At 37.6% G+C, this 144,179-nt stretch overlaps 2 protein-coding genes across 8 annotated transcripts; one reads left to right on the top strand and one right to left on the bottom strand.

The window, feature by feature from the left end:
• Positions 1-25,449: 25,449 nt before the first annotated feature.
• Positions 25,450-29,118, bottom strand: SIX6 (SIX homeobox 6). The gene is made up of 2 exons (XM_004055258.5): positions 28,294-29,118; positions 25,450-27,191 (listed from the first exon to the last, which is right to left on the bottom strand). Exons 1-2 carry the CDS (start codon positions 28,863-28,865, stop codon positions 27,023-27,025), a joined length of 741 nt encoding a protein of 246 aa, XP_004055306.1. The 5' UTR covers positions 28,866-29,118; the 3' UTR covers positions 25,450-27,022.
• Positions 29,119-52,176: 23,058 nt separating this feature from the next.
• C15H14orf39 (chromosome 15 C14orf39 homolog) lies at positions 52,177-127,977 on the top strand. 7 transcript variants are annotated; one of them, XM_019009346.4, is made up of 18 exons: positions 52,177-52,348; positions 53,217-53,273; positions 53,366-53,422; positions 54,485-54,611; positions 59,909-59,998; positions 66,553-66,740; positions 66,833-66,875; positions 68,844-68,964; positions 69,958-70,049; positions 71,449-71,576; positions 72,436-72,512; positions 82,922-83,007; positions 83,103-83,161; positions 85,779-85,840; positions 87,423-87,601; positions 89,355-89,499; positions 102,403-102,460; positions 107,480-108,568. In XM_019009346.4, exons 2-18 carry the CDS (start codon positions 53,225-53,227, stop codon positions 107,680-107,682), a joined length of 1,764 nt encoding a protein of 587 aa, XP_018864891.4. In that variant the 5' UTR covers positions 52,177-52,348; positions 53,217-53,224; the 3' UTR covers positions 107,683-108,568. The 7 variants fall into 7 exon arrangements, with proteins under 7 accessions (XP_018864891.4, XP_055217920.2, XP_055217918.2 ...); XM_055361945.2 differs by having other exon boundaries at positions 52,220-52,348; positions 69,961-70,049; XM_055361943.2 differs by having other exon boundaries at positions 52,244-52,348; positions 53,096-53,273.
• Positions 127,978-144,179: the final 16,202 nt, after the last annotated feature.

Raw genomic sequence — 144,179 nt, 5'->3', positions numbered from 1 at the left:
GACCTCAGGTGATCCACCCACCTCAGCCTCCCAAAGTGCTGGGATTACAGGCATGAGCCGCCATGCCCAGCTTAATTCTTTCTTTAATACTAAGTCTACAAAAGCTAGTGTGCACTTTAAACTTACTGCACATCTCAAGCAAAATTTATATTACATTTCAAGTGCTCAATAGCCACATGTGGCTACTGGCTACTATACTGGACAGCACATATATATACGAGAATATAGCTTGCTAACAAGCCTGCACAAGATGCTACAAAGCTCTTGCGTTGCATATGTACATATAGTTGGAATTCCTCCCAATTTTTCAGTAGGATATTATATTATCATGGTATATCACTAGTGCTATCTTCAGTTGGCTGTGGTTTTAAATTGTTCCTACTGGTGTATTAATGAAAATACTAGAATTGCTGTTATTTTTCTTGTGATTTTATGTGTGGTTGCCATTTTATTATCAAGTTATTTTTTCCCCAGAAAGTGGGAACATGTAGGGGAGGAATATTGCCTGGCCTTTTCTCCAATTAAGTAAGTTATAGTTAGGGAAAAAAAAAAAAGAAAAAGAGCTGCTGAAGTAGATGGATCATTGGTCTGACCTACACTAGCATTGTTTGTTTGTTTTATAACAGTAAGACACAATCATGAAACATAAATAATGGAGTTTTACGACTGAAATACAGTGATGCTCACTGGTTTACATAAATCCATTATGTTGAACATAGTTGAATGGTCTGCCTTCTCCTGACCTTACTATACAGGTATGGTGTGGAAATGTTTCTGAAGGGGTTTTTCTCTAACATTAGTCTAACTCCAGTGTTATAGATAAGTGGTTATTTTTAAACAAAGTAAAAAAGAGCTTTGGCATGTTATAATGGCCATGTCCCTTCAAGATTAAAAAAATGATTTTAGGTTACTCCTGTCTGTATCACTATATGCACATTTGTTTTCTCTAGATTCCAAGGATAAGTGGATAAATGTGATGGTTTGCATTTGCCCCATAGTTAGTTAGAATTTGCTTTCTAAAGCAAATGTTTTTACTCCTTTGCTTTAGCTTTACCAAATAATCGGAACTGAAGCAATCTTTTAAAATGGCCACGATGCACTCAATGTTTTCAAAAGCAAAGCATTGTAACCACTTAGATCCTTCATCATTATTAGCGTACAGTGGCTCTCCTTGTAGGATTAATGCATGGAGCCTCCATTAAGTGTTCTCAGGATCCACTTATAAATAGGCCGATCTATTGTCCTCTCAACAGTGTGAGTGTTCATATATAAGACTTGAAAAATATTCAGAAACATCACCAATCAGGGAGGCAAAAAACCCCACATACATCAGCTTTGATAACAAAGACGCTCTGAACAGGATTCCTAGGAGCTTCGGTGGGGAGGGGGGTTCCAAGGGGTGGTGGAATAAATAGACTATTAGGAAAAACAGGTAGGGGTTTGGAGATTTCATAGTAGCACTCCATATCCCCCAAATGGTTGTCAGTTTAGAAAATCTATGGGAAAAGGGATTTTAAAAAATAAGCTGATTATTAAAAAAAAAAAAAACTGGAAGTATAGCCATGTTCAAATGTATGAACTGTGTATTAGTCAAGAAGCCTAGCTGCAAGGATAAAAAGCCAATTCAAACTAGCTGAAGTGAAAAAGAGAGACTTTTATTTGTTCACGTAACTGGCAAATCTGAGGAACTTATGGCCTTGGGCATGCCTGGATCCAGGGTCTCAAACAACGCTTTTTTTTTTTTTATTATTATACTTTAAGTTTTAGGGTACATGTGCACATTGTGCAGGTTAGTTACATACGTATACATGTGCCATGCTGGTGTGCTGCACCCACTAACTCGTCATCTAGCATTAGGTATATCTCCTAATGCTATCCCTTCCCCCTCCCCCCACCCCACAACAGTCCCCAGAGTGTGATGTTCCCCTTACTGTGTCCATGTGATCTCATTGTTCAATTCCCACCTATGAGTGAGAATATGCGGTGTTTGGTTTTTTGTTCTTGCGATAGTTTACTGAGAATGATGGTTTCCAGTTTCATCCATGTCCCTACAAAGGACATGAACACATCATTTTTTATGGCTGCATAGTATTAAACGTTAGACCTAAAACCATAAAAATCCTAGAAGAAAACCTAGGCAATACCATTCAGGACATAGGCATGGGCAAGGACTTCATGTCTAAAACACCAAAAGCAATGGCAACAAAAGCCAAAATTGACAAATGGGATCTAATTAAACTAAAGAGCTTCTGCACAGCAAAAGAAACTACCATCAGAGTGAACAGGCAACCTACAAAATGGGAGAAAATTTTCGCAAGCTACTCATCGGACAAAGGGCTAATATCCAGAATCTACAATGAACTCAAACAAATTTACAAGAAAAAAACAAACAACCCCATCAAAAAGTGGGTGAAGGACATGAACAGACACTTCTCAAAAGAAGACATTTATGCAGCCAAAAAACACACGAAAAAATGCTCACCATCACTGGCCATCAGAGAAATGCAAATCAAAACCACAATGAGATACCATCTCACACCAGTTAGAATGGCAATCATTAAAAAGTCAGGAAACAACAGGTGCTGGAGAGGATGTGGAGAAATAGGAACACTTTTACACTGTTGGTGGGACTGTAAACTAGTTCAACCATTGTGGAAGTCAGTGTGGCGATTCCTCAGGGATCTAGAACTAGAAATACCATTTGACCCAGCCATCCCATTACTGGGTATATACCCAAAGGACTATAAATCATGCTGCTATAAAGACACATGCACACGTATGTTTATTGCGACATTATTCACAATAGCAAAGACTTGGAACCAAGCCAAATGTCCAACAATGATAGACTGGATTAAGAAAATGTGGCATATATACACCATGGAATACTATGCAGTCAAACAACGCTTTTATGGTTCTCTTTCCTTATCTGGCTCTCATCTCTGCTCTTTTCGGCTTAGTTTCATTCGTTTGTATTGCATGAGGTGTTTCTTCCCATGGCAGAAATGTGGCCTCTGGTAACACAGGCATCATTAGCCTAAAACTTCAGCTCCAAAAGGAAAGAGAAAGCTATCTCTTAGCCTCCAATTTGGAAAATGTCATAAATTATTAATTGTTCTGGCTTGGATTATTTGCCATACTTGCTCCTCAAACCAGACACTGTTTACAGGGGGCTCTGTATTAGTCTGTTCTCATGCTGCTAATGAAGACATACCCAAGACTGAGTAATTTATAAAGGAAAGAGGTTTAATTGACTCACAGTTCAGCATGGCTGGAGAGGCCTCAGGAAACTTACAATCATGGCAGAAGGGGAAGCAAACACATCCTTCTTCACATGGCTGCAGCAAGGAGAAATACAGAGTGAAGTGGGAGAAAAGCTCCTTATAAAGCCATCAGATCTTGTAAGAACTCACTCACTATCACAAGAACAGCATGGAGGTGACCGCCCCATTATTCAATTAGCTTCTACCGGGTCCCTCCCGTGACACATAAGGATTGTGGGAACTGCAATTCAAGATGAAATTTGAGTGGAGACACAGCCAAACCATATCAGGCTGTCATCTTGTAATCAGCTCAGTGTAGCTCACAGGCTTATCCCTTCGTGGGAGTTGAGAGGAGAGAGAGGACACTCAGAAGCTCAATCAGATCCACATAGAATGGTAGAGAGGTGGCACCTCAAATAGAAATATTAATAGTATAAAGATGAAAAGAGTTACATGTTTTCCAAAGTTATTGGAGAAAACCTAAGTAGTTAAGAGTTCAAGGAGTTCTAGAAAAATGCTTTTCAAATTTGAAAATTTTGTTACAGTTTCCAATTCAGTAGGTCTGAAGTCAGGGCCTAAGAGTCTATACTCTTAGCAAGCTCCAGGCACCACTCTTGAGTAGCAATATTCTAGAAGACACTTGTAAATTTGGAATAATTTTATAGCATCTCACCAGCAGAAAACTGAAGACAGCTATCTATGTGAGGTTGAGTTTTGAAGGTTTTTAGATTCAATTATTTGAATTATTCTTCATCTGGGGCATTATTATACAAATTTTGATGTTCTTTTGGGCCATAATGTTTTGTGATCTGTTAAGTATTATTGACTAGAAAAATAGCAATGATTAGCCCACTTACTGTAACATAGTTTTGAGAAATACTAAAGTAAGGCATAACTGGAATATGTTATTCTCCTTAAGACGGAATATATTGTGAGAAAAGGAGGGCTAGAACTGGGACTCTGGTCTGTGATGGGTTGGAGAACCCACAGAACAGAGCTGAGGCTGAAGAGTACATCTTGCTGTGAGCAGTGGAAAGAAGTCCAGGTGGGCAGAGCACCAGAGAAAGTAGGTGGCTCTAGCTCCACAAGTGGGATTTTGTGTCAGTAATCAAATGATGTCAGTGGGAATGGAGAATGAGTGTGGAAACTGGCATGAGCAAGGTAAAGGTATGGAACCTGGGAGACTGAGCAGTTTATGAAGGTCAGTATTTAAGGTACATGCTAGAACTAGGCTACAAGGCAAGGGCTTAGGTTTAGAAGCGCAGTAGTCAAACTTTAGGTGCCCAAGATGGAGTAGGAGACAACAAACAGGCCTAATATTAAGGCTGGCTTGATGTCCATTCCCCTAGTGCTGAACTAGAGCTGTTCAGATCCATGATGGAGGGAGTATAAATCTCAGAGCTTGAGAGAGTGGAGGGAGTGAGGATGTGGGTCTGGATCAAGAGGCTCCAAGTATAAAGGAGGGATGTATGGATAGGAAATTAGGCAAGTTATCAACAGGTGGAGAAAGTTCCACGATTTTTTGGGGCAGGTTTTTACCGAGATTTTACAATTACTGAGTCGGTCACTGTTGATTAATTCACCAGTTGAGAAAGAAATGTGTTCTCTCTACCAGAGTGGTAGTAACAGTAGGTAAATAAACAGATTTGTAACCAAAGTTCATATAATTGCCCAAAGGTCCTGCTAGTTTTTACTTCTTTGAATATATCTCTTAAAAGAATAACATTTGGGTTCAAAAGAAAAAATCTGATTTCTTATTTACTCACAGTACAATGCACATAACCAGAAATGTAATAGATTTGTTATCAAAATTCAGACTTTTCTATACCAAAAATTTATAGAGCAAGGAAATTCTCTAACAACATATAGGAAAGCATGAGGACTTTAAACACCAGAGGGATATCTATCTCTTTAATTCCACCTTCAAAATATCTGCCATTGTTTTCACTCTGCACCTTATTCATGCCTTCTCTTCAGTCAGTACTGAGCGTAGAAGTAAGTTCCTTTTGGAAGACTTTTGAACTTGCTCTGAGATGGGGAGGATCCCTAGGGCCTCACTCAAATTCTGACTCTACAGAGCAAATGAAGAAAAAGAATCAGGAATAGTCTGAATTGCCATATTTTACTTGAGATATAAAATAGTCATGGGTCTTTGATTTCCTTGGGATAACTGCTAAATCCCTGTTGCAGAAGGAAGGGAGCCAAAGAATCTATGCAGAAGGCAATAGCGGTCATACAAGTTTGAGAAGTAATTCAGAGCCAACAACATGTTATATTTTGTAGCTGGGATTCAAGATTAAGTAACAGTACATTTAAAAGGATTCTAAAAAACATTGATCAAGAACGCCACATTAAGAAGTAGATACAAATTAAAAAACAATATGCCCAGTGATTCATGGTGACTCAGCTAAGGCGCCTAAGACAGCATGTTCTTTGTTGTCCTCCTCAGTCTTTTCTGAGGGAAGGGTGGAGGAGGGAGAGGGGAAATAAATTTAATGTTTTCCATTTAGGTGAATTAAAATTATGTAAAATTACCTTTCTTGGTTTTTGCAGTTTAACAAATGAATAAGCACATGTTTATTTGATGGAAGCTCTATCGCTCCCACCTGGAAGCACAAATATTATGGTGCCTTCCTGTCAAGAATGTGTTATTTGATTTCAGAATAGGTGATAATATTTTTTACTTTGTATTTTATCATAATTTAAATTTGTAAATTTGCAAAAGTCATACAAAGATACATATATACATGTTTTGCCCAGCTTCTCCTAATGTTAACTATACAACCATTGTACATTATGAAAACCAGGAAATTAATATTGGTACATTATTAGTATCTAAATTATAAACTTTACTGACATTTTACTAGTTTATTCCAATGTCTTTTTTTCTTTTTCAAGACCCCACATTGTATTTAGCTGTTGTGTTTCTTTAGTATCCTCCAAAGGTGTTTTTTGGTCTTTCCTTGTCTTTCATAACCTTGACATTTCTGAAGAATACTGATCAGTTTGCAGAATGTTCCTCAATTTGGGTTTGTCTAGCATTTCCTCATGATGGGTTATGCATTTTTGTCAAGAATACCGTGGAAGTCATCTCATCCTAAGAACATCATAAGAGAGATATATGATGTCAACATGTCTTATTACTTATGATGTTAACTTGATCACTTGGTTAAGTTGGTCATGCTGGGTTTCTACACTGTAAAGCTACTCTTTTCCCCTTTGTAACTGATAACTCTTTTGGGGTACTTGGAGAGTATGCTAATATCCTGGTTTTCCTCAGACTTTTGCCCATTATTTGTTGCATCCATAGGATCTTTTCTGCAACAATTACTATTGCAGTATTTGCCTAATGATGACTTTATTCTTATTTCCTCTGTATTCTCTTTACTTTTTTTAAATTATATTTTAAGTTTTAGGGTACATGTGCACAACGTGCAGGTTTGTTACATATGTATACACGTGCCATGTTGGTGTGCTGCACCCATTAACTCGTCATTTAACATTAGGTATCTCTTTACATTTTATATTATTAATTAGAATTTTTCTATAAGGAAACACTGCCCTTTCCTTACCATTTATTTATTCAATTATTTATTTATGTTAATATGGACTCATAGATATTTCTTTTACTTCATGAGTTACAATCCAATATTAGCATCATGTAATTTAGTTGCTAAATTGTCCCAATAAAGGAGCCATGTGGGACTCCTTTGGGTTGGCTCCTGTATCCTTTTGATTTGTCTCCATCCTTTTCTTGAGAATGTCCTTGTTTTCTGGTACCACAAGTTTATTCAGCTCATCTTGTCTCAGACTTGGCTTTGCCTTGAAGTCCTGCACTGAACTCTGCCTGGCGGGCAGCCTTTTCAGTGTGATGTCCTCCTATACTACTGTTTCTTTCTCTGACTTTGGCTTTGGAAGGTCAATCTCCACTCACTAACTTTCCTGAGCAATAGCTGATAATCCTCTACTTGTACCTTCATTGTGAAGTTCCCTTTGAACTATAGATTTTTCCCCTTTGTCTCTTGGTGTCTACTGGTGTCTTTTTGCTACTATCATATCTAGCCTGGGACACTTGGATTCCAATATTGGAGCCTACTCTTTTACTCTACTTACTGACCCTAAAAACTCCAAGCTCAGTCTCTGCCCAGCCCAGATCTTACTAGGTGGCATAATTGATTACTATGGAGGAATACTTTCTTGTTAACTTTAACAGTGCTGATTAGATCCAGATAGGGTGGGGTAAACTTGTTTCTCTCTCTGAGCCTTGGGGAGAATTTGGCTTGAACTCTTGTGGGTAGAGATGTCAGAGCATCTGACAGACCAGTGATTGATCCCAGGAGATAGATCCAGGCTAAGGATCCTCCAAAGCAAGGGTCTTGTTTGTGAACTCTGAAAATAGTCGCTTCTACTAGCAACTGTATTACTTGTTTTATACTTCTTGTCTGTTATCCTTTAACCTTGAGTAAAATTTTATTCATAAGTTTTGGCTTCACATTAGCTGTGCTTCAGGGGTTTTAGTGGAGGGTCTGTCTCACATGGATGGAAATGCAAAGGGAAGAGCAGTGTCTCCATTTTTGAGGCTAGAGAGGAGTTGCAGTGGGAGAATTATAAGTGGGGACAGCTGTACTTGGCAATGTAGCAGGCTCATGCCACAGTAGGAGTGTGGTATCATAACAAGGTTCTCATAGCAGAAAAACATAAGCATATCTGAAACACAATCTGGGGAAGGGAACTGTCAGGTAGTTTCCTTCGATCAATCTAACAAGATTCACTGTAATTTTCATAGGTAGGAGAAGTGTGACCTGTGACCTTATTTTGTAGTTACAGGTTGTTAAAGCCTGGAAATTTGCAATAGACTTATTAAAAATTATCTTGCTTGTTTTGGTCTAACATTCCAGTCTAGTAAGATCATGTTGAATTTTGTTCTGATCATCTATCATATTAATTTTTCTTTTCAGTTATAATTCAGTTCATTTAAAAACATGATTTTAAAAAACCTTTAATTAAGTCAAGAATAAAAATGTTAATTTAGGATGGTGACTCGTGGCACTGCACTGTCGTCTTCCCTGCAGTTAGAGAATTATGGCTAAATCTATGGTTTCTAAAATCTACTCTTTTTCTTCTTTTTGAGCGAAGGAGATCATTTTCCTATTCCAGAATTCTGGCACCCCTCCCATTGTCTATAAATTCTCTGACATTTCCGGTAGTGACTCAGAAACAATCTCGGAAAGTTCCTTCTGTGTCTCAGAATGTAATTCATCAGGGTTTGGATATCTGTACTTGTTTAACATGGCTAATTGTTCCTTTCTAATGTTTACCTGTTGCACACTCATTTACTGAAAAGTAAACTGTTAAAAGATTAAGACAGTTTTTAGTGTGGATAGAAAGCTGAAAACACCTTACACAAAATATGTGCCCAGTAGATAGTGAATGAATGGGTGGATGATTATAGGATAATTGAATGAGTCAATGAGTTTCTGACCAGTTTGAGTACCTGTCTAGTGTTGGTGATACAACTAGGGTATTGTTGGTGAAAGTATTTCTTTACTAGAGGAATGAGATTTCTGATTTAGGCAAGTTATTATAAGTTTACAACTTAAAATCATGCTTCCAAGATGGCCGAATAGGAACAGCTCTGGTCTACAGCTCCCAGCGAGATTGATGCAGAAGACAGGCGATTCCCGCATTTCCAACTGAGGTACCTGGTTCATCTCATTGGGACTGGTTGGACAGTGGATGCAGACCATGGAGGGCGAGCTGAAGCAGGGCGGGGCATCACCTTACTCGGGAAGTGCAAGGGGTCAGGGGATTTCCCTTTCCTAGCCAAGGGAAGCCATGACAGACAGTACCTGGAGAAATGGTACACTCCTGACCAAATACTGTGCTTTTCCCATGGTCTTAGCAACCAGCAGACCAGGAGATACTCCCCCGTGCCTGGCTCAGCAGATCCCATGCCCACGGAGCCATGCTCACTGCTAGCACAGCAGTCTGAGCTCAATCTGTGATGCTGCAGATTGGTGGGGGAGGGATGTCCACCATTGCTGAGGCTTGAGTAGCTCACAGCGTAAACACAGTCTGGGAAGCATGAACTTCGTGGAGCCCACCACAGCTCAGCAAGGCCTACTGCCTCTATAGATTCCACCTCTGGGGGCAGGGCATAGTAGAACAAAAGGCAGCAGACAGCTTCTGCGGACTGCACCAGACAGCTTCTGCAGACTTAAACATCCCTGTCTGACAGTGCTGAAGAGAGCAGTGGTTCTCTCAGCACGGCGTTCGAGCTCCAAGAACGGACACACTGCCTCCTTAAGCGGGTCCCTGACCCCCATGTAGCCTGACTGGGAAACACCTCTCAGTAGGGGCCGACAGACACCTCAAACAGGTGGGTGCCCCTCTGCGACAAAGCTTACAGAGGAAGGATCAGGCAGCAATATTTGTTGTTCTGCAGCCTCCGCTGGTGATACCCAGGCAAACAGGGTCTGGAGTGGACCTCCAGCAACCTCCAACGGACCTGCAGCTGAGGGGCCTGACTGTTAGAAGAAAAACGAACAAACAGAAAGGAATGGCATCAACATCAACAAAAAGGACATCCACACCAAAACCCCATCTGCAGTTCACCTACATCAATGACCAAAGGTAGATAACACCACAAAGATGAGGAGAAACCAGAGCAGAAAAGCTGAAAATTCCAAAAAACCGAGTGCCTCTTCTCCTCCAAAGGATTGCAGCTCCTCACCAGCAAGGAAACAAAACTGGACAGAGAATGAGTTTGACGAGTTGACAGAAGTAGGCTTCAGGAGGTTGCTAATAACAAACTTCTCTGAGCTAAAGGAGCATGTTCTAACCCAACACAAGGAAGCTAAAAACCTTGAAAAAAGGATAGATGAATGGCTAACTAGAATAAACAGTGTAGAGAAGATCTTAAATGACCTGATGGAGCTGAAAACCATGGCACAAGAACTTCGTGACGCATGCACAAGCTTCAATAGCCGATTCAATCAAGTGGAAGAAAGGATATCAGTGATCGAAGATCAAATTAATGAAATAAAGCAAGAAGACAAAGTTAGAGAAAAAAGAGTAAAAAGAAATGAATAAAGCGTCCAGGAAATATGGGACTATGTGAAAAGACCAAATCTACGTTTGATTGGTGTACCTGAAAGTGATGGGGAGAATGGAACCAAGTTGGAAAACACCCTTCAGGATATTATCCAGGAGAACTTCCCTAGCCTAGCAAGGCAGGCCAACATTCAAATTCAGGAAATACAGAGAACACCACAAAGATACTCCTCGAAAAGAGCAACCTCAAGGCACATAATTGTCAGATTCACCAAGGTTGAAATGAAGGAAAAAATATTACAGGCAGCCAGAGAGAAAGCTTGGGTTACCCACAAAGGGAAGCCCATCAGACTAACAGCAGATCTCTCGGCAGAAACCCTGCAAGCCATAAGAGAGTGGGGCCAATATTCAACATTCTTAAAGAAAAGAATTTTGAACCCAGAATCTCATATCCAGCCAAACTAAGCTTCATAAGTGAAGGAGAAATAAAATCCTTTGCAGACAAGCAAATGCTGAGAGATTTTGTCACCATCAGGCCTGTCTTACAAGAGCTCCTGAAGGAAGCACTAAACATGAAAAGGAACAACTGGTACCAGCCACCGCAAAAACATGCTGAATTGTAAAGACCATCAACGCTATGAAGAAACTGCATCAATTAACGGGCAAAATAACCAGCTAACATCATAATGACAGGATCAAATTCAAACATTATTAACCTTAAATACAAATGGGCTAAATGCCCCAATTAAAAGACACAGACTGGCAAACTGGATAAAGAATTAAGACCTATCGGTGTGTTGTATTCGGAGACCCATCTCATGTGCAAAGATGCACATAGGCTCAAAATAAAGGGATGGAGGAAGATCTACCAAGCAAATGGAAAGAAAAAAAAAAGCAAGGGTTGCAATCCTAGTCTCTGATAAAACAGACTTTAAACCAACAAAAATCAAAAGAGACAAAGAAGGCCATTACATAATGGTAAAGGCATCAATTCAACAAGAAGAGCTAACTATCTTAAATATATATGCACCCAATACAGGAGCACCCAGATTCATGAAGCACGTCCTTAGAGACTTACAAAGAGACTTAGACTCCCACACAATAATAATGGGAGACTTTAACACCCCACCATCATTATTAGACAGATAAACGAGACAGAAGGTTAACAAGGTTATCTAGGACTCAAACTCAGCTCTGGACCAAGCAGACCTAATATACATCTGCAGAAGTCTACACCCCAAATCAAGAGAATATACATTCTTCTCATCACCACATCGCACTTATTCTAAAATTGACCACACAATTGGTAGTAAAACACTCCTCAGCAAATGTAAAGGAACAGAAATCACAACAAACTGTCTCTCAGACCACAGTCCAATCAAATTAGAGCTCAGGATTAAGAAACTTACTCAAACCCCCACAACTACACGGAAACTGAATAACGTGCTCCTGAATGACTGCTGGGTACATAACAAAATGAAGGCAGAAATAAAGACGTTCTTTGAAACCAATGAGAACAAAGACAAAATGTACCAGAATCTCTGGGACACATTTAAAGCAGTGTGTAGAGGGAAATTTATAGCACTAAATGCCCAGAAGAGAAAGCAGGAAAGATCTAAAATCGACACCCTAACATCACAATTAAAAGAACTGGAGAAGCAAGAGCAAACAAACTTAAAAGCTAGCAGAAAGCAAGAAATAACTAAGATCAGAGCAGAACTGAAGAGCTAGAGACACAAAAAACCCTTCAACAAATCAATGAATCCAGGAGCTGGTTTTTTGAAAAGATCAACAAAATAGATAGACCCCTAGCAAGACTAATAAAGAAGAAAAGAGAGAAGAATCAAATAGACACAACAAAAAATGATAAAGAGGATATCACCACCAATCCCACAGAAATACAAACTACCATCAGAGAATACTATAAACACCTCTACGGAAATAAACTAGAAAATCTAGAAGAAATGGATAAATTCTTGGACATATACACCCTCCTAAGACTAAACCAAGAAGAAGTTGAATCTCTGAATAGACCAATAACAGGTTCTGAAATTGAGGCAATAATTAATGGCCTACCAACCAAAAAACATCCAGGACCAGACAGATTCACAGCCGAATTCTACCAGAGGTACAAAAAGGAGCTGATACCATTTCTTCTGAAACTATTTCAATCAAAAGAAAAGGAGGGAATCCTCCCTAACTCATTTTACGAGGCTAGCCTCATCCTGATACCAAAGCTTGGCAGAGACACAACAAAAAAAGAGAATTTTAGGCCAATATTCCTGATGAATATCAACGCGAAAATCTTCAATAAAATACTGGCAAACCAAATCCAGCAGCATATCAAAAAGCTTATCCACCACAATCAAGTCGGCTTCATCCCTGGGATGCAAGGTTGGTTCAACATACACAAATCAATAAATGTAATCCATCACATAAAGAGAACCAATGACAAAAACCACATGATTATCTCCATAGATGCAGAAAAAGCCTTTGACAAAATTCGACAGCCTTTCATACTAAAAACTCTCAATATACCAGGTATTGATGGAATGGATCTCAAAATAATAAGAGCTATTTTTGACAAAGCTACAGCCAGTATCATACTGAATGGGCAAAAACTGGAAGCATTCCCTTTGAAAACCAGCACAAGACAAGGATGCCCTCTCTCACAACTCCTATTCAACATAGTGTTGGAAGTTCTGCCTAGAGCAATCAGGCAAGAGAAAGAAATAAAGGGTATTCAATTAGGAAAACAGGAAGTCAAATTGTCTCTGTTTGCAGATGGCATGACTGTATATTTAGAAAACCCCATTGTCTCAGCCCAAAATCTCCTTAGGTTGATAAGTAACTTCAGCAAAGTCTCAGGATACAAAATCAATGGCAAAAATCACAAGCATCCTATACACCAATAATAGACAAACAGAGAGCCAAATCATGAGTGAACTCCCATTCACAATTACTACAGAGAAAATAAAACACCTAGGGATCCAACTTACAAAGGATGTGAAGGACCTCTTCAAGGAGAACTACAAACCACTGCTCAATGAAATAAAGGAGGACACAAACAAATGGAAGAACATTCCATGCTCATGGATAGGAAGAATCAATATCATGAAAATGGCCATACTGCCCAAGTAATTCACAGAGTCAATGCTATCCCCATCAAGCTACCAATGACTTTCTTCACAGGATTGGAAAAAACTACTTTAAAGTTCATATGGAACCAAAAAAGAGCCCACATTGCCAAGTCAATCCTAAGCCAAAAGAACAAAGCTGGAGGCATAACACTACCTGACTTCAAACTATACTACAAGTCTACAGTAACCAAAACAGCATGGTACTGGTACCAAAACAGAGATATAGACCAATGGAACAGAACAGAGGCCTCAGAAATAATGCCGCATATCTACAACCATCTGATCTTTGACAAACCTGACAAACACAAGCAATGGGGAAAGGATTCCCTATTTAATAAATGGTGCTGGGAAAACTGGCTAGCCATATATAGAAAGATGAACCTGGATCTCTTCTGTACACCTTATACAAATATTAACTCAAGATGGATTAAAGACTTAAATGTAAGACCTAACTCCATAAAAACCGTAGAAGAAAACCTAGGCAATACCATTTAGGACATAGGCATGGGCAAAGACTTCATGACTAAAACACCAAAAGCAATGGCAACAAAAGCCAAAATTGACAAATGGGATCTAATTAAACTAAAGGGCTTCTGCACAGCAAAAGAAATGATCATCAGAGTGAACAGGCAACCTACAGAATGGGAGAAAATCTTTGCAATCTACCCATCTGACAAAGGGCTAATATCCAGAATCTACAAAGAACTTAAACAAATTTACAAGAAAAAAACAACCCCATCAAAAAGTGGGCAAAGGTAATCAATAGACACTTCTCAAAAGAAGACATTTATGCAGCCAACAGATCGGTTAAAAAAATGCTCATCATCACTGGTCATCAGAGAAATGCAAATCAAATCCGTGATGAGATACCATCTCACACCAGTTAGAATAGTGATCATTAAAAAGTCAGGAAACAATAGATGCTAGAGAGGATGTGGAGAAGAAATAGGAATGCTTTTACACTGTTGGTGAGGGTGTAAATTAGTTCAAGCATTGTGGAAGACAGTGTGGCAATTCCTCAAGGATCTAGAACAAGAAATACCATTTGACCCACCGATCCCATTATTGGGTATATACCCAAAGGATTATAAATCATGCTACTATAAAGACACATGCACACATATGTTTATTGTGGCAGTATTCACAATAGCAAAGACTTGGGACCAACCCAAATGTCCATCAATGATAGACTGGATTAAGGAAATGTGGCACACATACACCATGGAATACTATGCAGCCATAAAAAGGATTAGTTAATGTCCTTTGCAGGGACCTGGATGAAGCTGGAAACCATCATTCTAAGCAAACTATCACAAGGACAGAAAACCAAACATCACATGTTCTCACTCATAGGTGGGAGTTGAACAATGAGAACACGTGGACACAGGGCAGGAACATCACACACCAGGGCCTACTGGGGGGTGTGGGACTCGGGGAGGGATAGCATTAGGAGAAATACCTAATGTAAATGACGAGTTGATGGGTGCAGCAAACCAACATGGCACATGTATACCTGTGTAACAAAACTGCACGTTGTGCACATGTACCTTAGAACTTGAAGTACAATAAAAAAGTTTACTACTTAAGATGTTATAAATCAAATACCAAGCTGCTTCCTTTAGCTAATAGGAATCCTATTTTAGCTAATTATAAATTAGAATCTAAGTAGATTATGTGAAAAGACCTGACTCTCAACTTTTAAACTAGCAAAATGAGGTTAAGATTTTCTTGTCTGTAAACCCACTTAATTTTATTGCTTATAGGTATTATTCATCACAGTGGTTTTTATTATTTCATTTAGGTGACAAGATATTTAAAGATATGTGGTCTATAATTGGAAACAAAATAAAAGGAATACTTGGATGAAAAGATTGGGGATGACTGGATAAAATATCTAAGGTCCTCTTCAATGTAATAGTTGACATGTTTTAAAAATCAGCTCTATTGTGGTATAATTTATATACAACAAAACTCACCCATCTGAAAGTGTATATTTCAAAAAGTTCTGACAAAAGGACATACCTTCCCCTCCACTGCAAAGAGAAACACTAGTTAATAGATGAAGACTATGAAAAATTTTGGATTCTTTATTATACTGTTTTTAATAGGAAGCAATTTTATTTGAACTCTTCATGTTTAGCTTCAATATTAGTGTCCTTATCGTCATGATTATCATCACTGTGCCCTTTGTTGAGACCTCTAACAGAATTTTTCAGGGCACATCATCTTTATCTCTAAGTTATTTGAGCCACAGCACTTTCAAAACCTGACCATGGTGCTATCACTGCCTGCATATTACATTAGGCATCTAGATTTTTCCTTTCATTTTGTAGGCAAATACTCTCTACCACCAAACCTGCTTTATTTATTATTTTATAATGCCTATTAGCTAAAATAGCATTCCCATTAGCTAAAGGAAGCAGCTCGGTATTTGACTTATAACATCTTAAGTAGTAAACTTAATATAGGCATCAATTCACATGATTTTAAAAATGTAAACTATACAAAGGTATACACTGAAAAGTCTCCCTGCCACCCCTATCTCCCATCTGCTCGGTTGGTGTCCCAAACTTGAAACCACTGTTTATAGCTTCATATGTGTCTTTCCAGAGTTTATTTATTCAGATATGAATAAATATAAATGTAAGATCTTAATTCCCCTCTTTAAAAAAAAACACTCTGGAATCCTTTTATACTCACTATCTTTGTCTAGCAATCAGTTGGCCATACCTTCTTTTTATTTTTCTTTGGAAAAGAAAATCCTTTTTTTTTTTTTTTGTAAATAACTTCAGCTCATTCAGACTAAACTTTCCTGAAATAAAACATAAGGATTCTGGCTATTCTTTAGTTATGTTCATTCATTCATTTAATTCAATTATTCAGCAAAGATCTACTGATTTTCTGTGGTGGCAAAAATACTGTACTCAGTTCTTGGAAGATTACAAAGATGACAGACCTTATCCTTGAAGAAAATATAGTATAGTGGAAGATAGAAAATATGAATCTAACTAATATGAGAGATGCATAAAATATCACAGCAGTTCAGAGAAGGGAGAGATTAGTTAAATGATATGGATCAAACATGGTTCTGGGATGAAAATGACCTTAGAGCTGAGCCCTGATAGTTGGGTTTATGTACCTGTGTAGATGGGATAAGGGAAAAGAAAGAACATTCTATTTTATAACTTAGCACTCTTGTTTGCAAGTAATAGAAACTCAAAGTAGTTTAAAAAAAATAGTGCAAAGGGAGGAGGACGTATGTTAGCTCCTGCATCCAAAACACAAGACAAAACTGAACCCAACTTCGGTATCAATAGCATACAAATATTTTACCAGTCTTAGGCTTTTGTGTCTCTCCTTCCTCTATTCTGTTTCTTTTTCCTTGAGCCTCCTTCCTGTAATAGGTGATATGGCTGTAACATATTCTTACTGCTCTCAATCCAAGAGTACAGAGAAAACTGCTCCTCTAATTCATAAATTTCTGGAAAGGACTGGCCCAACTTGGTGGTTATTCCTTGCTGTGGGTTGAGGGAGTGGGAGGTACTGTTTGGCAGCCTCAACCAAAACACACTGAGTTGGGAAAGAGCAGTTCTCCAAGTGTGCTGCTACAGACAAAGGCAGGAAGGGATGCATGCAGGCACCAAGTGTGGAGGTCGATTTACACCTGCATCATGAGGAAAGTCATGAAGGTAGCAAAATGCAACCCATGCTCTGAATATGGTAAGAAGTTCAGAAGAAGGCAGGGACAAGGGTGAGGCAAGCAAGCCATCTATGGTGCAAAATTTAAGGGGGTACTAATTCTTAGATGCCAACCCTGAACTTGCAGGACCTTGAGAGTGAGTGCCTCCTTAAATTTTGTACCTTAGTCACCTTGCTTGCCTCAATTTAATCCTGGCCCTGTTTAGAAGGACAGGTTGCTTCACAGAGTTGAAGATCAACAGGTTGAGTAGTTTGAGGACCAAGTAAAGTGACCTTTGAGGCAACTGTCTTAATGTAATGATGTAAGTAAAAGACAGGTTGCACAAGTTTAAGGAGTAAATACCTAGAGAAGAAACTGAGGCAAAGAATGTAGGCTACTCTCTCATGAAGTTGGGTGGTGAAGAGAAGGAATTGCTTCTTGAGGGGAAAGCTTGAGGGGCCTGAAAAGGTTTTTACTTTATTTTACTTTTAATATTGGTGATATCTGACTCCCGAAGCAGTCATCTACTTCAGTGGAATGATTTGAAGGGTACTTGGCTCTTTTCCAACCAAAAATAATTTTCTACTAGTCTGCTAGTGGTGTTTGAATTGCTACCATTAGTGATTTGAGGTTACTGAATTAAAGGATTATCTCCTAACAGATAGTAAGTACTCTCCCAGGCCCCCATCTGTAGGTAATTCATCAAGCTTTTAGCAGCTCTACTTCTATGTTGATGTGAATTGGTTTATCTGATTTTTGTGACAACCGAGAATAGATTTTGATAAATGGAGGGTGAAGAACATCGAAGGGCTTCTGACAGTTTGGGATGGGGCACCTGTAAGTAGGCAAGGTGAAGGACCTCCAAAAGGAAACGGAAAGGTAACCAGGTTCAAAGGGGTAAACTGCGTACCTCACAGTTCTACTCAGGGCCAGCTCTCCAGTTGCAATCTTAAACTCTCTCTCCCTCCGTCTATGAGTCATTTTTTTTTAAAACAGCGTTTCAGTAGAAACTTATCAAAACTTTCTGAGAAAATAAATTATGTCTCAGGTAATAGAAAAGTGTAATGGACTTGGAGTCAGAAAACCTGTTCTCATCAAACACTCACTGGGCCTGTGCACAGGCAGCATTACCTTGGAGCAAATGACACTTAGGCTTCAAGATTCCTCACTTGCACAGGTCTCTTCCAAGGTCCTGGAAGTGGTTCTAGCAATATGTTCACATAATCATTGCATTTTTTGAAAATTTATAAAATAAGGCAATTTAACAACAATAGATCATTGTTTCTTTCCATTCCTATTTTCCCTCTGTCCATTTCCCTTCATGCTGGGTTTCAATGGAGTAACCATAGTCATTTTTGGGATCTGGTAGTTAAAGGGAACTTGAGTTGGGTATACAGTTTATTTGAGTTTAGTGTTATATTTTTATGATTTGCTGTTACTTCTTTGTTAAGTGTAAGACCCTGATCACAAACTAGTTAATGAGTGTTGTCAATGTAAAGATTATTTAATGGGTTATTGCTCAAGGAAACTTGTAGTGTCCTGAAATTTAACTGCCTGTATATGGAAGAAATTTCACTGAGGCTTTCCCATAGTTGATGCCAATCCTAAAAATAATATATGGCATTACCAATAATGAGCTATGAAACTGCGAGAAACTTTTCTAAGTTATCAATAATAAAAATATTTAAACCAACCCATAGTAAAGACTGAATTATCTTTCTATTTGAGGTTGTATAATAAAATTATTGTCACACAAAGGAGCAATCAAAGAACATACAGAAAAACAGTACGGAAAAAACAATTCTAGAGGTATGTAAGACAGTTAATGAAATGATTTTATTACTTGCCTGGATTTTGTGGTTTGTTGTATTTGCCAGGTTAAAAAAATTGTAATTGATGTTATTTTTTGTACCCAATTTTGTACTCATAATTTTATATCTTTAATCTTAAAGAGTGCCCCACCCCTCCAAATAGTGTAAGCTTCAAACCCTACAAAATCTGGATTCTTTCCTGGTCCTGTGACTTTGAGCAAGTAGTGAGCCCCAGTTCCCTCATCCGGAAGATGGGAATCCCCCTATCTGCTGATTTACCTCACAGGGTTCTTGTGAGGAAGTGAAATAGTGCAAGTGAAATATTTTATTATTAGCTATAAAAAGAGCCATGCGAGTGTAATTGAAGTGAGATCACTAATTTCTCCTCAAAGAAATGAACCTTGCATTTTCCCCAAAAGGTTATGTTACATTTTCAGTGATCATACTTTATATTTGGGGTTATCCTGACTTGCATGATGGGCCAGGATCCCTTTGGAGAGCTTCACATAGTTGACAAGCAGCCTTAAGCAGAGTAAAGAAGCAAGGAAAGGATGATGGTATGTGAGCACAAGCTCCTCCATTGCCATTGCTGGAAAACCAACATATTGGGTCCTACCTACTGGGGGGTGGTGAGTGGAAGCTGCTTCTAGTACTAAGGAAAGCATTTAGCATTTAAATTCAATATTACAAATATGTACATTACATCTATTAAAAAAAACTTTTAAGCTTATTTCTTTGCCTTAGCATTTAACCAGGCAAAATGGGGAAAGGGAAGTTCCATTCACTGAACCCCTATTATATGTGAGGGTCTGTGCTAGGTGCTTTACATGCATTAACCAAATAACACTCACAATATTCCTGGATATTATCAACACATTTTGCAGAAGTAAAAACTAAGGCTCAGAGAGTTGAGTGACTTCTGAAATTCACAGCGATTAGGTATTTCAAGCCAGGTTTGTCTGATCCCACGTTCTCAGGTGCCAGCCCATTGTCCACAGACTGTTTCCAGTATAGTTTTCTTTTTCCCACTTGCTTTCTATTTTAAATGGACAAATCCAGTTCATACAGTTACAAGTATCTGCAAAAATAATTTCTTTAGATAAGATATACATGCGTAGGTCTTCAGTTCAAATACGTAATTTACCAGGAATTTATAGAAAGTCAGGAGTATACCCAATGCCATGGAAAATGCTTTAAGTGGTGATTAATTTAAATGGGCAAATCTTTTATAGGAATCTTAAATGTCTGAAAATGTTCGAAATGCATAATTTTTTGCCCACCAGACTCTTCGTGTGCCAAGTTAATGTGCCCTCTCAAGTGTTCGATTTCGTGCTAGAAAATTTAAGACTAATCTCTTCAGTGAGAAAAACAAACAGTAACTCACTATTCTCAGGTTGCAGATTGGCAGTGCCAGGCTAGAATGAATTTCCAAGAGGAAGCCTTATATGTATTTTATCAGAATTCGAAATTATACACAGTTCACTTGCTTCTGCCCATTAAATTTTAAAATAGAGATGAGTTTGCTATCCAGTATTTTCACACAGCCCTTGCGATTTAAGATTTTAATGGCCGGGTGCGGGTGGCTCACGCCTGTAATCCCAGCACTTTGGGAGGCCGATGCGGGCTGATCACGATGTCAGGAGATCCAGACTATCCTGGCTAACACGGTGAAACCCCGTCTCTACTAAAAATACACAAAATTAGCCAGGCGGGGTGGCGGACGCCTGTAGTCCCAGCTACTCGGGAGGCTGAGGCAGGAGAATGGCGTGAACCTGGGAGGCGGAGCTTGCAGTGAGTCCAGATCCCGCCACTGCACTCCAGCCTGGGCGACAGAGCGAGACTCCGTCTCACAAAAAAAAAAAAAAAAAAAATTAATGAAAACTGTTTATCCCCCCTAGGTGAGCCTAAGCATGGTGGTGGGATGCCAATCTATTATCTTAGAATTGGAGACCTTGTCTGGGTTTGTGATTTTTTTGTTTTTGTGGTTTACTTTATCACTTGTAGGTCAGGACTGGAGTGAGAAGGGGAAGCCAGAGGAGAGAAAAGGTGGGAGGGAGGAGAAAGGAAAGGGTTATTGTCTTAGTCCATTCCTGCTGCTATAAAGGAAATACTTTGGACTGAGTAATTTATACATTTCTCACAGTTCTGGAGGCTGGGAAGTGCAAGATCAAAGCCCGGTTAGGTTCTGTGTCTGGTAAAGGCTGGTTCTCTCCGCTTCTAAGATGGTGTCTTTTTCCTGCACCTTCACGTGGCAGAAGGACAGAAAGGCAAAAAGGGAATAATAGACTCCCTCAAGCCCTTTTATAAAAGCACTAATTCTATTCATGGGGCAGTGAATCGCCTCCTAAAGGTCCCACTTCTTAATACTACTGCATTGGGGATTAAGTTTCAACATGAATTTTGGAGGGATATGAACATTAAACCATAGCAGTTATCTCTGAAGCAGAATAGAAATTCTATGTTGTAGGGTTCAGAGAGTATAATACCTAGAATTTTCAAAATCCAAGAGGATTACTCTTACCTTTTTGGGAAAATGTGTTGTGTGAGAAGATAATTTTCATGGTATGAACCCAAAGTCACAGAATTCTAAAAAAACCGCATGCCTAGAGGGAGAGAGCACTCTATGGAATCATCCCAGAGAACCCAACAAGTAGGTAACAGCCAGTAACTTACTGAGCTGGGAGGATTACAGTGAACTTTGGGTCCAGCCAATATAAGTCATCTCTTCTCTTCAAATGATTCCCGAGCTAGCAGAGGTCCCCCACTAATGTAAGAGCAGACAGATTTCAAGGAAGATGCATGAATTCATTCAGCTTTAAAATATTTATTGAGCACCTACTACTTGGGCTAGGTGCTGGGAATACAAAGATGGGTAAGAGTTGGTCCTTGCCCTTAAATAAAGAGCTTACATTCTAGCAAGGGCTGAAGGGGGAAGTCAAACAGACAAATAAATGAGCAAAAGTGTTAGAGCGCTAAAACAGACGTTTAGATAACGTGCGGTGGGAGCATTAAAAAAGGTGGTGGCACATTATCTGTGTGGAGCTCACTGGCTCACGGAAAACTTAGTGGAGGTGGGGTAGGCTTTGTGGATTGACAGGTAGCAGTCGAGGTGGGGGCGGCGTTCCAGGCAGAGCAAACCGCAGGGCAAGCGGAAACAGCATGAGCGGGCAGGGAGGCGTGAAACTGCTTGTTCAGCTCTGCGATCGCCCTCACACCCCTTTGTCTCCCGACAAGGAGGTGAAAACGGGAAGAAAACCAGTTCGTTCCCTCGCGGTAGGGCACGTCTGAAGAAGTTTGGGAATATAAATCCTAGCAAAGAGAGCTGCAAGGAAGGATCTAGCCAGAGGAGATTTGTAAGAGCTTACAATGGTAAATAAAGTTTCCCATTGTAAACATTGCTTGGAAACCCCGAAAGGTTTCCGAAAGAAGGCGGCCCAGGTGGCCTGCCAGGGCTCAAATGTGCTATCGCGAACATGCGGTCCTCGAAGGCTAACCCCGGCGTACCTGTCGGGCGCGGAAAGCCCCCTTTAGGTCCCGCTCCCTGGTCTCGGACCTCTCCCCTCTTCCCGCCCCTCTCGGCGACTCGCACGGCGCGGCCTAGGACCGGTGGCGACAACTGCTGTTGCACCGGCAGGCCCAGGCCAGACACGCGTAGGCCCAGGCCCGACGCGGGCAGCAGCCTCTCGCGCAGGCCCAGACCGCGGCGCGCGCCGCATCCACGGGCTCGAGGCTCTGCAACCGCTGCGACTTCAGGCGCCCGAGGGCGGGCGGGCGCGCGCCTCCGCAGCTGCAGGGGCGCGCGCTTGTGGGCTCATTCTCCCACCTAGGTTTAAATTGAACCCGGTTCTCGGTCCCCCGGTTTTGAGAGGTTTCTCTCCTCGAGCCGCTGAGTCACGCAGCCCAACAGTAGGAGTGGCTCGAGGCCTACACGTCCGCGAGTTCGCGGGGCGCTGGATGGAAAAGGTGGGTGCGCGAAAAGGGGGCCTCTCCTTCCTCCGGGGCCCAGATCTGTGGTCTCCGTGGGGAGATCTGGGCCCCCGAGGAAGGACTCACCTTCCCGGGTACTGTGGGCCCAGTCTGGGCTTCTCTTTGGGGGCGGACCGTGGCTTGGGGCGCCTCCCCGAGGGGACCCACGCGCCCGCCGCTCCAGCCGCCATTTCCCAGCAGGCCTCCAGGGGGCCTCCCCGCCGCTGCCTTCCCGTCGGCGGCGCCGGGCACGGGGGTAGCCGCGCGGCGCAGGCAGGGACACGCCTCGGCGCCCGGGCCAGCGCGCGGACAATGACCCCTTCTCCCCTCGCCGCCGCCTCCTCCCCGACACCGCCCCCTCGCAGCTCACAGGCAAACCTATTAGCCATTCAGGCCGACAAAACCCCGCGGCCCCGCGCATTGTCCCGCCGAGCGCCCGGCCGCCGTCATTAGCCCTGATTACGCAGAGCCGCCTGACAGCCCCGCCGGCCGCTCCACAGACCCCCCATTCACGGCCGCCCCCGGGCTCCGCCTCACAAAAGGAGCGGAAATCGTCCGCGCTCTCGCGTCCCCGCTGAATAGAGCGAAAAGCTGCTGCTTCTCTCCTCCCGCCCCATTCACATTCTCTTTGGATACAATATTTTTTTCCTTTTTGTTAAAATTAGGGAGAGGGAACGAGGTCAAGGAAGACTTTGCTTGAGCTCTTTGCCTGTCATTTGTTTAATGTAAACAAAGAGCAAGCCCTCCCCACCCCCATCCTCTTCTCCCCTCCCTCCCAGATTTTTTATAAACAAACTGGCGAAGGGAAAGGAGGGAGTGACGGGTGGAAGTGGAGTGGGTCATTAAAGTGGAGGCGAGAGGAACTGCGGCATTTGGGGAGCAGGGGCCGTCGTTTTTTTTGGTGAAACTGGAGTGTGGTTGAAATGTTTATAAGCCGGAAAAGAGCCTGACCTGGGGCTTGGGGTAAAATCTTCACATTGGTCAGGTCCGTTGAAATATTTAATATAAAAATGCTCTTTCCACTCTGCTGGAGTAGCTGCTTTTTGGGAAATTGTGACAGAAGAATTGCAGGAAAAGAAAGGAAGGAAACCCATTATATAGAGATTTTTGCCAAATTCAGAAACCTTCAGCCTTGCCATTACCTGGATTTTTTTCCCCCCAAAACCCTGAAGACCAGAATGAAGCTGATATGGAAAAAGTCTTAAAAAGAAACCCTTTAAATGTCCTTGGGAAGATTGGAAAGATTAAAATAAAATAAATCTCTGTGAAGATCTGGACTAATTTCCAACATGTGGTCACCAAAGAATTGGTTATTCACAGAGGCAATTAGGTGCCATCACATTACAGATAAACATTTAAAAAAATCTTACAAGTAATGTGTCACCCCCTTAAGATTCTAAAGTGAAATTAAATAAATAAATCTCCAGATTGTTGAAACAGAATAGCTACTTTAAAATGTAGGCAGCTTGTTAATTTAAGTAAATGGTAGCTGTAGTTTAAAGGCTTTTGTCAAAGCAGGAATTAAAAATGCTCCGTCACTGTTTGGTCTTCTCTTTTTGTCCAAGCAATAAACTGTCAATTAAAAATTATTTTGTAAAGAGAAAGCTTAGTTTCTTAGTTACCCTATTTTCTTGACACTGCGGAATGGACATTTTCTTCGCTTTTAGGTATCATTTGAAGGGGTGGGTGGAGTGGGATTTTTAGAATCTCAAATTCTTTTACATTATTCCACTAATTAGTTATTTCCCATCCTTCTCGGACCTGGAAGCATAAACTTAAGAGAAAATTTGCCAACAAACTTCTCCAAACACTGGTTCTGGACAGCCCCATAGCTAGGGTGGGGTGGGGCTGGGGAACAAGAGTGGATATCCGTGGCTGCTACTTGTCAGATTAAGGACTAGGATGAGGCAAAGGAGGCACTTAGAGTGCAAAATTTAAGGAGGCACTCAAATCTCATGTGCCTTGCATTTGCTGCACTTGCATAACCTTGACAGTGAGTCCCCTCCTGGCCTCACTCTAGTCCTCGCCAGCCCCTTGTTGGCATTCTAGGAACTACCTGGGGCTCTAGGAAACAAAATTAAGTACTGAGGAAGCTCTACCATGGGAGCCTTTCAGGACCCACAGGAGGGCTTTTGCTTGCTTTTGGGAAGAACACCAGTTTTATCACAAAAACTTACCCATTCCTTCCATGTAAAGCTCTTGTGCAAGAGAGTTTTGATTTTCAAGAATTCTCTGGATAAGGGCCACCATACACAAGGACAACATTTATAAAGCCCAAATGAGCCAAATCTATTCAAGCGATTTAGAAACCAAAAATCAACCCTTACTCTGTCCTGGGCTTCCATTGTCTATCTTGCCGTTTGGCTGCTTTTTGTCTTCCATGACTTCACTTATTTTTGTTTGGTTTGCACTTTGGCACTTCTGCCTAAAGAAGTTAGCAGGCTTCTGATCCAAAGAACATCTTCTAAGGACAGAAAGGCAAATGGAAAAGGCTGTAATTGGGGGATGGGGACAGCAAAGAGGGAAGTCAGCTCAAGTGATTTAAAGATCAATGTCAAATTTTATAATATGCAATCTGTTTCACTAGGAACAAAATTAGAGACTCTGGCTAGGATTTATTTTCTTAGTGCAAAGATGGTAGATGTTTTTGCGTTGTATATGCATGCATTTGTTCATGTGTAGGTGCATACATGCATGTGCACGAGGAAAAATTAAATGCTAAAAATATTTTATGTTTTAATCGAGGCCATTACCAGGACAATGAGGCCCTTGATGACTTGTTCTATGCTTAATTCGGAGATTAGGTTTTTAAAATGCCAGTTATTTCTACAGCCTTGTTTTACCCTCAGTATGTGACATGATTACATCCTTTCCCCCATCTCAGTATCCCTCTTGTTAAAAACCATTCATTTGATTAAAACCGAATTCTGCAGCAAGAAGATGTTAGTCTAATTATTTACAACCTCTTCTATCATCTTTTGTCTTATTTTAATAATAGCTCAATCCTAAATGCTGCAGTATATGCTCACTCTAGCATGATCATGGGTGCCTGCTGATTTGTATTGGAGGGGGCCTCGAAGGAGACAGAAAGCCTTTCTTGCTGCAGAGCCTGAGTCAGGATAGTTTTGCATTTTTAGAAAATAGGACTCACTTGTTGAGTCCCAGAGTTTGGCTTCCTAAATTGCTCCTGAAAGCTGTTGACACTTCATGTAAACGAGTGTCAAGTGGACAAGCCATAATTACCTGTGCTGGGGATGCGGGGACTTGCCTTAGAGAGGACGCTCACATGTTGCCAATTTCTAGCCTTAAATATATCACGTGTATGCATACATACATATGTTTGTATAGGTACATACATATATGCACATACGTGTAATTTGACGTGGGAGGTGGTTATAGACCTACCATAGGTTGTTCAAAACATATACCAGGAAGCACCAAAGAAGGCAAAAGATATATAGATAAGACCTTCCGGAGACCATTTGCTCAAGGGTCCCTGCATGCCTGGTGAAGGGAATGATATTAATAATAAGAAAAGGAATCTGAGAGCAGTTCCCTTAATTAAGAAGGTTGCCCACTAGGTTGTTTTATTGTTTGTCTTCTCCACACAGAACCCGTCACCACCAGCCTGCATGTTTAGAAACAGCAAGTTCCCCAAGCTACAGAGAAACCTACCATGGCGGTCTCTTAAATAAGTAAATAAACAGCATATATATGTTTTGTTAAAAAAAAAACTTTAAAGCGAAAGTTATACATATGTAACAGCGTCCTTTCGACGTGAAATACCCATGGGAGAATGTGGGCAGGCGCTCAGCTTGCAGTTCGGGTTCCGAAGGTGACTTTACAGCAAAATCCTTAGGAAAAAGCAAAGCAAGAAGAACGCGGTGCTGGGTCAGGCCTCACCGCGGGTTCCCGTGGTCGCGGCCAAAGGGCGCCAGTGGAGCCAGGCCGGCCGCGGGGTGGGGCGGGAAACGGCAACCCGAGCCCGCGGGTCCCTGGTCACCTGGCTTCTCTGGCGCTGGATTTGCAGGTCTCTCATCTTCTTTCCCTCTTTCATTTTGTTTTTCTCGTTTTTACACTGGAATCTGCTTCTGAGCATCCTGGATGGGCAACTCAGATGTCGCACTCGCTGTCGCTGGACGTGATGGAGATGGCTGAAGTGGCCGCCTTGCTGGATAGACTGGCGGCCGGGCTGGTGGCGACGCCCAGCACCTCTGGCGTGCCGTCGCCCTCCGCCCGTAGTGCCCGCCCGGGACCCTGTGACAGGACCTGCTGCTGGAGTCTACGGGGAAGAAAGGGAACACGGGTCACAGCTCGTAACACAGCCGCCCGTCGCCCGCCCCCACCACCTCCTGCGTCCCTCCAGCCCGGCGGCTAGAGATTCTTCCGAAGACCCCAGCAGTTAAGGCGAGGATTACTCGGCAAGGCGACAGAGGTCGAGCAGGAGTCCGCGGCCGCCCCTCCGCGGGTCCCTACTGTTGTGCCCCACCATGATTCGCGCCGTTTCTCAGCGCCCCAGCTCCCAGGTCTTTTATATACTGGGCTTGCAGTTTGTTGTGCACTTTTGGGAGATTTACAGGACTGTCAGGAAATAAACGAAGAGTGGGTGACAAGGACAGATCGGTCCCAGGGACATGGGATACCATTTCTAACAGTGCGTCTGCTTGGGGCTTACGCCTGAGCAAGTGCTCCCGCGATCGCGTTGGATCGGGTCGGCCCGACCTAAAGGCAAAAAGGATTGTAAGGAGCATTTGGGCCTGGGGGATGAGGCCGGGCTCTTCCGCAAAATGTTTGGCTAATCGAGATCCACACTCCGGGAAACGAAAAGCCTCGGCCCACGGACTAGTTTGCTGTTTTGAGACAAGGGTGGCAGGCAGCGCATGGGAAGAGGAAAACTCGACTTCCCATTTCTCAAAAGTCCATTGAAAACTGTTTTCAAAGCATTAGGGAGGGATATACCTGGGCTTTGAAAATGGTAATTAACATGAAACCGACACATTGCTAATAAGCCAGGCTTCGATTAATAGTAGGAGCCTGTGCCCAGGCTGACAAGAATTAGCTTTGGGTCTTAGGGTCCCTAACTGTTTGTAGGATTTTAATTTTTTATTTCTCTTCCCCTCTCCGTCCCAGTGAAGCCTTGGTTTGGTGACCGGGACCAGCTGCTGCAGCTGCCCGCAGGCGTGGGGAACCAGCGGGTGTGGAAGCAGAGCCGGCAAGGGAACTCCCGGCCAGGAGCCCAGAACGCAGGGCTCTTAACCCGAGACAGACCGCGCTCCCAACTCCTGCTGAATTGGAGTCGCCAGGGACTGGGTAAGGGCGCCAGAGGTGCTTCCACCCGCCTCCTCCCCGGTGCGCTCAAAGCGCGGAGGCCTCTAGGTACCGACCTGTTCTTGGCTGCAGCCGCTCGGTCCCTTTGTCGGCGGTTTTTGAACCAGTTGCCCACCTGCGTAGGGGTCAGTCCGGTTGCCTGGGCGAGCTCACGCTTTTTGCTGGGGTTAGGGTATGGATCCTGCAGGTACCACTCGCGCAGCAGGTGCCGCGTGCGCTCCTTGAAGCAGTGTGTCTTCTGTTCGCCGTCCCAAATGGTGCGCGGCAGCGGGAACTTCTTCCTTACTCGGTACTTGTCCACAGGTCCCAGGGGCCTTCCACGCAGCTTCTCAGCCTCCTGGTAGTGTGCTTCAAGCCACAGCGCCTGCAGCTTGGCGTGCGACTCCTTGGTGAACTTGTGGTTTTCCAGGATATGATAGAGCTCGCGGTAGTTGCCACCGTGAAAGGCCACGATGGCTCGTGCGCGTAGCACCGACTCATTCTTGTTGAGGGCCTCGCAGGCCGCAGGGGCCACGGGCAGCGACCAGAGGAAGCGACCCAGGCGCTCCACATCGCCGCTCTCTTCCAGGGTCTCACAAACCCCGGCCACTTGCTGGGGGCTGAAATTCAAGATGGGCAGCTGGAACATCGAGGCAGTGCCGGCGGCGGCGAGGGCACTGAGCCCGGAGCGGGACACGCAGCAGATGCCCGCGGGCCTGGCTGAGTGTGCCAGGCGCTTGTTGATGAGGCGGATTGGGGCAGCGGGACACACTACCGGGTGGCGGCGGTGGCGCAACGGCCGGGAGAGGGCGACCCCGACTGGAGGAGGTGCTGGCTCCGCGGCTTGGGGTTCGGGCTCGGCTCGGCTCAGGCACGCAGGCAGGCGAGCTGGCTCCGCTATTGGGGTGGGCGGATTGGCGGCGCGGGCGCCATGGAGACCCCCTGTCAGTCACCGGCTGGCTCTGCCAATCAAAGCTTGGATCAGCACGCCAGGACTATTTCAGCACCTCCCCGTGCTCGACAGCGCCCGCCGTTAGCCCCTGGACTTTTCTTCAGTATTTTGCAGAACCTGGAGGTTGAAAAGACATGCGAGTGTCTGGGAGAAAAAGAGAGGCGAGTGCGGCAGCGTTCACTACTCCTCCCTCCCCCACCCCGCTCTACCCCTCCCTCCCTTTTTCCCACCAAAGAGGCAGTGATGCCACAGGAATTCAGGAATTCACTTTGGGGCGATGCGTTGTCTAGGTCGAGAGGTCTCCAGAGGACAAAGAGGACTGGGCCAAACTGAAATGCTCCGAGAATTCGCAAGTTTAGTTGTAACGAAACAGCAAACCTTGCGGTGGGAGCAGGAAGCCGGTGGGGGGAAGCGATCTTCTCATTTTTTCCCAAGTACCCGTCTCTGCATGCCTTCCTCTTCCCCTTTCCAGTTGCCAAAGCAGCTGAGTGGGAAGCAAATCTGGAGCAGCAGGAACAGGACCAGGGATCTGTAGAAGAGGTCAGTTTGAACTCTAGCCTTACTCCCTTCAAAGCCCACTAAAATAATTTTAAATGCCAACAAGGACATGTTGACGTCTGATAACGCAGATGCAGACCACGAAGTCAGACACTTTAAGAAAAGAAGTGTGGGCTGTAGGGACCTCCAAATAAAGGGGAAGAAATATACTTTCTCCCCCTCCCCCAGTTTAATGGACTTGAACAAAGTGCAGCATAGCCACATCTAGAGCCGAGAAGTCATTGGTAGGTCAGGATAGCAACTTAAAAGCTTATTTCCTAGATCTTTTTAAAAATATCGACTTAACTCCTTTCCTTGCAGGCTTATTTTGCCCCTACCTTCTGTTAGAACTTATACCTCTTGAGCTGGGGATAACAACTCTAACCTTGGCATTTTAGCTCAAAAACAATTCAGTAAAAATACAATACACAAGGGCATCCACGACAATGCGGGGGCCCAGAAAGCACTTCCTAAGCCGCTGATCATTGACCCCTCCTGTAGTGAGGAAGGAGTGGCTTGGTGGCTCTGACTTTGGGCTAGTAGAGTGAATTGGCAACTTTTATTGATTCCCAATTGGCAGTCCACATCATACCATTTTCTGAGGCCTGGGTCAAAGAAACCATGATCTCATCTGGGCCTGTGGTAGGGGTTTGTTTAGTTTGAAGAAAATAACTGGTAGGGGGCTGTATAACAAAAACGCCAGGAAAACCGTTTTGGGGAGGTCCATCCCTAGACTGAAATCAGGTGAGAACGTTCACAGCCGAACTGGACTGGACCCGACTGTCTTTTCTTTAGTATCAAGTACAATTTGTATGCGGCTTGTACAGATCTGGTAAATCAGAAGGCAGATAGATAGCACAGATGGTTGGAGGTGTCGGGTCAGATCACGCCACGCCTGAGTGCAGGGCAAAGCTCGTTCTGACGGAAAACCCTGATATTATTTTCACAGATCTTCACAGTTCACTCGAAAAAAATAGCAGAGGGGAAGAAAAAAGTCCTGAAACCATTTACATCATTTCTGTGAGATTGCCAACCGCCTCAACGGAGAGGCTTTCTTTTCTAAGAGTTCATTTTCTTGAAATACGACAAGGCAGGGGCAAAATAAAGAGGGCGATGAAGATAATGACAAAGCATAAACCTTCTTTCCCTTGGAGCGACTTCCGAATCAGCCGGAAGGACAACTTTTAGAAAGAAACATCGCATACAAGGGCCCCGAACACGCAGGCGGAGGAGAATCCGCGGTGCAGAAAAAGAGGGCTTCGGTGGCCGGGCAGGGATGAAGCCGGACCCGGGAGGGCTGCGATCCCGGAGCTTCTGGCCAGGGAAGGAAAGCACCCCCTTGCTCCAGTTTGCAGAGGTTTATTTTCCCTCTCGGGATGGTTACTCTGCCGGCTATTGCTCGCGAAATTGCTTGGCGCTCACCCTTAGCGCGCAGAAGAGGCGGTGGGGTCCGCGGAGACCTTACAGCCCGCGAGCCGAGCCGAGAGCCGACCCCGATCCCAGCGCCTAGCTGCTGAGGTGGGAGAGGTTGTCCATGCCCCCAGGAGACCACACGTCTCTCTCGCCCTTTTGCTGGACAGTTTGGAAGCGGCACATTCGGGGAGAGCTGGTTTCTTACCCTTAATCTTTGTGAGCAAGTGGACAGTCTAGGGGCCCCATCCAGGAAATGGGAATATTTATCCCATGACCCATTTCTTGGATAATAGTTCTGCAAATAATTAGATGAGGGCGCTTTAGCTTCTGCGTGTCTGAGGCTCGCGGGCAACTGGAACTGAGAGTCTGAGTTGGCCTCGCGGGAGCCGCCAGAAGGGTGCGGGCTGCGTGTGGCAGAGTAGGAGCACTGTCTGGTGGCTCGGCAGGAAGGGACTGAGAAGCGCCTGGAGGTCGGGGACTACTATCAGGAGATGATCCATCTTCGCCATCGCAAGGGACTTGATTTAATTTTATTAACCCAAAGGAAATAGACTGCGCCAGGGCACCTTGGAATCACTTATTTGTTCACCAGCTTCACAAGGGGAAGGGACGAACAGGAAGAAGTATGTGAGCCAAGCCCCCTGGGAAAGAGGGAAGCTCCACGGGATTCCTTAGGAATAACCCTCTTTTGGGGAAGGCGGTGACCCTCACCCCACCTTTAAGGTGTACTTCTCCCAAGTTGGCCAGACGAAAGCTGTGACTTCGGGCTGGCTTTTCTTAATTTTACAGAAGGGTATATATTTTTTTCTTTTACCAGTTTTGAGGTTTTGTGCCAACCCTCCCGGCAACCCCTCACTTCTTATCCCACATTTCATTTTTCTTTTGCATTTGACCGGGAAATCGAGAAAGTACAGTGACAGCCCTTGGCCTTGGGCCTGTCTGGGTAGTTTTGCAACTGGCTACTGGTGGTTTGCAGCTAGTAGATTGGGACATGAGGTCTTGGACAAAGGCTTGGGTCTTGCCGGGAATCCATAGACGTCTACTCAGCTTTCTCTAGAGTTGCATTTTGTGGGGCAAATATGGAGAAAAAAATCATGTAGAAGATGATGTCCAAGGGCAGGTTCTGTAGCTAACTGTTTCGTGCTGGATTTAGGCAAAGTGCCTCCAGGGAATTCTGAGGCTCATGCCGGAAATATCTGGAGTTCAGTGTGGGACTTCTGCACATATGGGGATCTCACTCCTCGCTCTGCCCCTACTGATTTTCCTCTCTAGAGTAGAGGACAGGTGGAATCCTGGTTACACCCTGCTCACACCCTGCTCACGTTTGCCAGAGGAGAGCAGTGCTTAGAAGTCAATACTTTCCTACCTCTGGGTTCCAATCTTATCTTTTCTTTGACTTTTCCTAAGTCAAATGTCTTTTTTAAAATGTTGTGTTTTTGTTTTTTTCTCACACAATTTCACATAATCAGCTATTTTAAGAATGCAGTAATTGAATCCATCTGAATTCCTTGATAAAGACATTTGTGCTGCATCTGAGAGTCACAGACTGGAAGACAATGAGGTCCCCAGTCTTTTGTGTGATTTGGACTTTGGAAGAGATCTTGGTTTCCCTTTCCTGTATCTCAAAGCCGAGTGTTGGTGGTGACAACTGGCTTTTAGTTTTATAACTCTACTTCTAAAAAAGTGTAAAATAATCTAGAAAGTTTTAAAAGGCACTTTTCCGAGTTTGAAATTACACTATTAAAAATTTACACTTTCAAACATTTATTTATTTGGCATTCTGATTTTCAGGTATATCATATGCATAAATATAGATGTGTGTTTGTTTATGTATTTGGTAGTACAGACCTTCAGATTTTGGAATGAATTCAATATCCTACTTTTAAAGTACTACTAACTATCCTAATAAACTGCCAAGGTAGATTGCTCTATTTCACGCATTCCTCCCCTGCCATTGTGCACCTTGTAACAAAGAACAGAGAAGGCTCTTTAATTGTATATTATATTGCTGAGAACAAACAGCATTTGGGCAATGTTTGTAGATTTCCTAGTGTTGCTAAATTAATTGGCAAAAAAGTATTACAATTAAAATATTGACCTAATTTTAAGAGATTAATATATTTTGTTATTATTCTTCATCAGCTATTTTTAAATGACATTTTAAAGTGATGCAGAATTGTTTATATTGTTAAGTGGAGGAAATTTGTATAAGTTTAAATTTGGGACAATGTGCTACTTCACAGTGATGATTAATTAGCATAATGTTTTCTTAAAAAATGTTAGGCTGCCTGTTCAACTGTGTTTTGACTTCTAGCTAGTGGTTGATCCTAGGCACTTGGATAAAAATTTGTATCTAAGCCAAAGAGTAGATGACAAATTATACACTTTGTAATATAAACTGTGGTCTTAAATTCATTTTTCTCTTGTCTACTTCTTTAGGACAAGCCTAAATGTTTACAGCACTAACCACACCACTGCATTACTTGCTTAGAGCTACATATCAGTGGGTTCTTGTCTGAAGGATTAATGCTAAAAAATGTAGCCAGCTTGTCACTTAAAAACACTTTTTATTATTAGTAATGAAACATTCATTGAATGACTGAATGATTAATTCATGGTTCTCTATTGGGACATACTTTTTTCCCAGCAGCAGGTTATTTTTGACAATTTTCAAATCTAAGATCGAAATATCCTTCTAAAATACACATAGAAACTTAAAATTCAATGATGTGAAAGAATGTAAGTTTGTTTAATGTCCTCTCGGATGCACCAAATATTATTCACATTAAACTGTATGTGTCATACATTGTATCAACTGTTTGTATTACATGTGTAGTAAATCATAATTTCCTTCTAAGTACTATAAAGTCAAATAGAGGCATCAGCCTTCAACAAATACCTTAAATTCTTTGAGTTGATCCAGCTAGTTAGCAAAAAGTGCTTATTAAATATTGCATTATAAAAAATACACTCACATGACATCTTACCCTTCAAAGCAGCAATTCTCAACTGAGGGAAATTTTGTTTCCCTCCCGCTGTTTCCCCACTTCCGGGGACATTTGTCAATATCTGGAGACAGTTTTGGTAGTCTCAGTTGGCATCTAGTGGGTGCGGGCCAGAGATGTTGCTAAACATCTTACGATGAACAGAACAGTGGCCCCCCAGACCCCACAATAACAAAGTCAATAACACTGCTGTTAAGAAACCTTGACCCAAAGGATCTTGCCCCAAATAATCAACAAGGCACAGACATACAAAACCTGCTAAAATTTGGTTTATTGTGGAGTTGAAGCATTTACAAAGGACTCAGAGCACTTTCAATTTCATCTTGGGTCTAGGCAATGTTAATAAAATCTGTTCCTAAGAGCTTACTGTAATTTTGTTTTTTCTTAAAATTTACTGTAAATCATACTTAGGATAACCAAATACTTATAAAGGTTGTAAATATCTGTGGGAACGGTGGGGTTGCTTCTATCTTGTTAGGATCTATGTTCTTTGAATAATTAGTGGGACAGAGAACAATGGTTGAAAGTTATTGTTCAGTGTCTCTCTATTTTATAAATGAATAAACTATGAGGACCACAGAGGTTAAATGATTACCCATATTGCACAGTTAGTTAATGGCAGAGATGGGTTTAAAACATAGACTCAAACTTGTATCCATTACATACCTTACTTTTTTTACTCAAGGAAAATAATTTAATTCCAATTGAGTTTGAGGGCAGTTCTGTATCACACACAAATAGTTGTTAATGCCTGCCGTGTGTAAGGTCCAGTACTATTTCATGCTGTTGTGACTTTCAGAGTTTGGTGCTCTCTAGTTCAAGGACCTCAGAGAGACTTAAACTTCTGGGTCTTGTCAGGTGGTATAACCCTTGCAAGCCCTAAAAACCCTTGAATCAAAAATGTGTCTCTGGGATTTTTGTTGTTTTTTGAGCGGGGGTGGAAACTGGTGGAGTCTGGTGTTACTGAAGACCCTTCCCTGAGTCAGCACACTGTGTATTGGCAGGAAAAATGGAACTGAATGCAGCCTCTAAGGAAAAGAGATTGGACTTGAGGTGTTGTAAAGCTTGGTTTAAGTAAAAAAAACACTGTGAACTCTTTTGTCAGGTCTTCCAAAAGAATAACAGTGATGCTCACAAGCATTTCTATAATTAACAAGCTGTCAACATTTCTATTACAACTACAGAAGTCTATTACAGACCACAGAATTGTCATAAATGTTTCTTTAGGTCTGAAATGTTAGCCTTCATCTTCTTTTCAGCCTAAGGGCAATTTTTGAAACCAATTTTGTTTCAATCATTTTGGATCAGTTGTGTGGTAATTTTGGAAGTGCAGATGCTCTAGGCCCACCTATTGAAATAAAGATTTTTAAATGGAAACACAGAGAGGAGGCTGCTTAAGCCCCAGTGGGGACCAGCTGCAAAGCTCTGGCAGGGAATTATACGGGCAGACAGTGGGAGTAGATTTAGAAAAAAATTAAAGGACAGAGAAATGAGTGCATATTTCATTTAACAGCAGATTTTTGTTCTCAGATCTTTCAAACTATGAAATTTTAATCTTTTTTTCTGTTTTAGTGTTTTATCTGTTATTACTTTCTCTGTTATGCCTTGGTTTTGGTGAAATTAATGTAAGATAATATGTCTTTACAGCTATTAAAATTGGGGGCTGAACTGATTTTTTTGAATTTTAGTATTTAGTTTTTATCTTTCATTTAGTTGTTTTCTTTCTATCCCTCTCATCTCCTTTCTGTTTCTTTACCTTTTTATCCTTTTTGTGGTCTCTGAAAGATTTCTTATTTCCCAATGATTGTATTTCTCTGTGTTGTAATAATTCATATTTATGTTCCCTTTTCTCTTTTGTGTTTCTTCTGACTCCATGACTCCTTCCTATTCCTTATTGCTGAGGACCTCCTCACTAGACTAAGCCTTGTTAAAACTGTGAGATAGATAAAGATACAATACTCAATTTCTTAAGGTAGATGGGAGGATGGGGAGTGGTTTTCATAGAAAAGGGAAATAGTGTCACTATAATGGTATTTTAGGGCAATGATGTTTCTCAAACTAAACTTTATAGAAGCAGATAAAGCAGTAGAGCAAAGACTTCCAATATTTTAGGTTTAAATCATTGCAATAACCACATGATTTTGGGCCCCCGTTTCCTTATCTGATAGCATAATTCTTATCCTATGGGATGGATGTAGGGATTAAATGAGATTATGAATGACTGCTCCTTGCACAGTGCCTGACACATAGTAAATTCTCAACAAGTGTTAGTTCCCCTCTTGTGGGCAACTATCCACTTAATATATCAATTAGGCCGTATTGTCTTAATGATGTCTCACTTTCCGTCTTGTCCTGGGTCTCATAATCTTTTGATGCCTGCCTTAGGTTTCTCGAAACTTTCCAAGCAATAGGTTATTTTGAAGTAGGCCTTCCTATTCTGTGGACCACTGTTGTTGCAATAAATTAGTCTAAAGAAGTCAATAGATAGCTTACATGAAATTCCCCAAATGCCCACTGTATTTGTTTCCTGTGGCTGCCATAAGAAATTGCCACAAACTGAGTGGCTTAAAACAACAGAAATTTATTCTCTCACAGTTCTGGAGGCAACAAGTTTGAATCGAGGTGTTGACAGGGCGATATCCTCTCCAGAGGCTCTAGAGGAGCCTCTTCATGCCCCTTCCAGCTTCTGGTGGCTGCTGGCATTTCTTGTTTTGTGGCTGCATCTCTCCAATCTCTGCCTCCTTCTTTGCATTACTTTCTCTCCTATGTGTGGAGGTGTGGATGTGAAAACTCTTTCTGCCTGTATTTTAGAAGGATGCATGTGATTGCTTTTTTTTTTTTTTTGGAGACAGGGTCTTGCTCTGTTGCCCAGGATGGAGTGCAGTGGCGCAATCATAGCTTACTGCAACCTCGAACTCCTGGCTCAAGCCATCCTCACACCTCAGCCTTCTTAGTATCTAGGACTACAGATACATGGCATCACATCTGGCTAATTAATAATTTTTTGTGTGTGTAGAGACAGGGTCTCTCTATATTGCCTAGGGTGGTCTCAGACTCCTGGCCTCAAGTGACCCTCCTTCACCTGGCCCTAGACAGTCTATTCTTATTACACACACTCACACTTACACACACATACACACGTACATACATGTACACACACATTCCTCTCCATTCTTCCCTCTGCTCTAGTTCATTTGTTGCTATTTGTGCTCTCTTCTCATGTATTGTCCTCATCTGGAGTGCTAGGTTTTTTTCCTACTGGAAATGTCTTTTTTTTTTTGTTCGTTTTCCTTCTTATAAAAGCAATACATGGTCATTGACATAAAAATCCAAGCACTATGGTTATATAGAGTCAAAAATGAGTTTCTCGTAGTACTATTATTAGAGATAACTACTATTAGTGCTAGGTGCATATCCTTATGGACGTTTTTCTCTATGCACAGAGACACACATTTTTTCCCCTTTGATGGAAGTATTTCATATTATCCATACTGTTTTATAGCCTTTTCCTGATAACATTTTGTGAACATTTTTCTTGACCATAAATATGTCATCATTTTGAAGGTTACATTGTGTTCTACAGCATAAATACCACAATTTATTTAACCAGTCCCTACTGATGTTTAAATTCCATTTTTTCACCATTATAACAATGAAGCAAGGAACATGTTTAGGTATTGTCCAGTTTTTTCCTTCAAATTATTGGATGTGAAATGGATGGGTCAAAAGGTATATACATTAAACAATTGATACATACTTCCAAATTTCCATCCAAAAAGACTTTTACCAATTTTTACTTCTACCCACTCTGTATAAGAGTGTCATTCCCAGCCAGGCGTGGTGGCTGACACCTGTAATCCCAGCACTTTGGGAGGCTGAGGTGGGTGGATCACCTGAGGTCGGGAGTTCGAGACCAGCCTGACCGACATGGTAAAACCCCATCTCTACTAAAAATACAAAATTATCCAGGTGTGGTGGTGCATGCCTGTAATCCCAGCTATCTGGGTGGCTGAGGCAGGAGAATCACTTGAACCCAGGAGGCAGAGGTTGTAGTGAGCCAAGATCGCGCCATTGCACTGCAGCCTGGGCAACAAGAGCGAAACTCAATCTCAAAAAAATAAAAAATAAAAAAGGAGTGCTATTCCCTACTCACACTCTGGTCATTAATCTTCTTATAAATATTTCCCAACTTGATAGATGAAAAATAGTTTCTCATTTTTTAAAATGGGCATTTCTTTGATTATTAATGAGGTTATGCATGTTAGTATATTTATGGGTCATTTATATTTATTCTTTGGAGAATTTTTCGTTGGGATGTTTGTTCTTTCAAAATCATATGTAAGGTCACTTCAAATATTAAGGATATATATTTTTTCTTGTCATGTATTGCAAATATTTCTTCACAGTTTTTCACTTGCCTTTTAACTTTATCAAGTTGATTGCCCTACAGGCAATCACCTATAGTTTTTACATAGTTGAATCTATCAAATCCAGTTCTGCCTTAGGGGCCATACTTAGTATTGCCAACCTTGCCAGTTATAAGAATAATCTGTATTTCCTTCTCCTACTATTCTTAGATTAAAAACATTTTAAAACTGCTTAATACTTCTGGATTTATTTTGTGGTCTCATGTAAATTTGAAATCTAACAGCGTTGTTTTCTTCTTCAAATCATTTTCTAATTCTACCACAATTATTTATTGATTGATCTATTCTTTTTCCACAGATTTGAAATGCCACCTGTATCACATACTAAATTTATATACATAGAAATTATTCTGGATCTTCTATTCTGTTTCATCGATATGTGTATTTATTCCTATTGTTTCACAACTGCAGTTGAAGTACATTTTAATATCTGGTAAGGCGAGTTATTCTTCAGTATTATTATTTTTTTTTTGAGAAGGAGTTTTGCTCTTGTCAGCCCGGCTGGAGTGGAATGGTGTGATCTCGGCTCTCTGCAACCTCCGCCTCTTGGGTTCAAGCGATTCTCCTGCCTCAGCCTCCTGAGTAGCTGGGATTACAGGCGCCCACCACCATGCCCAGCTATTTTTTGTATTTTTAGTAGAGATGGGGTTTTGCCATGTTGGCCAGGCTGGTGTTGAACTGATCTCAGGTGATCCGCCTACCTCGGCCTCCAGAAGTGCTAGGACTGCAGGTGTGAGCCACCGTGCCCGGCCCTTCAGTAATATTTTTAAGAAAATTCTTTGGCTGTTCTGTGGATATTTTCTTCCAGATGAACCTTAAGATCAGTTTGTCAATGTTTTTTCACTATCTCAGAGTCCAGTGGGGGTTTTCACAGAATTGTATTACATAAATAGACTAATTTGTGATAAATTACATCTTTGCAATGTTGAATGTTCCAGTTCAAATACATGAAATGACTGTCATTTATTCTAATGTTTTTTAAAATGTCCTTCAGTAAAAGTTTATAGTTTCCTCATGTAGGAAAAGCAGACATGAGATTTGAAAATGCACCAAGGATTGAGGTTATTATTGTAAAGGCCTTAAGTCCTATAGAAGTCCATAGATTACAAAGACATCATTGTATTACAGAGTAGTACAATAATTAACATTTAGTATTGTTTAAAATAAATGAAAAAGTTTTTCCACTGAATTCCCTGAGTTGTAGATATAGATAATTGGAGGGGAAGAGGAGCAGAAAATGAGGTTAGAGTTTGGAAAATTGTCTGGAGCAGGGCGGTGATAACTGGCCTTTCCTATATCTCCCTAATCCTATGAATGCACCCAGGCTGAAGCCTGAGAAACAGTCTTTAATGAAATTGAGTGATTAGCCTGGAAAGGTATAGACCTCTCAATGAGAAATGTCTGTGCTTAATTAGAGTTTGGAAATTATGTTAGCTCATTCAACATTAGTAAGGAGCCCAAGAGTTTTAATGATATAGTAAAGAATATGTGGATTATTTTGTGTATTGAAATATAGAAGTGCAATTAGAAACTCCAGGGAAAACAAAATCTGTATAAGAAATTATAAATGAAATATGAAAAATACTAAAACATGCTTCATTATAATAAATTCATGGAAACTAAACAAAGAAAATTTAATTGACTTTGATACTTAGAAATGTGGTGCAAGTAAGTTTTCAAGTGGCATATACAGTGACACAAAATTTCATTATCTCTACTTTTCTGTATTTACCAGGACACTGTAGCTGCGGGCGATAGAAACCCAACTTAGACTACCATAAGTACAAAGGGAATTTTTTTCTTTTTTCTTTCTTTCTTTCTCTTTTTTTCTTTTTTCTTTTTTTTGAGATGGAGTTTCACTTTTGTTGCCCAGGCTGGAGTGCAGTGGTGCGAACTTGCCTCACTGCATCCTCTGCCTCTTAGGTTCAATCGATTCTCCTGCCTCAGCCTCCCAAGTAGCTGGGATTACAGTCGCCCGCCACCATGCCCAGCTAATTTTTTAAAAAATATTTTTAGTAGAGATGGGGTTTCACCATGTTGGCTAGGCTAGTTTCGAACTCCTGACCTCCAGTGATTGGCCCACCTCGGCCTCCCAAAGTACTAGGATTACAGGTGTGAGCCACTGTGTCCCACTCAAAGATAATTTTTTGACTTGCAGAACTGAAAGTCTAGAGGTAGCAGATTCTTCCTCATCTGTGACTGTTTTCCTTATAAGGACACTTCTTAGACTTTATTCTGTCAGAAGTGCTTATGAATTGAATTGGGATTATAGTCATTATGACAAACTGTTGCTGTAGCCTATTTGTTTCGAATGCCAAGGAGTGTGTGTGTGTGTGCATATGGAGAATTGGGCCTGTACTCATGGAGACTACAGTATAGTGGATGAGATAGATATTTATACGATAATTACACAAATAATAGAGAATTAAAACTGTGTTAATTGCTATGAAGGATAAGTGCATGAACTATGAGAGTTTATAACAGACATTGCTGAGTCTGTGATACTTGAGTTTAAAGTTGAAGAATGAGAAGGAGGTTATTAAATAAAGAAGGATAGAGCATTCCAGGCAGAGGAGCCAGCAAGTACAATATCCCCCTGATGGAAAGAGCATGTTAAGAACTGAAAGAAGTTCATAAAGACGGATTGCAGAGGAAGGTAGAGTTAGTATAATATGAAGACGGAGAGATAGGTAGGGACAGGACCATAAAGGTCCCTGTAGGCCATGATAAGAATTTTGTCCTTGACTAGGACATGTGCTTTCCAGCAGAAGGAGGCTAACTTTCCCAGCTCCAGTAACTTGTGCTGGAGGCCAAATAACTGCAGCTCCCCCCAGCACCCAGTGCTTGCATCATGTTGTTGAACAAGCAGGTGAAACCACAGCACATCACCCTGGAGAAGGACCAGGGTGAGCAGTAGTTGCAGAGCTGACTCGGAGTTTGCAGATGCAACCTAGTGGCACCAGTGGCAGGGGAGCCAGGTGCTCCAATGACCCACCTAGGAAATGGTGATAAATTGAATGAGAATGAAGCAACGGTAAAGCAGCTTCACTGGGAAGAGGCTAACAACTGAGAGATGCTGTGCAAAGTTCTTTAGCCTCTCTCAGTTCTTGAAACATAAGAAAAATTGTACAAAAAATCCACCTATCTTCATCATGTATGACAGCAAGAGGCCAGTGCCTTGAGAAGACTTCTTTGGAGCTGTACTGAGCCACCAGCCACCCAGTCCAAGCAGTAAGAATGGTCACATGGAGAATGGTGGCAGCTAAGGGGACATAAAGGAGAAGCTGGATGCAGAGTCTGTCATGTACTTAGAGACAGACACTGCCCTGCCACCCACACCCCAGAACATAAGCTATTTACCCAGAGGGAAAGTGGCCAACACAAATGTGACTCTTCAGGCACTATGGGGCAACAAGGTATGATGAATCAGCTTCTGTGGCTGGCACCAACAGTATCCAGTGGGTCCTTGAGCAGATCCTGTTTCTGCAGCAGCTACAGCAGATCCAGCTCACCCAGCAGATCTGAATTCAGATGAACATGTGAATCTCCTGTACTCACATCGGGGGAGGAGTGTGATACTCTATAGAACTTGGACAGCCACATGTTCCAGCAGGTTTCTGCAGCTGTGGCTTTGCTCAGTCAGAACACTGGAAGCCAAGGTCTGTCTCTGGATGCCTTGAAACAAGCCAAGCTACCTCATGCCAAAATCCCTTTCACAACTAGCTCTTTGTCCCTGGGACTGATACCCTTCGTCCTAAAGTGGGACATATGTGCTCCCAAATGTCATGTCTTGCCCCCTGAGTACTTTGCTACCTCACACCCTGGACTCTGTGCTCTTCCAGAGTTCTTTCTATATTCTATACTGTAGTGCTAGACCTTTCCAAGAAAGGGAAAAGGAAGCCATGGAACACCTCAAGGTGGATGTCAAAGCCAAAGACAAAACCATCGTCTACAAGCACAAGTTTAAGTATCGTAGCAAGCTTTTGGGGACTGATAGCTCCTTGTAGATACAACTCCGCTCCCACTCTGGAGAGAAACCCTTCATGTTTTCTGTCTGTGGTCATGGCTTCACCACCAAGGGTAATCCAAGGTGTGCTTTCATAGATATTTTCAGGTAAAGGCAAACCTTCAGCTGTTTGCCAAGTTCCAGGACAAAATGGGAGCAGGCAATGGCATTCCCATGTACTCTCTGTACCTGTCCCCATAGATGAATTGAGTCTCTCTTTAGGCAGCCAACTTGTCTTTGTAACAGGGATGCTCTCCATAGGTGTACCTCAAAATCTCCCTTCGGGTACTGAGCTCAAGGACCTCATCAGTGACCTGTTGCTTGATGACCTGCCACTCAGATCTTCTTCAGAATGTAAGGGTAGACTCACACAACCTGGGGTGGGACCAAACTATAATTCCCCAAGGGTTGGTGGCCTCCAACGGAGTGGAGTCCATGAGCCAGGGTCAGAGACCCAGAAATTGCAGCAACTGGTGGAGAACATTGACAAGTCCACCACCAACCCCAATGAATGTCGCATTTGCCACTGAATCTTGAGCTGCTATAAATCCCTCAAAATGCATTACCATGCCCACACTCGGGAGAGACTGTTCCAATGTAAGATCTATGGCCAAGCTTTTTCTACCAAAGGCAACTTGAAGACACACCTTGGGGTTCACCAGTCCAACACATCAATAAAGTTGTGCCTCATCAGTCAAAAGAAATTTACCAGTGTGGCCATGTTGTACCAACATATTAACATGCTGAAGAATCTTGGTGATTTTACTGGTCTTGAGCCAATGATGGCCAGTGAGAATGGCAATGTAAGTGCCATCTGTCATGATGATGTTGTAAAAAGCACTGGTGTAGACAAAGTCAGCTGCCAAGATGCTCCCAGTAGCTCCTTGAAGGTCCTTGCACCTCCCCCTAGAATCCACTTGGCATGACTTACTCTAACTACATGATGGCTTCCCTAGATGTGGGTTCTGCCCATTTTAGCCTGCAGTGGTAGAGCAACTGAAAAAATGGTCCAGTGGAGAGCCAAAGTCCAGATGCCTTGGAAACCATGGCCTTCCAGGCACTCTACCCAGCCAATAACCAAGCAGAAGCTATCACATCAGAGTCTCCCGATGCTAGGGCAAAGCTGAGAGCTCTGACAATAGCTGCACCGAGATGGAAGGTCGGAGCAGTCTCCCGTTAATATTTATACAAGCACAGCCAACCTATGTCAGAGTTGAAGTTTCTAACATATTTATCAGACCCTTGGCCATGTTCTTGGGCTGACACCTTTTTAGCAGCCCAATCATGCAGACAGGCCAGGCAACACAGCTGCACATGATATGGGAAGAATTTCTTGTTTGCTAGTGCCTTCAGATTAATTAATGAGCTCACACTGGAGAGAAACCTTTTGTGTGCAACATATATGGGCAAGCTTTTGCCACCAAAGGCAACTTGAAGGTCCACTATATGATGCGCAAGGTAAACAATAACTAGACATGCCATGGAAAGAAGCTGGCTATCAAGAACACCATGGACGTTCTTGTTTTTGTTCACCATGGATGTTAGATATGAATGGAAAGAGTCTCAGAAATGTTTCCCAAGGAAATTCTGGCCCCTTTGATGAATGTGGACCCTGTCGTGTGGAACCAGTACATCAGCATGCTCAATGGTGGCCTTGCCGTGAAGAACAATGAAATCTCTGTGGTCTAGAGCGCCAGTGTTGACACCCTTCCAGTGTCCCTCTTTTCATTGTGAATGATGTACTGTCTCCAAGATGGATAGCTCCCAATCAGGTATCAGTGCTAATCTGGAAAAACCAGGAGCTACTAACAGTGTTCCTAAACACCAGTTTCCCTCACTTCTTGGAAGAAAACAAGACTGTGGTCAACTAAGCCAAATGGGAACCTGCGTAGAGGGACGAATGCAGCCAGTGAAATCTCTAGAATCTGTGCTTTCTTTCTTTTTTTTTTCATTTTCTTAAGAAACTCGTCTCCTTTTCCTGTTTTCCTTTTTCTTACTGATATGTAAATGATGTTTACAGTTGTGTCTGCAACCTCAGGCAGTCCTACAATCACGATTGTTGCTATGCTGCTTTGCAAAAAATAAAAACAAAACATGAAAAAAAATTTATACCAACACAAATACAGACTAGATTTTTTTTTTTTTAATTTTGGAAGAAGTGGGCCTTGAAAGTAGCTTTGCCCCTTGTGACAAAGTACACATAGAATCTTTGCACCCCTAGAGTGACTGTTTCCAAAGTCTGTCACCTATTTCAAGGTAGAACAGTTGGAGCTTACTGAACCAAGTGGAAAACATAACTGCTTAGCCTAACTGGGGGAAAGGGTACTGTATACTTAAAAGGTATATTTGGGTAAACAGACAAGATCTGTCATATATTTAGGGACCTGTTTTATATGCCAGCTAACCATGTACCTATCTTTCATTTTGTTTTGTTTTGAGTGTACCTTAAAAAAACTCCAAAATACTAAGGTTGTAGAATTACAAAGTTTCTTCAACCCTAGAAACTTAAGTAGGATACCCTCATATGGGCTTATTTAAGTCCTTAGGGGGTCAATGTGTGTGTTTCTGCTTATTTAAGTACAGTTCATTCGAAGCCCCAAGTATGCCAATGCCCTTCCCACACTTCCCAGTTGCCTTCATCTTCCTGAATGCTAGAAGAGGTGGGCACCTGAGTGGGGAATATTAGGTGACATAATTCAGTTTGCCAGTGCCTACTCTGTTGAAAATCTGAGTTTTTATTCTAGAGATAAAACTCATGGAAAGGCATGTTTTCTATCACAGGTTCATGTACTAATTTAAAAAAAATTTCGTTAGTGAGACTGATGCCATGTAATTATGAAGATTTTTTTCCTAAGTATTTCTTGGAGGCTGCAAAGTTAGAACAGGCAAGTCCTGGCTGTGAAAGCTTTAATTTATCTACTTCATTTATTTTTTATTTTTATTTTTGAGACAGGGTCTTGCTCTGTCACCCAGGCTGGAGTGCAGTGGCACAATCTTGGTTTACTGCAACTTCCGCCTCCCAGGTTCAAGCCATCCTCCTGCGTCAGCCTCTTGAGTATCTGGGACTACAGGCACATACCAGCACACACAGCTAATTTTTTATTTTATTATTATTTTTTTTTTGGTAGAGACAAGGTTTCACCATGTTGCCCAGGCTGGTCTCGAACTCAAGCAATCCACCTGTGTTGGCCTCCCAAAGTGTGGGGATTACAGGAATGAGCCATTGCGCCGGGCCCATACTTCATTTATTTTTTATTTTTGTAGCCATAGTCTCTATTTTCTTACTTTATAACTACTGAAGGATTCCCAGGCCCTGTCTTAAACTTAAGGATTGATATATTGGTGGGAACAGCTGGACATTAAAGATATTTTTATTTCTTTTTAAAAAATTCACTTTTGTACATGTGTTAATATTGAGCAAATGATGAAACAATGCTCTAATGGTTTAACAAGGAAGGAGAGAAAAAGACCATAACTTTAGGGTGGAGTAGTCTTTTATCTTCCTGTGGAAGGTCTTTACTGAAGGCCAGAATGTTACTCCAAGTTTTGTCTCTTAGTTATTGTGCCTGACTTTAGGATAAAAAAAATTTTTTTTAAAGTTTTGCCAAGTTGTGCCTTTCCTTCTGAAATTTTAAGAGAACACAGTAATAGTACCCGTTCACACTGTGAAGTGGGTATTGTTGCAGAAAACACCCAAGTGGCTTTCTCACTGTTGAGCTAGTAATGGCTTGTGAATACATGATCTATAGGGAAACACCTGTAGTTGTACCTGGTGATGCTGTCTGTTGAAAAATAAATTTTGAATTTTTTCCAATAAAATGTATTTTGTCCTTATTCTTAGAATGATAGGAAGTCATTAACATGCTTTAACATAGGGATGTGTGTGTGTGTGAGAGAGAGAGAGAGAGAAAAAGAGAGAGAGAATATTTACATTTAAGAATTGCTCTGTCACAGGATGGAGAGAGAATGGGCAAGAGGGCTAGAGTAGATATGTGGCAAAACCAGTTTGGAAGTTAGTACAATAATCCAGGTGAGAGAATGGATTTAGATGGCGGCAGCTGAAATAGAGAAAAATGGATGGAAGATATTTAAGAGGAAAAATTGGTAGGATTTATGATGGATTTGATGTGGGGGATGATAGGAGAGGAAGGTTGTCAAGGTCTAGGTTTCTGGTATGCACAAATAGATTCTGGTCTCATTAATGAAAAGGATGAAGGAGGTCAGCATTAGTGGGGGAAATACATGAGCTGTGTTTGAGCTTGTGCTGTGGTTTGAATGTTTGTGTCCCTCCACAATTCATGTTGAAACTTAATCCCTAATGTAATAGTATTAAGAGGCGTGATGAGGGCTTAGTATTAGTGCCTATAAAAGGGCTTGAGGGAAAGACTTTGTCCTCTTCACCATGTTGGGACATAGCATTTGTCCTCTCTGGAGGACAGCAACAAGACACCATTTTGGAAGCAAAGAGTGTGCCCTTACCAGACGCTGAATCTGCCAGTGCCTCAGTGTTGGACTTACTGACCTCAAAAACTCTGAGAAATAAATTTCTATTATTTATGAATTATCTAGGTAGTGGTGTTTTGTTATAGTGCAGGATGGACTAAGATAGCTTATCACGTCGGCAATTAGATACGTGGGTCTGGAACTCAGAGGATAGGTGTCATGAACAGTCGCTTTTCCTTTTGACTGCCCAGCATTTAAATCCAATTCTTAAGTTTGGAAAATATTTTACCCTAACAGTCTGGGAGGAAGAAGAGATTTATGTGTCATAGGCTTCTTTAATGAAATATATCTACCCAAGATTTTGAATTGGAATGAGTGACACCAGCAAGTGTGCCCTAGAAAGAATCCTATCTGTTAACAGGTGACAGTTAAAGTAAGAGTTTGTAGGGCAGTTGTGGTAGTGCTCATGATAGTGATGTGAGCTGCAGTCCTCAGTGCTTGGTTGTAGTGATGGTGTCTCGACTACCAAATCTGTGGTATGAGTTTGGTTATTGCTTCTTGCTGTATAGCACATGAGCCTGGTTCTCTAGCTATTCTGGGGAGTTTTGTGTTACACAGTATCATTTTTAAAATTTTTTACTTTATTATTATTTTTTAGAGGCAGGATCTTATTCTGTTGCCTAAGCTGGAGTGCAGTGGTGCGATCATAGCTCGCCACAGCCTTGAATTCCTGGGCTCAAGTGATCTTCCCGCCCCAGACTCCCAAGTAGCTAGGACTACAGGTGTGCACCAATTTATTTATTTATTTATTTATTTATTTATTTATTTATTTATTTATTTATAGAGATGGGGTTTCTCTGTGTTTCCCAGGCTGGTCTTGAACTCCTGGGCTCAAGCAATCCTTGTGCCATGACCTCCCAAAGTCCTGGGATTACAGGTGTGAGCCACCATGCCTGGTCCCAGTATTCTTCAAACAAATTTCACCTTTGCTTAAATCAGCCAGAATTAATTTCTGTTGTTTGCAATTACTGACTTGGATTGATACTAGAGGTCTAGGCTAGAGATACACATTGTGAGTCACCTGTATAGTGGTTGCATTAGAAACCATGCACATGGAGTACAGATGAAAAAAGGCCTAGGACTGAATCTGAGATTTACAACATTTAATGGCTGAGTAGAAGGAGAGGAGGCTGAAAGAGAAGATAGAGAAAATTATGAGAGATGGGAGAAAAATCATGCAGCTACTGTGGTGTTTTAAGAAGGAAAAGTGATAATGCAGAGGTCAGGTCAGGTAATGACTGAAACATGTTCATTGGATTCAGTGTCATGAGGTCATTGTCATCTTAGAACAAATTTTATGGCATAATGGCATTGGAAGGCAGATTGGAGTAAGAAAAGAGGAGGGAGACTGTGAGTTTAGACAACTGGTTAGAAATCAGGTTGGCTGTGAGAGAAATATGATGTTGACTCATAAAACCTTTAATGTCTAGGGAAGATTCTCTCTCTCTCTTTCATTTTCTGGTATAGACTTGACCATGTTTAAAGCTGATGAGAGGGATCCAATTAAATGGAAGAGATTGAGTACACATAAGAGAAAAGGCATATTTGATATTTTAACGCTTCTGAGGAGGTAAGAGGAGATGGTACTCAAATACAGGTGGAGGAATTGGCTTTAGGTAAGAGGAGAGAGAGCTCCACTATTGTAACAGAACAGAAGGAGGATAGATTAATGAAGATTTAAGTAGGATCATATGTTTGATAGCTGGAATTTGAAGAAGTTTCATTCCAATGTCTTCTATATTTTCTATATACTATGTGCTGGGCATTATATTAGGGGCTTTATAGAAATTATTTCATTTAATCTTCATAACTATTCCATGATGTTGGAGTTATTACAATTTCCACTTTATATGTGAGGAAACGAAAGCTTGGATTAGAAACTTGCCCAAAGTTTTGACTTAACAAATGACAGATCCAGAAGTTAAATCCATATCTGCCTGACTGCAAAGATTGTTTATAGAGTTGACTGGATGCATACAAAGAATATATCAAAGAAAAAATCAGCAAGACTTTGTGAATAATTATTTATGGGAGATGACTTTGGATTTAGATCAGGTTAAATCAAAATTGATGGAAAGCATATAAAGATAAATATTTGGATAACTCCCTGATAATAGGATAGGACTGGAAGTAAAGATTTGGGACTCATAAGCACAGGTGTGATAATTGAAGTTACTATGGATGCATGACCCCCAAAAAAGAAAAGGGTAGAGTTAAGGAAAAAAATCTTGGTTAGAGTCCATGGTGATGGTGAGGGGAAAGAAATAGAAGATGAAATCTGAGGGGCAGATAGGAGAGGTGGGAGAACTAGAAGAGAGTAGTGTCTTGGAAGTCAGGATTGCAGAGAGTTTAAATGGAACCAAATATGGAAGAGAGTTAGAAGAAAAGGAAGGGAGGAGGATAAGACTGAGAAAAGACCATAAGATTTGGAATTAAAATGTTGTCTTGATTACCTGAGAAAGTAGTTAAATGTGATGGAGATAGTAGTTAAATTGAAAAGGTCAATTAGGAAATGAGTGGAGAGGAATTGTAGGTAGGAAACACAAGCTTCCTATTAGATAAATTAAGCAATAAAAGGAAGAAAAGGAATACCATGCAATTAGAATGAGCAGCAGGTTTAAGTAATGGATTTCTTCAGATTCTTGATTATGGATCAAGAGGCAAAGGTGTCAATAATAGATAAGGAAAATTTTATCTTATGGGAGTGCTTTCCCAGAAAATGATTTGTTAAGATAAATGTTTATCTGAGTCAAAGTTCTATAATTTTTCAAATGGAGCACTGTAATTCACTGGAGTGAGAGGGAATAGGGAGAGAGGGAAATAAAATTTATTTAAAACTCTCCAGTAGATGGAGCATCTTCATTGCTTTTCCAGAAGAAAATTTTGGAATGGAATAAGATAGATGGTAGTGGTGTTGGTAGAACTTAGGTATATTTTTATGAGGGTAATTAGGATATATATAGATGTGAATTTAAATGCAAATAAATTGATTTTCAGATCTCAGTAAGGTGGTGTTTCTAGATTTCTACAAATTTTCATAAGAAAATCTAGTGTTAAATTGAAATAGACTAACTTTTTACCTACTAAATTTTCTTGACAGTCATAGCAATGTAGTGCCAGTAAGACAAAATAGATTTACACTTTATATTTGCTTTCTTATGTTTTCCTAAAAAGAAGTAGTTAATAAATATAAACAAATGTAGTAAGAGTAAATTTGGGTTAATATCTAAATAAGGAACTCAACTAAGCAAGAAAACAATCCGATTAAAAATGGGCAAAGGACCTGAATAGACATTGCTCAAAAGAAGATGTGCAAATCGCCAACAGATATATAAAGAAATGCTGAACGTCAATAATCATAGCGAAATGCAAATCAAAACCACAATAGGATACGTCACACCTGTTAGAATGACTACGATAAAAAAGGCAACAAGTGTTGACAAGGATATGGAAAAAAGGAAAAGTTGTACACTCTTGGCGGGAATGCAAATGGGTACCGCCCATTAGGGAAACAGTGAAGAGACTTCTCAAAATTTAAAAATAGAACTATCGTAAGACCCAGCAATCCCACTTTTGAATATATATCCACAGAATATAAAATCACTTTGTGGAACAGATGTCTGTGCTCTCATGTTCACTGCAACATTATTCACAATAGCCAAGATATATACTCAACTTATCCATTCGTCAATGAATGGATAAACACACACACACACACACACACACACACACACACGGACTTTTATTCAGCTTTAACAGAGAAGGAATCGTCATTTGTGACCACATGGATGATGGATGAACCTGTGGGACATTATGCTAATTGAAGTAAGTCAGGCACAGAAAGACAAATACTATATGACTTCACTTGTAGGTGGAATCTGAAAAAGCTGAGCCCATAGAAGCAGAGAGTAGAATGGTGGTTGCCAGTGGCTGGGGGAGGGAGGAGGTGGGAATGAGGAAATATGTTGGTCAAAGGGTACGAAGTTTCAGTTAGGCAGATTGAATAAGTTCTGGAGATCTAATGTACAGCATGGTGACTATAGTTAATAATACTGTATTGTGTCCTTGAAACTTGCTAAGAGAGTAGATCTTAAAGGTTCTCACCACACACACCCAAAAATGATTATATGAGGTGATGGATGTGTTATACAAATTAACTTGATCGTGGTGATCATTTCACAATGTATGTATACGTCCAAATATCATGTACGTGGTAAATACAATTTTTATTTGTCAATTATGCCTCAATAAAGCTGGAAAAACTAAGTAAAAGATTTTTCACACACACACACACAAAAGAATAAATCTGCTAAATTGTTACATTATCAAAACGTATGTTAGTTTTGTTGAATATTAATACCAACTAGTGAGCAATATGACAGCACACTATAATAAAATTGGTTATGCATATCTGATCTGAGGCACTTAAGGAAGAAAAACTTCTGAAACCTTCTTTTTCACTTAAATATTCCGTGAAACAGCTTAGGTTTTGGTGACTTGAGACAATTATTGTGATCATTTACGGTTAAAAACATTTCTACGAGAAATATACAAAGGATTGAGGCACTTTGGAGGACTGAACTGCTTAATGATTTTGTTTACACTCTTTATTTCACTTTGGATAGGCAGACAAAGCCTAAGAGCATAAATTACCTAAAGACAGCATTTTGGGCAGAAAATGTACTTTATTTGAAACTGAGCAAATGAGTCAGTCTCAAAATGTCCATTCAACTAATATGTATTTGAGTTGTGCTTGCTTTTTAAGATGTTTTGAAAAATGCTGAATTCAGAATTGAATTTTGATTATTGAATTGAGTATTTTTTACTCTTGTTTAAAGTTAATATCAATTTTATTGCTGTACTCCAAAATATTTTTAAAAACTTGTTACAAGAGGAATAAATAGGTTTTAAAAAACAACTTGTCTTCAAGAAAACAGGAGAGTCTCTGACAGGTCTCTACTTCTTTGAGGGTCCTCTAACTCCAGCACCCACTTCTGTGGTTTTACGGGGCTTGTTCCGCGCTTCCACCCGCGAAGAAGGAGCGGTTGTAGCCGCGCAGGTCTCGTCCAGAGCGCGATCTCGCTGCTCTTCAGCGCGATCTGCGGCTCCCGCGGCGTGCTCCGCGGGGTCTCTCAGGGCTGGCACCAGGGGCGTGGGGGCGGGGCTGAGCGAGTCCAGGCCAGGGTTCCGGTGACCGTTTGTAGTTAGGATCGGCTGTGGCGTCCTGAGTGGAGTTTGGGACCCCAGGGAGGGAGGGTGTGGGCGTTCGGGTCCAGAGGGGCTGTTTAGGTGCGTGTGGAAGGGAGCTGCATGTGGCGGTTTTTCTCTGGGCCGGCGGCTCTGAGGGGGAGCGTGTGCGTGGGTGGGAGGGGGCTGGCTGGCCCTGCCCCTCAGAACGACCGGAGTCGCCTTATCCCGCGGGTTGGTGCGGCCCGAGGCTGAGGGCGAGGCGGGGGATGGGGGGGATGCGGTGTTGCAGCCTCGGGCGAGGGGAAGCCAGGACAGGAGGCTGTGAGGGTGGGAGTCGGCGGGCGAACTCCCACTGCGGGAGGCGCACGGGCTGTGGTTCCTGGGCTCTGAGGGGCACGGTAGACACGAACCCCGCCTCAGGCGTATGCCGTAATGCGAATTGGCTGTTCTGTGAAAACCTCCATTTTTTTGATTCTCCGTGGTAAATTCGTAAATTCGAAATCGCACTGTTTCTCTAGGTTTACCCGGGTGGTGGGGAAGGGCTTTCGTTAGAATTTTGCTACACGTGGTTGTACACACGCCACCAAGGGACATATTCGGAGCGTTTACTTTAAAGGGCATATCCTGTGGAGAAATCTGGGTGTCCGTGAACCCTGGAAGATCCGGACGCTTGTTGCAATCCCACGCATAAGCGGTTATGCGGGTGCTTCCCACCCCATCCCCAAAACTTTAAGTCGTGCCCCGACTCAACAACGATTTCTGAGATTTCTGAAGCGCACGTTGAGCTTGGCCCGGGAAGGGGCTGGGAATGTCGCCATGGGCTCAAGGGGGCCTCTCTTCTTCCAGTTCTGGCTCTGCGCACATGTTCCTGTGAAGAATGCTATATTGAAAAGGTCGTTACCAAATATATCCTGTTTTGCATATGACTTCAGAAAATCTTATAATTTTTTTTTTTCATTTAACATAGTATCCAAGATGAATGACAGCCTGTTTGTCAGTTTGGACAGGCTTTTGCTAGAATTTGGTAGGTATAAAGTGAAAAAATAAGTAGCTTTTTGTATGATCATTTGATATTTTAACAATGAATTGAAGTCACAAGATAATTATTTATTTTAGTCTTCCAGTATCAGCAAGACATAAGTACTAAAGAAGAGATGATTCAAAGAATTAATAGTAAGTAGCTTTGCATGATCAAGATATTTTAGTCTTTTAATTCCTTATGGCATATAACATACAATTGCTCTGTTTAGGGCAACTTATTGTTGGCGTTATAACTTTTGTGCCAGTTCTCTCTAGCGACAAATAAACTATTTACCCTAGACAAAATAGATGTGACTTAACTATAGCTGTTTGATAATAAACTTCTATATTCAGCATTTAATTATTTTGTGAAGAATTTTGTCTTAAGTAGAAATGACCCCTTAGGTGCAGTGGAAAAGATGTTATTTTTCTCTAATAACAAGTTATTTCAAATAGTTGAGTGAAATTTTTTTATCCTTATAGAAACCACCAGAAATCAGGGATCAAAATCGATAGATGCCACATTTTCAGGAATAATAATTCTGAAAAATAATGTTATCAGAGAAATAGCAAGGCAAATCACACAAATACTGTATAGTATTTTAAGATCCAACAAAACAACTATAAAAAATAGAGTTCTAAATTTCTTCATCGTTCTGAAAAGGTAGAGTTTGGTTATATTTTCTGTAATCAAAAAAGAATACAGAATATTAAGAATTTATTTTAATCTTTTCAAGAAATTATGTCCATTTTATCTTGTATTTAATCACTAGTAACAGAAATAAGTGAGTTGAAAGTGCATTTAATAATTGACATAGAATTGATGAATAGAAATTTCACATTTGTCAAAAACAGAAGGCTTGTATTAGTGTCATTAACAAATAAATGTTTGCAAGAATTCATAGCATCTTAAGATACGATTGACCTTAGATATCACTGAATCTAGCCCTTTTATGTTAAAGATGAGGTACTAGGGACATTTATTTTTCATCATTCCCAAACTGAAATTCTTCTTAGCTTCTGGCTCTAGGATCAGGCCTGGCCCTGGTTCTCTGCATTTTAGTATATGGTCCCACCCATCTCAAGCCTCGTTTCCTCTCCATTCTCTGGCTCTCTTCCTTTTAGGTAAGCTGTCATACCCATTTTTTTTTCCCTATTTGTTTATTTTGAACTTATTATTTCTACATTAAGAAAATAAACATTTTCTCTTTGTAGAATGCTGTGAAGATATTAAGGAAAACAAAGTAACTATTTGTAGGATACATGAAACTATAAATGCAATAGATGAGGAAATTGATCATTACTGTAAACATAGTGAGGAGATTAAAGACAACTGTAGAAAGTGAGTATTTGAAAGAATCAGTTTTAATTGCATTCTTTTATTCAGGGTTTTTGAACTTACAGTTGAAGATACTTCCTTCAAAGTAGTATTCTGTATTAGCTAATGAATCAAGTCTTAATGTGCCTTGTTATGCCACTATGTAAAGGGATTATAGGAGGATCAGAAGAGAAATAGAACTAAACAGTTATAAGAGCTCACTAATTCAGATCCACTTAATCTAACTATAAACTTTTGAATAAGCTCAGTATGTAAAATTCCTATTAGATACATTTGAAACAATTTCCATTTTTGAATTTTCAAGATCTTATTTTTGTGTGAGGGAATACAACCTGAAGTTTTTCAAAATAAAAATATTTAATACGTGAAGAATTTTTTCAACATGGCTTCAGGTTCTGGATTCTACTAGTTAACTCTAGACAGTTTGAAACAAATACATAAAAACAACAAAGACTTATTACAAATATAAATTTTCTGTACTTAGTTTTATATGGACATTGTAGTAAGTACTGTACTTTAGGATCATATTTGTTTTGAAATATTTTGTTGTTCAAAATTTTAATAAGCCTTTTTTGTTTTTCCCCCATTAGTTTTTTCCCACTGGTTTTAAGAAATTATAAAAGTAACATATACCGAATACAAATGTTCAAGCAATATACACATATATGGTATAAATAGTTTTTCCCTGCTTGCAGTTCCCGTCCCCTACCCTGTCATCCTCTGCATAGGTAATCACTCACATCCTTTTAGATCTTGAAGAGTCAACATCATTATTACGCACACCACACAAGCACACACACACACACACACCTGTCTATATAGCTGTCTTTCCTTTTTACAAAAATGGAATCACTTCATTCTGCAACTTGCTTTTTAACATTTAACAATACGTAATGTAAATGGTACTATGCATGTAATTTTATATATATTTCATTCTTTTTAACAGCTCCGTGGTATTTCTGGTATTGATGTAGCCTGTTATTTAGCCATTCCCCTATTAATGGAAATTTAGGTTATTTCCAGTCATGTACAGATATACTTCCACATATAGAGATCTATTGCTATAGAATGGGCTCCTAGAAGTGAAATTGCTAAAGAGTATGCACATTTAAACATTGGGTCGATAATACCAAACTGCTCTCCAAAAAGTTTATACCAATTTGTGCTCCCACCAGCAATGTATGGGAACAAAATTTTATGCAGTGACACATTGATTGACTTATTATAAAGACTATTACTTTTATAAATAGAAAATGAATTATTAAAAAACAGTGTAGGAGAGTTCCTATTTCCTCATACTCTTGCCAACACTGGAATTGTCAGTGTTTAAATATTTTGGTAATCTGATCAGCCAGAACTTACATGTTGTTGACCATTTTCTTTTATTTTGATTTGGGTTTTATTGTAGTAGATTTTACCAGTGGTTTTCCTCAATTAGCTGCATTGGGTTGTGGAAAAGTACTAGTAGTTTCCCCGTAGAACCTACCGTGTCCTGGATACACTGTACTTTGTAAAAGCTTAATTTCTGCTGGGTCTGAGGAGAGTCAGTAGGATCTGTTGATTTTAATATGTCTAAATTCATGAATACCTCTAGTTTATGGTTTCAGCATACTGGTTACGAGATTTAAATGTGAAATAAGAATCTATGAAAGTACTAGAAAAATGTAAGTGCTATATAATCTTTGAGAGAGGAAGGTCTTTCTAAATATGTCGCCAAAATCAGAAACCACATAGGAAATGATGGATAAATATGACTGCACACAAATTAAAAAGAAAAATACCCTATAATGATGTAAAAGACAAAAGGATAAGCTAGGAAAAGTGTCAAATAAGGATTGTTTAAAAACATAAAGTACTTGTAGAAATTAATAAGAAAAAGCAAAAGTCCTATTAGAAAAATGAGCAAAGAAGATAAACGGGTAAATACCAAAATGAAAAAAATACACAAGTCTAATACATGTGCAGAAATGCTCAATCTTACTAATAGTCAGAAATATCTAAATTAAAGCAATAATTAAATGCTATTATTTTTGCCTCTGAGTTTTGCTGAGATTTAAAAAAATAACACCTAGCACTGGCAAGAAATAAGAATATCAACTCTCATACACTGTAGGAGTGTACAGTAGTATAAATCTTTTAGATGACATGCCAGTATATATTTTAAAAGCTTTAAAAATAAGCATGATTTTAAAAAAAAATAGAGATGGAGTCTCACTGTGTTGCTCAGGCTGGTCTCGAACTCCTGGATGCAAGTAATCCTCCCACTTCGGCCTCCCAAAGTGCTGGGATTATACATGTGAGCCACTGCGCCTGGCCCAAGCATAAATTTTGATTAAGTGATTCCATTTCTGAGAATTTTTCATAAGGAAATAGAGATCCTCTCAAAGATGTAATGTACAACCAAATGTTTATGTCAGTCTTTTTTTCATACACAGAACATTTTTACAATTTATTTTTAATTGAAAAATAATTATGTATGTTTAGATCAAAATGTGATATTTTGATCTATGTGCACATTGTTGAAAGAAGCTAATTAAGATTCATCACCTTACCAACTTATTTTTTTGTGATGAGAATATTAAAAAGCTCATTTTTCTAGCATTTTTGAAATATATATTATTTAACTGTAGTCACTATACGGTGCAGTAGATCACTAATTTTTTTTCCTCCACTCCAACTTAAACTTTCTGTTCTTTGATCAACATCTTCCCTTTCCCCATTTTTTCTTTACCTCAACCCCACCTCTGGTAACCACCTTTCTACTCTCTGTTTATATGAGATTGACTTTTTTAGATACTACATATAAGCGAGATCATACAGTATTTGCCATTACCTGCCTGGCTTATTTCACTTAGCATAACATGTTTTAGTTCCATTTATGTTGTCTTGAATGACAGAATTTCCTACTTTTTTCAGGCTGTATAGTATTTCATAGTGTATCTATGCCACACTTTCATTATCCATCATCTCTTGTGGAACACTTAGGTTGCTTCCATACCTTGATATTATGAATAATGCTAAAATGAACATGGGAGGGCAGATATCTCTTTGATGTACTGATTTCGTTTCCTTTGGACGAATACTCAAAAGTGGGATGGCTGGATCATATGGTAATTCTATTTTTAGTTTTTTGAGGACCTGCCATACTATTTTCTGAAGTAGTTGTACTAATTTACACTTCCACCAACAGTGTCCAAGAGTTTCCATTTCTCCACATCCTCCCCAAAAGTTGTTGTTATTCACCTTTTTTATTTTTTTGAGATGGAGTTTCACTCTTGTCACCCAGGCTGGAGTGCAATCGCACGATCTCGCTCACTGCGACCTCCACCCTCCGCCTCCCGGGTTCAAGTGATTCTCCTGTCTCAGCCTTCCGAGTAGCTGGGATTACAGGCATGCACCACCATGCCCAGCTAAGTTTTGTATTTTTAATAGAGACAGGGTTTCACCATGTTGGCCAGGCTGGTCTTGAACTCCTGACCTCAGGTGATATGCCTGCCTCACCCTTCCAGAGTAATGGGATTACAGGTGTGGGCCACCGCAGCCAGCCTTATTCATCTTTTTGATAACAGCCATTCTAACAGGAGTGAGGTAATATCTTATTTTGGTTTTAATTTGAATTACCCTGATGATTAGAGGCATTGAGCATTTTTTCATATATCTGTTGGCCATTTGTATCTCTTCTTTGAGAAATGTCTATTCAGATCCTTTGCCCATTGAAAATGTCAGGTTATTTATTTTTTCTATTAAGTTGAGTTCCATTTCAGCCTTTTTATAATGATAGGAAATATTGGGAGCAACTCTAATGTTCAGCATTAGGGAACTGGTTAAATGAGTTTTGGTATATCCATATGAATGAACATTAGGCAGCCAGTGAAATTGTGATATAGGTGTATATTTATTGACATGGGAAGATGTTAACGGTAAAGGAAGGTTTTTAAAAAGCAAGGTCTGCAACTTGCTTTTTAAAGTTACAAATTGGTCAAAGCAGATTAAAAAACAATATTCATAATATTAAGCTAATTTAGTAATTGTATATTTATATATAATTACAAAAAGTCTAGAAGGATGTACATCAAAAGGCTTATAGTGAATACCTTCTCAATGAACATGTATGTTTTATGGAATTTTAAAATAATTCCAATTTTTATTTTAGATTCAAGGGCACATGTGCAAGTTTATGAGATAGTTATATTGTGTAATGCAGAGGTTTGGGGTACGACTGATCCCATCACCCAGGTAGCGAGAGCATAGTACTCAATAGTTTTTCACCTCTTCCCCCTCTACTAGTTTCCAATGTCTACTGTTGCTATCTTTATGACCATGAGTATTTATGACATTTAAAAATATTGAGAATATATGTATGTATAATTTTTGATCTTCTAATTTCATTTTGGAGAATATTTTCTAAGGAAATGGTCAGAAATTCAGACATATTTAAGTACAAGTTCTGTTACTAAGTGATAAAGGAGGATAAGCTCTCGATGTTAAAATGTATAATTATAGTAACATCTGGAAACAATTTATTAAAACAATAATAGTAGTCATTATTCAATATTGAGAATATGACTAATAGTTATTTTCTTACATATACTTTTCTGTGCTTCCAAATTGGGCATGTATACTTTTTGAATCTGAAAAAAAATGTTAGAAAAAAGGGCAATATTTGAAAAATACTTACACTGGAAGCCGCCATGGTATATATTAATTTTATATTTTTTTGTATTGGTAATATTCTTTCAAGTTACGTAACAAAAATGTATAAGATGAATATTTGTTATATTCGTATTGTCTGATTTTGTAATTCATTTGCTCTGGTTTTTCTTTTTTTTTGTAATTCAGGATGATGTGACACCTGTTTTCTAAGTGTTAAAGGAGCAAAAAAACCTCTCTTTAGCCCTTATTCTAGTTCTTTGAATGCTTACTCCAAAAGAATTTTTTTGACCAAAATCTTAGAAATGTGATGAGAAAGAAAGGCTGATATTGGAGTGTTACAAAGTGTATAACAGAAATGCAATAGCAATACACAATCCAGCCATGTCACATTTGCTCCTTCCCTAGTAATGGTTCAAAAACAAGTTTAATATAAAAATTCATGAATATTGATATTCGAGCATAATAGTCCTTGAATGGAGGTAGTGGGAGTGATATGAGATGGAAATACTTTTCTTGACGTGAGCTTGTTTTCTCCAGGAAGAGAAAGATTCGTTTCTCTTTAAATGATTATGTTCATTTTTTTTATTATCTCTATCAATTTGTTTATCATTCTGAGTTGCTAATTACAAATATATTTTTTTCTATAGCTGGAAGCCAACATGTGATGTTTTTCGTAAACATGAAGATTATATGCAGGACCAATTTACTGTTTATCAAGAAACTATTGAAAAAGACAAGTATAGTACTCATATGAAGTTTATCAATTCTATAAGTTTGTATTATTAGGACATGGTGTGTAAGAATGTCAGTTGAAAAATGTAGACATTTTGTACTCAAGGAGTTTTTTGGTTTTTTTTTTTTTTTTGAGATGGAGTCTCGCTCTGTCCCCCAGGCTGAAGTGCAGTGGCATGATCTTGGCTCACTGCAAGCTCTGCCTCCCGGGTTCACGCCATTCTTTTGCCTCAGCCTCCCAAGTAGCTGAGACTACAGGTGCCCGCCACCTCGCCCGGCTAATTTTGTGTATTTTTAGTAGAGACAGGGTTTCACCATGTTAGCCAGGATGGTCTCGATCTCCTGACCTCGTGATCCGCCCGCCTCGGCCTCCCAAAGTGCTGGGATTACAGGCGTGAGCCACCATGCCCGGCCAGGAGTTTTTGTTTTTAAGTAAATGTAGTGTTTTGGACTCCTTGGGTGCAGTGGAACGTCTACCTACTTGTTGTAAAGCTCTCTCTAACCCTAGATATATTTAGATATGGCCTTAGATATAAACTGTTTCTCAGTGGCAATTATTATAGCAGAGTCCATCAATTAATGGTCTTTATGAGTGAACTGTTCAGGCAAACATCTTGGGGAATAGTTACCTGTAGAATTAGCTTATAACAAATTTGGGATATTGATGTCTGAATGGTATTTTATATCAAACTTCTGTTTTTTAGACAGCTGATTTAATGGAGTGGTTATATTCTAATAGAGAAACACCAATAATTGTATGAATTTATTTTATTATATGCATAATCACATTGTTTTGGGGATTAAATATAATTAGTGAATGTAATGAAACAAGACAAGAGACTTTGAACACATTATATAGCATAAAAATTTCACCTAAGACATTGAAATGTTTTTATTTTTAATATAGTTGGATGAGAGCAGTATCTATTTTTATGTTGTAACTAAAACGTGCAAAATCTAGAATGCAATACTCTATATATTCAAAGACAATTCTTAAGAAAAGGTAGGGACTAAAGTTATAGATATAGACTTCATTTTGAAATCATGGAAATACATGAGATTGCCCATGGAAATGTATGGAGCAAAAAGAGGAGAAAGCTGGAGTACACCATCATCTAGAGGGTAGGCAGAGGGTGGGATCAATGAAGGAGACTTGTCTTGTCATTTATACATCCTGCTTCATTTAAAAAAGAATTTTAGATGATTTGACTAAATAATCATCTTGAAAGGATCGTGTTTAAAGAAACTAGATTAAAAATCAAGGCTGCAGGGAAGTAAGGAAAATATAGGAAGTTGAAGCCTTTGATAAAGTTAGAAATTCATACTATGTATCCCGCACATTTGTTAGATATAGGTACGAATTAAGCTTTCAAATTCCTAGTAGTCAAGGCATTGTGGAAATATAATCAGTGTGGGATTCATAATATTCATTTAAAAAAACAGGTCAATTGCTTAGGATAAGTAGAGGCTTTTCCTGAGGTTTGAGAGAAATTTCTCCTCTGGGTCCTCTAAAGGGGAAATTGTGCAGTGTGCTTCAGTGACCTCCCCCAGCCCCAAACACAGTATATATAACTGCTTCTTATAACATCTGTCAATGTAAGTCATGACTATACAACATTAATTCTTAAAAATGATTCTGTGAGAGGCTAAAGCAAACCAGTTAAAATATGTACTTCTCTAACAGTGTTTGTTATAGAGGACTTCTGTGAGCTAACTGAAGGTATTAAAGTGAAAACAGTTGTCTGTTTTTTTCTTAAATCAGCCACATAGCTTAATTGAATTGATGCTTCAATACCAGGCATTTATAAATGGAAAATAACTCATTTGTTGGTTTCATGGATAATGGAGGAAGTAGAGGCACCAGTTGCTTGTTTCTCCTAATCTCCCATCCCTGTTCAAGTCATTCATGAAAAATAGTATTGCTGGCACAGATGAGATAATAATGGCTCTTGTTTAACTATGACTTACCTATGCTAGGCTCTGCCAGAGTTTCTATATGGAGTGTGTTAGAAGAGTGAGCATGAATATACAGTACGAATAGGGTGGATGTGGCATATTCATCTCACCTGGAACTGGTAACCCAGGCTTAATTTTCTTATAGGTATTTCTTCCCTGGACCATTTTTCCCAAGCGATTAAATAGTAAGTGGGTCTTAATTAGCAAATATGCGTTTAGAGGAATAGGAGCTTGTTTGGGGCTCAACTGCTTTTCCTTGCTAAAGGGGACAGTTTAGTAATATTCAGAAATTAAAACTTTCTTAAGATTCAGACCCGCTGACTAGCACAAGGCTGTTATCCTTACTTTTCTTCTCATGTGTGCAGTTTTTGAAACTTGCTCTTCTCTAATCTGCTAAGGTGAGATAATCCTCAGAGAATCTTTTAAGAAACTCCCCGATAGAGTATACCTTGATCCAAGAAATGAGAAAATCTTGAGGAATGTAAGGACTATATATTTTCAAAAATTTTTCTATGAGTTTTTTGAAACTAAGTATTTGATAAGAATTGGGCAAAAAGAAGATTTAAGAATATATTTTCTATAAAGAACTGGATTTAACATTTTCAATGTTTTCGATTAGAGTTGGCAAGCTTTTTTGGTAAAGGACCAGATAGTAAGTATTAATATTTTAACCTTTGTGGGCCAACATCTGCCATGACTACTCCACTCTGCTATTATGGCACCAGAGAATTTCAGATAATATGTAAATAAATGAGCTATGGTCTAATAAAACTTTATTTATGGACATTGAAGTTTAAATTTCATATAATTTTAATGTGTTATGGAATATTCTTTTGATTTTTTCAATAATTTAAACATGTAAAAATCATTCATAGTTCATGGGCTGTACAAAAATAGGTGGCAGATTAGATTTGGCCCATAGACCATCGTAATTTTGATTCTTGTAGAATTGAGCACAGGTCAAATAAGAAAAAAAGGTTATTTGAAGGGTTTTTTGTGTAGGAGCTGGTTTTTTGAAAAGATAAACAAAATTGATAGACCGCCAGCAAGACTAATGAAGAAAAGAGAGAAGAATCAAATAGATGCAATAAAAAATGATAAAGGGGATATCACCACCAATCCCACAAAAATACAAACTACCATCAGAGCATACTATAAACACCTCTATGCAAATAAACTAGAAAATCTAGAAGAAATGGATAAATTCCTCGACACATACACTCTCCCAAGACTAAACCAGGAAGAAGTTGAATCTCTGAATGGACCAATAACAGGCTCTGAAATTGAGGCAATAATTAATAGTTTACCAACCAAAAAAGTCCAGGACCAGATGGATTCACAGCTGAATTCTACCAGAGGTATAAGGAGGAGCTGGTACCATTCCTTCTGAAACTATTCCAATCAATAGAAAAAGAGGGAATCCTCCCTAACTCATTTTATGAGGCCAGCATCATCCTGATACCAAAGCCTAGTGAAGACACAACAAAAAAAGAGAATTTTAGACCAATATCCCTGATGAACATCCATGCAAAAATCCTCAATAAAATACTGGCAAACTGAATCCAGCAGCACATCAAAACGCTTATCCACCACGAACAAGTGGGCTTCATCCCTGGGATGCAAGGCTGGTTCAACATATGCAAATCAATAAACGTAATCCAGCATATAAACAGAACTAATGACAAAGACCACATGATTATCTCAATAGGTGCAGAAAAGGCCTTTGATAAAATTCAACAACGCTTCATGCTAAAAACTCTCAATAAGGTATTGATGGGACGTATCTCAAAATAATAAGAGCTATTTATGACAAACCCACAGCCAATATCATACTGAATGGGCAAAAACTGGAAGCATTCCCTTTGAAAACTGGCACAAGATAGGGATGACCTCTCTCACCACTCCTATTCAACATAGTGTTGGAAGTTCTGGCCAGGGCAATCAGACAGGAGAAAGAAATAAATGGTATTCAATTAGGAAAAGAGGAAGTCAAATTGTCCCTGTTTGCAGATGACATGATTGTATATCTAGAAAACACCATTGTCTCAGCCCAAAGTCTCCTTAAGCTGGTAGGCAACTTCAGCAAAGTCTCAGGATACAAAATCAATGTGCAAAAATCACAAGCATTCTTATACACTAATAACAGACAAACAGCCAAATCACGAGTGAACTCCCATTCACAATTGCTTCAAAGAGAATAAAATACTTAGGAATCCAACTTAGAAGGGATATGAAGGACTTCTTCAAGGAGAACTACAAACCACTGCTCAATGAAATAAGAGAGGACACAAACAAATGGAAGAACATTCCATGCTCATGGGTAGGAAGAATCAATATCGTGAAAATGGCCATACTGCCCAAGATAATTTATAGATTCAGTGCCATCCCCATCAAGCTACCAATGACTTTAATCACAGAATTGGAAAAAACTACTTTAAAGTTCATATGGAACCACAAAAGAGCCTGCATTGCCCAGTCGATCGTAAGCCAAAAGAACAAAGCTGGAGGCATCACACTACCTGACTTCAAACTACACTACAAGGCTACAGCAACCAAAACAACATGGTACTGGTACCAAAAGAGAGAGATGGACCAATGGAACAGAACAGAGCCCTCAGAAATAATGCCTCATATCTGCAACTATCTGATCTTTGACAACCCTGACAAAAACAAGAAATGGGGAAAGGATTCCCTATTTAATAAATGGTGCTGGGAAAACTGGCTAGCCATATGTAGAAAGCTGAAACTGGATCCCTTCCTTACACCTTATACAAAAATTAATTCAAGATGGATTAAAGACTTACATGTTAGACCTAAAACCATGAAACCCTAGGAGAAAACCTAGGCAATACCATTCAGGTCATAGGCATGGGCAAGGACTTCATGTCTAAAACACCAAAAGCAATGGCAACAAAAGCCAAAATTGACAAATGGGATCTAATTAAACTAAAGAGCTTCTGCACAGCAAAAGAAACTAGCATCAGCGTGAACAGGCAACCTACAGAATGGGAGAAAATTTTTGCAATCTACTCATCTGAGAAAGGGCTGATATCCAGAATCTATAATGAACTTAAACAAATTTACAAGAAAAAAACAAAGAACCCCATCAAAAAGTGGGTGAAGGATATGTACAGACACTTCTCAAAAGAAGACATTTATGCAGTCAAAAGACACATGAAAAAATGCTCATCATCACTGGCCATCAGAGAAATGCAAATCAAAACCACAATGAGATACCATCTCACACCAGTTAGAATGGCGATTATTAAAAAGTCAGGAAACAACAGGTGCTGGAGAGGATGTGGAGAAATAGGAACACTTTTACACTGTTGGTGGGACTGTAAACTAGTTCAACCATTGTGGAAGTCAGTGTGGTGATTCCTCAGGGATCTAGAACTAGAATTACCATTTGACCCAGCCATCCCATTACTGGGTATATACCCAAAGGATTATAAATCATGTTGCTATAAAGACACATGCACACGTATGTTTATTGCAGCACTATTCACTATAGCAAAGACTTGGAACCAAGCCAAATGTCCAACAATGGTAGACTGGATTAAGAAAATGTGGCACATATACATCATGGAATACTATGCAGCCATAAAAAATGATGAGTTAATGTCCTTTGTAGGGACATGGATGAAGCTGGAAACCATCATTCTCAGCAAACTATTATTGCAAGGACAAAAAAGCAAACACCGCATATTCTCACTCGTAGGTGAGAATTGAACAATGAGAACACATGGACACAGGAAGGGGAACATCACACCCCGGGGCCTGTTGTGGGGAGGGGGTAGGAGGGAGAGATAGCATTAGGAGATATACCTAATGCTAAATGACAAGTTAATGGGTGCAGCACACCAACATGGCACATGTATACATATGTAACAAACCTGCACGTTGTGCACATATACCCTAAAACTTAAAAGTATAATAAAAAAGAAAAAAGGGTTAATGTCCTTTTGCAAGAATTAACTGTCTCACTCAAGATTTGTGCCTAAATAGATGACCATCCACTACTATTGGAGCTGGAGTAGAGGAGTTCTTCTAAACTGTGATAAAATTTTCTTCATAAAATAGTTATGGGGTACACATGATGGTGAACACAGAGTTCTAATACATAGAACATGACTTCATGTGATAATTTTAGCTAATGAAAATTGAAGATTAAAAAGATATGGTTATAGAAGTAGCTGAGCTGGGGAGAGTAGAGACTCAGAAGCCAGGGAAGATAGAGGTTCCACAAGGAGTAAGTGATCAGAAGAACCAGGTTCTGAAGTGTCAGTTAGGATGAGTACTAAAAAGAGATCATTCAGTTGGACAAATTTGATCATTGGTGACCTTGGGAAGAATAGCATCATTAAAATAGTGGGAGTAGGAGTTAAATTGAATAGAATTAAGAAGTGAATCACTCAGGTAATGAAGAAAAAGTCAAGTTGAGAAGTGTGGTGGAGTTAAGGAAAGTCTAAAGGGCAGACAATATTGAGGGAAGCAAGAATAAGACATTTGATTTGCCTTTTATGTTTAGTAGACTTTAACAGTGTATTCACAAAGTTTTTAGATCTGTTGTTGTTATATAAACATCATTTAATTTTAACAGAGAAATGTATCATGATTATATATGTCAGTATAAAGAAGTTTTGAAGCAGTACCAACTAAAATACTCAGAAACACCCTTTTCACGTGAATATTATGAGAAGAAAAGAGAACATGAAGAAATTCAAAGCAGAGTGTTGGCATGTACTGAACAATTAAAAATGAATGAAACAATTTTTATGAAATTTCGAGGTATGAATATTTTTGTTATATTGTTTTAATTATGATATCTTTGTAATGAAAAGAATATAATAATCAGCTTATGCTGTGACTTTATTTTTCAGTGCCTGCTCCCTTTCCATCACTTACTAAATGGACATTAAACATGTATCCACAATAGTATTTGTACTTATAATTTTTATTAGATAAGCATTATTTTGTATTTTAATTGTTACTGTGTTTCCTTTGTGAGAATAACATGGATTTGTTTTGTGTTTAATTAAAAGATTTAAAAAGTAATTTTAAAGGTCATCTTGGATTCGTTTTCATGTATATTCATGTGATCAGAAGCAAGCAACTTTGGTGAGAATAAAATGGCATATATATTTGGGTTTAAGTGGCGTGTCTTAGGAACCAAACCAATGAAAATGTCATATTGGTCTGTCTTACCAAAGAAAATTCCAGTTAAATTGCTTATTACTTGTTAGAATGGAAGGTGCAAAGGAGGTGAGTTACATTTATTCATTCATCATTGGAAACCTACCTTATGCCAGGCAATACTGAAGACGATACAGAGCTCTCTTCCAAGGAGCTCTGAGTTTAGTAGGGAAGACTGACATGTAAATAAATACTTCTAATACAGTACCACTGTAATAGATGCCTAAGTAATTCTTAATTGGTCTAAGTCTCACCTGTTTGTCAGAGAGATCTTCCCTGATGATGAACCTGAAACTTTAATCCTCTTTCAACCTCCAGAATCGTTCATATGCTTTCCTATCAGATTATAACTCCACTGTTTGTACTAAGTCTTCTTTATCCCCACATCCTACCTTGCTTTCTGTCTGCTTCATTCTAAACCATCCTTTTAACTCTTCTGCTGCTAGCTTTTTCCATGTTTTGGTTTTAGTCTCTTCTGTTTTTTGTTGTTCATTTGCTGCCCATTTGCGCTTTAACTTCTCAGTGGGAAGGGGCCAGACGCTGGTATAGCAAGGGTTTAGGGCGTTGGATGTGGAATGGGATGAGATATAAGGTTGCATGACAAACAGGAAGAGGTGAATGGAGGTAGGAAGAGTTGAAGATTAGGATTTAATTATCTGTAAGTAACATTTTAATGGAAACTTGATAACAATAGACTTATAAATCATGATTCACTTGAAATTTTATATTCTAGCATATAAATCATGCATATTTTAAGGCAGAATAGGAAAGCCCTGATTAATCTTCTCTGGAATTCTTGTTAACTGTCACTATTCTATCATTTTCAAATTCTCCTAAATGGATTGTAATTTAGGACATTGTATTAGCTAATAACCACGTGGAATGTATTAATAGCTGAGGATTTTTTACTTGAAATTGGGCACAAATCCAGTTCAAGCAGAAAGTCCAAGTCGAAGATCTGCCTCTCTTTTGAGTTCTGTAGGGTACACTGATGAGCCTTACAGAGCAAGAAAAGGGAAATTTGGTCGATTTTGTTTTTCTCCAGCATACTGTTGTTGGCTTGAAATGGATATATTTTAAATATTGTCTTTGAACAAATAAATAATGGAAGCATAAGAAGTTAAATTTGGGCCTGAATTATGTTTTATTAGTTATGCCAAGTGACACAATGAACTTTGATTTAAAAAGCAAAAAAAAAAAAACTACCCTGTGAAAATACTTAACTGAAATAATCCTAACAAATATTTTGTATGAAATGTTTTTTTAAGCTCAGTATATAACATAAATAATAAATTATCTTTGTTAGTCTGCCAAATGTTTATATTATTCTCCTGTTTTCAGATACTGTTTTTTTTTGTTTTTTTATTTTTATTATTTTTTTATTTTTTTTCTACTCAAACTTTTTATTTTTTTATTTTTTTATTTTTATTTTTTGCTCTTTGATCTCTTTTTTTTAATTATACTTTAAGTTTTAGGGTACATGTGCACATTGTACAGGTTAGTTACATATGTATACATGTGCCATGCTGGTGCGCTGCACCCACTAACTCGTCATCTAGCATTAGGTTTTAATATTGCTTACTGTTTATATGAAACATACATATAAATGATGTCACATAATATTAATCATTTCTGATATGGCACATATATTATAAATATAAAATTTACTTATATGACATAGTTCCTTAACATAAAAAGTGTTAATTTGAGATGTGAAACACAAGATATTCTTAAACATGCCAGCAATCTTACCAAAAGTTCATCTGAATTGAAGAAAGAAGTAGATGAAATGGAAATAGAAATTAATTATTTAAACCAGGTATATATTTTGTTATATATTTCTAATATGTGTATTAATGTATAAGTATAATGGTATGTTAGTTGACAGTTTTAGAAGAGCTATTTTTAAGAGAGTCTAATGTGGAGAAAGGTTTAAGATAATTTAGATTACCTTTGGAGCCAAAAGGTATTTTAGGTACTGAATATATTAATTTGTATTTTTTATTAATTTTATTAATATATTTTATATTAATTTGTATATAATTTAATATATATATTTAGGTACTGAATGTATTTTGGGGAATAGTTTAGCTTTCTTTGAGGTCTGAGGAGAGAACATGAGGAAGGAATAAGATGCAACATAGTAACAGGATTTTAAAGGCATTAAAAGATCTACGCCAGTGTTTTTTAAAAAGGTAGTAAATAAATAATTTAAACTTGAAAAATATATGACTATAATCTTTAGCGAGCTAGGCTAGAACTAGTTTAGCCTTTAAACTTTTCTTGGAAACATTTGGATGTCATCCATGAAATTGTGGCTTTTATTTACATAGCATGATAACCCATCAAAGTCACTTCCAAATTCTGAGAAAAATTTGAATATGATACCTGATTTTCTAAATTTTTGAAAATTCTGTTAAATACTGTATACTTATCTTTCATTAAGTATGAGGTACCAAATAACAGTAATATCATTGTAGTAAACAGAAGAAAGTAGATGCCATTTCCTTTAAAATATATGGTAACTGTCCTTAATGTAAGGAATCAATGTCTACTTTGCTTATGATTATCTGTTTTTAAAAAGATGGGAGTTTGTTAAAATCTACATATGCCACTGGAATTGTAAGGAAAAGTTAAACGGGTGTGATTTATTGTTAATTTTGTTTTTGTTTTAATAACTGTAAATAGAAGATAGTAAATACTATCAAAAATATGAATCTTATGATTATATAGAAAAACATAAGATAAAGCATATCTTTTTTACTGCTTTGCAAGTCATTATTTTGTTTTGTGTTCCCTTTTGTCTTTTTAGCAGATATCTAGGCATAATGAAACTAAGGCTCTTTCAGAAACTCTGAAAGAAAAGAACAAAAATACAGAAAACAGAAAAGAACTGAAAGAAAGGTATAGGTAACCTTTAAAATTAAATTTTATGTGAACAGATATTTTGCATCTAAAAGTTTGATTCTATATTCCATCCCAAACCACTAATATTTACACAGTATCTGTAAATTTTGTTGTGCAGGCTATTTTCTATTAATTTCTTATGAAAAATATTATTAACTTAAATATTATGAGCTAATACTAAAATCTGCTTGTTATTTAGTAAGGCTGAGGATAATGTGTAAAGAGAAATAGAGTAGCAGCAGCACATCTGCTGTTCTAGAACCTGTCAGTTGTATAATTCATCCAGTGTTTTCCATGATGGGCCAGCAATAGGAGTAAAACAGAAACAATGGTGGGAATAGCAAGGTATTTACTTTTTTATCACCCTGTCCACCTTGACCAGTTCTTCCTTTGCTATAGAGTGAAGATGAGTCAAAGCATGCTACTAAATGTGTGGCATCATATTTCCTTGTCTTTTGTTTTAATGGCGATAAAATAGAGATCAGTGATAGAGGCCAAAAAAAAATAGATGGACTTTGCGTGTTATCGTATGACAGAAAAATAGATGTATTATGCTATTTCTGACCAACTTTTACTTTTTCCCCCTACTTATATCCTTTTCCATTCTTCTGAAACTCCTTTCCTCAAGTTCCATGGCCCTTAATCTGATTTTTCAACACACTCTTCTGTCGGGTTAATTTCCCTGATCCTACTTTTTTTGGATGTGTTATTTTCTTGATTCCTCCACTCCCATGTACCACATTCAGTGCAAGTGTGTCTTTAATTTTATGATGAAGTTAATTGAAAAAATAGGTAATTAGACAGAATTTTACTTTATTGACCGCCTTTAAGAAAAATTCCATGTATTGACAGAAACATATAAATATTTAGTCATTTTTAACTCAATATATATTCTGACACTGTTTATTCTATTTCTTCAATTTAGATAAAATTTAGTGAAAACTATTCTTTCAGTAAAAAACTTAAAAGACCCATTTATGATTACAATACTGTTTTAACAATTTCTGTATTCATGTTGGTTGATTTATTTCTGAATATGTCTTTTTAAAGTTTGAAGTACCATGAAATCTGAAGCATGCTATTTGTAGTTACAAGTTTTGGCTTAAATTGTTTTTGACATGTGTAGGAAGTCTTCTGCAATGATTATATTTTAAAAATAAGAGTGGACTATATTGAGAAGAGCATTGAACTTAATCAGGGGTAGTGTGTTTTTGCTCTGACACCACTACTAAGTAATTCAGTCATTTTGGGCAAGTCTATTAAATTCTTTGGAACTCAGTTTTATTATCTGCAAAATGAGGGGTTTTATTATATAGTATCTAAATATGCCTCCTAGCTTTAAAATATGTTAATTTTAACTTATCTAATATTTAATGTAATTCACCTTTCTCTTTAGAATTTTTGGAAAAGATGAGCATGTACTTGCGTTGAATAAAACTCAAAGCAGTCAATTATTTCTTCCTTATGAATCTCAGAAATTAGTAAGACCAATAAAGATGCATTCTTCAGAACCAAGAGTTGCAGGTATAATATCTGTTTGTTATTCAAAAACATCATTTTTTTTGCAAACACACAGAAGAAATAGAAGGAAGCAATTTTATTTATCATTTGGTGTAAGTAAAAACAATACTGGAGACCTATAAACTCAAGAGAGTACTGCTTTGAATCTTTCTGAGAGCAAACAAAATATGTCTTCTATACCTAACTTTTTTCTCTTTGAGAAAGGAATTATTCACACAACAAATTTCAAAAAAAGCTTGTTCTGGCCTGGTTGCACAGCTGTTAGAGGAGGATGAAAAATTACATATTTTTCATTTGAGGAGTTGATTATCAATATGTATGACTTAGGCAGGTAAAAGACTTATGCTAATAGTATCTGTAACTTAGTCACTGAGATATTTGAATCAAGTTTCATTCAATGGCTCTGCAGATTAAATTATTAGTTTGGTGCAAAAGTAATCACGGTTTTTGCCATTGCTTTTAATTAAAATTTAATGGCATTTACCATTACATAATGGTTTTGGCATTAAAAGTAATGGCAAAAATCATGATTACTTTTGCACCAACCTAATACATTATATTAGATTAACTACATTGGCTAGTTTCTTTGTCTTCTGAACCACTCTGTCTTCTTTGGTAACTCATTATAAAGGTACAGTTTTGTCAGTTGGTCTTTTGTCATTGCATCTTCATAGTTATTGTAAAGCTATTATATAGTAAGGAATTAAGAGTTTTAAAATAATTTCATAATTCTGTATTTTAATTTAAATTAAAAATTCATGTAGACTTGATTTTCTAAATTACAAGTTTAGGTTAAATATTGGGGAAGATACTTGATTCTGTTTCCAGCATTGATTTAAAGTAGTACTATTTAATAATCTAGATATAAAAGAAGAAAGTTCTGTGAAGCAGTCAAAGCTTGCCAATATTGACTTTAGACAAAAAGAAAATGATACACAGGTAGGTGTCTCACTTTTAGTAGTATAAATTAAATACCTGCTTGCATTAAATGTAATAATGAATGTACTGCCCTTAAGACACAGAGGTGTGTGTGTGTGTGTGTGTGTGTGTGTGTGTTATAAATTTATTAAATCAGCCATTAGTGCAAACTCAAGGTCTAAAAAATTTAAAGGTGTTTCAATATGGCATTCTGATTATATACTGTAACCTGTCCCCTTATTCCTAAAAATAATAGAAAAAGATATTTTAAAATACCAAGCTCTGTACATAGTAGATCCAAAACTGTGAGAAATCCCTGAAGGAAAATAGCAGGATTGGATTGAAGAGGGAAATTATTGCCTAGGACATGCATAGGAGAATACCGTTCTACAAGATAAAGGTATACGGACGATGAGTAAGGTAATTGGTTGTGTTACGTCAGTGGTAGTTAGTTTACTTAACCCCCTGTTCATCTTATATCCACTGTATCTTTGGCCAGGCATCAGCAATGGAATGACTGTCTCCAGGTGGAAGCAGTGAATATGGAAGTTTAGGTGAGAGAGATAGGCAGGTCCCCTGGGTGGTTCTTGATGCCCATGAAGAACAAGGGGCATACCACCCAGAGAGCTAACTGCTGGTGACACACTTTTTTATCTTTCCCCATTCTTCCTGAAAATAGTCCAGAGGAAAAGCCTCAATGAAAAATATAATTGTTCTTCCACTGGTAGTGGTGACCAAAGTAATTAGTGAAACTCAAGTGTAAATATGTATAACTTATAAAAATTTTTAAATCTGGTACTGAAATTCCAGATGATGTCAATATGTGATAAGGGTGGAAAGATAAATGAGAAAAATAAAAGTTTACCAGAGTTCTATTTTTTATTTAAGGATAGAGGTAGGGAGAAGATATGAACACTGATGAACTCTATACATTGTTGGAAAAATGTAAATTTATGCATACATATTAAACATTTAAGGGTAACCACCAGAAGAGAAATGGAATGTGTTAGTTTTAAAACAGTCGAAGAAAAAAGATAAGGCAAAATTAATTAGACCAACAAAAGACAGTAATGGGGGTAAAAATAAAACAGTTAGAAAGCATTGTAAATGGAAAACGAATAAGGCGCCAGAAATAGTTCTGAACAAATTAGTAACCACAAAAATGTGACTGGTTTAAACTCCCATTAAAAGACAGAACTAGGGGAGGAGCCAAGATGGCCGAATAGGAACAGCTCCGGTCTACAGCTCCCAGCGTGAGCGACGCAGAAGACGGGTGATTTCTGCATTTCCATCTGAGGTACCGGGTTCATCTCACTAGGGAGTGCCAGACAGTGGGCGCAGGTCAGTGGGTGCGCGCACCATGCGCGAGCCGAAGCAGGGCGAGGCATTGCCTCACCTGGGAAGCGCAAGGGGTCAGGGAGTTCCCTTTCCGAGTCAAAGAAAGGGGTGACGGACACACCTGGAAAATCGGGTCACTCCCACCCGAATATTGCGCTTTTCAGACCGGCTTAAAAAATGGCGCACCATGAGACTATATCCCACACCTGACTCGGAGGGTCCTACGCCCACGGAATCTCGCTGATTGCTAGCACAGCAGTCTGAGATCAAACTACAAGGCGGCAGCGAGGCTGGGGGAGGGGCGCCCGCCATTGCCCAGGCTTGCTTAGGTAAACAAAGCAGCCGGGAAGCTCCAACTGGGTGGAGCCCACCACAGCTCAAGGAGGCTTGCCTGCCTCTGTAGGCTCCACCTCTGGGGGCAGGGCACAGACAAACAAAAAGACAGCAGTAACCTCTGCAGACTTAAATGTCCCTGTCTGACAGCTTTGAAGAGAGCAGTGGTTCTCCCAGCACGCAGCTGGAGATCTGAGAATGGGCAGACTGCCTTCTCAATTGGGTCCCTGACCCCTGACCCCCGAGCAGCCTAACTGGGAGGCACCCCCCAGCAGGGGCACACTGACACCTCACACGGCAGGGTATTCCAACAGACCTGCAGCTGAGGGTCCTGTCTGTTAGAAGGAAAACTAACAAACAGAAAGGACATCCACACCGAAAACCCATCTGTACATCACCATCATCAAAGACCAAAAGTAGATAAAACCACAAAGATGGGGAAAAAACAGAACAGAAAAACTGGAAACTCTAAAACGCAGAGCACCTCTCCTCCTCCAAAGGAACGCAGTTCCTCACCAGCAACGGAACAAAGCTGGATGGAAAATGATTTTGACGAGCTGAGAGAAGAAGGCTTCAGATGATCAAATTACTCTGAGCTACAGGAGGACATTCAAACCAAAGGCAAAGAAGTTGAAAACTTTGAAAAAAATTTAGACGAATGTATAACTAGAATAACCAATACAGAGAAGTGCTTAAAGGAGCTGATGGAGCTGAAAACCAAGGCTCAAGAACTACGTGAAGAATGCAGAAGCCTCAGGAGCCGATGCGATCAACTGGAAGAAAGGGTATCAGCAATGGAAGATGAAATGAATGAAATGAAGCGAGAAGGGAAGTCTAGAGAAAAAAGAATAAAAAGAAATGAGCAAAGCCTCCAAGAAATATGGGACTATGTGAAAAGACCAAATCTATGTCTGATTGGTGTACCTGAAAGTGATGCGGAGAATGGAACCAAGTTGGAAAACACTCTGCAGGATATTATCCAGGAGAACTTCCCCAATATAGCAAGGCAGGCCAACATTCAGATTCAGGAAATACAGAGAACGCCACAAAGATACTCCTCGAGAAGAGCAACTCCAAGACACATAATTGTCAGATTCACCAAAGTTGAAATGAAGGAAAAAATGTTAAGGGCAGCCAGAGAGAAAGGTCGGGTTACCCTCAAAGGGAAGCCCATCAGACTAACAGCGGATTTCTCGGCAGAAACCCTACAAGCCAGAAGAGAGTGGGGGCCAATATTCAACATTCTTAAAGAAAAGAATTTTCAACCCAGAATTTCATATCCAGCCAAACTAAGCTTCATAAGTGAAGGAGGAATAAAATACTTTACAGACAAGCAAATGCTGAGAGATTTTGTCACCACCAGGCCTGCCCTAAAAGAGCTCCTGAAGGAAGTGCTAAACATGGAAAGGAACAACTGGTACCAGCCGCTGCAAAATCATGCCAAAATGTAAAGACCATCGAGACTAGGAAGAAACTGCATCAACTAATGAGCAAAATCACCAGCTAACATCATAATGACAGGATCAAATTCACACATAACAATATTGACTTTAAATGTAAATGGACTAAATTCTCCAATTAAAAGACACAGACTGGCAAGTTGGATAAAGAGTCAAGACCCATCAGTGTGCTGTATTCAGGAAACCCATCTCACGTGCAGAGACACACATAGGCTCAAAATAAAAGGATGGAGGAAGATCTACCAAGCAAATGGAAAACAAAAAAAGGCAGGGGTTGCAATCCTAGTCTCTGATAAAACAGACTTTAAACCAACAAAGATCAAAAGAGACAAAGAAGGCCATTACATAATGGTAAAGGGATCGATTCAACAAGAGGAGCTAACTATCCTAAATATATATGCACCCAATACAGGAGCACCCAGATTCATAAAGCAAGTCCTGAGTGACCTACAAAGAGACTTAGACTCCCACACATTAATAATGGGAGACTTTAACACCCCACTGTCAACATTAGACAGATCAACGAGACAGAAAGTCAACAAGGATACCCAGGAATTGAACTCAGCTCTGCACCAAGCGGACCTAATAGACATCTACAGAACTCTCCACCCCAAATCAACAGAATATACATTTTTTTCAGCACCACACCACACCTATTCCAAAATTGACCACATAGTTGGCAGTAAAGCTCTCCTCAGCAAATGTAAAAGAACAGAAATTATAACAAACTATCTCTCAGACCACAGTGCAATCAAACTAGAACTCAGGATTAAAAATCTCACTCAAAGCCGCTCAACTACATGGAAACTGAACAACCTGCTCCTGAATGACTACTGGGTACATAACGAAATGAAGGCAGAAATAAAGATGTTCTTTGAAACCAATGAGAACAAAGACACAACATACCAGAATCTCTGGGATGCATTCAAAGCAGTGTGTAGAGGGAAATTTGTAGCACTAAATGCCCACAAGAGAAAGCAGGAAAGATCCAAAATTGACACCCTAACATCACAATTAAAAGAACTAGAGAAGCAAGAGCAAACACATTCAAAAGCTAGCAGAAGGCAAGAAATAACTAAAATCAGAGCAGAACTGAAGGAAATAGAGACACAAAAAACCCTTCAAAAAATCAATGAATCCAGGAGCTGGTTTTTTGAAAGGATCAACAAAATTGATAGACCGCTAGCAAGACTAATAAAGAAAAAAAGAGAGAAGAATCAAATAGACACAATAAAAAATGATAAAGGGGATATCACCACCGATCCCACAGAAATACAAACTACCATCAGAGAATACTACAAACACCTCTACGCAAATAAACTAGAAAATCTAGAAGAAAAGGATAAATTCCTCGACACATACACTCTCCCAAGACTAAACCAGGAAGAAGTTGAATCTCTGAATAGACCAATAACAGGAGCTGAAATTGTGGCAATAATCAACAGCTTACCAACCAAAAAGAGTCCAGGACCAGATGGATTCACAGCCGAATTCTACCAGAGGTACAAGGAGGAACTGGTACCATTGCTTCTGAAACTATTCCAATCAATAGAAAAAGAGGGAATCCTCCCTAACTCATTTTATGAGGCCAGCATCATTCTGATACCAAAGCCTAGTGAAGACACAACAAAAAAAGAGAATTTTAGACCAATATCCTTGATGAACATTGATGCAAAAATCCTCAATAAAATACTGGCAAACCGAATCCAGCAGCACATCAAAAAGCTTATCCACCATGATCAAGTGGGCTTCATCCCTGGGATGCAAGGCTGGTTCAATATACGCAAATCAATAAACATAATCCAGCATATAAACAGAGCCAAAGACAAAAACCACATGATTATCTCAATAGATGCAGAAAAGGCCTTTGACAAAATTCAACAACCCTTCATGCTAAAAACTCTCAATAAATTAGGTATTGATGGGACATATTTCAAAATAATAAGAGCTATCTATGACAAACCCACAGCCAATATCATACTGAATGGGCAAAAACTGGAAGCATTCCCTTTGAAAACTGGCACAAGACAGGGATGCCCTCTCTCACCGCTCCTATTCAACATAGTGTTGGAAGTTCTGGCCAGGGCAATCAGGCAGGAGAAGGAAATAAATGGTATTCAATTAGGAAAAGAGGAAGTCAAATTGTCCCTGTTTGCAGACGACATGATTGTTTATCTAGAAAACCCCATCATCTCAGCCCAAAATCTCCTTAAGCTGATAAGCAACTTCAGCAAAGTCTCAGGATACAAAATCAATGTACAAAAATCACAAGCATTCTTATACAACAACAACAAACAGCCAAATCATGAGTGAACTCCCATTCACAATTGCTTCAAAGAGAATAAAATACCTAGGAATCCAACTTACAAGGGATGTGAAGGACCTCTTCAAGGAGAACTACAAACCACTGCTCAAGGAAATAAAAGAGGATACAAACAAATGGAAGAACATTCCATGCTCATGGGTAGGAAGAATCAATATCGTGAAAATGGCCATACTGCCCAAGGTAATTTATAGATTCAATGCCATCCCCATCAAGCTACCAATGACTTTCTTCACAGAATTGGAAAAAACTACTTTAAAGTTCATATGGAACCAAAAAAGAGCCCGCATTGCCAAGTCAATCCTAAGCCAAAAGAACAAAGCTGGAGGCATCACACTACCTGACTTCAAACTGTACTACAAGGCTACAGTAACAAAAACAGCATGGTACTGGTACCAAAACAGAGATATAGATCAATGGAACAGAACAGAGCCCTCAGAAATAACGCCGCATACCTACAACTATCTGATCTTTGAAAAACCTGAGAAAAACAAGCAATGGGGAAAGGATTCCCTATTTAATAAATGGTGCTGGGAAAACTGGCTAGCCATATGTAGAAAGCTGAAACTGGATCCCTTCCTTACACCTTATACAAAAATCAATTCAAGATGGATTAAAGATTTAAACGTTAGACCTAAAACCATAAAAACCCTAGAAGAAAACCTAGGCATTACCATTCAGGACATAGGCGTGGGCAAGGACTTCATGTCCAAAACACCAAAAGCAATGGCAACAAAAGACAAAATTGACAAATGGGATCTAATTAAACTCAAGAGCTTCTGCACAGCAAAAGAAACTACCATCAGAGTGAACAGGCAACCTACAACATGGGAGAAAATTTTCGCAACCTACTCATCTGACAAAGGGCTAATATCCAGAATCTACAATGAACTCAAACAAATTTACAAGAAAAAAACAACCCCATCAAAAAGTGGGCGAAGGATATGAACAGACACTTCTCAAAAGAAGACATTTATGCAGCCAAAAAACACATGAAAAAATGCTCATCATCACTGGCCATCAGAGAAATGCAAATCAAAACCACTATGAGATATCATCTCACACCAGTTAGAATGGCAATCATTAAAAAGTCAGGAAACAACAGGTGCTGGAGAGGATGTGGAGAAATAGGAACACTTTTACACTGTTGGTGGGACTGTAAACTAGTTCAACCATTGTGGAAGTCAGTGTGGCGATTCCTCAGGGATCTAGAACTAGAAATATCATTTGACCCAGCCATCCCATTACTGGGTATATACCCAAAGGACTATAAATCATGCTGCTATAAAGACACATGCACACGTATGTTTATTGCGGCACTATTCACAATAGCAAAGACTTGGAACCAACCCAAATGTCCAACAATGATAGACTGGATTAAGAAAATGTGGCACATATACACCATGGAATACTATGCAGCCATAAAAAATGATGAGTTCATGTCCTTTGTAGGGACATGGATGAAATTGGAAACCATCATTCTCAGTAAACTATCGCAAGAACAAAAAACCAAACACCACATATTCTCACTCATAGGTGGGAATTGAACAGTGAGATCACATGGACACAGGAAGGGGAATATCACACTCTGGGGACTGTTGTGGTGTGGGGGGAGGGGGGGAGGGATAGCATTGGGAGATATACCTAATGCTAGATGACGAGTTAGTGGGTGCAGCACACCAGCATGGCACATGTATACATATGTAACTAACCTGCACAATGTGCACATGTACCCTAAAACTTAAAGTATAATAAAAATAAAATAAAATAAAAGACAGAACTACTTCTATGGGATATATAAACAAATACAGGTATATGCTATTAAAGCAGAAGAGCGGAAACAACTTGACATTGAGGCTGAAAAAAAATATATCAGGCAAATGCAAACGAAAACAAGGCAGATGTAACAATGTTGTACGAAATAGAGTTCAGGGTGAAAAGCATTAATGGGGTAAATATATTTCATATTTTTAAAAAGAACAATTTACCAAGAAATTATAAAAACCACAGTGCACTAAATTATTTCAAGTTTCAAAATATGTAAAGCAGAATTTGGCAGACTTTCAAAGAAATGGTTGAATACACAGTTAAAACAAGAAGGTGTGAATATAGCTCTCTCCAAAAAGAGTACTGATTGTGAGTTTAGGAGTTGAGTTTGGCTACATGTGAAACAATACAAAACCAAACCAGTGAAATAATAGCATCTTAAACAAGATAAACATTTATTTTTCTCTTACTTGCCATAAAATTCTAAAGTAGGTCATTCGGATTCAGGACTGATAGCATCATCTCAACAATGCCATTATTTCTCAAGCCTCATCTATGTTTTCTTTTCCTGCTATTTTTCATGCTATGCTTTTACCTCTAGGTCACTTCATGGTCAGAAGGTAACCATGTAAATTTGCCTTCCAGGCAGGAAAGAAAAAGGGGAGAAGGGCTAGCCGAGTCAGCCCCATTTTTAAGGATTTTTCCTAGAAGCTCCTTAAACAATTTATGATATCATTTCATTGGCCAGAACTTGGTCATTTGAATACCTCTATCTGCAGGAGAGGTTGAGAAACAGGGTTTTTTGTTTGTTTCTTTGTTTTTTAAAGTAGAACACAAGGAGAAATTAGATTTTGGATAGGGTAGGCAAATGGCAGTTTCTGCCACAGAGGTAAATCAAATAGGGGAAAAATAAATAAGGATTTAGGGAATCTGAATAGCACAATTAGCAAACTTTGTGCCCAACATACACAGAATACAGTTAAGTTTTTATTTGCAATATTCACCAAAATTGACCCATTACTAGAATAAAAAGTATATCTCAACAAATTCTAAAAAGTGCTATTTTCACTTACCAAGATTTAAAAAATACAAGTCAAACACAAAGATAGCCCTCTCCCAAAAAACTAGCAAGATAAAGAGGGGGATCTGTATGTCCATATGTCAAAATGTTCATTATTTTTCTTCTTTCATTGAGGTATAATTCATATACCATGAAAGTTACCACTTAAAAGTGTAGATTTAGTGGTTTTTAGTGTATCATAAGGTTGTGTAGCCATTATCACTCTAATTCCAGAATAGTTCCATCACCCGAAACATTTGTAAATATTATCAAAACATAGTAATTATAACAGTGTGTTGAAGGAAAAAGACAAAGTGATCAATGGACTACATAAAAATAAAAAACTTATATATGATAAGAGACACTAACAAAGTTAAAAGACAATAACAGAATGAGCAAAAGATTGGTATCCACAATGTATACTATGTAAAGAAGTACATAGTAACTCTTACAAATTAATAAAGAGATAATAAAAATGGACAAAAAATAAGAAGGCAGTTTATAGAAAAGGAAAGCCAAAGGATCACTAAACATAACAAGATGCCAGACCCCAGGAGTACGGGGAAATGCAAATTAAACCACTGAAGTGCCTGGTTTTACCTATCAGGTTAGCAGACTTAAAATATTTGCTTGGTAACATTTAGTGAGGTCAAGAATAGTGGAAGTGTAATTTGGTACAACCACTTTGGAGGACTGATTCACAGTATAAATTTATTACAAATAAAAATGTATATACTTAGCAATTCTACTGCTTGACATCTACTCGAAAGAAATATTTGAAATATTTATACAGGTATTTGTACCAGGAGACATATAGAGACATGTATTCTCCTTGCAGGTGTGTCCAATATTTTGGCTTACCTGGGCCACACTGGAAAAAGAAGAATTGTATTGGGCCACACATAAAATACACTAACACTAACGATAGCTGATGAGCTAATAAATAAATAAATAAAATAAGACCTTGAAAAAAATCTCATGTTTTAAGAAAGTTTACAAATTTGTGTTGGGCCGCAGTCAGAGCCATTTTGTACTGCATGCAGTCTGCAGGCCGTGGGTTGAACAAGCTTGGTTTAAAGCATACATCAAAACAGTAGCATCACTTGTTCTTTAAAGGAGGTTGACACTTTTTCTTATAGTTGAAGAGCACAGTAAGATGACAGAATTAAGATCAATGTCTGTTATAACAAAAATAAATGAGATAAACTTTTCTGTTAAAACTATATTTTGATTTTGAGTCAAATAACAAAAAGCAGGGACTTTTTAAAATGAGTGATTCAAGGAGAACAAAAGGCTTGAAACAAACGTTAATAAAACAATGGTTTAGATATTGATATTAAACAATTTGTTTTTGAGACAAAGTCTTGCCGTGTCACCTCCAGGTTGGAGTGTAGTGGCGCGATCATGGCTCACTGTAGCCTTGAAATCCTGGGCTCAATGGATCGTCCCACCTCAACCCCACCCTCCCTTCCCCTCTCCCCTCAGTAGCTAGGACATCAGGCTACCAAACTCAGCTAATTTTTTAATTTTTTGTAGAGATGGGGTCTCACTATGTTGTACAGGCTGGTCTTGAACTCCTGGTGCTCAAGTGATCCTCCGGCCTCAGTCCCTGAAAGTATTGGGATTATAGGCATAAGTCACCACTCCCAGCTAGATATTAATATTAAACAATTTAAAGTTAAAATGGAATAATAGCTCTTTTATGTGTATATAAAAAGGAAAGTTTCAGCTTTTTAATCTTTTAATCTGTTGTTTTGCTTTCCTGTGTTAAATTTGAGAGGTTATAGAGAATGGAGGGACACAGAAATCAGATAATCAGTTGAGAAAATGGTAAGATTTAGTTGATGAGTCATGAATATGGGTGGTATAAATTTTAAAAGGTTTATCTTAAATACAGAAATACTACTACAAATCATTACTATACTTGTCAAAAACATTAATTTCTTAAACTTTTTTGTTTCTCAATATTCAACTTAATGTTTTGTATGTAGTGGTTTCAGTTAATGTGTGTAGTTGTTGATGTTGATAATGATGGTAATGATGGTAAGGATGAAATACTAATGAAATGAGAGTTCTGAGTTGCTATGACAAGCAAAAAATTTTTATTGCTTTGTGTAGCCAAGTCAGATGCTTAATTTCTTTCTTTCAGATATTTAATGACTCTGCTGTGGATAACCATTCAAAATGTTCACATATTATGACTATCACAAGTTCACAAAAGTTTATGCAAGTCAGGTAACTTTTAAAAATAAGAAAATGCTTTAATCTCTGAAATAATTTATAGATATCAACTCAGAAAAAATACAAAAATTATATTTATTCCATTTTAGATTGTTAACCCCACAGAAACAATCAAATTCCAGTCAGTGGTCGGAAAAAGGAGATAAAGGTATTTGCCGTTTATATTTTTTTTCTAAGAAGTAGGGGTAACAAATTATATCAGGTTTTTACATTAGTCAAATAAATTGTTTCGATTATTTGCATCTCTGGTTAACTGACCATGCATGCCTGGCTTTAAAATACATCTTCCCTAAATATAGAACAAATACATTTTATTGTAGAATATTTGGAAAACAAAGAAAGATATAAAGAAAACAAAAATATCACTACTCAGACATAACTGAACATCATAAATACTGGTGCATACCGTTTTTTTCTATGCGTTTTTATTCTTTTTCCCTCCAAGTTTGAATCATATACATAATTTTTTATTCTTTTTTCCCACTTGATATACTGTTGAGGTTATTTCTCTATGTCAGTAAATAGGTTTTATTTGTAATGACTGTATAATGTTCCATTGTGTGGATATGCCATAATTTATTTAGTCATTCTTTCATGTGGAATATTTTGGGTTTTTTTCAGTTCTTTTACTATTATAAGTAATGCCTCTATATTCTTTTACATTAATCTTTTAATACCTTGGACTATTTTCTTTGAATAAAGTTACCGAAGGATCACAGGATATATATATAAATTTATCATCCCCAAGTCATCTAGCTTTTCTAACTTTGGCACACCCTTGAAAATATGAACTCATTCTGTCTATGTATATACACTCACATGTGTATACATGTATGTGTATGTATATTAACATAATCACATGTGAGTGAATGTATATATAATGTATACCACACAGATGGATATATATTTTTGGTAAACTAATAATGCATAACAATTGCTCTATTAAAGTATATAAAAGTCTACATCTCTTTTTGTCTGATAACGACTTTTGTTTTGAAGTTTTAAAAATGCCTTATTCTGACAGCATGAAATAGATATATATTTAGAATGTTAATATACTATGAGTCTTTTTCTCTCACTCAGTATAGGATTCATCCAACACAATATGCTTATTCCACACAGATATTCCTTCTGGGAGAAAAAAATTATATATTACCTGTGCAGGTGATCTGTTTTACCTGTTTATAATCTATATATGCCAAACTGACAGAGTGTTAGACAAGGAGGAATAGCTAATCTCTAGGAACATGAGGAAACGAATATATCTCACATAGCCCTACCTGCTGTTGAGCATGTATAGTGAGGCTGCATACCCAAGAATGAATACAATTATTTTGGAACTTAAAATTTTTTTTCAATAATTTTCAAACCCAGCTTTTGAAGAATTAATATGTGGTAAAAATAATACTTATGACTTAAATGTAAGAGACAAAAACTATAAAGCTCTCAGAAGATCAAATAGAAAAACATCTTCATGATTTCAAGATAGGAAAGGATTTCTCAAGCATTAAAAAGTCCAATCATGAAAGAAAGATGGAGAAATTTGGCAATATTAAAATTAAGAATTTCTGTTTATCAAAAGATACCATAAAAAGAGTACAGGGTAAATAATATATTTGAAGTACGTAAAACTTTCAATAGAGTAGTTTCCAAAATGTGTAAAGAACTTCTACAAATGAAGAACAAAAAAGCAGACAACCCAATTAAAAATATGTGCAAAGTATAAAAGTATACACTTTAGAAAAGAGAATCTTTTGTGGCAGATAAACATATGAAAATCAGGTAACTCAAAATAAAACTACAGTGAGGTATCATTATACATCCACCAGATTAGCAAAATTAAAAAAGTCTAACAATACTAAGTAGGAGAATGTAGGACAATAGGAATTCTCCATAAACTATTGGTGGGAACTCCATTAATAAATTACATATTGAGACCATACCTAAATTATAATTGGAGCTAATCATTTTGTCTGGTGATATTGAATGATTTCCTGGAGTAATTCAGAATGACAAATTACCACGAAAAATTGGTACAACCATTGGGAAAAATTTGGCATCTAGTAAAATGAGAGATGTACATACCCCATACCTCATAGTTCCAATCCTAGGTATATACCTAGAGAAATAGAAGTACATACATGCAAGGATATATATAAAAGAATGTTCATAGTATCTTTGGTTGTACATGAAAGCAGAAACACTTCAAATATCCATTTACAGTAGAATGGATAGATATATTGTGTTTGTGCAATGGAATACTTTACATCAGTAAAAATAAGAGAACTGTGTCTTTGTGCAATAATATCGATGCATCTCACAAGCATATGCAAAACAAAAACCAAAACATAAGAGCATACATATGTTGTTTTATTATATAACATTTAAAACAGGAAAAATAGGCTATATTATTTAGATGATAAAACAATATAAAGCAAACTAAGGAAATGATTGTCACAAAAGTCAGAATAGTGATTACCTCTGAGGAGCAAGACATGGTGAATATGAAACCTTTTAGAGTGCTCATGATATTGTATTTCTTTCCCTGGGTAAAGAAACATGGGTATTCTCTTTATAATTTTGTTTGTTAAACTGTTCATATTATGTTTTATTCTCTTATCTGTATGTATTATGTTGAACCATATGAAGTTGCCATTTTTGTAGGTTAAAACAGCTAAATATTAGCAATTTCAAATGGCTAGACTATGTTTTATTTTACAATAAAATTACAAAAAGAAAAATAGTTTGTTCTCATATGACAACAGATGCTGAGTATGGAGATAAAGGGACAGTAAGACAAGTAAGAGAATCAAAATGTACTTCACAAGTAAGTCAAATGTTTGATCTCTAATTTCTAAGCAAAAATTCCAATTTAAAATATTATGTCTATTTAAATTTCAGATTTAGTACAGTGATTTATGTGAGATGTTGTTAGCTTGGTGATCAGGTTTCTAGAGAGTTACAGATTCTATTTTTCAGATTAAAAGATGAAGCCACAAAAATTTTATGTGAAAATATACAAAAATATATTATTCGGCCATAAAAGAGTGAAATTTAGTTATTTGCAACAACATGGATGGAACTGGTGGTCATTATGTTAAGCAAAATAAACCGAGTACAGAAAGACAAATATCACATCTTCTCACTCACATGTGGGAGCTAAAAAAGCGGGTTTCAAGATGATACAGGATAGATTGGTGGTTACCAGAGTCCAGGAAGGGTAGTGGGGAAGAAGGAATGTAGAGAAGCTGATTAATGGATACAACTATATAGTTTGATAGAAGAAATAAGGCCTTGTGTTAGATAGGTCAGTATGGTGACTGCGGCTTACAGCCATCTATTGTACCTGTCAAAATAGCTAGAAGAGAATAATTCAAAGTTTCTAGCATGAAGAAAAGACAAATATTTAAGGTGATGGATATCCCAAGTACACTGATTTGATATTTACAAATTACATGAATGTGTTAAATTATCACATGTATCCCAAAACTATGTACACTGTTATACATCAATAAATTTTTTTAAAAATTAAAAAACATGCACAAAAAGTTATCATCAGTAAGTGACAATATATATTGACCATAACTAAATAATGATTGATGAAAATAATTTTGTTTGGTAAGATTGAATTATTCGCCACAGCAATTCAAGAGCAGTGGTTGCCATAAAAGTATCTTGAAAGCATTATTTAAATAGTGGAACACTTTACTGATGATAGATGTAAACAATGTATATCAAGTTCAGTCTAACTATTAAAGGTTAAAATAAGAGAAACAGCAAGTAGTATTTTGCTGTAAAAAACACACGTAATAAGCACATTTTAATTTTTCTGATGAAGAGACCCAAATTATTTCTGTAATGGGATTTGGCATAACAAGCATATTTGAGAAATATCACTATTCTACAAAATGACATAAAGGAAAATTAGTATTCAGATTCTCAATTATTGTAGAGAAAGTAGCATAACAGATTTATAAGGTCAAAAAAAGTGTGAAAATGTAATTAATCAATGAGAGCAAGATTGCTTAAAAGTACATCATTTTTCACTTTCAAGGAGATAGCCTATGTAATTGTTCACCCAAAGAGCATATTGTGGAAATTTTAAAAGAAAAATCATTCCTAGTCTTTTTTTTCATCAATTCCAATATGTTCTGGCTGTCATTTACTTTTTCAGGTAGAAGTGGAAGATGGAACTGGAAAGAAAAGAAAAAATTGGATAAATATTTATTTTTCTATATTTTGATATATGTTTTAGTATTACTTTCACCAGTTATTCTTATTTCACTTATTTTGTCTGTGAAATGTTAACATCATGGATTAATAAGGTATTTTCCACCTCATGCATTTTTATGTATGTCATTAATGCAGCAGCATTTGTTTTATAGTTTTCTGTTACTTTGAATTTGCAGGCTATATATACTGAACATTTTGGGAAGTCAATAGAAAATGATAGTGATGAAGTAGAAGAGAGAGCTGAGAATTTTCCACGAACGTCTGAAATTCCTATATTTTTAGGAACTCCCAAAGCTGTGAAAGCACCTGAGTCACTGGAGAAAATAAAATTCCCTAAAACCCCCCCGTTCGAAATGTAGGATTTTAATTAATAACTATCGTTAAATTATTTGTATGTTGAATTATATAAATAACTGATAGGAATAGTAAAATGCTTAGTACCTGTAACTTTAATAAGTTTTTATTATGTAGTATTTCAGACATACAAAGAAGAGAAAGACTAATATAACACACCTCCATTTACCCATCACCCTGTTTTAACAATTATTAATACTCTGCTGTTCCTGTTTCATAGACCCTCTTCCCCATTTTTCCTGCAACATTTAGCTGAAGATGGCATAAATCCCACGTACTTATAAAGCAATAGTGTGTAGATTTAAGATTTTTCCAAAGGATAAAGAAAATTTAAAATGTCAAGCTAAGCCTAGCATAGTGGCATGTGCCTGTAGTCCCAGCTATTTGGGAGGCTAAGGGAGGAGGATCCCTTGAGCCCAGGAATTTGAATCCAGCCTGAGCAACATAGTGAGACTCTATTAAAAAAAAAAAAAGTCAAGCTAAAAAGCTGTTGTCACATATGGTAGATTGTAGACTTATCATCAATTAATATTCCATCAGTCATTTCTTCATATGTTGTAGTGTCTGAAGCAAGACTTGCCATTTTTATTAAGCAAGCTCTTTAGGCGTAAATATCTCTAACATGGTTATTAAATTTTGGAAACCACGTATTTGTAGTTTGCAGCCAAGAAAATAGTGCTGCACTTAACCTTTATGTTTAGTCCGTTATCTTCCTTAACAACCCTGAGGTTTCTCTATAACATATGTCAAGCAGAATTCACTGCATCAGGGTTGTTTTGCATCAGACCTGTACTCTACTTCCGTATTTTAAATTGCTAATAAGAGTTATGGATTTGAATGTCATGCTGTTGACTCAAGCACAGCACATTCAAAATGGAACTCATCATCAAACCTGAGAACTGTAAAAGAATGTGAGCTCATACGCTAAGACCTCTCCCCATGGATGAGAAAACTATCATCTGTAAAGTTAAGTGACTCATTTATGGTAATAGACATAGTTATGGCAGTATCATCAGATTTCTATTAAATTTAACAAACAACAAACTGTGCAAGGCACTGCTCTAGACATTTTATAAATACTGCTCATTTAATATTCACAACAGCCTTATTAGGTGTAGGTACATTATTATCCTTATTTTACAGAAGAGGAAACAGAATCACAGGTGATACAACTACTCAACATTAGAATAGAAATTTAAGCCCAGGCCGTTCTGGCTCTAGAATCCATGCTTTTAACCACTGGTATAAACTGTCTTGTCTAATTATTTTTCCCAAATCATATTATAATTTAACTTCCTTATACATCACTGTAATGGCTGGCTTCTCATCAACACTAAAATCTTGTAACTGGCATTCAAAATCTTGAAGACAGTATAGTGTCAAGGTTAAGAGCTTGGACTTTGAATCGTGATTGCTGCATTCACCTGCCACCTCTGGCACTTATTATTCTTTTAAGCAAATCATTTAACCTTTCTATGCTTCAAAATTCCCTACTGTAAAATGGAAATGATAGTAATAGTACCTATTTCATAGGGTTCTTGTGAAGAATAAGTAAGTTATGCCTTATTTAACTTTATTTAACATTGGTCTCCACCTCATACAATCCTTTCTCCATAGGATTGTCACTTCAGTAACTACTTCCTACATTTCCCTACTATGCTAATTCTCACCTCTATGCTGTTGCTTATGATGCTTACCAGTATTCAATGTTTAATAATAGATTTTTAACATTTTGATAATTTCTTATTTCTCAGTAACAGAAATAGAAATGCAGTACCTGAAGTTCAAACACAAAAGGAATCCCCTGGACTTTCTTTTCTTATGAGTTATACTTCTAGATCACCTGGATTGAATTTATTTGATTCTTCTGTATTTGATACAGAAATCTCATCAGATCAGGTAATATGAGAAGCCAAAAGTTTTATTTCTAAAAATTCTGCTGTGGAACTTTGAGTAATTTTAGTTCTTTAATACAAAACTGTCTTGGGGCAGATTATCAACAGAAGCATTTAAAAAAATTCTGAGTATTGATGGTATGACAAAGTTCCCTATTACCTTTTTGTTTTCAACTTTGAATGCCTCATATTGACATCTGTTCATTAAAAACGGATCTCAGGATAGGGATAATTTAAATCAGCTAAAGGCAGTTTAAAAAATGAATTTGACTTTATAGTTAATGTGTCTAACTTTCAGACAAACTAGAAATCTCAACATAAAAAATGTTCCATATTATTAATTGGTCTTTTCAACTACATGTGTATACATAGTAGCATTATCACTGGTTAATTTTAAAAGACCTAATATTGGTTTCTACTGTTCAGTGATATGAATCATGATAAAGTGCTTATTTCTATATTTAGAAATTAAAGCTGAAAATTGAGACATGCTTTATTCAAAAAGTAGAAACATTACAGTGTAGTGGTTAAAACTAGACTCTGAAGCCAGACTACTTAGGTGTGTACCAGATGTGGGATTTTGGGTAAGTGGCTTGGTTTCCTTATCTGTAAAATGAAATAATAACTTATCATAGGGTTTGTGAGTATTAGAGTTTATACACATAAAGCACTTAGAAAAGTACCAACCCCTTAATAATCCTACGTAAGTTTTAATGTGATATGAGTAATATTGTTATTGCTCATTTAAGTTAATTACATTTAGCCAATTTTATGTGGATTAGAATATTTTATTTGCATATATCTGACATTAAATTGTTGAAATTACAAATTTATTGATGGATGATATAGTACTATACATGTTATAGTATTTTACATCTTCAACTTTTGTCTCATTTTTTATTTAAATGCTTATTTTAAAAACAAGTAATTCCTAGGAGTATGCTGGGCATGAAAATAGACTATAGTTACTTAATTCTCATTTATAATAATAACATGAATGCAAAATGCATGTATATAAATGTAATAGGAAACATGTACACTTTGAATAAGGAAAACTACAAAACTACTGAAAAAAGTTAATGAATACATAAACACATGCAATACTTGCATAGGAAAAAATATTGTAAAGATAAATTTCTTCCCAATATAATTTATAAATATAGTCCAATTCAAATCTAATTATAATCCTGGCAAGAGTGTATTTAATTTTTTGTTTTGTTTTTGTGGTGGTGGGATTGGGGAAGGAGATTGGCAAAATAATTAATAACTGTCCTGGGGGAAAGTGGTCAAGAACTATCAGGAAAATATTGAAAAATAAGATTGATGATAAATTAAAATGAAATTACAAAAAAATTCAACCCCACAAGGTAGAAAAGAAACAATAAAAAAATATACACAGTAAAAAAATCATAAAACAAATAAACTTTACACCAAATAATGTGCTTTTTAATAATTATATTGTGTGAATGGGCTAACACTCCTTAAAAGACAAAGATTGTAAGAATGGAAAAAAAAAAGCAAGACCCAAATATAAGCTATCTATAAGAAACACACTTTAAATATAAAGGCAAAGACAGGTTGACAGTAAATGGATGGAAAATGATGTATCATGAAAACTAAGCATTAGAAGGTCACAGTGGCTATATTAATATCATTTCTGGTAGTCTTAAAGAATATTACTAGAAATGAGAGGGACGTTTCATAAAGATAAAAAAGTCAGTTCATAAGGAAGATATAACAGTCACAAATGTGTAAAGCCTAATAACAGCTTCAAAATACATGAAACAAAAAGTGACAGAATTAAAGAGAGAAATAGACAAAAATTCAAACATGTTGGAGGTTTTTAATACTTCTCTTTTAGCAGCTGGTAGAATTAGATAACACAATCAGTAAAGATCTTTAATAAGATCTGAATAACATCATCAATCACCTTGATCTAATTGACCTTTATAGTACATCACATCCAGCAACTGCAGCATATATATTCTTTTCAGGTTCTGATGGTACCTTCAGCAAGATACACCATATTCTGGGCCATAAAATGAGTCTTAATGAATTTAAAAGGATTGAAATCAGAGTATGTTCTCTGACCACAGCAGAATTAAATTAGAACTCAATGTGATATCTAAGAAAATCCTAAATATGTAGGCCATAGATCAAAGAAGAAATCATGAGATAAATCAGAAAAAAATTTTATTTATTTATTTTTAATTTTTATGGGTGCATAGTAGATGTATATATTTATGGGGCTCCATAAGATATTTTGATACAGGCATGCAATGTGAAATAATCATATAGAAAGGGAGAGTATCCATCCCCTCAAACATTTATTCTTTGTCCTACAAATAATCCAGTTATACTTTTAGTTATTTTAAAATGTACAATTAAATTATTTTGACTATAGTCACCCTATTGTGCTATCAAATACTAGATCTTATTAATTCTTGCTATGTTTTTGTACCCATTAACCATTCCCACCTGTCCCCAGTCCCCCGCCCCCCAACCTTTCCCAGCCTCTGGTAATCATCTTTCTACTCTCTGTCTCCATGAGTTCAATTGTTCTTATTTTTAGGTCCCACAAATAAGTGAGAATATGTTGTTTGTCTTTCTGTGCCTGACTTATTTCATTTAACATAATGACCTCTAGTTCCATCCATGTTGTTGCAAATGACAGGATCTCATTCCGTTTTTCCTTTCTTCCTGTCTTCCTTTAAGTGAAGGTGATTTTCTCTGATGGTGTGATTTAATTTCTTGCTTTTTATTTTTGGTGTATCCATTGTCTCTTTTTCGATTGTGGTTGCCATGAGGCTTGAAATTCTATCCTTTTTTTTTTTTTTTTTGAGATGGAGTCTTTGCAGTTGGCACAGTGTCGGCTCACTGCAACCTCCACCTCCCAGGTTCAAGTGATTCCCCTGCCTCATCCTCCCGAGTAGCTGGGACTATAGGCGTGTGCCACCATGCCTGGCTAATTTTTTTTTTTGTACTTTAGTAGAGATGGGGTTTCACCATGTTGGCCAGGATGGTCTCGATCTCCTGACCTCGTTATCTGCCTGCCTCAGCCTCCCAAAGTGCTGGGATTACAGGCGTGAGCCACCATGCCCAGCCTGAGATTCTATCTTTTAACCCATTATTTTATTTTATTTTATTTTATTTTTAATTTTTAAAATTTCTTTATTTTTATTATACTTTAAGTTCTAGGGTACATGTGCACAATGTGCAGGTTTGTTACATATGTATACATCTGCCATGTTGGTGTGCTGCACCCATTAACTCGTCATTTACATTAGGTATATCTCCTAATGCTATCCCTCCTCCCACCCCCTACCCCATGACAGGCCCCGGTGTGTGATGTTCCCCATCCTGTGTCCAAGAGTTCTCATTGTTCAATTCCCACCTATGAGTGAGAACATGCGGTGTTTAGTTTTCTGTCCTTGTGATAGTTTGCTCAGAATGATGGTTTCCAGCTTCATCCATGTCCCTATAAAGGACATGAACTCATCCTTTTTTATGGCTGCATAGTATTCCATGCTGTATATGTGCCACATTTTCTTAATTCAGTCTATAATTGATGGAATTTGGGTTGGTTCCAAGTCTTTGCTATTGTGAATAGTGCCGCAATAAACATACGTGTGCATGTGTCTTTATAGCAGCATGATTTATAATCCTTTGGGTATATACCCAGTAATGGGATTGCTGGGTCAAACGGTATTTCTAGTTCTAGATCCTTGAGGAATCGCCACACTGACTTCCACAATGGTTGAACTAGTTTACAGTCCCACCAACAATGTAAAAGTGTTCCTATTTCTCCACATCCTCTCCAGCACCTGTTGTTTCCTGATTTTTTAATGATTGCCTTTCTGACTGGTGTTAGAAATCACCAGGACTGGTCCCTGGTGATTTTTCTAGTTCATTTGGTGAGTTCATGTTTTCCTGGATGATCTTGATGCTTGTAGTTGTTGTTGGTGTCTAGGCATTGAAGAATTAGGTATTTACTGTAGTCTTCACAGTCTGGGCTTGTAGTGCCTGTCTTTCTTGAGGAGGCTTTCCAAGTATTCAAAGGGACTTGGGCTCCAAGCCCAATAACGCTGTGCTTTTTGCAGACTCAGAGAGGTACAGCCTTGGTGGTCTTGGATAAGATCTGGAAGAATTCTCTGGATTACCAGGCAGAGACTTGTTATTTTCCCTTGATTTCTCCCAAACAAATGGAGCCTCTCTCTCTGTGCTGAGCTGCCTGGAGTGGGGGGAGGTGTGATGCAAGCACCCCTGTGGCCGTCTCGACTAGGACTGCACTGGGCCATTCCTGAAGCCAGCACAGCATTGGGTCTTGGCTAAGGCCTTCTGTAACCACTACCTGGCTACCCGCTATGTTCACTGAAGGCCCTAAAGCTCTGTGATCAGCAGGTGGTGAAGCCAGCCAGATTTGTGTCCATCCCTTCAGGTGGCTAGTTCCCCTGGCCCTAGGCAGGTCTAGAGATGCTGTCTAGGATTTTGGGATTGGAGTCAAAAACCTTAGTAATTTGCCCAATGTTCTACTCTACTGTGGCTAAGCTGGCACTCAAACCACAATACAAAATCCTTCCTGCTCTTCCCTCCCTTTCCACAGGCAGAGGAGCCTCTCCCTGTGGCCCCCACGACCATCAGCTCATGGTGGGGGTCTGCCAGGACACTGCTGATATCCACTCGAAGCCCAATGGCTCTTCAGTGAATGATGCCAGGCATGGGATCTCACCCTTCAGGGCAGTGGGCTCCCCTCTGGCCCAGGGAAGGTCCAGAAATGCTGTCCAAGAGCCTAGGCCTGAACTCAGGGACCCCAAGATCATGCTTGTTCTACTCCACTGTGGCTGAGCTGGTACCTAGTGTGCAAGATAAAATGCCCTTTACTTTTTCCTCTGCTTTTCTTAAACAGATGGGGTCTTTTACCATAGCCACCATAGCTGGGAATGTGCTGGGTCACAACTGAAGCCAGCACCTCTCAGAGCCCAAGGTCCACAGCATACTACCTGGGTATCACTCCTGGTTATTCAGGGCCCAAGGGCTCTTTAGTCAGCGGGTGATTAATTCTGCCAGGACTGGGTCCTTCCCTTCAAGGCAGTGGATTCCCTTTTAGGAAAGATTTTAAACTGCATTAGGAAAATCCAGCCTATCAAAAATTATGGGATGTTGCAAAAGCCAGAGCAAAAAATAGCTTTAAATAATTTAGCTAATAATTACATAATAAGAAGAAGAAAGGCCTAAAATCAGTGACCTAAGATTTCATTTTGAGAATCTAGAAAAAGAAGAACTAAGCAAACCTGAAGTAAAATGAAGAAACAAAACAAGAGAAATCAGTGAAATGGAAAAACAAACAACAGAGGAAATTAACAAAGTCAAAGTTGATTATTTGAAAATAATTGACAAAATTGACAAAATCCTTACATTAGGAATGAAAGAGAGGATGTAATTATAAATCCTAAATATTATGAAACAGATTGGTGAGGGAAACTTACTTTCTAAATATTCAAACATCCTATAAGGCTAGAGTAATAAAAGGCATGATAATGGTTTTAAGGACTGATTGATCAATGGTATGGGCTAGAAAGTCTTGAAACCAAAGATTTTATAATGTGATAATGATAGACTACAAATTAATAGGAGTAAATTACGCATTCATCTTACACTGTACATCAATAGAAGTTACAGATGCATTAAATTATATAAGAAAATATTAACCACAATATATTTCTGAAGAAATATAGGTGAATATTTACCAAATCTTAGGAGGAAGGATTCTCTAAGCATGAAAACGGTGGAAGAAGAAGCAAAAGAAAATAATTGGGTTTGATTACATACAAAATCTAAACTTCTTTTTTTAAATTATGCTTTAAGTTCTAGGGTAATGTGCACAACATGCAGGTTTGTTACATAGGTAAACATGTGCCATGTTGGTTTGCTGCACCAATCAACTTGTCATCTACATTGGGTATTTCTCCTAATGCTATCCCTCCCCCAGCCCCCCACTCCCTGACAGGCCCCAGTATGTAATGTTCCCCGCCCTGTGTCCATGTGTTCTCATTGTTCAGTTTCCACCTATGAGTGAGAACATGCGGTGTTTGGTTTTCTGTCCTTGTGATAGTTTGCTGAGAATGATGGTTTCCCGCTGCATCCACGTCGCTGCAAAGAACATGAACTCATCCTTTTTATGGCTGCATAGTATTCCATGGTGTATATGTGCCACATTTTCTTAATCCATTCTATCATTGATGTTGATGGACATTTGGGTTGGTTCCAAGTCTTTGCTATTGTGAATAGTGCCACAAAAAACATATGTGTGCATGTGTCTTTATAGCAGCATGATTTATAATCCTTTGGGTATATACCCAGTAATGGGATTGCTGGGTCAAATGGTATTTCTAGTTCTAGATCCTTGAGGAATTGCCACACTATCTTCCATAATGGTAGAACTAATTTACACTCCTACGAACACTGTAAAAGTGTTCCTATTTCTCCATATCCTCTCCAGCATCTGTTGTTTCCTGACTTTTTAATAATCGCCATTCTAACTAGCATGAGATGGTATCTCATTGTGGTTTTGATTTGCATTTCTCTAATGACCAGTGATGATGAGCATTTTTTCATGTGTCTGTTGGCTGCATAAATGTCTGCTTTTGAGAAGTGTCTTCATATCCTTTGCCCACTTTTTTATTTTTTTCTTATAAATTTGTTTAAGTTCTTTGTAGATTCTGGATATTAGCCCTTTGTCAGATGGGTAGATTGCAAAAATTTTCTCCCATTCTGTAGATTGCCTGTTCACTCTGATGATAGTTTCTTTTGCTGTGCAGAAGCTCTTTATTTTAATTAGATTCCATTTGTCTATTTTGGCTTTTGTTGCCATAGCTTTTGGTGTTTTGGTCATGAAGTCCTCGGCCATGCCTATGTCCTGAATGGTATTGCCTAGGTTTTCTTCTAGGATTTTTATGGTTTTAGGTCTTACATTTAAGTCTTTAATCCATCTTGAGTTAATTTTTGTATAAGATGTAAGGAAGGGATCCAGTTTCAGCTTTCTACATATGGCTAGCCAGTTTTCCCAGCACTATTTATTGAATAGGGAATCCTTTCCCCATTGCTGTTTCTGTCAGGTTTGTCAAAGATCAGATGGTTGTACATGTGTGGTGTTATTTCTGAGGCCTCTGTTCTGTTTCATTGGTCTATGTCTGTTTTGGTACCAGTACCAAGCTGTTTTGGTTACTATAGACTTGTAGTATAGTTTGAAGTCAGGTAGTGTGATGCCTCCAGCTTTGGTCTTTTTGCTTAGGATTGTCTTGGCTATGCGGGCTTTTTTTTTGGTTCCATATGAACTTTAAAGTAGTTTTTTCCAATTCTATGAAGAAAGTCTTTGGTAGCTTGATGGGGATAGCATTGGATCTATAAATTACCTTGGGCAGTATGGCCATTTTCACGATATTGAGTCTTTCTATCCATGAGCATGGAATGTTCTTCCATTTGTTTGTGTCCTCTTTTATTTCATTGAGCAGTGGTTTGTAGTTCTCCTTGAAGAGGTCCTTCACATGCCTTTTAAGTTGTATTCCTAGGTATTTTATTCTCTTTGAAGCAATTGTGAATGGGAGTTCACTCATGATTTGGCTCTCTATCTGTTATTGGTGTATAGGAATGCTTGTGATTTTTGCACGTTGATTTTGTATCCTGAGACTGCTGAAGTTGCTTATCAGCTTAAGGAGATTTTGGGCTGAGATGATGGGCTTTTCTAAATATACAATCATGCCATCTGCAAACAGGGATAATTTGACTTCCTCTTTTCCTATTCGAATACCCTTTATTTCCTTCTCTTGCCTGATTGCCCTGGCCAGAACTTCCAACACTGTATTGAATAGGAGTGGCGTGAGAGGGCATCCTTGTCTTGTGCCCGTTTTCAAAGGGAATGCTTCCAGTTTTTGCCCATTCAGTATGATATTGGCTGTGGGTTTGTCATAAATAGCTCTTATTATTTTGAGATACGTTCCATCAATACCTAGTTTATTGAGAGTTTTTAGCTTGAAGGGGTGTTGAATTTTGTCAAAGGCCTTTTCTGCATCTATTGAGATAATCATGTGGTTTTTGTCATTGGTTCTGTTTATGCGATGGATCACGTGTATTCATTTGCATATGTTGAGCCAGCCTTGCATCCCAGGGATGAAGCCGACTTGATCGTGGTGGATAAACTTTTTGATGTGCTGCTGTATTTGATTTGCCAGTATTTTATTGAGGATTTTCACATTGATGTTCATCAGGGATATTGGTCTAAAATTCTCTTTTTTTTGTTGTGTCTCTGCCAGGCTTTGGTATCAAGATGATGCTGGCCTCATAAAATGAATTATGGGGGATTCCCTTTTATTCTATTGATTGGAATAGTTTCAGTAGGAATGGTGTCAGCTCCTCTTTGTACCTCTGGTAGAATTTGGTTGTGAATCCGTCTGGTCCTGGACTTTTTTTGGTTGGTAGGCTATTAATTATGGCCTCAATTTCAGAACCTGTCATTGGTCTATTCAGAGATTCAACTTCTTCCTGGTTTAGTCTTTGGAGGGTGTATATGTCCAGGAATTTAAGCATTTCTTCTAAATTTTCTAGTTTATTTGCGTAGAGGTGTTTTTAGTATTCTCTGATGGTACTTTGTATTTCTGTGGGATCAGTGGTGATATCCCCTTAACATTTTTTATTGCATCTATTTGATTCTTCTCTCTTTTCTTCTTTACTAGTCTTGCTAGCAGTCTATCAATTTTGTTGAATCCAATGCTGGATTCATTGATTTGTTGAAGGGTTTTTTGTGTCTCTAGCTCTTCAGTTCTGCTCTGATCTTAGTTATTTCTTGCCTTCTGCTAGCTTTTGAATTTCTTTGCTCTTGCTCCTCTAGTTCTTTTAATTTTGATGTTAGGGTGTCGATTTTAGATCTTTCCTGCTTTCTCTTGTGAGTATTTAGTACTATAAATTTCCCTCTACACACTGCTTTAAATGTGTCCCAGAGATTCTGGTACATTTTGTCTTTGTTCTCATTGGTTTCAAAGAACGTCTTTATTTCTGCCTTCATTTTGTTATTTATCTAGTAGTCATTCAGGAGCAGGTTGTTCAGTTTCCATGTAGTTGTGGGGGTTTGAGTGAGTTTCTTAATCCTGAGTTCTAATTTGATTGCACTGTGATCTGAGAGACAGTTTGTTGTGATTTATGTTCTTTTACATTTGCTGAGGAGTGTTTTACTTCCAATTATGTGTTCGATTTTAGAATAAGTGCAATGTGGTGCTGAGAAGAATGTATATTCTGTTGATTTGGGGTGGAGAGTACTGTAGATGTCTGTTAGGCCCATTTGATGCAGAGCTGAGTTCAAGTCCTGGATATCCTTGTTAACTTTCTGTCTTGTTGATCTGTCTAATATTGACAGTGTTGTGTTAACGTCTCCCATTATTATGTGGGAGTCTAAGTCTCTTTGTAGCTCTCTAATGACTTGCTTTATGAATCTGGGTGCTCCTGTATTGGGTGCATATATATTTAGGATAGTTAGCTCTTCTTATTGAATTGATCCCGTCACCATTTTGTAATAGCCTTCATTATCTCTTTTGATCTTTGTTGGTTTAAAGTCTGTTTTATCAGAGACTAGGATTGCAACTCCTGCTTTTTTTCCTTTCAGTTTGCTTGGTATATCTTCCTCCGTCCCTTTGTTTTGAGCCTATGTGTGTCTCTGCATGTAAGATGGGTCTCCTGAATACAGCACACTGATGGGTCTTGACTCTTTATCCAATTTGCCAGTCTGTGTCTTTTAATCGGGGCATTTAGCCCATTTGCATTTAAGGTTAATATTGTTATGTTTGAATTTGATCCTGTCATGATGTTAGCTGGTTATTTTGCCCGTTAATTGATGTAGTTTCTTCATAGCATTGATGGTCTTTACAATTTGGCATGTTTTTGCAGTGGCTGGTACTGGTTGTTCCTTTCCAAGTTTAGTGCTCCCTTCAGGAGCTCTTGTAAGGCAGGCCTGGTGGTGACAAAAATCTCTCAGCATTTGCTTGTCTGTAAAAAGTATTTTATTTCTCCTTCACTTATGAAGGTTAGTTTGGCTGGATATGAGATTCTGGCTTGAAAATTCTTTTCTTTAAGAATGTTGAATATTGGCCCCCACTCTCTTCTGGCTTGTAGGGTTTCTGCTGAGAGATCTGCTGTTAGTCTGATGGGATTGTGGGTCTGATGGGATTCCCTTTGTGGGTAACCCGACCTTTCTCTCTGGCTGCCCTTAACATTGTTTCCTTCATTTCAATCTTGGTGAATCTGACAATTATGTGTCTTGGGGTTGCTCTTTTCGAGGAGTATCTTTGTGGTGTTATCTGCATTTCCTGAATTTGAATGTTGGCCTGCCTTGCTAGGTTACGGAAGTTCTCCTGGATAAAATCCTGAAGAGTGTTTTCTAACTTGGTTCCATTCTCCCTGTCACTTTCAGGTACACCAATCAAACGTATATTTGGTCTTTTCACATATTCCCATATTTGTTGGAGGCTTCGTTTGTTTCTTTTTACTCTTTTTTCTCTAATCTTGTCTTCTTGCTTTATTTCATTAATTTGATCTTCAATCACTGATATCCTTTCTTTCACTTAATCGAATCGGCTATTGAAGCTTTTGCATGTGTCCTGACATTCTTGTGTCATGGTTTTCAGCTCCATCAGGCCGTTTAAAGTCTTCTCTACACTGTTTATTCTAGTTAGCCATTCGTCTAACCTTTTTTCAAGGTTTTTAGCTTCTTTGTGATGGGTTAGAACATGCTCCTTTAGCTCGTAGAAGTTTGTTATTACCGACCTTCTGAAGCCTGCATCCATCAACTCGTCAAAGTCATTTTCTGTCCAGTTTTGTTCCATTGCTGGCAAGGAGCTGCAATCCTTTTGAGGAGAAGAGGTACTCTGGTTTTTTGAATTTTCAGCTTTTCTGCTCTGGTTTCTCCCCATCTTTGTGGTTTTATCTACCTTTGGTCTTTTATGTTGGTAACCTACAGATGGGGTTTTGGTGTGGATGTCCTTTTTGTTGATGTTGATGCTATTCCTTTCTGTTTGTTAGTTTTCCTTCTAACAGTCAGGCCCCTCAGCTGCAGGTCTGTTGTAGTTTGCTGGAGATCCACTCCGGACCCTGTTTGCCTGCATATCACCAGCGGAGGCTGCAGAACAGTAAATATTGCAGAACAGCAAATATTGCTGCCTGATCCTTCTTCTGGAATCTTTGTCCCATAGGGTCACCTACCTGTTTGAGGTGTCTGTCAGCCTCTACTGGGAGATGTCTCCCAGTCAGGCTACATGGGGGTCAGGGACCCACTTGAGGAGGCAGTCTGTCCATTCTCTGAGCTTGAACGCCATACTGGGAGAACCACTGCCTCTTCAGAGCTGTCAGACAGGGACATTTAGGTCTGCAGAAGTTTTCTATTGCCTTTTGTTCAGCTGTGCCCTGCTCACAGAGTTTGAGTCTATAGAGGCAGTAGGCCTTGCTGAGCTGTGGTGGGCTCCCGCAGTTCAAGCTTCCTGGCTGCTTTGTTTACCTACTCAAGCCTCAGCAATGGCAGACACCCCTCCCCCTGCCAGGCTGCAGCCTCACAGGTCAATCTCAGACTGCTATGCTAGCAGTTAGCAAGGCTCCTTGGGCGTGGCACTCACTGAGCCAGGCATGGGAGGGAATCTCCTGGTCTGCTGGTTGCTAAGACCTTGGACAAAGTGCAGTATTTGGGCTGGAGTGTACTGTTTTTCCAGGTACAGTCTGTCACATCTTCCCTTGGCTAGGAAAGGGAAATCCCCCAACCCCATGCACTTCATGGGTGAGGGGACACCCTGCTCTGCTGCAGCTCACCCTCCGTGGGCTGCACCCACTGTCCAACCAGTCCCATTGAGATGAACCAGGTACCTCAGTTGGAAATGCAGAGATCACATATCTTCTGTGTAGATCTCGCTGGGAGCTGCAGACCAGAGCTCTTCCTATTTGGCCATCTTGGAAGCGACCCCAAAATCTAAACTTCTATATGTTAAAAAATTTTAAGGGCAAAATGACAAAGATGTAAAATATTTGCAATAAGATCGCAAATAGTTAATTAACATCTCTAGACTATAAAGTGCTTATATGTACCAATGAGGAAAAAATTACTTTCTCAATAGAAAAATGAGCAAAGTCCATTTGACAAAGAGATAATTCACTGAAAAAGAAATTCAAGTGGCTTATAAAATCTATGAGAAAACAGCTTTCCTTATTAATTGTCAAAGAAACATAAATCTGTGCATAACAGTGTTTATTCACGTGTGACTTCTATATAAGAAACAAAGTTGGGACAACTTACATGTCCAGTATAAAAGGATGGTTGAAACTGTCTGGTTTGTCTATGTGGAGGAATATTATGGAGCCATGGAAAGAGTCAGATTTTAGAAGAATAATGACATGGACAAATGCTCACAATGCAATGTGAAGAGGAAAAAGGTGCACAGAAAACTATGCTGTCATGATCTCATTTTTTTTTAAAGCCTGTTTTACTGAGAAAATAGACTTTTGGCAGCAAAACTTGATCTCAACTGACATGAAGCTATCCACTTCCTGTTACTTTTATAGGCAAAAAAAAATACCAACAACCTGATTTGTTAAAAGCTTTCAGAATAAAGCAAAATATCATATTAAGATTCTAAAGTGAGAGCTATCTTTAGTACAGTGTATTTTGCCTGAATCAAATCAATAGACCTTATTTTAATATAAGTAAATGACAGGTTTTGAAGATAGATCTTTTTAAGTATAAGAGTGTGCTGTATAAAGGTACCATATGTCTACTTTAATTCTGTGTATTAGAAGAACTAAGCTTTAGATTCAAATATATGTACTATATATACTGTCCTACTGATTTCACAAGTAATATTTAATGGAAATTATTTTCCAGTTTAATGAACATTATTCTGCAAGAAATCTAAATCCTCTGTCATCAGAGCAAGAGATTGGTAAGTTGTTTGAAGTTTGCTACCTTTAAAAACATGTTAACTCATTAGTACAGTATTTAGTTTCTCTAACTTATTTTCTTAGGTGCTCAATTTATTCTTTAGAAATTACTGTTACTTCTGCACTACTCACTGATATTCTTTTCTTTTTTTTTTCAAGCAATTAGCTTTTCTCACTACTCTATTAAAACTTTCTCCAAGGTTATTGACTTCCCAGTTATCAAACATTATGGGTATCTTGTATTTATTATCATATTAAGACTCTTTGCAACGTTTGATATAATTGGTTATTTCCATCTTTTTTCTGTAATTTTTGGATTTCCTTTTCTCTCTTTGATACTTTTTATTGGATATTCTTTCTTCATTTTTCCTTTCATTAATTCATTCAACATATTAATATAAATGTGTATGTGTATTATATTTTATATCAGGTATGCTTTTGGGCTCTGGTGACAGTGGACAAGAATGAAAAATTCTCATATGGTTTATGTTCTAGTGGGATAAACTGAAAATAGACAAATAAATCAATGTATAATTTATCAGATAGTACACTAAACAACAGTTGTTATGGGCTTGAATAGTCAGACTCACATATTATGATTTTAAATCTAATATTACCTTTATGTTATAGAATGATACAAGATAAGAGATAATGGTAGGTACAGCATCCTTGTTTCATTTAGAGGATCACCAACTACCCAAGTAATACACCTTCTTTTGCCACTGCCACCCAAGGAACATGTCAGGCTGCTATGGACAAAAGGCATGGTGCATGTAGGTCACCTTGAAACACAAGAGCTGTAACTTCAATTTCACACCAGTCTTTTATATCATTCTAGTCATGAGGCCCAAGGCCTGTATGCTAACTCATAGCTCCTCTAATTCAGGTGCAGTCTCACACAGCAGACTAGATAGATAAAACATTCTGTGTTTACCTTAATTCTGTGAAAACAGTGCTGTGGGAAGTCAGGCTCCAAGGTCATTTTCCAGGTGGGCCCGAATCTTCCCAGGCTTGATGTTAATTTTTTACTTATTGTTGGTGATAAATACTATGCAGCAAAGTAATGTAGAGTAAGGGAAATAGGGAATACTTGGATTGGGAAGGTGATTGCTGTATTGCAAGGGAGTCAGGAAAGGCATCACTAAAAGTCAACATTGAGCAGAAGGAGGTGCATATACAAGCTACTGGGAAAAGTGTTCCAAGCAAAGGGCAAAAAGGTCTTGAAATGGGAACATACTCAGTATGTTCGTTGAAAATTAGTTAAATTGGTATGATTTATGGAATAAGGAAGGAGAGACTGGTGGGAGATTAAATCCAAGAGGTGGATGGAGAGCAAATCATGTGGGACCTATAGATCATTAAGGACTTAGGGTTTTTTTTCTGAGTGAAATGGGAAGCCTCTGGAAGGTTTTAAGTAAAGGACTGAAATGATCTGACAGGTTTTAAAAGAATTATTCTGGCTGCTATGTGGAGAACAGAGTGTATGGAAACAAGGGCAAAAGCAGGGAAAGGTCAGGAAGCTATAAAATGATACAAAGTGAGAATTGATGAGTAGTAGTAGAAGTGGTGAGAGCATGTCAGATTTTGGTTACAAAGTTTTCTGAAGATAGAGCTGGAAGAATTTGCTTATGGACTGGGTATAAGGATTGAGAGAGAGAAACAAAGATTGTGCCATGGTTTTGACATGAATAACTTGGAATGGAGTTGCCATTTATAGATATATGGAAAGCTCTAAGCGTAATTTGAGATTGAGGAGCCAGGGGTTTCATTTAGTAAGTGTTTTAATTGAAAAGCCTATTTATTAGATACGTAAGTGAAAATAAAGTAGGAAATTGTACATATGAATTTTGAATTCAATGAGATGGAGACACAGATTTTGGAATTTTTATAAATGGTATTTAATGCTATGAGATCAGAATGAATCTACCAATTGTATTTATTAAATGTCTACCATCTAAAAATTTAAATCTATTTACATCCTCTTTTTTTTTGAGACAGAGTTTCGCTCTTGTTGCCCAGGCTGGAGTGCAATGGCACGATCTTGGCTCACGGCAACTTCCGCCTCCTGGGTTCAAGCAATTCTCCTGCCTCAGCCTCCTGAGTAGCTGGGATTACAGGCGCCCACCACCATGCCCAGCTAATTTTTTGTATTTTTAGTAGAAACGGGGTTTCACTATGTTGGCCAGGCTGGTCTCAAATTCCTGACCTCAGGCGATCCACCCGCCTCGGCCTCCCAAAGTGCTGGGATCACAGGCGTGAGCCACCGTACCCAGCCCACATCCTCTTTTTTGACATTCTCATTCATTTGACACTCATTCACTTCAGTGTTTTCAAATATAATACATACAGATAATGACCAAATTTATATCTTGCTGCACTGACTTCTAAACTCTAGGACCTTATTTCTGATTGTACAGTTTAAATCTCTTTAGACATCTTTTGACATTAAAAACTCAGTGTAGCTGAAATGAAACTTGCTCTCCTTCTGACGTTTCTGATGGTATCTCCATTATTCTGGCTTTTAAGGTTTGGAGCATGGTAACAATTTTAACTTCTCTCTGTGACTGTGACTACATTCAACTAGTCATCAAGTTTTATCAGTTCTCTCTCTTAAATATTTATTTTTATTTTCTATTTTCATTGAAACCATTATATTTCAGAGTCTTACTGTTCACCTGGACTGTTACAATAACATCCTAATTGGTGTTTTCCATTTTTCAGCTTACCTATAGATCACAGCTTAATTAATCTTCAGTGCCCATAATGTTGGCCATGTCACTGCCCTAATCAGATACCTTCAGTGACTCCCCCACTGACTATCAAATTATGCTTCTACTTTTCTAATTTAGCTCCAACTACCTGTTTCGTTTTTTATTGGTATATAGTTGTACATATTTATGGGGTCCATGTGATATTTTGATACCTGCATACAGTGTGTAATGATCAAATCAGGGTAATTGGAATATCCATCACCTCAGACGTTTATCATTTCTTTGTGTGGGGAACATTCCAAATCTTTTCTAGCTATGTCAAAATACACTATAAATTCTTGTAAACCATACTACTACTCTAGAACTTATTCTTAAATTCCATACTAGAACTTATTCCTTCTGTCTAACTGTATTTTTATACTCATTAACCAGTCTCTATTCATCCCCCAACATACCTTTTAAGACTTTTATCTTATAAGGGTAACCTGTGCTTTGGCCAGACTGTGGAACTCAGTGTGTCTCAAGTATGCCCACACTTTCTTACCTGCTTTTTACTTCTTGAAATCCCCAACTTCTATCTCTTTCTATCTTTCGAGATAGAATTCTCTTCCATAAAACCTTTTGTTTATCCCCTCAATCTTCTTTTTCAAAAAGATCTCCCCCTCTCTTTTCTGAATATCTCTTCTTTTTTATACTTTTTACCATTCTACCATCATTATTTATAAATAGATATAAAATCTCCTCCAGATCACAGGTTTTTTGAGGACAAGGATTTAAAATGTACCTTTGAATTCCCCATAGCACCTATAATGCTGCCTTGCACAGTAATGTGTTCTTTTATTTACAGTGATTATATGAGTTTTATGAAGACTTCATATGAACTTCTTGTGAAATTAAAAACAAAATCAAATTCATTTATTCAAAGGGAAATTCAAGATTTTAGCTCTTTTTGGATCTGTGCTTACATTATACCTATTTTTCTTTAAGTCATATGGCTGTGTACTGAGAAATACACATAGTCAAAAAAATAAAGTGAGAAAGGGAGAGGGGAAGAACACAAGCATCTGGTAGTCAGTCTGTCCATCTATCCATCTGTCTGTCCATCCATCCATCCACCCATCTTACTGCTGGTTGACTCGGTTCTATTTAGGGTGAAATAATTGAGATGTTTAAAAATAAAATAAAGTTATTAAATATATGAAAGTTAAAAAATTTATGAAACATTCAAAGTGATGCAAAGTAAATTATTTTGCTTAATATGCTATTTGATTAATTCTATATAAAAATAGATATTTAAAAAGACTTGTTTCAAGTACATATTTGATTACTATAGATTTAAAATTATTTAATGATAATTAATTTTAAATTAGAATTAGGATGTTGAAAATATATTTGTATATTTATAATTTTATTAATAAGTAATATAATAAGTGAAAAACAGTATTTTTCCTTAATGGCAGTTCTGGGCTTCATCAACCAGAGCTACATTTAAAGCTTATTTTAAAAATTCCTTTTAGAACTCTTTTTAATGTTCTGTCAGTTTCTTTGAACAATGCCATGAACAGTATATTGTAGTGACTCAATAAATAATAGTTGAATAAGTTTAACTTATACAGTATCTCTTAGATTCAGCATTTTTTCCTCCATTACCATCACTATGATTGTAGATAAGGTCAACATTTCATTATGTCTTCACTGGACAATAGACTTTTATTTTATTTTGGTTAGTCCCACTTCTAGACTCTCCTGTTCCAGCCTTTATACCTATTCTCTCCTGAGTAATACTTACAAAGCAGTTCAAATCATGTCATATCTCTGCTTGAAAATCTTCAATGAATTCTTGTTATCTACTAAATAAAGTCCAGATTCCATAGTGGGACATTCAGCAATCTTTCCAAGCTCATCTTCATTAATTTCCACTTAATACATCTTTATTATTTCTCACTGCTCCTGCTAAGCTGAATAGATTTCTGTTACTCTAATGCATCCTATGCATGTCTGTTTCTGTGCCTCTGTATAATTCTCTTCATTTGAGGTGTTTTATTCTACTTTTTACTTTTTATACTAGTTCTTTATATACTAGAGTTCAAATTACTTGAAAACAGGGTTTAAGTTTGAGTCTGTTTTAACCTTCATAGTACCAAGGACAATGCCTTGCACTTAAGAGGAATACAATTAAATACCTGTATTCCTGCGTAACACTGATTCAGTGTTACCATATTTATTGTATGCAGTATGCTATAATTCAGTAGGTTATAAAAATTTTATATAAGATGAAGAGCATGATATTGTAATGTTTATCTTCCTTAGGAAACTTATTTGAGAAGCCAGAAGGAGAAGATGGCTTTACATTTTCTTTTCCATCAGACACTTCAACTCATACATTTGGAGCTGGAAAAGATGATTTTAGTTTTCCATTTTCATTTGGACAGGGTCAAAATTCAATACCTTCTTCTTCTTTAAAAGGTTTTTCATCTTCCTCACAAAATACAACACAGTTTACTTTTTTTTGAGCTAGTCATTAATTCCTTAAATTATTTTAATGTTCTGTGTTCATGAGGGCATACATTTACATTATTGCTTAAAACATGAAGAGTGCTTTCTTTTATTGATTAAAGCAGTAATGTTTACATTATTTGATTATATTTATTGAAATATTGAAATACTGAATATTTTGGGTTTTGTGTGTGCTATTAACTAATCATTATTTATTTTGGTTTTGATTTTGCGAGCCATGGTCAGGTAGAACTTTTATTAATCTTAATAGAATTTGATGCTTTTTTCATTACTCTTTATTTAAATATTAAGCCTGCTTCTCCTTGGAACCTAAGGTTTTTTTCTGGAAGTATTGTTGGTACTTTGATAAGAACAAGAACTGCAGTAGTAACTCCAGAGTTAGTGCTGAAGCATACTTTAGCTACTAAAAATTTCTTTTAAAATTATTGGGTTTCACTTCTGCTTCACTATGTAGTATACAGAGTGGTACTGTAATAATAATTTCAGATAATTTATGTTAATAACAAAATCTGTGTTATTTTCTTCTAATATAACACATGGTACAATTCTAATTTTACGAGTTATGCTAATGCTTTCAATGGCTAAAAATTAAATGTAAAGGGCAAGAGTAATTTCTGAAAATTGGATTGTTGTATCAGCGGTGATCCTGTTAATATTTTTTTTTGCTTAAATATTTTTTGAAGAACATTTAAAATTTTGTCTCCAATAACAAAACTTTCTTCTTTATGTTTTGTGTTCAGTATTTGTCAATTAATTATATAGCTTAAGTGAAGATATTTAAGATTTGATGAACTTCTGTAAACATTTTGCTCAATATCATTGTATTTTGTGCTTTGTAAATTAGCTGTATTGAGTTACCAAGTAATAAAGGGTTTGACTCCATATTTTGATGTGACTGTTGATGGATTTTTAAACCTAACCCCTTCTTTTCTCGTTCTGCCCCACATTTGGCCAAGCTGATCAGAAAGCCTGGTTGCTCCCTCCTTTGGTGCCAGTAGGAAATTCAAACCACATATGGGATCCCCCACCCAGCCCACCCCCTAACTACCATAAAGACCCAAAGCCAGTCTTCTTTCTCTACTTCTCAAGCTATTTTTCAATTCAGCTTAGGAGGCCTGCCACGCTCTCCCCAGAAGGCCTTAATATATGACTAGAAAAATCTTTTCATGCCCTATTGGGAGGTGTGGCATCATCAGTTTCAATATGCAAATCAAATTTTGGGTAAGGGTCTATACTGCTTCTTCAGGGTGTCTACAAATTATCACAGTTGTATTACATTAAGCTGTCTCGAAGACTTAAAAAGAAGGGCAATCTAACTAATGATAGAGTTTAAGAAAATTGTAGACTCTTAAAAAAAAAAACCATCAAACCTTCAACAACTGCTTAAAAGGTGAAAATTTCAGTTAAAAAGCTGGATTTTTTTTCATTTTTTAACAGGTATTTATCTTATTGACTCTATGACTGAATTGATTGGTAGTTTTTATATAATAAAGACATTGGCTGTATATGAGACAGAAGAAAAAGTTATAATTTATTTGTTTATTGAGAAATTCAAAACTAGTTTTAGCCTTGAATGATTCAGTGATTCCATGATTTATTTTTACTTTAGAGTGATGTCTAGCAGACCAGTATGGTTAGATTTATCATGTATCAATAAGTGATATGAAATAAGTATTTTAAAAGTATCTACCTTGCACATGGCATTTTGACAGCATATAAAAGGCTAGAACACAGACGTGGTCTTATACTCAAGGAACTTATAACTTGGTTGAGTAGACAAAACTTAGGAAATAACAAAAGCACATTATAATAACTATAACTATAATATAATAATAACTATATTATAACTATAATATAATAACTATATTATAACTATAATATAATAACTATATTATAACTCTAATATAATAACTATATTATAACTATAATATAATAACTATATTATAACTATAATATAATAACTATATTATAACTATAATATAATAACTATATTATAACTATAATATAATAACTATATTATAACTATAATATAATAACTATATTATAACTATAATATAATAACTATATTATAACTATAATATAATAACTATATTATAACTATAATATAATAACTATATTATAACTATAATATAATAACTATATTATAACTATAATATAATAACTATATTATAACTATAATATAATAATATAATGTTGATAATATAATATAGCTTATAATTATTATAATTATAATTATATTATTATAATATATTAAATATTATATTATTATATTATAATTATAATATAATATTATAATAATATAATATATAATAATAAATATTATATTATAGTTATATTATTATATTATAGCTATATTATATCTATATTATATTATAACTATAATATACTATTATAACTATAATAATATAATATAACTTTAATAATATATTATTATAACTATATTATATTATTATAACTATATTATAACTATAATATAATATTATTATAACTATAATAATATAACTAATATAACGATTATATTATAACTATAATAATATATTATTATAACTAATATATAACTATAATATAATAACTATAATAATATATTATAATGTATTATATATAATATATTATATATATTACAATAATTTATTATATATAATATATTATGTATATTACAATAATATATTATTATATATAATATATAATATATTATAATAATATATTATTATATATAATATATAATATATTATAATAATATATTATAATTATAATAATATATAACTATAATAATATAATAATAATATAATATAACAATATGATAATAATATAATATATAATTATATATTATATATTATATTATCAATATAATAATTATATATTATATATTATATTATCAATATAATAATTATATATTATATATTATATTAATAACATAATAATTATATATTATATATTATATTAATAACATAATAATTATATATTATATATTATATTAATAGCATAATAATTATATATTATATATTATATTAATAACATAATAATAATTATATATTATATATTATATTAATAATATAATAATGTATAATAATATAACATTATTATATAACTAATATAACTATTATAACTATAATAATATAACAACTATATTATAACTATAATATAACAAGTATATTATTATAACTCTAATAATATAACAACTATATTATAACTATAATAATATAACAACTATATTATTATAACTGTAATAATATAACAACTATATTATAACTATAATAATATAATAACTATATTATTATAATGTGACTTTTGTTATAGAAAAGACCAAGTGTTTTCAGAATGAGGGGAAAAAAGGTCATCATGAGCTAGAAAACCTGGGAAGGATTCACCAAAGAGGTAAAATTGAATTAGGACTTTACAGGTATGTAGATTGTAAAATTTTCAAGTGTAAGATTGATGCTTTTTTAGCCTTTCATGTTTTAATTACCTAACTAGTTGCTAGTCTTTAGTAGGATTGCATTAAACAATTATTGAATTAATAGAATTTAACTGAATTGGTAAAGGAGACAGAGCTTTCTTGATAGGGGGACTAATATGATCAAAAGAAAAATGCAGTCACATGTTTACTATTAATAAGTGTAGAGGAAATTAAAGAATAGACCTAACTGCAATGAAGAATAATACCAGGAAATTGAGTTTAATAGATATGATAGGACTGATTTATAGAGGATCGTGAAGTGTTTTGACTTGGTTTTGAGGCCAATACAGAACTTATATTTTAATGTCAGAGTTTCAAGAGAAAAGAAATGACTAGGAAAATTAAACTGACAATACAGCCAGAGTTAGGAGAAATTAAGAGTTGGATAAACCAGTTAGGAGTCAATTGCAGTGGTCCAAGTGTGTAGTGATATGTTCCAGGTGATAACAACTGATTGTCTTGTGGTTTCATACTGCTGACACCTAAAATTGGAAAAATATATCTTGTTTAAAAGAAATACATTTGATTGAACATCATCTGAGTATAAGGTAAAAGGAGAAAGGAACCGGAGTTGTTTGTGTTTGAATATCATAGCTCATCCAACTAGTGGAGGCATATGCAGTGTTTCAAATACAAATCACAAAAATAACTTTGTGTAATCAAGTAGTCTTATAAAGATAACTTTTAAAAGAGAATTATTACCCTAGAGATAAATCAAATCTTCTATCATCTTTAAAATAGGAATTTGTTCCCACTTCTATTCAATGAGTTTTCAGAAATAAGGGGTCTAGTCCCAGAGCTCTTTGTTAAATTTAGAAGAAAAATAGACACTGCATATCTAATTTTGTTTAGGTCCAAAAAATCTATTTTAATATGGTTAGATGAATTTTTTCTCTATGATTAGAAGAGATATTCTAAGAATATAAGAGTAATACTCCAAAATCAGTTAAGACTCTTGATTTATTGTCACAAGAGGTATATGTATAAGCAGACAGTGGTTCCTGGAGTATAACTGCTTCTCAGTGGACAGGCCTAGGATCTGTCAGTAGACAAAGCTAGGAAATATATGTATGTATACTATATTAATATACATGTTTGTTGGTGTATCTAACTACTGAAAACAAAACACGAGTTTAGACTGGTAACTCCAGCAACAAGAGGTTCATCTAGTATTCCCCTTTTGTTTATTTGTAACTGCTTTCTCTGACAGTGAGAAACCTGGCTGTCATTAACTACAATTTATTTGCTTTCTTTTTCAGTCCTCGTATACATGTAAAGTTATTTCTAAATTGGTAACCCAGACGCTGTGATAAACAAATTTATTAACTAGAGTATGTTAGTTTTCTGTGACTGCTGTAGCAAATTACTATAGCCTTTTTGGGTTGAAGCAATAGGAATTCATTCTCTCATAGTTCCAGAGGCCAGGCATCCAAAATTGGTGTTACAGGTCAAAAATCAAGGTGTGAGCAGGATCATACTTTCGACGCTCTAGGGAAGGATCCCTTCCTTTCTTCTTTAAGCTTTTGGTGCCTGCTGGCATTTCTTGGCTTGTAGCTACATCACTCCAATTTTCAAAGCCAGTCAGTATTCTACAGAGAAATAAAACCAATAGTATCTATCTATAGTATCTATCTATCTGTCTGTCTGTCTATCTATCTATCTATCTATCTATCTATCTATCTATCTATCTATCTATCTATCTATCTATCTAATCTATCCATCCATTCGTCTAGATTTATTTTAAGGAATTGGTTGTTAAGATTGTAGAGGTGGCAAGTCTGAAATCTGTAGGACAAGCTGGCAGGCTAGAAATTCAGGTAAGAGTTGATGTTTCAGTTGAGTTCAATATCAGCAGAGCAGACTAGGGAGGCCGGGAACTCAGGCAGGGTTTCTGTGTTGCAGTCTCAAGGTCAAATTCACTCTTTAGGAAACTTCAGTCTTTGCTCCTAAGGCCTTCAACTAATTGAATGCAGCCTACCCACATTATGGAGAGTTCTGCTTTACCCAAAGTCTACTGACTTAATCATATCTAAAACATACTTTTGCATCAACATCTAGAATGGTGTTTCACCAAACAACTGGGTACCATATCCTATCCAAATTGACATAAAATTAACCACCATAGCCAGCATCTTCAAATTTCTCTTTGACCCGCCTTCACATGGGCTTCCCTTAGTGTGTGAAATCTCTCCCACTGCCTCCCTTTTATAAGCATACATGTGATTGCATTTAGGGTCCATCTGGATGGATAATTCAGATAATCTCCCCATTTCAAGACTTTGACTTAATCACATCCACAAAGCCTCATTTTTTTTTCCATATAGGTAACAATCACAGATTCCAGGGATTAGGTCATGGAAATCTTCTGGGGGGCCATTTTCAGTCTATTACATAAGGTATAGTGTTTGTGTGTATTCTTTATCCAGTTACAGCAATATTTTCCAAAGTTACTTAAGTTAGCTCCTATCTTCTATACCCCCTTACATTTGATTGTGTCATTCATTTATAACATGGATTCATTTGTCGCCATCTACATTCCATCTTGGGTTTATCTGAATTACTGCTTGGTTTAAAAAAAATTGTATACAGTAAAATTCCTTCTGTAAACCAAAAGTAAAATTCAAAACCCCCCACCCATCTGAATGGATCCTTCCTATCATCAAGGACTTTCCAAAATTAACCTGAAAAACTAATTTAGGCCATGATGGGAAGGGAGAGCCAGACATGACTCATTATACTCTCCTCCCTTTTGGAATTACTGGTAGAACAGGCTCTTTAAGTCTGATAAGAAACATTTACAATCTATTCTCTGAAGCCTGCTATCTGGAGGCTTTATCTGCATGATAAAATTTTGGTCTCCACAGCCCTTATCATAACCAAACATCCTATTGATAATAACTCTTTCATCCAACTGCCAATCAGAAAATCTTTGAATCTGCCTATGACCTGGAAGCAACCCCAGCCTCTGCTTCCAGTTGTCTCGCCTTTCTGGACCAAAGAAATGTTCATCTTACATGTATTGATTGATGCCTTATGTCTCCCTAAAATCTATAAAACCAAGTTGTGGCCTGACCACCTTGGGCACATGTTCTGAGGATCTCCTGAGGGCTATGTTATGGGCCACTGATTACTCATATTTAGCTCAGAATAAATCTCTTCAAATATTGTACAGTTTGATTCTTTTTATTGACACTTTGTGATGTGCAAGTCTATGGGTTTTGACAAATAGAATCATGTATCTACCATCATAGCACCATATAGAACAGTTCCATCATACCCCAAATTCCCTAGCATTGACTTTTGTAGTCAATCCCTTCCCCTTCTTCCAAAGCCTGGAAACCAAAGATTTGTTTTCTATTCCTGTAGCTTTGTCTTTTCCAGAATGTTATATAAATAGAAACATGCAGTATTTTTTATATTAAATGCCAATTATTCATAACCAGTATATAGAAATACAGTTGATTTTTATAAGCCAACTGTGATCATGCTGAACTCAGGAGGTGTAGTAGCTTTTTTTGTAGAATCTTTGGGATTTTCTATATAAGCAATCATGTTGCTTACAAATAGAGACAGTTTCATTCCTTCATTTCCAATATGCCTTCATGAATATATTCAAAATAAGCTACAAGGTTACAGTAATAAAAACAACATGGTATTTGTATAAAAACAAACACATAGACCAATGAAACAGAATAGAGAACCCAGAAATAAATCCACATATTTACACCCAACTGATTTGGGACAAAGGTGTCAAGAATATACATTGGGGAAAGGACACCCTCTTCAATAAATGATGCTGGGAAAATTGGATATCTAAATGCAAAAGAATGAAACTGAGCCCCTACTTGTCACCATTTGCAAAAATCAAATCAAGATGGATTAAAGACTTAATGTAACACCTAAAACTGTAAAACTACTAAAAGAAAACGGGAGACACTGCAGAATGTTGGTCTAGACAAAGATTTTGTAGCTATAACCTCAAAAGCACAGGCAACCGAAATGAAAATAGACAAATGAGACTATATTAAGCTGAAAAAGCATCTGCATGGTAAAGGAAACAATAAACAGAGTGAAGAGGCAACCTGTTGAATGAGAGAAAATATTTGCAAACTATTCATCTGACAAGGGACTAATATCCAGGATATACAAGGAACTCAACAGGAAAAAAATCCCATTAAAAAGTGAGCTAAGGACACACACAAATAGACATTTCCATTTCTCAGAAGAAGACATACAAAAGGCCAACAGATATATGAAAAAAAGTTCAACATAAATTATCATCAGGGAAATGCAAATCAAAACCACAATGACGTATCATCTTACTCCAGTTAGAATGGCTATTACTAAAAAGACAGAAAATTACAGTGAGGTTGTGGAGAAAAGTTAACTCTTATACACTGTTGGTGGGAATGTAAATTAGTACAGTCATTCCGGAAAACAGTATGGAAGTTCCTCGAAAAACTGAAAATAGAGCTACCGTATGATCCAGCAATCCCACTACTGGGTATTTATCCAAAGGAAAAGAAATTTGTGTATCAAAATTTGCATATCCACCTGCACTAGAATGTTTATCACAGCATTCTGTATATTTACAATATGATATGAATATCACAGTATTCATATATTTACAATGGCAAATATATGGAATCAAGCTAAGTGTCCACAAGTTGATAAATAAAATGTAGTATATAGACATAATGGAATACTAATTGGCTATAAAAAATAATGAAATCTTGTGATTTGCAGTAACATGGATGGAACTAGATTATTATGCTAAGTGAAATAAGCCAGGCCTGGAAAGACAGATACTGCATGTTCTCACTCATATATGAGAAAAATTGATCTCATGGAGATGGAGAATAGAATGGTAGATATCAGAGGCTGAGAAGAGTGTGCAGGTAGGAGGTGGGGATAAAGGGAGTTTAGGAGGCGAGGATAAAGGGAGGTTAATTTAGTGGATATAAACATATAGTTAGATAGAAGAAATAATCCCCAATTATCAATAGCAGAGTAGGGTGACTATAGTTACAGTTAACAACAATGTATTATATATTTCAAAGAAGCCAGAAGAGAGGACCTGAAATGTGTTCCTAACACACAGAAATGATAAGTACTCAAGATAATACCATAAATACATGGACTTGATCATCACACATTGTATGCATGTAACAAGATATCACATGTACCCCATAAATATGTACAAATATTATACATCAATAAAAGGATTTTTAAAAGTTTGACTAGGTATAAATTTTTCAGCCAGTTTTAATTAATTAACAAAAGTTATATATATTTATGGTGTAAAACATGATATTTGAAATATGTATATATTGTGGAACCACTAAAACAAGCTATTTAGCATATGCATTATCTCACACACTTATCTTTTTTGTGGTTAGAATGCTTAAAATCTACTCTTCACAGTTTTCAAATATAAAATACATTGTTATTAACTGTAGTCATCATGTTATACACTAGATCTCTTGAACTTATTTCTCCTGTCTAACTAAAATTTTATATTTTTTTACCAATATCTCCCCAACTCCCACCCCTCCAATCTACTGTCTGCTTCTATGAGTTAAACTTTTTCAGATTCCACGTATAAGTGAGACTGTGCAGTATTTGTCTTTCTGTGCCTGAATTATTTCACTTAACAGAATATCCTCGAGAGGGTGGAGCCAAGACAACCAAATAGGAACAGCTCCAGTCTACAGCTCCCAGTGTGAGCAACGCAGAAGATGAACGGTTTCTGCATTTCCAACTGAGGTACTGGGTGCGTCTCACTGGGGATTGTTGGACAGTGGGTGCAGGACAGTGGGTGCAGTGCACTGAGCCTGAGCCAAAGCAGGGTGAGGCATCGCCTCACCCGGGAAGCATAAGGGGTTGGGGAATTCCCTTTCCTAGCCAAGGAAAGGGGTGATGGATAGCACCTGGAAAATCGGGTCACTCCCACCCTAATACTGCGCTTTTCTGATGGTCTTAGCAAACGGCACACCAGGAGATTATATCCCGCGCATGGCTCAGAGGGTCCCACGCCCACGAAGCCTTGCACATTGCTAGCACAGCGTCTGAGATCAAACTGCAAGGCAGCAGTGAGGCTGGGGGAGGGGCGCCCGCCATTGCTGAGGCTTGAGCAGGTAAACAAAGAGGCCTGGAAGCTCGAACCGGGTGGAACCCACCACAGCTCAAGGAGGCCTGCCTGCCTCTGTAGACTCCACCTCTAGGGGCAGGGCATAGCCAAACAAAAGGCAGCAGAAACCTGTGCAGACTTAAATGTCCCTGTCTGACAGCTTAGAAGAGAGTAGTGGTTCTCCCAGCACGCAGCTGGAGATCTGAGAATGGACAGACTGCCTCCTCAAGTGGGTCCCTGACCCCCGAGTAGCCTAACTGGGAGGCACCCCCCGTAGGGGCAGACTGACACCTCACATGGCCGGGTACTCCTCTGAGACAAAACTTCCAGAGGAACGATCAGGCAGCAACATTTGCTGTTCACCAATATCCGCTGTTCTGCAGCCTCCCCTGCTGATACCCAGGCAAACAGGGACTGGAGTGGACTTCCAGCAAACTCCAACAGACCTGCAGCTGAGGGTCCTGACTGTTAGAAGGAAAACTAACAAACAGAAAGGACATCCACACCAAAACCCCATCTGTATGTCACCATCATCAAAGACCAAAGGTAGGTAAAACCACAAAGATGGGGAAAAAACAGAGCAGAAAAACTGAAAATTCTAAAAATCAGAGCACCTCTCCTCCTCCAAAGGAATGCACCTCCTCACCAGCAATGGAACAAAGCTGGATGGAGAATGACTTTGATGAGTTGAGAGAAGAAGGCTTCAGACAATCAAACTACTCCGAGCCAAAGGAGGAAGTTGGAACCCATGGCAAAGAAGTTAAAAACCTTGAAAAAAGATTAGACGAATGGCTAACTAGAATAACCAATGCAGAGAAGTCCCTGATGGAGCTGAAAACCATGGCACGAGAACTACACGATGAATGCACAAGCCTCAGTAGCCGATTCAATCAACTGGAAGAAAGGGTATCAGTGATGGAAGATCAAATGAATGAAATGAAGCAAGAAGAGAGGTTTAGAGAAAAAAAAAATAAAAAGAAACGAACAAAGCCTCCAAGAAATATGGGACTATGTGAAAAGACCAAATCTGTGTCTGATTGGTGTACCTGGAAGTGATGGGGAGAATGGAACCAAGTTGGAAAACACTCTGCAGGATATTATCCAGGAGAACTTCCCCAATATAGCAAGGCAGGCCAACATTCAGATTCAGGAAATACAGAGAACGCCACAAAGATACTCCTCGAGAAGAGCAACTCCAAGATACATAACTGTCAGATTCACCAAGGTTGAAATGAAGGAAAAAATGTTAAGGGCAGCCAGAGAGAAAGATCGGGTTACCCACAAAGGGAAGCCCATCAGACTAACAGCTGATCTCTCGGCAGAAACTCTACAAGCCAGAAGAGAGTGGGGGCCAATATTCAGCATTCTTAAAGAAAAGAATTTTCAACCCAGAATTTCATATCCAGCCAAACTAAGCTTCATAAGTGAAGGAGAAATAAAATCCTTTACAGACAAGCAAATGCTGAGAGATTTTGTCACCACCAGGCCTGCCCTACAAGAGCTCCTGAAGAAAGCACTAAACATGGAAAGGAACAACCGGTACCAGCCACTGCAAAAACATGCCAAATTGTAAAGGCCATCAAGGCTAGGAAGAAACTGCATCAACTAATGAGCAAAATAACCAGCTAACATCATAATGACAGGATCAAATTCACACATAAGAATATTAACCTTAAATGTAAATGGGCTAAATGCTCCAATTAAAAGACACAGACCGGCAAATTGGATAAAGAGTCAAGACCCATCAGTGTGCTGTATTCAAGAAACCCATCTCACGTGCAAAGGCACACATAGGCTCAAAATCAAGGGAGGGGGGAAGATCTACCAAGCAAACGGAAAACAAAAAAAGGCAGGGGTTGCAATCCTAGTCTCTGATAAAACAGACTTTAAACCAACAAAAATCAAAAGAGACAAAGAAGGCCATTACATAATGGTAAAGGGATCAATTCAACAAGAACAGCTAACTATCTTACATATATATGCACCCAATACAGGAGCACCAAGATTCATAAACTAAGTGCTTAGAGACCTAGAAACAGACTTAGACTCCCACACAATAATAATGGGAGACTTTAACACCCCACTGTCAACATTAGACAGATCAACGAGACAGAAAGTCAACAAGGATACCCAGGAATTGAACTCAGCTCTGCACCAAGCGGACCTAATAGACATCTACAGATCTCTCCACCCCAAATCAACAGAATATTCATTCTTTTCAGCACCACACCACACCTATTCCAAAATTGACCACATAGTTGGAAGTAAAGTACTCCGCAGCAAATGTAAAAGAACAGAAATTATAACAAACTGTCTCTCAGACCACAGTGCAATCAAACTAGAACTCAGGATTAAGAAACTCACTCAAAACCTCTCAACTACATGGAAACTGAACAACCTGCTCCTGAATGACTACTGGGTACATAACAAAATGAAGGCAGAAATAAAGATGTTCTTTGAAACCAATGAGAACAAAGAGACAACATACCAGAATCTCTGGGACACATTCAAAGCAGTGTGTAGAGGGAAATTTATAGCACTAAGTGCCCACAAGAGAAAGCAGGAAAGATCTAAAATTGACACCCTAACAACAGAATTAAAAGAACTAGAGAAGCAAGAGCAAACACATTCAAAAGCTAGCAGAAGTCAAGAAACAACTAAGATCAGAGCAGAACTGAAGGAAATAGAGACACAAAAAAACCCTTCAAAAAATCAATGAATCCAGGAGCTGGTTTTTTGAAAAGATCAACAAAATTGATAGACCACTAGCAAGACTAATAAAGAAGAAAAGAGAGAAGAATCAAATAGATGCAATAAAAAATGATAAAGGGGATATCACCACCAATCCCACAGAAATACAAACTACCATCGGAGCATACTATAAACACCTCTACACAAATAAACTAGAAAATCTGGAAGAAATGGATAAATTCCTCGACACATACACCCTCCCAAGACTAAACCAGGAAGAAGTTGAATCTCTGAATAGACCAATAACAGGCTCTGAAATTGAGGCAATAATTAATAGCTTACCAATCAAAAAAATTCTGGGACCAGATGGATTCACAGCCGAATTCTACCAGAGGTATAAGGAGGAGCTGGTACCATTCCTTCTGAAACTATTCCAATCAATAGAAAAAGAAGGAATCCTCCCTAACTCATTTTATGAGGCCAGCATCATCCTGATACCAAAGCCTGGCAGAGACACAACAAAAAAAGAGAATTTTAGAACAATATCCCTAATGAACATCCATGCAAAAATCCTCAGTAAAATACTGGCAAACTGAATCCAGCAGCACATCAAAAAGCTTATCCACCATGATCAAGTGGACTTCATCTGTGGGATGCAAGGCTGGTTCAATATACGCAAATCAATAAATGTAATCCAGCATCTAAACAGAACCAACGACAAAAAACACATGATTATCGCAATAGATGCAGAAAAGGCCTTTGACAAAATTCAACAGCCCTTCATGCTAAAAACTCTCAATAAATTAAGTATTGATGGGATGTATCTCAAAATAATAAGAGCTATTTATGACAAACCCACAGCCAATATCATACTGAATGGGCAAAAACTGGAAGCATTCGCTTTGAAAACTGGCACAAGATAGGGATGCCCTCTCTCACCACTCCTATTCAACATAGTGTTGGAAGTTCTGGCCAGGGAAATCAGGCAGGAGAAGGAAATAAAGGGTATTCAATTAGGAAAAGAGAAAGTCAAATTGTCCCTGTTTGCAGATGACATGATTGTATATCTAGAAAACCCCATCATCTCAGCCCAAAATCTCCTTAAGCTGATAAGCAACTTCAGCAAAGTCTCAGAATACAAAATCAATGTGCAAAAATCACAAGCATTCTTATACACCAATAACAGACAAACAGAGAGCCAAATCATGAATGATCTCCCATTCACAATTGCTTCAAAGAGAATAAAATACCTAGGAATCCAACTTACAAGGGATGTGAAGGACCTCTTCAAGGAGAACTACAAACCACTGCTCAATGAAATAAGAGAGGATACAAACAAATGGAAGAACATTCCATGCTCATGGGTAGGAAGAATCAATATCGTGAAAATGGCCATACTGCCCAAGGTAATTTATAGATTCAATGCCATCCCCATCAAGCTACCAATGACTTTCTTCACAGAATTGGAAAAAACTACTTTAAAGTTCATATGGAACCACAAAAGAGCCCACATTGCCAAGTCAATCCTAAGCCAAAAGACCAAAGCTGGAGGCATCACACTACCTGACTTCAAACTATACTACAAGGCTACAGTAACCAAAACAGCATGGTACTGGTACCAAAACAGAGATATAGACCAATGGAACAGAACAGAGCCCTCAGAAATAATGCCTCATATCTACAACTATCTGATCTTTGATAACCCTGACAAAAACAAGAAATGGGGAAAGGATTCCCTATTTAATAAATGCTACTGGGAAAACTGGCTAACCATATGTAGAAAGCTGAAACTGGATCCCTTCCTTACACTTTATACTAAAATTAATTCAAGATGGATTAAAGATTTAAATGTTAGACCTAAAACCATAAAAACCCTAGAAGAAAACCTAGGCAATACCATTCAGGACATAGGCATGGGCAAGGACTCCATGTCTAAAACACCAAAAGCAATGGCAACAAAAGCAAAAATTGACAATTGGGATCTAATTAAAGTAAAGAGCTTCTGCACAGCAAAAGAAACTACCATCAGAGTGAACAGGCAGCCTACAGAATGGGAGAAAATTTTTGCAATCTACTCCTCTGACAAAGGGCTAACATCCAGAATCTACAATGAACTCAAACAAATTTACAAGAAAAAAACAAAGAACCCCATCAACAAGTGGATGAAGGATATGAACAGACACTTCCCAAAAGCAGACATTTATGCAGCCAACAGACACATGAAAAAATGCTCATCATCACTGGCCATCGGAGAAATGCAAATCAAAACCACAATGAGATACCATCTCACACCAGTTAGAATGGCGATCATTAAAAAGTCAGGAAACAACAGGTGCTGGAGAGGATGTGGAGAAATAGGAACACTTTTACACTGTTGGTGGGACTGTAAACTAGTTCAACCATTGTGGAAGTCAGTGTGGTGATTCCTCAGGGATCTAGAACTAGAAATACCATTTGACCCAGCCATCCCATTACTGGGTATATACCCAAAGGATTATAAATCATGCTGTTATAAAGACACATGCACACATATGTTTATTGCGGCACTATTCACAATAGCAAAGACTTGGAACCAACCCAAATGTCCAACAATGATAGAGTGGATTAAGAAAATGTGGCACATATACATCATGGAATACTATGCAGCCATAAAAAAGGATGAGTTCATGTCCTTTGTAGGGACATGGATGAAGCTGGAAACCATCATTATCAACAAACTATTGCAAGGACAAAAAAACCAAACACTGCATGTTCTCACTCATAGGTGGGAATTGAACAATGAGAACACATGGACACAGGATGGGGAATATCACACACCGGAGCCTGTTGTGGGGTGCGGGGAGGGGGGAGGGATAGCATTAGGAGATATACCTAATGCTAAATGACGAGTTAATGGGTGCAGCATACCAACATGGCACATGTATACATATGTAACAAACCTGCACGTTGTGCACATGTACCCTAAAACTTAAAGTATAATAATAAAAAAAAAAGAATATCCTCCAGATTCATTCATGTTGTTGCAAATGACAGAATTCTCTTCTCTTCTAAGGCTGAATAATATTTATTGTATATATAAATTTAAATGTATATATAAATATATATAATTATATATAATACATATATCACATATTCTTTATTCATCTCCTAATGGACAGTTAAGTTGATTCCATATCTTGGCTTTTGTCAATAATGCTGCAATGAATGTGGAAGTGGCCATTATCTCTCCTACATACTCATTTCTTGTGTTTTGGATATATACCCAGTAGTGTGATTGCTGGGTCATATGGTAGTTCTATTTTTAATTTTCTGAGAAATCTTCATACTGTTTTTCATAATGGCTATACTAATTAACATTCCCACCTACAGTTCCCTTTTCGTCATATCCCTCAAAACACTTATCTTTTGTCTTTTTTGATAATAGCCATTCTAACAGGTATGAGCTGATCTCTCATTTTGTTTTTAATTTGCATTTTCCTGATGAATAGGGATGTTGAGCATTTTTTCATATACCTGTTGGCTATTTGTATATCTTCTTTTGAGAAACATCTATTCAAGCCCCTTTGTTCATATTTTTTTAAGTCAAACAGGTATACACATTTTTAACACTTGTTTTTGAAAAGTGGGTACATAAGGGAGTCGAGGTAGAGGATATATTCAGGGGCTGGCCAACCTTCTCGTACTTCTCAGTTGCTCTCCAGATCCTAATATTTCCCTGCCATTTCACACCAAACACATGCTGCTGCCACTGCCAGGGTAAGAAAAAAGGGCACGCCTAAAAACTTATCCCAATGCTGGCTCCCCAGAACAGTGCCGTGATAGTTAATTTTATGTCAACTTGACTGGGCCTTGGGGTACTCATTATTCTAAGTGTGTGTTTCTGAATGAGATTAACATTTGAATTGGGAGACTGAGGAAAACAGATTGCCCTCTCCAATGTGACTGGAGCTCATGCAATTCATTGAAGGCCTAGATAGAACAAAAAGGCTGAATAAAGGTGAATTCCCTCTCTCTGCCTGACTGTCTTCAAGATGAGACACTGGTCTTCTGCCTTCGGGCGTGGACTTGAACTGGAACTTACACCATTGGCCCTCCTAGTTCTTAGGCCTTTGGATTCAAACAGAATCTGTACTACTATGTCTCCTGAGCCATTTCCTTATAATAAATCTCTTTATATATCTATATCATCTATATCTATTTCCAATTGGTTCTATTTCTCTGGAGAACCCTGACAGAGTTGTTCAGCTGTGATGGTTTCTCATAGTATTTATATTAGTTTGACAGATACTTCAAACTTTTTCTAGCTTTTGTGATGTCTTTAGATTTGGGTTTGAGGAGAAAGACAATACTCCATGCTTGTGCTCTCTTTGTTTTATGATGTTACTCAGCTTTTGTATTTTTTTAAAGATAGCCTTTGAAAATTATTGGAAATTTCATAAAATCTGGGATAATTATATATGCTGCATTCCTGGCATCCCACTTTCTAACCATTATTTTCTTACATAGTCAGCACACTTGAATTATCTATTCAACAAGATAATTTTCTTTTAGACTTAGAGAATAAAATATTTGGGAGAGAGTTAGGGAATATTTGCCTTCTTTCCAAAAGAACTAATCTTATAATTCTACATATTAATTTGTTGAATCAGGTTAAATACAATTTTTTTTTTCTTTTTTGGAAAAGGGGTTTCGCTCTTGTCTCCCTGGCTGGAGTGCAATGGCACAATCTTGGCTCACTGCAACCTCCGCCTCCCGGGTTCCAGCAATTCTCCCGCTTCAGCCTCTTGAGTGGCTGGGATTACAGGCGCCAGCCATCACACCCAGCTAATTTTTGTATTTTTAGTGGAGACGGGGTTTCACTATGTCGGCCAGGCTGGTTTCGAACTCCTGACCTCAGGTGATCCTCCCGTCTCGGCCTCCTGAAGTGCTGGGATTATAGGCCTGAGCCACCATGCCCAGCCTAAATACAAATTTTAAGGGAAACACAAACATAAAACTTAAAGAAATGTGGACCAGGGCTGAATAAGATGCTCTATAAAACAAGAAATATATTTTTTAAAATAATTTTTATTTTTTTCAGCTTTATTGAGCCAAAATTTACAAAAATTATATATATTTTTGATACACAATGTGATGTGTTGATATACATATGCATTGTGAAATGATTACCACAATCAAGCTAACATCTCCATCACCTCACATATTTGCCTTTTTTAAATGGTGAAAATCTTTAAGGTCTATACTTTTAGCATATTTCAAGTATACAATACAATATTATTAACTATAGTCACCATGCTGTATATTAGGTCTCCAGAATGTATTAATCCTGCCTAACTGAAACTTTTTACCCTTTGACCAACATCTCCCATTCCCCCATGCCCCAGTCCCTGGCAATCATCATTTACTCTGTCCTGTGAATTTGGCTTTTTTAGATTCCACATATATGTGAGATCATGCAGTATTTGTCTTTCTGTGCCTAGCTTATTTCACTTAACATAATGTCCACTGGGTTTATCTATGTTGTCAAAAATGCACAAATGACAGAAATTCCTCCTTTTTTAAAAAAAGAGACAAGATCTTGTTCTGTTGCCTAGGCTGAAGTGCAGTGGTACAATTGTAGCTCACTGTAACCTCAAACTCTTGGGCTCAAGCAATCCTCCCACCTCAGCTTCCCAAGTAGCTAGGACTACAGGTGGGTGCCATCATGCCTGCCTAATTTTTATTTCTTTGTACAGACAGGGTCTTGCTATGTTGCCCAGGCTAGTCTCAAACTCTGAGCCTCAGGTGGTCCTCTCACCTTCTTCTCCCAAAGTACTGGGATTACAGGCGTGAGCCACTGTGCCTGGCCAATTTCCTCCTTTTTAAGTGCTGAATAATGTCCATTGTGTGTGTGTATGTATCATATTTTCTTTATTTGTTCATCTGTTAATGGACATCTAGGTTGATTCCGTATCTTGACTATTGTGAATAATGCTGCAATGAACATGAATAATGCTGCAAAGAACAGATACCTCTTTGACGTACTGATTTTGTTTCTTTTGGACATATACCCAGAAGTGGGTTTGTTAGTTTATATGGTAGTTCTACTTGTAACTTTTTAAGGAACCTCCATACTGTTTTTTATAATCACTGTACCAAGTAACATTCCCATCAACAGTGTATACAAGTTCCTTTTTCTCTGCATGCTTGCCAATATTTATTATTTTTTGTCTTTTTGATAATGGACATGCCGAAGCAGGCCTGACCTGCCTTGAACCTGGGGTTGTGAGTGCTGGGACAGACTTAGAGCCTGGATCTGCAAGGATGGTTCTCAAACCAGAAGCTGCACAAGCTGGTCAGAGTATGGGGTGGGCCAGGAACCTAGGTTTGCAGGGACCAGCCTGGCACTGGGGTTCACTGGAGTGAGCTTGGTGCTGGGGTTTTCAGTAAAGTTGGGTGCTCATACACTCTCCTTCTCTCATGCAGAAGGATCTCCCTCTGTGCTGTGAAACTTGGGCTGGGAGAGAGGTGGCATGGGCAAAGTAAAACTGTCCTTCCTACCTCCTTTAATGCATCTTTTTTTCATTTCTGTGGTTTACCCAGGTGCTGTCATCTCTCACCCAGATTCCTGAGCTCTTGTGAATCTATTTCTTATGTAGATAGTTGTTCAAATTGATGATTCTGCAAGGGGATAAGCATTGGAAACTCCTGTGCTGCCATCTTGCTGGAAATACTTATCTTTGACATTGAAATTTAGGCAGCATTTTGAAACTCTTAGACTGAAGAAAGCTTATTTAAATTGGTTTTACTTTCTTAACAGTTCGAAACCATACTGTCACTATGCAGAAATCACTTGACTTGGTTATAGTTTACGTTTTATTCAGTATTAAGATATTAGGTACCTTAGTATTAGGTATTAAGGCAATTCACTATTTAACTGACTTTACTTTTATTCATAGTTCTGTTACATTTTTAACAGTGTAATTTATATTAAATTTAAACTCGGAATGAAATAACCCTGTACTTGAACATCATAGCTTTAAGGTACTTAAGCATAGTCAGACAATAAGATGTAAATGCTACTGACTAGAGCAGATTGGAATATGTAGATTTATATTATAAAAAGCAGTGATCTCTCTACTACCCTGCTGATTCAAGGTTACAAATTATTTTTGGTGGATGGAAAATATAAAGATTAACTTTTTATTTATTCCAACTGTGTAGATATTAGAATTTCAAGGGCCTGAATGTGTGACTGATTAGAGCTTGCATAACTGCTAAATGACCAGATAGTGCCAGTAATTTTGACATGATATTAAAATTTTAAAAGTAAAGTTTTTCTGGCCGGGCGCGGTGGCTCACGCCTGTAATCCCAGCACTTTGGGAGGCCGAGGCGGGCGGATCACAAGGTCAGGAGATGGAGACCATCCTGGCTAACACAGTGAAACCCTGTCTCTACAAAAAATACAAAAAATTAGCCGGGCGTGGCGGCCTGAGCCTGTAGTCCCAGCTGCTGGGGAGGCTGAGGCAGGAGAATGGCGTGAACCCGGGAGGCGGAGCTTGCAGCGAGCCAAGATCGCGCCGCTGCACTCCAGTCTGGGTAACAGAGCGAGACTCCGTCTCAAAAATAAAATAAAATAAAATAAAGTTTTTCTGCTATTTTGAAGGAATGAATGAAAAAGGGATGTGTAATTTAAAGATGGTAAACCTGACATGTTGATGCTTTCCCTTTGAATTTCAATTGCTGCCCTATAACTTGCCTTAGAGGCTGAATGGCTCATTTAAAAACATTTCCATTGCCTTGCTTTACGTTTGCTCTTGTTTTCTCCAAAGTTGACACAAGTCACATGCAATCAAATTTATATCCCTGGCGGACAGGCTTATCCTAATATCCTGTGACTCACACCCAGGTTGTTTGCAGCTCGGCAATTCTGCTTCAAGACACATCACTTTTTATTTTTATAAAGCATTTTAAAATAGTGCCATCATAGAATTTGTAATATACATTGGTAGTTGAAAAAATTAAAAAGCTAATAGTACGTTGTTATATATAATGTGTATTCATTCAACTATGTCAAAATATAAATATATAAAAAGATTGAAAAGAAATGCCAAAATGTTAACTAACTTTTTTCTGTGTAAAAATTACTGTTTATATATATATTTTTTGGAATATAAACTATATACTAGATAATATTCTTGTATCAGTGTTATATTTTTTACATGTGATAATGGTATTGTGTTTAAATAAGAGAGAATGTTTTTATTAGAAAATACATGTCTGCAACTTACTTTCAAATGGCTTTTTTGTTACTATCTTTAATCTTTTCCTTCATTTTAAAAATTGTGGTAAAATACACTTAAAAAATTTACCATCTTAGCCAATTTAAGTGCATAGTTTAATGGTATTAAATATATTCATAATGTGCAACCATCACCATCATCCATCTTCTTAATTCTTCATCTTGTAATACTGAAACTCTATGCCCATTAAACAATAACTCTCCATTCCTTTCTCTCCCCAGCCTCTGGCAACCACCATTCTACTTTCTATCTTTCTGATTTTAACCATGCTAAGTACCTCATATAAGTGGAATGATACATTATTTATCTTTTTGTGACTGGCTTTTTTTACTCATAATGTTCTCAAGGTTCATCTATATTGTAGCATATGTCAGAAATTCATTCACTTTTAGAGATCAATAATATTCTATTGTAGCATATACCACATTTTGCTGATCCATTTAATTACTGATGGATGTTTGGGCTGTTTCTATCTCTTGTCTACTGTAGCTTGATTACTGTAGCTTCGTATTAAATTTTGAAATCAGGAAGTGTGGGTTTTCCAGGTTTGTTCACCTTTTTAAAGATTGTTTTGGCTATTTGGTGGTCCCTTGAGATTTTATATGAATTTTAAGACAGCTTTCTCTATTTCTGCCCAAAAAAATAATAATTGGGATTTTAATAAGGATTACATTGAATCTGTAGATCATTTTGAATAGTACTGACATCTTAATAGTAAGTCTTCCAAGAATGTGGGATGTTTCCAATTTATTATATCTTCTACAATTCCTTTCAGCAATATTTTATAGTTTTCAGTGTATTAAGTGTAACCTCCTTGGTTAGGTTTATTTCTAAGTGTTTTATCCTTTTTGCTGCAAATGGAATTGTTGTCTTAATTTCCTTTTCGGATTGTTCATTGTAGTGTATAGAAATGCAACTGACTGGCCGGGCGCGGTGGCTCACACCTGTAATCCCAGCACTTTGGGAGGCCGAGGCGGGCGGATCACGAGGTCAGGAGATCGAGACCATCCTGGCTAACAAGGTGAAACCCCGTCTCTACTAAAAAATAAAAAAAAAAATTAGCCGGGCGTGGTGGCGGGCGCCTGTAGTCCCAGCTACTTGGGAGGCTGAGGCAGGAGAATGGCATGAACCCGGGAGGTGGAGCTTGCAGTGAGCCGAGATTGTGCCACTGCACTCTAGCCTGGGCGACAGAGCGAGACTCCGTCTGAAAAAAAAAAAAAAAAAAGAAAAAAAGAAATGCAACTGATTTTTGCATGTTGTCTTTGTGTCCTGCTCCTTTGCTAAATTATATATTGGTCCTAACAGTATTTCTGGTAGAATCTTCAGGGTTTTCTACATATAAGATCATATCATCTGTGAACAGAGGTAATATTATTTTTTCCTTTTCAATTTGGATGCCTTTTGTTTCTTTTCCTTGTTTAATTGCTATGGCTAGAATTTTCAGTACTATGTTGAATAGAAGTGGTGAAAAGCATGTATCCTTGCCTTTATTTCTGATTGTAGAGGAGAAGCTTTTAGTATTTTACCACTAAGTACATAATGATCCTTGTGGGCCTTTTATATATGCCTTTTATCATGTTGAGGTATTTTCATTTTATTCCTACTTTGTTGAGTATTATTTTTAATCATAAAAAGATGTAAAATCTTGTCAAATGCTTTTTCTACATTATTTGAGATGATCATGTGGTTTTTGTGCTTCCTTCTGTTAATGTGGTGTGTTACAACTGGCTGATTCTTACATGTTGAACTATCCTAGCATTCCAGGAATAAATCACACTTGGTCATAGTGTATAATCCTTTTAATATGCTGCTGAATTCTATTTTGTTGAGGATATTTTCATCAATGTTCATAACGGATATTGGTCTATAGTTTTCTTGTATTGTCTTTGTCTGGCTTTGGTATCAGGGTAATTCTGGCCTTATAAAATGAGGTAAGTGCTTTCACAGTGTTTGGGGGAATGTAAGTTAGTTCAATCATTGTAAGACAGTGTGGTGATTCCTCAAAGATCTAGAAGTGGAAATATAATTTGACCCAGCAATGCCATTACTGGATATATACCCAAAGGAATAGAAATCATTCTATTATAAAGATACATGCACATGTATGTTCATCACAGCACTATTCACAATAGCAAAGACATGAAATCAACCCCAATGGCTATCAATGATAGATTGGATAAAGAAAATGTGGCACCTGTACACCATGGAATACTATACAGCCATTAAAAGGAACGAGATCATGTCCTCTGCAGGGACATGGATGGAGCTGTAAGCAGTTATCCTTAGCAAACTAATGCAGGAACAGAAAACCAAGCACTGCATGTTCTCACTTATAAGTGGGAGCTGAACTATGAGAACACATGGACACATCAGGGTGAACAACACACACTGGGGCCTGTCATGGGGGCAGGGGAAGGGAGAGCATCAGGAAGAATAGCTAATGGATGCTAGGCTTAATACTTAGGTGATGGGTTGATCTGTACAGCAAACTACCAGGGCACACACTTACCTATGTAACAAACCTACACACCCTGAACATGTACCCCAGAACCGAAAATAAAAGTTGATGAAAACTAAAAAACAAAAAAGTAAAATGAGTTAGGGAGTGTTCCATCCTCTTCAATTTTGGGGGGAAAGTTTGAAAAGGGTTGGCATTAGGTCTTCCTTAAATATTTGGTAGAATTAACCAGTGAAGTCATCAGGTCTAGGGCTGTTATTGTTGGGAGATTTTTTGATTACTGATTCAGTTGCCCTACTAGTTATAGGTGTATTCAGATTTTTTATTTCTTCGTAATTTAGTCTTAGTAGGTTTTCTGTTTTTAGGAAAATTTTCCTTTCATCTACATCAAACAATTTGTTGGTGTATAATTGTTCATAATAATACTGTCTTATAATCCTTTTTATTTCTATAGAATCAATAATTTCCCCACTTTCATTTATTTAAGTCATTTGAGTCTTTCTTTTTTTCTCAGTATGTCTAACTAAAGGTTTGTCAACTTTCTTGATTTTTTTAAAGAACCAACTTTTAGTTTGATTTTTCTCAATCATTTTTCTTTTCTTTATTTCACTGATCTGTGCTCCAATTTTTATTATTTCCTTCCTTCTGTTGGTTTTGGGTTTGTTTTCTTCTTATTTTTCCAGTTATTCAAGTTGAAAGCTAGGTTGTTGACTTGAGCTCTTTCTTGTTTTTTAATGCAAGCATTTATTGGTATAAATCCCTTGCATTTTTTTCTTTGTGTCTCATAAGTTTTGGTACATTGTGTTTTCATTTTCATTTGTCTTTAATTATAATTTGTCTAATTTGTGTCTATATCTAATTTCATTTGTAATTTTTTTATCCATTGGTTAAAATGCAATTCTCATCAAAATACCATCATCATTCTTCACAGAACTAGAAAAAACAATCCTAAAATTCATATAGAACCATGAAGGAGTCTGCATAGCCAAAGCAAGACTAAACAACGAGAACAAATCTGGGGGCATCACATTACCTGACTTCAAACTATACAACAAGGCTATAGTTACCAAAACAGCTTGGTACTGGTAAAGAAATAGGCACACAGACCAATGGAACAGAATAGAGAACCCAAAAATAAAGCCAAATACTTACAGCCAAATGATCTTTGACAAAGCAAACAAAAACACAAAGTGGAGAAAGGACACCTTATTCAACAAATGGTGCTGGGATAATTGGCAACCCACATGTAGAAAAATGAAATGGATCCTCATCTCTCACCTTACACAAAAATCAACTCAAGAGGGATCAAAGACCTAAATCTGAGACTTGAAACCATAAAAATTCTAGAAGATAGCATCGGAAAATTCTTCTAGACATTGGATTAAGCAAAGAGTTCATGATCAAGAACCCCAATGCAAATGCAACAAAAATAAAGATAAACAGATGGGATTTAATTAAACTAAAAAGCTTCTGCAGAGCAAAAGAAATAATTAGAAGAGTAAACAGACAACCCAAAGAGTGGGAGAAAATCTTCACAAACTATGCATCCAACAAAGTCGTAATTGCCAGAATCTACAAGGAACTCAAACAAATTAGAAAGAAATAAACAAATAATCTTGTCAAAAGGTGAGCTAAGGACATGAATTGACAATTCTCAAAAGAAGACATAAAAATGGCCAAAAAACATGAAAACATGCTCAACATCACTAATTATCAGGAAAATGCAAATTAAAACCACGATGCAATATCATCTTACTCCTGAAAGAATGGCCATAATTTAAAAAATAAAAAATAATAGATGTTGGCATGGATGTGGTGAAAAGGGAACACTTTTACACTACTGGTGGGAATGTAAACTAGTACAACCACTATGGAAAACAGTATGGAGATTTCTTAAAGAACTAAAAGCAGAACTACCATTTGATCCAGCAGTCCCACTACTGAGTATTTATCCAGAGGAAAAGAAATTGTTACGTAAAAAAGACACTTGCACACACGTGCTTATAGCAGCACAATTCTCAATTGCAAAAATATGGTACCAACCTAAATGTCCATTCACCAAAAAGTGGATAAAGAAAATCTGGTATGTATATGCCACAGAGTACTATTCAGCCATAAAAAGGAATGAAATAATGGCATTTGTGGCAACCTGGATGGAGTTGGAGACCATTATTTTAAGTGAAGTAATTCAGGAATGGAAAACCAAATATTGTATGTTCTTACTTATAAGTGGGAGCTAAGCTATGAGGACACAAAGGCATAAGAATGATAGAATGGACTTTGGGTACTTGGAGGGAAGGTTAGGCAGAGGGTAAAGGATAAAAGACTACACATTGGGTATAGTGTACACTGCTCAGGTGATGGGTGCACCAAAATTTCAGAAATCATCACTAAATAACGTATCCATGTAACGAAAACCACCTGTTCCACAAAAACTATTGAAATAAAATTAAAAAAATTTAAAACGTCAACACAAAGAAACTTATAAAGTAATCCAGGGAATGAAGGAAGAGATTAATATCTTAAAAAGACATCAATCAGAGCTTCTGGAATTGAAAAACTCACTTGAGGAATTTCAAAATACAACTGAAAGCTTTATCAATAGACTGGACCAAGCAGAAGAAACAATTTTAGAGCTTGAAGACCATCTTTTGAACTAAATTTGGCAAAAATAAAGAATAAAGAATTTTTGTAAATGAGCAGTCTTTGAGAAATATGGAATTATTTAAAGCAACCAAACATATGAATTATTGGCATTCTGAGAGAGGAGAAAAAACAAATAATCTGGAAAATATATTTAAGAGAACAACCCAAGAAATCTTCCCCAATTTTGCTAGAGAGGTAGACATCAAGATACAAGAAACATAGAGAACACTTGCGAGATATTATACAAAATGATCCTCACCAGGCATATAGTCACCAGATTGTCCAAGGTCAATGCTAAAGAAAAAATCTTAAAGGCCACTAGAGAAAAAGGGCAGATCACATACAAAGGGAATCTTATCAGGTTCACAGTGCACTTCTAAGCAGAAACTACAAGCCAGGGATCTTGGGGCCCTATTTTCAGCGTTCTTAGAAAAGAAATTCCAACCAAGAATTTCACATCCTGCCAAACTAAGCTTCATAAGCAAAGGAGAAATGGAATCTTTTCCAGACAAGCAAGCACTAAAAGAATTTATTACTACTAGACCAGCCTTTCAAGAGATCTTTAAGGGAGTTCTAAACATGGAAAAAAAAGAATGATATTTGCTACCACAAAAATACACTTAAGTACGTAGCCTACAGACCCTATAAAGCAACCAAATAATTGAAACTCTAAAGCAAACAGCTAACAACTTCACGATAAGATCAAACCTCACCTATCAATATTAATCTTGAATATAAATGGTCTACACACTCCCACTTAAAAAGAGCAGAGTGGTAAATTGGATTTTTTAAAATGACCCATCTAGTCTTCTGTCTTCAAGAGACCCACCTCACACAATGACACTCATAGGCTCAAAGTAGAGGATTGGAGAAAGATCTACCATGCAAATGGAAAACAAAACAAAAAAAAGCAGGGGTTGCTATTCTTTTATCAGATAAAACAGATTTTAAACCAACAACTGTAAAAATGGACAAAAACTACCATGTATTACATAATGATAATGAGTCCAATTCAAAAGGAATATTTAATTATCCTAAATATGTATATGCATCCAACATTTGAGCACTCAGATTCACAAGACAATGTACTTTTAAACTTACAAAAAGACTTAGCCACACAATAATGGTGGGGGACTTCAACACCCCTGACAGCATTAGACAGATCATCAAGGCAGAAAACTAACAAAGATATTCTGGACTTAAACTTGACACTTGACAAATTTGGCCTAATAGACATCTACAGAATACTCCGTCCATCAACCACAGACTATACATTCTTCTCCTCTGCACATGGAACATACTTTATGATTAACCACATGTTCAGCCATAAAGCAAGTCTCAATATATTCAAAATGTTGGAAATTATACCAACCATACTCTCAGACCACAGTGGAATAAAAATAGAATTGATGCCAAGAAGATCTCTCAAAACTACACAATTACATGAAAATTAAACAACTTGATCCTGAGTGATTTTGGATAAATAACAAAATCAAGGCAGAAACTTAAAAATTCTTTGAAATAAATGAAAATAGAGACACAACATACCAAAATTTCTGGGATGCAGCAAAAGCTGTATTAAGAGGACAATTTATAATACTAAATGCCTACCTCAAAAAGTTAGAAAGATCTAAAATTAATTATCTAACATGACACCTAGAGGAACTAGAAAAACAATAACAATCTAATTCGACAATTAGAAGAAGAAAGGAAATAACTAAAATCAGAGTAGAATTGAATAAAACTGAGACCCAAAAATCCATACAAAGAATCAACAAAAGCAAAAGTTTGTTTTTTAAAAGAATAAACAAGATTGATAGACTGCTAGCTAGATTAACAATAAAAAAGAGAGAAGATATAAATAAAGCACAATCAGAAACAACAAAGGCGACAGATCCTATGGAAATACAAAAGATCCTCAGAGACTATTATGAATACCTCTACACACGCAAACTAGAAAATCTAGAGGAAATGGATACATTTCTGAAAACACACAACCTCCTAAGATTGAATCAGGAAGAAATTTATACCATGAACTGACCAATATCAAGTTCTGCAATTGAATCAGTAATAAAAAACCTCCCAACAAGAAAAAGCCCCAGACCAGATGGATTCACAGACAAATTCTACCGGACATACACCAAAGAGTTGGTACCAATTTTACTGAAACTATTTCAAAAAATCAAGGAGGACAGACTCCTCCTATATTAGTCCATTTCTTGCTGCTATAAAGGAAAAATCATTACCAGCCACTACTAAAACACACTGAAGTACACGGGCCAATGGCACTATGAAGCAATTAGATAAACAAGTCTGCAAAATAACCAGCTAGCGTCATGATGACAAGATCAAATTCACACATAACAATATTAACCTTAAATGTAAATGGGCAAGATGCCCCAATTGAAAGACACAGAGTGGCAAGCTGGATAAAAAGTTAAGACCTATCTCATGTGCACAGACACACATAGGCTCAAAATAAAGGGATGGAGGAAAATTTACCAAGCAAATAGAAAGCAGAAAAAAGCAGAGGTTGCAATCCTAGTTTCTGACAAAACAGACGTTAAACCAACGAAGATCTAATAGGACAAAGAAGGGTATTACATAATGGTACAGGGTTCAATTCAGCAAGAAGAGCTAATTATCCTAAATATATATATGCACCCTATACAGGAGCATCCAGATTCATAAAACAAGTTCTTAGAGACCTACAAAGATACTTAGACTCCCACACAATAATAGTGGGAGACTTAAAACTCACTAAATATTAGACCATCAAGATAGAAAATTAAGAAAGATATTCAGGACTTGAACTCAGCTCCGGATCAAGTGGACCTGATAGATATCTACAGAACTCTCCACCCCAAAACAACAGAATATACATTCTTCTTGGTGCCACATGGCACTTAACTCTAAATTGATCACATAATTGGAAGTAAAACACTCCACAGCAAAAGCAAAAGAACTGAAACCATAACAGTCTCTCAGACCACAGCACAATTAAACTAGAACTGAAGATTAAGAAATTAACTCAAAAGCACACAACTGCATGGAAATTGAACAACCTGCTCCTGAAGGACTCCTGGGTAAATAATGAAATTAAGGCAGAAATCAAGAAGTTATTTGAAACTAAAGAGAACAAAGAGACAACATAGCTAATGCAGGGTTAACAGGGAAAATCTGGGACACAGCTAATGCAGTGTTAAGAGGGAAATTTACAGCACTAAGTGCCCACATCAAAAAGCTAGAAAGATCTCAAATCGACATCGTAACATCACAACTAAAAGAACTAGAGAACCAAGGGCCAAGAAACCCCAAAGCTAGCAGAAGACAATAAATAACCAAGATCAGAGCAGAACTGAAGGAAATAGAGACATGAAAAACCCTTGAAAAAATTTACAAATCCAGGAGCTGTTTTTCTGAAAAAATCAATAAAATAGATATATTTCTAGCTAGATTAATAAAGAAGAAAAGAGCAAATAATCAAATAGACACAATAAAAAATGATAAAGGGGATATCACCACTGACCTCACAGAAGTGCAAATAACCATAGAGAATACTACAAATACCTCTATGCAAATAAACTAGAAAATCTAGAAGAAATGGATAAATTCCTGGACACCTACACCTTCCCAAGACTGAATCAGGAAGAAGTTGAATCCCTGAATAGAACAATAACAGGGTCTGAAATTGAGGCAATAATTAATAGCCTACTAACCAAAAAAAGCCCAGGATCAGATGATTTACAGCTGAATTCTACCAGAGGTAGAAAGAGGAGCAGATACTGCTTCTTCTGAAACTATTCCAAACAACTGAAAGGACAGACTCCTCCCTAACTCATTTTATGAAGCCAGCATCATCCTGATACCAAAACCTGGCAGAGATGTAACAAAAAAATGAAACTTCAGGCCAATGTCCCTGATGAACATCGATGCAAAAATCCTCAATATAATACTGGCAAACTGAATCCAGCAGCACATCAAAAAGCTTATCCACCACAGTGAAGTCAGCTTCATCCCCAGGATGCAAGGCTGTTTCAACAGACACAAATCAGTGGGTGTAATTCATCACCTAAACAGAACTAAAGACAAAAAACACATGATTATCTCATGGAAAAGGCCTTTGATAAAATTCAACATCCCTTCATGTTAAAAACTCAATAAACTAGGTATTGAAGGAACATACCTCCAAATAATAAGAGCCATTTGTTGCAAACCCACAGCCAGTATCATACTGAATGGGCAAGAGCTGGAAGCATTCCCCTTGAAAACTGGCACAAGACAAGGATGCCCTCTCTCACCACTCCTAGTCAACATAGTATTGGAAGTTCTGGCCAGGGCGGGCAATCAGGCAAGAGAAAGAAATAGAGGGTATTCAAATAGCAAGAGAGGAAGCCAGATTGTCTCTATTTGCAGATAACATAGAAAACCTCATCTTCTCAGCCCAAAAGCTTCTTAAGCTGATAAGCAACTTCAGCAAAGTCTCAGGATACAAAATCAATGGCAAAAATCACAAGCACTCCTATACACCAACAACAGACAGAGAGCCAAATCATGAATGAACTCCCATTCACAATTGCTACAAAGAGAATTAAATACCTAGAAATACAGTTAATAAGGGAAGTTAAGGACCTATTCAAGAACTACAAACCACTGCTCAAGGAAATGAGAGAGGACACAAGCAAATGGGAAAACATTTCATGCTCACGGATAGGAACAATCAATATTGTGAAAATGGCCATACTGCCCAAAGTAATTTATAGACTCATTGCTATTCCCATCAAACTACCATTGACATTCTTCACAAAATTAGAAAAAAACTATCTTAAAATTCATGTGAAGCCAAAAAAGAGCCTGTATAGCCAAGGCAATCCTAAGCAAAAAGAACAAAGCTGGAGGTATCATGTTACCCAACTTCAAACTATACCACAAGGCTACAGTAACCCAATCAACATGATACTGATACAAAAACAGACACATAGACCAATGGAACAGAATAGAGAACTCAGAAATAAGATTGCACATCTGCAACCATATGATCTTCGACAAACCTGACAAAAACAAGCAATAGGGAAAGGATTTTCTAATAAATGCCCCTGGGAGAGAACAGGCTAGCCTGTTTTCTAGCTACATGCAGAAAATTGAAACTGGACCCCTTCCTTACATCTTATACAAAAATTAACTCAAGAGGATTAATGACTTAAATGCAAAATCCAAAATTATAAAAACGCTGGAAGAAAATCTGAACAATACCATTCAGGACATAGGCACAGGCAAAGATTTCTTGACAAAGATGTCAAAAGCAATTGCAACAAAGGCAAAAATTGACAAATGGGATCAAAATTAAACTAATTTAAATTAAAATAATCAAACTAAAGAGCTTCTGCACAGCAAAAGAAACTATCATCAGAGTGAACAGACAACTTACAGAATGGGAGAAAATTTTTGCAATCTATCCATCTGACAAAGGTCTTATATCCAGAGTCTGCAAGGAACTTAAACAAATTTACAAGAAAAAAACAAACAACCTCATTAAAAAGTGGGCAAAAGACATGAACAAACACTTCTCAAAAAAAGACATTTATGCAGCCAACAAACGTGAAAAAAGCTCAACAACACTGATCATTAGAGAAATGCAAATCAAAACCACAGTGAGATACCGTCTCACACCTGTCAGAATGGTGATTATTAAAAAGTTACGAAACAACAGGCGCTGGTGAGGCTGTGGAGAAATAGGATTGCTTTTACACTGTCGTGGGAATGTAAATTAGTTCAACCATTGTGGAAGACAGTGTGGAGATTCCTCAAAGACCTAGAAACAGAAATACCATTGACCCAGCAATCCCATTACTGGGTATATACCCAAAGGAATATAAATCATTCTATTATAAAGATATATGCACACATATGTTCATTGAAGCACTCTTCACAATAGCAAAGACATGGAATCAACCCAAATGCCCATATGCCCATTGATAATACACTGGATAAAGAAAAGGTACATATTTTCCATGGAATACGATGCAGCCATAAAAAGAAATGAGATCATATCCTTTGCAGGGGCATGGATGGAACTGGAAGCCATTATCCTACGCAAACTAATGCAGGAACAGAAAACCAAACACCGCATGCCCCTACTTATTAGTGTATGCTGAACAATGTGAACATGTAGACAGAGGGAGGGGAACAACACACACTGAGGCCTGTTGGGGGTGTGAGGAGAAGGAGAGCATCAGAAAAAATAGCTAATGTGTACTGGGCATAATACCTAGGTGATGGGTTGATAGGTTAATTATATTTCTGTTTAATTAAGCTATCTGTTGGAGATACACTGATAAGTTACACTTCTTGTTTTATGTGGAAATATAGGAATAAAATATTTTGTTTCATACTCACAACTGTGTTTTTGAGTCCAGGTTGATTTTATGTATGAATAAATTCAAGTTCTTAGAGAGGTGCTACTATTGCTGTGGAGGATTAATTTTTGTTTTGATACACCTATCAACCCAGCATCTAGGTATTATCTAGGCACACCATGGCACACATTTACCTACGTAACAAATCTGCACATTCTGCACATCCCGGAACTTAAATAAAATAAAATAATTGATGCATTCTCACTATAGAGACATATTTCAATTGTGAATTATGAAGGTTTTAAAACATAACCAATAGCAGTCTTCTTTGTTGAATTGTTTCTCTTCCTTTCTGTCTATTCTTGATAGAAGCAGAAAAATAAAAGGATCTCAGAAGTAAAAATGTGGCTGACTTAATAATAATTAATTCAAGAAAAAAATTTAAGGCTTACTATGTGGGAAATATAGGTAACATACAAGACTTGTGTAAATATGTAACATGTTTTAGGTAATGGGCATAATATGGGCAACGGTCCTGAGGCAGGAACTTGGAATTTCTAGGAGGTAGAAGTCAATGTGGCAAGAATATGATGAATAAGGGAGAGAAAAGAGGGACAACATAATAGTATAGCTTATCTGAGCCAAACAAAAATTAATCCTCCACAGCAACAGTAGCACCTCTCTAAGAACTTGAATTTATTCATGCATAAAATCAACCTGGTCTCAAAAACACAGTTGTGAGTATAAAACAAAATATGTTATTCCTATATTTCAATGCAACACAAGAAGTGTAACTTATCAGTATATCTCTAACAGGTAGCTTAATTAAACAGAAACATAATTAACATTCCATGCCTAGAAAAACAAAATAAAATAGTACATATCTTTTCATTGTGATTAGAGAATTGTAGGCAAAAAAGTCTCTTATCTTCTTTTATTGATTAAGATACCACCCCTATGCTATTGATTCCCATTTGTCCTTTACAATTTAGCTCAAAGACACTTCTGCAATGCTTTCTCTGATTTTACTAAGCAGATCCTGGCATTTCTTGTATGCTTCAAAAATACTTTGTTCATACCTCTTATCATAGCTTTTAAAACATTATTTTATAATTTATCTACTTTTTAAAATTACACTTTGTGATCTATAAGTGGAAGGATTAAGCTCTAGGTCTATTAGTGACCCCAAAGTGCAGTAATGCTTTAATTATTTTTATAATTCTTGAGTAATTTCCATCTTTCCCATTTGGATGTATTTGATTTGTTTGCTACTGCTTCCTCAGACAGAACCTAGCAGAGTCCCTAGCACATGGTAGGTGCTCAATAAATAATTTTTGAAAGAAAGGTGAATGGCATGCGCTAACTGTGCCACTAGGCTGGTCCTCCAGATCAAAGTAAATCTTAATCACTTTTGTGTTTCCAGTATCTAACACTACTGTTTTGTTGAATATAGTTTTCCCTATGAAATTTTCTCACAATGCTAGAAGTGGGCTTCTTGAGAGCAATAATTTGGTCTTTAATCTTTACATCCTATAGTCTGGTTTTTAGCATATGCTCAATAAATGTTTACTAAATTACTATATAACATTTAGTATATACTTGGTAAATGTATATGCAGATGATAACTTTGAAAAATAGTCTTCTTTGATATTCCTTAAAGTTATTTGAAAATACTTGAGGCCGGGTGCAGTGGCTCACACCTGTAATCCCAGCACTTTGGGAGGCCAAGGTGGGTGGATCACCTGAGGTCAGGAGTTCAAGATCAGCCTGGCCAACATGGTGAAACCCTGTCTCTACTAAAAATACAAAAATTAGCCGGGCATGACTGTGGGTGCCTGTAATCCCAGCTACTCGGGAGGCTGAGGCATGAGAATCCCTTGAACCCAGGAGGTAGAGGTTGCAGTGAGCTAAGATTGTGCCGTTGCACTACAGCCTGGGTGACAGAGCGAGACTCCATCTCCAGAAAAAAAGAAAAGAAAAGAAAATATTTGAAATTGAAATATTTTTGTTCTAGTGGATAATTAGTTTGACCTAAAGTATAGTTTTTCTGAGTTTCAAAAAACGTGTGGATATATTGAATTATTTTCTTTACATTTTCTTTGGGGAATGAGCTTGAAAAAAATTACCTAGGAAAAATTAATTGCAATTAGAAGTGAACTTCACATAGCAACCTAAACCCTAATAATAATGTTTTTTCCTGAATATCTTGAACAAAAGTAATTTTACTTCTTACTTGACATTAAATGGCATATTAGTTAAGATTCTCACATGTAAGTAACAGACACCCAACTCAGACTAGCTTAAACAGAAAAGTAACCAAAAATGTGGCTTTAGATCTGAAGAGAATCATAGACTTTGTTAATAAGATTTTCACTGATTCATGCCACTTCCTCAAAGAAGTCTTACTTCCCCTACCAAAGACTACTGGAATACCTGTTCTACATTTTCATAACACCCTGCATACCTCCTTCATATAACTTATCACAATTTTAATTATACAAAAATTATGTACTTAATTGTTTAATGTTTGTACCTGCTACTAGGCTGTAAGTTCCAGGAGGTGAGAGATTAAGCCTGTCTTGTTCGCCCTGTCTCCAAAACACCTAGCACAGGATTTTTCACATAAAAATACTTCATAAATATTTGTTGAATAAATGATTAAAATTCTTTTTGAAAACTACTGAAATTTGTAGGTCAGTAAAATCTAGAGAATTATGCCTCAGAAATTGCCATTAAATTTTTTATTGAGAAATGAAGGAAGCTCCTCTATGCCATATAAAAAGAAAAAATGTAACTACGTGGCAAGCTTTTTCTTATATTAGAAAAAGAATTACTTCTTTCTGGAAGGTACAGATGATCTGGACAGAACAAGGATTATAGAAAGTACACTGATGTGCTAGCTCTTTTGACATATGCTGTTGCCATTTTACTTATTTTTTAAAAGTTAATTAATTAATCGATTGATTGATTTTTAGAGATGGAGTCTTGCTATGTTGCCCAGGCTGGAATGCAGTGATATGATCATGGCTCACTGCAACCTTGAACTACTGGGGTCAAGTGATTGTCCTGCCTCAGTCTTTCAAGTGTCTGGGACTATAGGCATACACCACCACACCCAGCTAATTTTTAAAACATTTTTTGTAGAGACAATGTCTTGCTATGTATGTTCCCCAGGATAGTCTCAAACTCTTGGCCTCAGGTGATCTTTTGGCTTTGGCCTCACAAAGTGCATTTCACTTCTTACGAATTTTCATCTATTAATAAACACAACTAAGTATTCTCTGGTTTAGATAACAAGGGAGAATACAAAAACAACTAAAAGAGGGTTAACTTTTCATTTACATAATTTAACATCTTTCATGATCTGTTTCTTTCTGCCTGTAAAACTAAGACCAATCTAGAACAACTATTTGATTTCATGGGACATTATGTACACTGTATTTTCCTTTAGTTCTTAAAGGAAATGACACTTCAGAATTAAGATCATCAGAGACCAAACACAGAGACTAGGTCAATTGTAAGTACCGACATAATGTAAAACAGCTATTTGTATTTCTGTTTTTTGTCATTTATTGCTGCGTATTAGTCACAGTGATTACTTTGACACGGGAATGCTGAAGACTTAACAATTTTTTCCAGGATTTCAAATGTAGTTACCTTTTCTCTGAGCTATCAATATATGAGAGATGACATTTGATGGTCAATGCTTTTACCACATCTTTATGTTAAGAAATGAAATTGGATACAAATGCATGTATTTTTATTATAAGTTAATAAACACAGATTCCTAAACCAGTAATAAGACTTATTTTGTATTGTGATGTTCAAATTCCATACAGAAAGTTAGCAAGGACCATATTATGTAGACTCTCACAGGCCATGGTAAGGAGTGCAGATTTTATTGAGAGTGTAACAGCATGTCATTAGAGTTTTGAATTCAGGGGTTGGAATGAAGATGTAACCTGATTTGTCTTGAAAATGTTAGTCTGCCTGCTGTAAGGTAAAATGACTATAAGGATTCAATAGTGGGGTCTGGCATGGTGGCTCATGCCTGTAATCCCAGTACTTTAGGATGCCAACGCAGGTGGATCACTTGAGGTCAGGAGTTCAAGACCAGCCTGGCCAACACGGTGATACCCCGTCTCTACTAAAAATACAGAAATTAACTGGGCATGATGGTGCACGCCTGTAGTCCCAGGTACTCAGGAAGCTGAAGCAGGAGAATTGCTTGAACTCAGGAGGTGGAGGTTGCAGTGAGCTGAGATCACACCACTGCACTCCAGCCTGGGCGACAGAGTGAGACTCCATCTCAGCAAAAATAAATAAAATAAAATAAAGAGGATTCAATAGTGGAACCATAGTTTTGATGACTACCAAAGACCCTTACATAATTTTCAAGTCTCACATTTAAACTGGATATGAGAATTTTGGAATTTAGAAGGCATGTTATAGCTCCTTTGAGGGACACCTAA

Source organism: Gorilla gorilla, chromosome 15 (assembly GCF_029281585.2).
Source record: "Gorilla gorilla gorilla isolate KB3781 chromosome 15, NHGRI_mGorGor1-v2.1_pri, whole genome shotgun sequence".
Taxonomy (NCBI): domain Eukaryota; kingdom Metazoa; phylum Chordata; class Mammalia; order Primates; family Hominidae; genus Gorilla; species Gorilla gorilla.
This window is presented reverse-complemented; position numbering and strand designations above follow the sequence as displayed.

Bases quoted from the DNA above. Each gene is read 5' to 3' on its own strand.
- SIX6 (XM_004055258.5), bottom strand. From the start codon at position 28,865: ATGTTCCAGCTGCCCATCTTGAATTTCAGCCCCCAGCAAGTGGCCGGG. The intron at 27,192-28,293 runs GTCGGTACCTAG...TCTTCCCCGTAG, and splicing joins GCGGCTGCAGCCAAGAACAG to ACTCCAGCAGCAGGTCCTGT.
- C15H14orf39 (XM_019009346.4), top strand. From the start codon at position 53,225: ATGAATGACAGCCTGTTTGTCAGTTTGGACAGGCTTTTGCTAGAATTT. The intron at 59,999-66,552 runs GTATAGTACTCA...TAATTTTAACAG, and splicing joins GAAACTATTGAAAAAGACAA to AGAAATGTATCATGATTATA. The intron at 89,500-102,402 runs GTAATATGAGAA...ATTATTTTCCAG, and splicing joins CAGAAATCTCATCAGATCAG to TTTAATGAACATTATTCTGC.